Source organism: Megascapheus bottae, chromosome 3, assembly GCF_031878675.1.
Source record: "Megascapheus bottae isolate mThoBot1 chromosome 3, mThoBot2.hap1, whole genome shotgun sequence".
NCBI classification, from domain to species: domain Eukaryota; kingdom Metazoa; phylum Chordata; class Mammalia; order Rodentia; family Geomyidae; genus Megascapheus; species Megascapheus bottae.
The window spans coordinates 72,525,822-72,647,735 of NC_143511.1; the positions used below are offsets into that span (position 1 = coordinate 72,525,822).

Sequence of the window (121,914 nt, forward strand, 5' to 3'; positions counted from 1 at the left end):
GCCATCATGCTTATCACTATGGACCACTGCATTGGGTAACAACTTCATCCCAGGAGGAGCTGGGTAAGATATGGCTGGGAGTTGGGAAGTAACAACTGGAGTGATTTCACAATTTCAAAGGGGAATTCAGGATCGCATTTAGAGGATGCAGCATTGGTTCCCTTTAGTTGAGTGGACAGGTATTATGCAAAACTAACAACAGAGGGCCGGGAGTTTGGCCTAGTGGTAGAGTGCTTGCCTAGGATGCACGAAGACCTGGGTTCGCTTCCTTGGTACCACATACATAGAAAAAAAAAAGCCAGAAGTGGTGCTGAGGCTCAAGTGATAGAGCTCTAGCCTTGAGAAAGTCCAAGGACAGTGCTCAGGCCCTGAGTTCAAGTCCAGGACTGGAAAAAAAAAAAACTAACAACAGAAAGGACTAGATTTCATTCTTCCATCTTCTTCTTTGGAAATGTTCCTGGGAAGTTCCCGGAGAGGCAGGCACTTGTGGGGCTAATATCTAGTTTTCCTTTGGGTTTCAGAAATATAGCTCAGATAGAGGAGGTCCTCTGGAAACCAGCAGTTAGAAAACAGGGGAGTTGAGTGAGAAAAGAAAGTATGTATCTGACATCACATAAGATATCTATGTGATAAAATATATATATATATATATGGATGGTTGAAGATACGTGCTGTGTGAGTGAGCTTGAAAACCACATCTGCTTGATAGTGAAACTTTTAGCTTTTGCTGACAACCCATCTTTCTACCCCAAAGTTTTCAAGTTCTCCATTTTGTTATTTCCTTTTAACTGGTACAAAAAAAAATACAAATACTGCTATGATATTAAAAGTATAGGGAACAAAAGTAAAAACAAATAGGATTATAAGCAACTAAAAAAGAAATCTAAGGTAACATTGTTCAACAAGAAATATACTCATTGTTTATGTAACTATAACTCCTCTGTACAGCACCTTTACAATACAAAAGAATAATTTTTTAATCTGCACAGCAAACAATCTACAAAATAAAAAAAATGACTTATGCAATGGGAGAAAATAATCACAAACCAGATAGCCCATAGAGAGTAATATAAAAAATATTATATATGAGGGGCCCGGGAGTTTGGCGTAGCGGTTAAAGTGCTTGCCTAGCATGCACAAAGACCCGGGTTCGATTCCTCGGTATCCCACATACACAACCAAGCCGGAAGTGGCAGAGACGAGACACAACCAAGCCGGAAGTGACAGAGAGGAGACTGCAACAAGCGACAGAGAGCGAAAGCAAGCAAGCGGAGCCCAACCGAGTGGTGGCCGGAGCGAGCGGGGCCGGAGCGAGCGGGGCCGGAGCGTGCGGGGCCAGAGCGAGAAGGGGCCGGAGCGAGCGGGGCCGGAGCGAGCGGCATTTATATAACTCAATGGCGGAAATTGATTTTTAAGTCAAAAAATATTTTAAAATGTCTGAATAGAACATTTTCCTAAAGAAGGCATGAAAATAGCCAGAATTAAATGACAAAGCATTCAATGTTACTCATCATTAAGGAAGTAAAAATCAAAGCCATCATGGAATGTCAACTCAGTCAGGGGACCTCTCATCAAAAACTCAGAACCTAATTGTTGTCAGGGATATAGAGAAAAGAGAGCCTTGCTCACTGTTGGTGAGAATGTAAATTGGCAAAGTCATAATGAAGAACAGTAGGAAGTCTCTAAAAAGCTGAAGTGGAACTACACAATGACCCAGAAGACCTATTTCTGGTTGTATGTTTAAGGGACAGGAAACCAAGATGTCAAAAAGACATTTTCACTCCTGTGTCCTTTGCAAGAAAGAGAGGACAAGATATTCCTGATGGGTAAAACATAGAAACAACCAGGAGTACCTGCCTATCAACAGATAAAGGGCTAGAAGAAAATGCAAGATTTATCTGTCTCTGTCTCTCTCTTTCTCTGATGCACACACACACACACACACACACACACACACATGCACACGCATACACTTTTGAATGTTACTAAAGGAACTTTTACCATCCAATCTGGATGATAATGGGCTGAATGAACTAAGCCAGACACAGAAGAATACTTCACAGTATCACTTATATGTAAAATCTAAAACAAAGTGAAGTCACAGAAACAGAGAGAGAAGGGTAGCTATCAAGGACAGGGAATGGGAGAGATTGGCACATGTTGGCCAAAAGGTACAAACTTTCAGTTATAAAATGGATATGTTTGAAAGATCTAATGTTCACCATTGATGACTGTCTTCAATGAGAATGTGTGAATGCCTGAAATTTGTCATAAGGATAGACCTTAAGTGTTTCTAAGACACACACACACACACACACACACACACACACACACTCAGAGTGACTAGGTAAGTAATGGATATGGTCATTAACTTGATTGTAGTAATCATTCCTTAAAATATGTGTTAAATCATCTGATCATATACAGGCTCATACCTGTAAGTTTAGCTACTCAGGAGGATGAGATCTGAGTATAACAGTTCAAAGCCAGTCCAGTCAGGAAATTCCATAACACTTTTATCTCCAATTAACCACCAAAAAGAAAAGCCAGTTGTAGAGTTGTCGTTCATGTGGTAGAATGCTAGCCTTGAGTAAAAAGACAGCATCCAGGCCCTAAGTTCAAGCCCCAAGACTGGCACGCCACATAAAAGAAGAAAGAAGGAAGAGGAGAAAAAGGAGGAGGCAAAGGAGGAGGGGAAAAGGAGGAAGAGGAAGAAGGAAATGAAGGAAGGAAGGAAACTGTAATTAGCAATCTTATTTCTTTGAAATAATAAAAAATAATAGGCCAGGAGCATAGCCTAGTGGTAGAATGCTCGCCTAACATGCATGCACAAAGCCCTGGGTTCAGTTCCTCAGTGCCATATACACAGAAAAAGCCAGAAGTGGTGCTATGGTTCAAGTGGCAGAGCACTAGCCTTAAGCAAAAAGTGTTCATTGCCAGTGCCTAGACCCTGAGTTCAAGTCCCAGGACTGGCCAGAAATAATAATAATCTAGATAGTTTGACCTCATTGTACATGGCATAAGTATTGTCTGGTGCATCATCAAAATATAATTCAAACTTTCTTAATCTGGGCTTAATTTTGCATCAAATCCCATCCTTGTTTTGCTTTGGAAGATAAAAAAGCAAGGTTCTTTTCACTATAAGCATTCACCAAGAAATTGGTTATAAATAACTCTAATAACTTTTCTCTGCCCCATACTGAAGTTTCTAAAGAATCTCCTTGGGAGGGTTGGGAGTTCACAGAGATTAGAGAAACTTGTTGCTTCTTAACTGGAAAACACATGAAGAGTTACTACAAGCATTCTCTCTCTCTCTCTCTCTCTCTCTCTCTCTCTCTCTCTCTCTCTCTCTCTCTCTCTCTCTCTCTCTCTCTCTCTCTCTCTCTCTCCCTGTCCCTGTCCCTCTCCCTCTATCTCTATCTCTCCCTCTCCCTCTATCTCTATCTCTATCTCTATCTCTTTGCCTGTCCTGGGCTTGAACCCAGGGGCTGGGCACTGTCCTTGGACTTTCTCAAGGCTAGAGCTCTACTACTTGATCCATAGCACCACTTCTGGCTTTTTTCTAGGTATGTGGTACCAAGGAATCGAACCGGGTCTTCATGCATGCTAGGCAAGCACTTTAACCACTAGGCCACACTCCCAATCCATAAGCCTTCTTTTTTTAAGGCTCAGTTTCAAGTTCTCATTTTGCTTGGAAAAGTACTTGTTCAAAGTTAAGTTCTTTCCTGTTGCTCAGTCCAACATCCTTCCCTTCCAGTTTACGAGAAAGCAACACTGTGGTTGAGCAAGCAAGCAATTATGCGAAACAGATGTCTTACAATAAAAGTGGTAAAACAATACAGATGTTTTATTTGGTCATTTCCTCAAAGCTCAGGCAGATTAGAGGTTGGTTTCATGACACTGGCGATGCTCCAGCCACGGAGGGCAAAATCTGAGTGGCCAAGTTGGCCAAGCTAGGTGGGCAAGCAGCCCATCAGTTGGCAACTCCACAGTGGATAATCTGATCGGCTTGAAAATACCGAAGTGTGCAACATAAGTAAGTCACAAGGCAAGTGGAAACATGGTTAAACCTCCAAGGCACACAGTCAGCTCTCCCAGCACACACGAGCAGCCTGCCAAAGCACACAACCAAATGTCCAAGGTTGTTCTACAATCTGTGCCACCACTATCCACCACCAAAGGAGAAAACAATCTCCTCCAGGATACTGGGCTTTCTTTATTTGATCTAATCTAATGACAAACGATCTGGCTGTACTTCCCATGCTTTCCCATCCACATCTGCATCTTGGGTTCTGACTCTGCATGTAGCTTTCACCCCACCTAAGTGGTCTCTCCTCGGAAGCCTGTGGGAACCGGAGGGGTGCAGAGGCACTCAACGGGCTGAAAAGGCTGGAGACAGAATGAAGGAGAGCAGAGACAAATGGGAGACAGCAAAGAGGGGGATGGTAAGAGTGGGATTTCTGGAGGGTAGACGGAGAGTTGGTCTCTCGCTTCGGTTTCTTCAGCAATGTTTCTTCTCCATCTAATCTCAAGGAGTCAAACAGGAGGGGCAATTGAGTCTTCAAGGCCAAGATATCCCTATCTTTCTTTCTTTCTTTCTTTCTTTCTTTTCTTTTCTTTTCCTTTCTTTTCTTTCTTTCTTTCCTTTTTTTTTTTTTTTTGTCAGTAGTGGAGCTTGGACTCTGGGCCTGGCTGCTGTCCCTGAGCAATTCAGCTCAAGTCTACCCGCTACTCATGGAGCCACAGCACCACTTCCAGTTTTCTAGTGGTTAATTTGAGGTAAGAGTCTCACGGACTTTAGTGCCCAGGCTGGCTTTGAACCACAATCCTCATATCTCAGCCTCCTGAGTAGCTAGAATTATAGGCGTGAGCCACCACACCCGGCTTTGCCATCTTTCTTATAGGATTAGATGTAGTGTGGACGCTCACATTCTCTAAACCAGGATCAACACTGACTTTCTTGACTAGTGCAGGAGTTGCACCACCCAGCCTCTACCCTCTGCCTCTTCCTAAGTTCCATAATAATGATTCTCCTTTTGTGGCACCTCCCTGCTTTAGGCACATGCAGCATGGTGGTGAGAGCCTCACAGCCGTCCTTGACAGTTACCAGAATAATCCATTCCAGCTAGCTGGGCACTGGAGTTTGGTGATCACCAGAACTGGTGACATTTCAAGCTGTAATCATTACCCCAAGACAATCCAGGATCTTTCCAGTCCTTGAAACTGAGTCCCCTTCTCAAGGGCACTGTGCAATGTACCGCCTGTCTCTACTACTCTGCACTCAACTATGGCAAGACTGAAGCTTCTGTGTTCCCCACCCTCTTGAAGCTTCAGTGTTACTTCCTAGCTAAGCCCAGCTAGATTCAAGATGTCTCCCAGAAACTACAGCAAAGAGCTAACCTTCCAGGTCCTCATATTAGGTTCTCCCTTAGTTTGGCAAGCTTGCAGATCCTGAATCCTAATTTGAAGGCTAGAGAATAGAGCACAAGTTCAGGAATCTAAATAAATAGTCCCCTTTCCCTCTTTGGCATCTCTGGACACTCAAGTGAAAGGATCTGGGCAAAGGTGAGAAGGTCAGATTGCAGGGCCAGCAGAGAACAGCTATTGGTCATTTTCACTTCTGGCAGCCTTGGCATCTTTCCCCAGGCTTGGATTATAAAGTCAGCTGTCAGCTCTGTAACAAGGTTAAAATGAAATCAAACAAACAAATAAAAGTAAATTCTATGTCAAAGGATTGGAAGACAAAGCTGAAGTTACCCACGAGGGCCAGGAAATCCTCTCCTTGGCATAGGAAGTGTTTCTAGGGATCAAATAGAACCTTCAGAAAGTAACTGTGCTGGAAGCACCATATAGATGGCCACAGGCCAAAAGAGAAGTAGATTTCTAGGGCAAAAGAACTCCATCAGCCAGCAGTAAGATACCATGGTAGGAGCTGAGATAGTGAACCAGACAGCATTCAGGATAATTCAGTATAAAATACCTAGACATACACAACAAAACACATGCATGATTTACCTTGTGAGTTGAAAGCTAGAATACTTGGTACACAAATAGAAATTTTAGATAACAAATCTCCTTAAAAAAAAACTAAATAGGTGGGGCCCAAGTGAATAATTCTCTATGTACAATAAATACTGATGAAAAATGTAATAAAAGCCTAGGATATAGTAGGAATGAACAGAAAAGGATTGGTAGCTTACTTTTGCTTGGTATTGGGAGAAAGAACTATTTATAACTTATAGCAGGTACTATGGCCTCAGAAGTAGATCAATAGGACTAAACAGAAAATTGGAGGCAGGCACCAGTGGCTCATACCTATAATGATAGCTACTCAGGAGGCTGAGATCTGACCATTGAGGTTCAAAGCCAGCCTAGGCATGAAAGTTCTCTAGACTCTTATCTCTAATTAACTTCCAGAAAACCAGAAGTAGCACTGTGTTTCAAAGTGGTGGAGCACTAGCCTTGAGCTGAAGAGCTCAGGGGCAACACCCAGGTCCCTGAGTTCAAGCTCTAAGCAGAGAGAGAGAGAGAGAAGAGAGAGAGAGAGAGAGAGAGAGAGAGAGAGAGAGAGAGAGAGAGAGAGAGAGAGAGAGAGAGAGAGAGAGAGAGAGAGAGAGAAAGAGAGAGAGAGAGCGCGAGAGAGCGCGCCTGGAAACCAGGTGCTAGTGACTCACACCTAACTACTACCCAGGAGGCTGAGATCTGAGGATCATGGTTCAAAGCCAGCCCGGGTAAGAAAAGTTCATGAGACCCTCATCTACAATAAACTACTCAGAAAAGACTAGAAGTAGTCCAGTGGCTCAAGTGGTAGAGTGCTAGTGTTGAGCAGAAGTAGCTCAGGGACAGTACCTAGTTCTTAAATTCAAGTCCCAGGACCAGCAAAAAAAAAAAAAAATAGTATGGAGATGAAGACCCACACCTTCCCCACTTCCAGTGTGATTTGTCCTCTACAACAAGAGCACACAGTGCTTTCCTGATGATTCGCCCCACTGTATATCCCCAGCCCGGCACAAAAAGGACCACACCCCTTTTCCCCTCCAGAAGCCATCGAAGGTTCTCCACACTATTTGGTTGACTGCTAAGCTATGACTAGAGGTTTTCTCTTGGAAGAATGAAATGGAAAAACAGGTTTCGAAAACCAGAACATGAGGCTGGAATAAGAAAGGGGGCATTGAGAAATCATTACTTCCTGCAAAATCAACTTACATATTAACTTTATCCCTAGCTCCTGTGGAATTTGAAGATAATCACACTGCCCTGCTGTTATCTTAAGTGGAATTCAAAGTCTTGAGTCCGAGACTATTAACTGTTTCCCCATTCATTTGATTGGTTGTTTGAAAAGATAAGAGACATGAGCTGCTGGGCGCCAGTGGCTCACCCCGGTAATCAATCTGAGTTACTCAGGAGGCTGAGAGCTGAGGATTGTGTTAAACTACTCAGAAAAGGCTGGAAGTAGCACTGTAGCTCAGGTGGTAAAGCACTAGCTTTGAGCACAAAGAGGCTCAGGGACAACGCCAAGGCTCTGAGTTCAAGCCCCAGGACTGGCAAAATAAGGAAGAGAGGGAGGGAGGGAGGGGAGGGAAGAGATATGCTATAATAAAGGTAATGTTCTAAATTATAGAAATACTGTTTAGAAATCTGAAGACCTTACTGTCCCAGAACCAAAGGCTGTCCAAAACTCAGCTCAGTGGCTGGCCCAAGTACTGGCAAACGTCAGGCCTAAGTCTTGCCATCAGGAGACTTGGCCCACACATCCGTCTGAATCCAGTTCTTCATTTTAAAATGGAGGCCAATGACCCTTGATCTTCCTCCCACACAGAACCTTTGTAAGGATGGAATGAAAGAGGTGTCTGTTATACAGCCAAGGATACAATCAGAAACTATGGGCCCCCAAAAACATCCATCCAGGAAAAACACATTTCATGTCCAGAAAATCTCCTAGTCTTAAGTCTTGATCAAGAACACTCCAGACTAGATCTAAGTGCTCTCCTCTACACACTGTCCCCAAGAGAAATTCATTTAAAAAAATAAAAATTCTATGACTCTATAGACATGTTTTATTTCATAAATTAGTATGTATCTATGATACATAAAACCTTAGCCTAATTTTGATTATGTTCTAAAAACTAAGTGCCAGTGATTGTATATAGAGATTCCCTTCTTGAATACTCATTTGTTAAACATGTCATTTGAAATATGATGTAAAAATCAATGTTAATAAATTAAAAAAAATAAAATAAAAAATAAAAATTGACCCTCCATTGCCACTTTAGAATGTAGCCATAGTGGGATGAGTCCTTTGACAGAAGAATCCTGCATTCTCTCCTACCACACCACCCCCCCACTCCTTCCCACTTAACTGTGACTCTACCTAGAAAGACAAATCACAACAGCAAAAAAAAATAAAACTCATGTTGACCAGTGGCTCACACCTTTAATCCAAGCCACTGAGGGGACTAAGGTCTGAGGACAAAGGTTCAAAGCCAGCCCAGGTATGAAAGTCCATGAGACACTTCTCTTTAACTACTCCAAAAAAACTGGAAGTGGAACTTTGGTTCAAGTGGTATAGTGCCAGCCATTGAGCAAAGAAACTCAAGCATAGTGCCTAGGCTCTGAGTTCAAACCCCAGGACTGCTACAAAAAAAAAAAAAAAACTTCAAACAACAAAATCATTATTATAATGGGGTGACCAGGCAAATTTAGAGAACTTAAAGCTGTCTTCACATTTTGGGTAAAATGATTAGAAAAGAACTGCAGGGGAAAATTGAAGCAATCTTTTGAAAAATGCTCAGCACTGCTCTGTTATGTACTGAGAAAGAGCATCATAATTTAGAGTAGTCTGACAAAATGGCAATGTCTATGTGTTTTGCTAAGCATGCATTGTGATGGTCCATCTTCATTGTCAACCTAGGAAATTAGTAAAGCACACTTCTGGCTGTCTGTGAGGTATTGCCAAGAAGGATTAGTTTAGCTAATCCCAAATATGGGTGATGACATTCCACAGGCTAAGGACCAGCTGGAATCAAAGAGGAAGAATGAGGACATCTGCTAACACAGGCATTCCTCCCTTCACACCCTCACTGCTTCTCTGATTCCTGGCTGCCATGAGATGAGCAAGTTCATTCTATCTACCCTTCATACCATCTGGATGTTCTGACCACCTCAACCCCACAGCAATGGAGCTAGCCAACCACACACCAAAACCTCTGAAACCATGAACCAAAATCAGTCTTTCCTTCGCTCTAGTGTTTCTCTCTGGTATTTGTCACAGCAACAAAAAAATAAGAAAAAAAACATAACAGATATATGAATTGTGTTAATATTCTTGCCCAGAGCCACAGCTGCTATTTAACTTAATAACCAATTATCTTCATCAGAAACTTTCCAATCAAAGCAAGTGGATTTCTTCCAGCTGCAAAATCTGCTGAGCCCTTTGGACAGGGCTATCTTTGGCAGTTAGTTCCAGAGTATGAAATTAGGAATTACAGACATATATGACATTTATAGAACTGATAATGAATAAAGTAAGGGAGGGAGGAACGACTCAGACAGATCCTGTCTTGTTTTGTTTTGTGCCCATCCTGGGGCTTGAACTCAGAGCCTGGGCAATGTCCCTAAGCTACCCCCCCACTTCATCAGCACCAAATCTAGCACTGTACCACTTGAGCCACAGCTCTACTTCCAGCATTTGTGTGTGTGTGTGTGTGTGTGTGTGTGTGTGTGTGTGTGTGTATGCAATTGGAGATAAGAGTCTCAGGTATTTTTCCTGCCCATGCTGGCACCAAACCTTGATCTGCAGAGCTCAGCCTCCTTAGAGGTGAGAGCCATCAGTGTCTGGTAGATTCTGTCTTTTGACAGACATTGCCTTTGAGGAAATTCCTTTCTCATCCCAGGCCCCATCTAACATTTAACTACAATAATTTGTAAAGGCATTGGTATTCCTATAATCCTAGAAATCCTCGCTACTCAAGAGGCTGAGATCTGAGGGTTGTGGTTCAAAACTAGGCAGGGAAGGAAAGTCTGTGAGATTCTTATCTCCAATAAACTACCAAAAAAAAAAAAAAGGCCAGAAGTAGAGTTATGGCTTGAGTGGTAGAGCTCTAGCCTTGAGCAAAAAACAGCTCAGGGAGAGTGCCAAGGCCCTGAGTTCAAACCTCAGGACTGATACAAAACAGAAAACAAACAAATCAAAAAACTTCCGGAACAATGAAACCTGCTGAAATTATTTTAGAAAGGGGAGGAAGGATGAGGGAGAGAGAGAGAAAGGAGAGGGGAGGAGTAGATATGATGGGAACATTATATGGAAGTACAGAAAACCTTCCTTGTACAACTAATATATGGTAATTTTAAAAGAGCTATGAAAGTTTGAGCTATTGCTCCTAAAAATTAAAAGTGGAAAGCTACCTGTATAGTCTGTTAAGAGCTCCACTCTATTAACTCAACAACAGAAGAGCCAGAAAGGCTTTCAATGTGGGGCTTAAGTTTCAGTCTGGGGTAGTTCCTCAAAGAACAGAACAATTACATCTAAACCTGTCTCACTGGTAGGGGGCTGGGACTGGCAGCTGACATTGAATAAGCAAGAGTTGAGAGATTCTTTCTCTCTCCCTGACTTTTCTCAGTGGACCAGAGAACTTTGTACTCTCCCCCGTCACCCCCTCCTCCTGCATGGCACAGCTTTATGGATGATTTCTTCTTGTCTCCTTATCTGCTAAGGAGATGTGTCTTAGTCTGTTTTCTGCAGCTATGAAGGAATACTGGAAACTAGGTGATTCAGGCCAGGAGTGAGGCCTAGTGGTAGAGTGCTTGTGTAGCACTCACGAAGCCATGGGTGTGATTTCCCCAGTACCACATACACAGAAAAGGCCAGAAGTGGTGCTGTGGCTCAAGTGGTAGAGTGCTAGCCTTAAGAAAGCTAAAGGACAGTGCCCAGGCCCTGAGTTCAAGCCCCAGGACTGGCAAACAAACAAACACAATTTTGGAGGTTCAGAAGGCCAAGGGCCTGGTGCTTGCTCCAGCTTGGCTTCTGGTGAGGGCCTTGTGGTGCTTCAAAGCACAGGGAACTCTGAGGGGTGAGCGGGAGTAAGGTGAGGAGTAGGCAAATGTGTGGCACAGTCACTTACCTGGTCCCACTGAGTGAGAAGTCACTCATTCAAGAAAGGCCTGAATCCCTCTTAACAAGCTCATCAGCTCTTAAAGATCCCACCTCCCCAACACCATCTCAAATGGCTATCCAATTGCAGCCTGAGTTGTGGTTGGGACAGACTGTATCTGAACCACGGGGCCAGGTTATTCAGATTTGTCCCCCATCAACATGCAGCCAGCCAGCAGAGAACACACTACACTGAAAGGGGCACAATTCCACTGCCACTGTTATATCTGCTCCATTGGGGCAATGTACAATGTAACTGTACCCCCTTTTCCTCCCTGTGTCTTTAATGCTCTAGGCCAAGCAAAGAACGAGGAAGGCCTCACATCTTTCTTCTCCATTTTTTTTTTTTGTCATTTGTGGGGTTTGAACTCAGTGCCTGGGTACTATCCTAAGCCTCTTTGTGCTCAAGGTTAGTAGCGTTCTACTACTTGAACCACAACACCACTTCTGACTTTTTTTTGTCTTTTAGTGGTGAATCGGGTAGAAGAGTCTCATGAGGATTTTCCTGCTTCAAACTACAATCCTCAGATCTCAGCCTCCTGAGTAGCTAGGATTACAAGCATGAGCCACTGGCACCCAGCTGATTCTCCATTCTTTCATTACTAAGACTTGAGATGAGCTAACATAGAAGTTATGGAACATGAACTCTGGTAGTTAGTATTCCCCCACCTCAGGTCCTCAGCCCCTCCCACTGCATTTCCCAGGGCAGCTGCATCAGCAGAATGCCCCCCCCACATGAACTCCCATCAGGGTAGGTGAGTGGAGAATGGGTATGAGTGCCTTCATCTTTTCCTCGCTCTCCCTCCCCCCAAGGGCAAGATGGCCTGGCTAGTAAACTTCCCTATAATTCTCCTTCTGGCCTTTATCCGTGTGATCCTATGCGATGATTTCCTTACAAATTCCATCTGTAAAGTCAAGGCCGTATGGATAATGCTTGTAATCCTAGCTACTCAGCAAGCTGAGATCTAAGGAAGGATCATGGTTTTAAGCCAACTTAGGCAGAAAAGTCCTTGAGTTATTTATCTCCACTTAATCAGCAAAAAGCTGGAAGTAGAAGTGCATTTCAAATGGTAGAGTGCCAAACTTGTTAAGAGTAGGAGGCCCTGAGTTCAAGCCCTTGTACCACACCACACACACACACACATACACACACACAGTTAAATTGCCTATAATTGTAGCAACTTAGGAAGCTGAGAGCTGAGGATCCCCATTCATAGCTGGTGGGGTAAAAAAGGCTGTGAGAGGGGTGCTGGGAGTTTGGCCGAGTGGCAGAGTGCTTACCTAGCATGCACAAAGACCTGAGTTCGATTCCTCGGTACCACATACATAGAAAAAAGCTGGAAATGGTGCTGAAGCTCAAGTGGTAGAGCTCTAGCCTTGAGAAAGTCCAAGGACAGTGCTCAGGCCCTGAGCTCAAGCCAGGACTGGCAGAAAAAAAAAAAAAGGGCTGTGAGATGCTTATCTCCAAGTAACCACCACAAAACCAGAAGTAGAACTGTGGCTCAAAATGAGCACAAAAGCTCAGGGACAGTACCCAGGCACTGATTTCAAACCCATGACTAACAAGAAAAATTAAATCTAATACACTGTACTTGTAAATTCAGTATCATGAAAACATACCTATACTGTTAGAATTAAAGTCTCAGGTGCCGTGACATAGTAACAATAGTGGCTGGTAAATATGGCTCAGCATTATTTCCCCCAGCTGCCCTGCAACGTATGGATTTCTGTCTCACTATGAATGTGATGATGGTCTCTGAACCCTTTACTAGTATATTTCCATCACACCCCAACTTAAACAGTGAAGCACCAACCAAACTTTTTTTTTTTTTTTTTTTTTTTTTTTGCCAGTCCTGGGCTTGAGCTCAGGGCCTGAGCAATGTCCTTGGACTTTCTCAAGGCTAGAGCTCTACCACTTGAGCCTCAGCACCACTTCCAGCTTTTTTCTATGTATGTGGTACCAAGGAATCGAACCCAGGTCTTCATGCATGCTAGGCAAGCACTTTAACCACTAGGCCAAACTCCCGGCCCCCACCAAGCAAACTTTTAACTAAAGTAAGAGCAATCTAAATTCCAGAATACTTTTTACTGAAATACAGATAGTAGTCTGGAGTACACATAGAACTGGGAACTGTATCACATCAATGCCGCTTTGATAGTGGGACATTGTGGGTAATTTACTTCAGTGGTTGGGCTAGTATGTTTTCTAATCAGTTATAAAATCAATTAGTTGTAGGAAAACTGCTTCTACAATGCTTGAAGCATTTGCCCATGTCCATGTTATTTGTTCTTTTCAATAACCTCCACCATAAAAGCCAAATGTTAGCTCCAAAATAAGACCATCTCATGACATCTGATGGAAAAAAATCAGTCCTAAATTTATTAGCAGAAATGCTATAAAAGAAGATATACTATATTGAAAATGTGAGTGGGGTCAGGAGGGGAAAAACTGGGAGAGAGACTGAGGGAAGGAGTGACATTGTCCAAAAAGAAATGTTCCTTTTGCCTGACTCCTCTGTCCATCACCTTTAGAATAACAATTTAAAAAAAAGAGACTCTTGAATCTGTCTTTCATGTATCACTCAGCCCAAACTGCCATGATCTGTAGTCTGTGGTCAATTATTACATTGGTCTCAAGTTCATCGGTACAGAACTGTTCCCGAAGCAGCAATGATTGCTGAGTTTTCTTTTTCTTTCTTTCTTTCTTTCTTTCTTTCTTTCTTTCTTTCTTTCTTTCTTTCTTTCTTTCTTTCTTTCTTTCTTCCTTTTTGTTTTGGGAGGAGGGGTGGTGTCTCCACAGTGATAGCTGCCATCTTGAATCCAGGAATGAGACTGGGCTGAGAATGGAGAAAGATACAGGTCCACACACCCCTCTGAATGGAAGTTACCCAGGGCCTCTGTGCAGACACCAGAGAAGCTATGGAAACATCTGTCCCAGCACCAGTGCATCCTTACATTCAGCACCAATCAATCCACCATCTAGACAGGAAGCAAAGGGAAGAAGCAAAGTGAATGGCCTTTGGTTTTGCCAGTGTGAATCCCATGTCTGGGGTGGAAGAGAGGAGCATCATGGGAAGTCAGCCAGCCTGCCCTGTGCGGCCAGGGCAGTTATCTTTCAGTAGGAGAACTTCCCCTTTCTACCCTAAGCTGCAGGGTTAGTCATGCCTTCCACGAGCCGACTGTGCTCTGTGGCGGCCAGAACTACCTCCACCATCCCCAGGACCCTCCTCACCCCCAGCTGTTCTGCATGACTTCCACCCCACCCTCCCCTCCATTCCACTCATTTCTTAAAAATGACAACCCCACATACCATACTGCTGAGAAGGAGAGGAATGCAAGAAGAACCACAAAAGCAATGGAGGCCAGCACTACACCCACCATCTGCTGCGGTGTGAGCGAGGAATCTGTGGGACAAAAACCACACACTGAACCCCCAGGCCGGCCCACAACGGTCCTCCTGGGAGGTACACACCCAACTGTGCTCACTCTCTCACAGCCTTGAGTTGGGCCTCATTTAACAAAGAATCCCGAGAATGCCCCCCACAGTGCTGCTATACCCTGCCACCACCCCCAATTGATCCACAGAGCCAGGCCCTCAGGAAACCACAGTTCCGGGGCATTTCTGAAGAGGAAGTGTAAAACCAGACCATATTAATGTTATAGGGAAAAGAGAGCTGATCTTGTGAGTATACAAATACCACATAATGGATTGCTTTGTGTTTGTTCTCTCTCAGGGTCAATTATACTTGAAGGATTTTTTTTCTGTGTGTGTGAGCAATTTCCATATGTATACAGAAAGAAGCCATTATTTATATTTTGGTTCAAAAATGTTAGTTACAGAGGTAAAATACAGCAATATTTTTTTCCATACTGGGGATTAAACTCAAGGCTCTTGAGTTTTTATTTTTATTTGTATTTTTGCCGGTCATGGGACTTGAATTCTGGGCTTGGGTGTTGTCCCCGAGCTCTTCAACTCAAGGCTGGCACTTTACCACTTGAGCCACAGCACCACTTTTTAAGCAACTATTATGATCACTTCAGCCACTTAGTTTCTACATGGATGGAGATGGTAATCACAGTAACCACTGTGGAGGGTTATCATGAGGAATGAATGAAGTAATGTATGGTAGCTCAGGGCCTGCCCCTGGTGAACAACAAGCAAATGTTAATTAGCTACTGTGAATTATAATTTCCATTACTCTTGTTTTGTTGCTGTCTCAAATCACTAGGGAAATGGAAATGATAAAATATTCATGACTGGTGTGAGGGAAAATTGGCTAGCTATTTTGTACCATATGCCCCAGACTTTAGAAAGACATTTAAATTGAAACCTGAATGAATTATAAAATGTTGGTGGGTATTAAAGTGGGTACGAATTTTGTTAAATTTAGCTATTAAAGCAGGAGACTTCCAGTAAGAGAAGGTTTTAGCAACATGAAAAGTATATAATCCATATACCAGAAACATAAGAAAGATTAGCTGGGTGCTGGTGGCTCACACCTGTAATCCTAGCTACTCAGGAGGCTGAGATCTGAGGATGGCAGTTCAAAGCCAGCCCAAGCACAAAAAAGTCTGTGAGACTCTTAAATTAACCTAGGGAAAACTGGAAGTGGTACAGTGCTAGCCTTGAGCAGAAGAGCTTAGGGACAGTGCCTTGGCCTAGAGTTCAAGCCCCACAACTGATGAAAGAAAGAAAGCAAGAAAGCAAGAAAGCAAGCAAGCAAGCAAGCAAGCAAGCAAGCAAGCAAGCAAGCAAGCAAGCAAGAAAGAAAGAAAGAAAGAAAGAAAGAAAGAAAGAAAGAAAGAAAGAAAGAAAGAAAGAAAGAGTTACTTTTAGGTGGCAAACCAGGTCAGATCTTTGGAATAATAGGCAAGGAGCTACCATACAGAACATCTTACAATTACCAAAGAAAATACACATACCCCACTAACAAAATGAGCAAATTCTATGCAAATGTAAATCATGCAACATTACTCCATCTTTGATTAAATGTTCTCTTACAAGTAATGAAAATGGAGATTACATTTGAGATGTCCTGTGTGTGTGTGTGTGTGTGTGTGTGTGTGTGTGTGTGTGTGTGTGTGTGTGGTGTGTGTGTAACATGATCTATGTGGTTGGGTTTTTGTTTTTTTAAAGAAGATATACCATATCACTGGATGCAAGGCTAATGGAGAGGCTGGAGCTTGCCTCCGTATTTTATTCACTCCACCCGTTATTCCTCCCAGCTTTCATCATCAACAATTTCCCTTATATCCCTCCCTCTATACTGTATTCTCTCCACATTTTAAAAGCTAACTCATGAAAATATTGAGCTAAATGAGGCTATAGATAGAGATCTACATCATATATATTTCTAGGTTTGATATCAATTCCTTTAGAATTAATAACTAGGGGTAAGTGTCATGGCACTTGTTTATAAGCCTCATTACTCAGGAAGCAGAGATTTGGAGAATCACAATTTGATGACAGACCAGGCCAAAGAAAATGAATGAGACTTCCATTTCCACACACAATCTGGATTTGGCGGTGTACACCTGTAATCCTAGTTATTCTGAAGGTATGGATAGAAGGATTGCAGTCCAGGTAAAGAACTGTAGTCCAGGAGTATTGCCAGCCTGCAGAGGAAGTGGGGAGCACAAGACCTGAAGCAAAGAAGGGATGGGGGTGTGAATCAAGTGGTTGAGCATTCATCTTAGCAAGTGTGACAATCTGAATTCAAATCCCAGTATCATTAAAAATAAAAGTTTTTAGGGAGTTGATACCAACTGTGCATAACCATTTGCTTTGTTTCTAAGTCTACATATAATCCTCATGAAAAAAACCCAAAAAGAAGAAAAAGCAAAAGCCCCAGGAGGCTCCTCAGGAAAACGGGGTGGAAGAACCAGAGCCCTCTGTCTCTTTCTCCAAACCCCCCCAAAAAGAAAGCTTTTTCCAAGGAGGAGTCGGTTAATAGTGATCTTGAAGAGACAGCTGGTGGCGGCAGGAGTCCTCCCAAGAGGAAGAAGCAACCTAAGTTGGAAGTGGCGAGTGAACCAGAAGAGGCAGGCAGACAGCCTCCCTGTCCCCAAGAAAAAGAGGAAATGCTCCTCCAAGGAGGAGCCAGTTAGCAGCAAGCCCCGAGAGGCTGCTAGCAGCAAAAGCAATGCCAAGAAAAAGAAAAAGCTCAAAAGAAAAAAAGCATCCCAGGATTAGAATGGACATTACCTGGGGACCTTACTCATCCTATGTCCTACACCCCAATAAAGACATAACAAAAAATAATAATCCTCAAGGAGCTTTTCAGTGTTTGCTGATGTCAAATGCATCGCAGCTGCCACAGCCCCTTGACCACTGAGTGACACCACGTGAACAGAAGGGAGGCACCTGACACCTGCACTCAGAGTGTCCTTGCTGTCTTGGAACTGAAGCTGTTGCTCTCCCAGAGGGTTACACTAGCATCTGAAGATCTGGCCATGTTATCATCAACTGCACTTTGAGGAGTGGCTCTGCATTTGTATAACAGCTTCCTGTTCTCTGCTCACCTCTAGCCTCTTACGACACCTCTCCTCTTCTTTCAGAAATCTTCTCAAAGAAATCACTTGCAATAGGACACCCATCCCATGTGCAAAGTATGGGAGCCTACCAGGATATGCTTTCTGCAGGTGAGAAGACTCTGGGGAGGAGTTGCTTTTCCCTTGCTTTCAATGATCCCTCTCAAATACCAGCAGGGCTAGGCACTGGAGGAGGCTGAATTCTAAGGATTGTGATTTAAAGCTAACCTGGGCAGGAAAGTCCATGAGACTCTTAGCTCCAATTAAGCACCTCAAAAGCCAGAAGAGGGGTTGTAGCTCAAGTGCTATAGCAGTGGCCTCGAGCATAAAAAGCAAACAAAAACAAAACAGAGACAGGACCTAGGTCCTCAGTTCAAACTCCATGATCCCCTCTTCCCCACCCCCTCCCCCCAAAAAAGCCAACAGGTAGAAGAACAGACCTGGTGGGATCTATCTGTCAGCAGAACCACCCTAAGCAGTGGACTTAACTACTGCTTACTCCAGCAGGGCTGGGGAATGCCTGGCTCCAGAGCCCGATAAGGCTCATGAAATCATTTGTACATGACAGGATGGATGCATGTGTTCCTCATTAGCTGACAGCAGCTCTCTGTCTGTATTGATAAGTGTGTATGGCCCATGAAGGATGTTATAAGAATCCAAATGGCCCTTGACAGGAAAAAGATTCCTTACCCCCTAAGAATTAAACATGATCTTTACGCTGCAAAGCAGAGTTGAGAGCTTAGTTCCCCAATACTTGCTGCTGACAGAACTGTTCATGGCAGTTTTGTCTTTTTTGGTTTTGGCCTAATTCATATACGGAACTCTGAAAATGTGCATGATCTCATGGCTGTAGTCATTCAGGCTTCTTTAGGGACTTTCTCCACAAATTCCCTACAATGCTACAAGCTGCTAACTGAATTGCATTTTTTTGTTTTGGTTTTTGTGATCCTGGGGCTTGAACTCTGGGTCTGAGCACTGTCCTTGAGCTGCTTTTCCTCAATACTAGCACTCTACCACTTGAGCCATAGCACCACTTCTAGCTTTTTCTGTGATTAATTGTTGATAAGAGTCTCCTGGAAGCCGGATGCTGCTGGCTCACACCTGTAATCCTAGCTACTCAGGAGGCTGAGATCTGAGGATTGCAGTTTGAAGCCAGCCAGGGCAGGAAAGTCCATGAGACTCTTATCTCTAACAAACTACTCAGAAAAAGCCAGAAGTGGCTCTGTGGCTCAAGTGGTGGAACACTACTAGCCTTGAACACAAAGAGGCTCAGACTCAGCACCCAGGTCCTGAGTTTAAACCCGAGGATCAGCAAAACAAAGGAAGAAGAGGAAAGGATGGGGAGGGGAGGGGAGGGGAGGGTCTTATGGATTCTCCTGCTTGGGCTGCCTTCAAAGCTTGATCCTCTGATTCTGATCTCAGCTTCCTGAGTAGCTATGCCCAGCTTTGTTTTGTTTTTGTAGTCTCGTCATCTTCCTTTCCAGTGTCAGGCCATGCAATCCAGCTATCAGCTCATTTTTCTCCTCAAATGTTAGATCCCAAATAAGTTATTTATTCTTGGAGAAAGTAATCCATCAGGACTAGATGCACTCTTCATTCTCCTTATCTTGGATCTCTGAACGAGACTAGTGCTTAGGAAGAATGGCTGGGCTTTTCTGGGTCTTCCTTTAATCCTGTGCCTGATGGGATTATCACAGAGCTGGAGAGGAGTCCGAAAGACCTTAACTGCACCTCAGCCTTGGGGACATCTCTGGGTGGGGACATTTTCTCATGTATTTACACAGGTACAGCTATTTCCTCTGAAAATAACTGTTCACCACATGGCACAAATAGCTCTACAACTTCTAGTATACTCAATTCTCTGCTCTCCCAGGGTCTCATGAATTCCCTGCAGAGCAGGCAATGGCAAAGGAGAGAAAGTAGAAAATGAATTTAGAGATAAACAACCCTGATAAATGAGCAATGCTGTATGTTCATTTTTATTTAGTGCAGCTTACTGAACTGCTATATATTTATGTGGCTCAAACCCATTCGATAGCTCACAATTCACATTCAGTATGACAGGTTCTCTGATCCTACAAGACCGGACTCAAGGCCTTGGGTGGGCTGCATTTCCTTCTGGCTCTGCAGAAGAATCTGCCCCTATCTCATGCAGGTGATCAACTAAATTCAGTTTCTGGCATCCATATGACTGAAGACCACTTTTTCCCCTTTTACTGGCTGGCAGTATAGGCCACTCAGCTCCTCCTGGCCACCTACATCTCTTGCCACCTCTTGCCATGTAGCCTCTTCAACTTCAAGGCTGATGGGAGAATCCTACCCCCCACCTCACCCAGACCCCTCCGATCAAGTCCCTCTCACCATTTGAATCTCCAGCTTTCTGGACTCTGACATCTAGACCTGCATTTAAAGGCCTCATGTGATTAAGTTAGGCCCACCAAGACCATCTCCACACCCAGGATCTTAATTACATCTTCAAAATCCCTCCACAGCAACCTGTAGAATAGTCTTTAAATGAATACTTGAGCAAAGTGGGGGTGGGTGTACACTAGATGCCAGGAATTGAAGGGCTGGCTTAAAACTCTCTACCTTAACTGGGAGGTTTAGAAAGTGAGTGTGTGAGTGTGTGTGTGTGTGTGTGTGTGTGTGTACATGAGCGAGACAGAGACAAAGAGTCTTTCCAAATCCTCTAGTGCTCAAGGGCCTTGCATAAAATGATTAGAATTTGCATGGAATTTATCCATTCTCTTATATTCTTAAATCATCTCTAAATTACTTATAAGAGTACTTACAAAGTAAGTACTCTATAAATAGCTACTGTGCTATATTGCTTTTTTCTTCTTTTTTATTATTGTATTTTATTGTCAGGGTAACATATCAAGAGGTAGTAGGTACATTACTTCTTGAACATTGATACCCCTTGTCATGCTTTTCTCCCACTTTCTCCTCTCCCCACCTACTCCCAATCATCTTGTTTTTCTCCTTCCCTTCCCTATTTCAAATAAACAAATAAATGTACATAAAACATACCAGGTAACAAAGTCAGATACAATAACAATGACAAGAAAAAAAGTCTATATGTACTCTCAGTACATATGAAATATTTTTCTGAACATTTTCAATCTGTGTTGGTTGAAACACAAATACAATGGGTAGCTGAATATATATATATATATATATATAGTCATAGGCTTACATCTTCATTCTGTAGGCTTATATATTGATGTACACCTTCCCTGGCTTATATGATTTGGTTATTATACCCAATATGATTCCAGTAACTGCTGGCTGTCCCACAGCCATCACCCCAATTCAATGCATCCTGACTGGACGCTAGTGTGAACCAGGCTGTCCTTGCTCTCCACATGCTCTACCTGGAGGGCTTGAAATCTGGTAGATAAGCATGCCAGTTACACCTCCTTCTGCAGAATAGCTAAAGAGAAGACGTGGGGAAATGGTGGGGGGAGGAATCCTGCACTGTAGAGCAAATGTTTAAAAACTTGAGGGAGGAGAGGGACTTTGGTTTTCATCTGGAAGAGCAGGTGAGATTTTATAGAGTCACAGGCAAGTTACAGGGCATTCCAAGGGGAGTTCTCATAATCAAGTCACAAGAGCAAAGAACTTACAAAACAAAAAAGTTTGGAACACCAGTCTGAATGAAGAAGAAGGAAAGTGATTAGAAACCCATTGGTCAGAAACCAGGGTAGAAAATAAATGGAGGACTGGGAAGAATCATCAGAGGAAGTAATGAAAGCTGATTAGAAATATGAGTCAGTGGTGGTGTGTAGGCCGGAGGGACCTCTTACGATAGGACAGGAGGGGCAAGGAACCCTGCCAGGTCTCCAACTACAGCCAGGTCTGAGGCCCGTGCTACGCGTGAAGGCACGGACACAGAAATAAAAGCTGGTATATTCTGCAGGCTGAAAGAGAACATGCAGGAGTCACCAGTGACTCAGAAGTTTTGTGCCTGGGACTGGCGGACGTTCCCTGACTACAGAAATGACTCAAGAAATCAGACACTCCTAGTGCTTTGCGGCCAGAAGGGACCGACCTCATGGTACACACACAGAGGCAACTAAGAACCAGCCAAGGCAAATAGCCCTTCAAAACCCCAGGCTGATGAGTCAGGAAAGGAAATCGGGCCCCAGGTCAGCTGTCTCTCCTATCTTACCAACTGCTGTTCCCTGGTAATTATCTCTAAGTTCTTTCAGGGAGCAATGTGCAAAAAACAGTATAACTTGTCAATGCAAAGGTCAGCATGGAGCTGGGACCTTGCACAATTCCAGGGCAAATTTGGGTCTCACATCTTGTCCTGATTACTTTCTGAAGTAGCAGTCTCCAAATTCTTTTTTTTTTCAGTCCGGGGGCTTGAACTCAGGGCTTGACCACTGCCCTTGGGTTTTCTCAAGGTTAGAGTTCTACCACTTGAATCACAGCACCACTTCTGGCTTTTTCTGTGAATGTGGTACCAAGGAATTGATCCCAGGGCTTTGTGTATACTAGGCAAGCAGTCTACCACTAGGCTACACTCCTGGCCCCTCCAAATTCTTTTGAAAAAGACTTCTGGTGCTGGATGACTGCCTCAAATGGTAGAATCTAGCCAGGGTGAGCCCTGAGTGCAAACCTCAGCATTGCCTAAAAAGAAAAGAAGAGAAGAATAGGAGAAGGGAGAGGAGAGGGGAGAGAAACGAAGGAGAGAGGAGGGAAGGGAAGGGCTGGAGGGGAGAAGGAAGGAGGAGAGAAGAAAGAGGGGAGGGGAAAAGAAGGGGAGAGAGAAGGGGGAAGGGGGGGGGAGAAGACTTCCAGAGCTGAAGTTCAAAAACAAATTTTGTAGTATTATGGCTTTTACTCCCACACAAACAAATTTTATACATAGTTATACCAGGATTGCCTATAGAATTTCACCATAACAGTTTTCCTACTACTTTCCAGAGCATTGTAATGCTTTTATTTGAAAGGCTCAAATTCACTTTCACTAATGCCTCTCCGGTTGAGGGAAGAGGAAAGGGCACTGACTGACAAAAAGTCACTCACATATATTCTCAAAGTAAAATCCTTTCTATTAACTTACCACAGCAGAAGAACTACAGCCAGCTCTCTGGTTATTTCTACCCAGTTTATTTTCCAATCATAACAAATAGCTGCTGAGTAGAGTAGATTCTGCAAGCTATTGTTTCTGAAGTCTGGAAGTGAACACATCTTCTATAAAAGCAATTTTTCCTTGGAGAATCCCTTCTCATCCCTAGTGCCTTTAGAAACTGATTGGCAGAACACTTTTTCAAATGTTGGAGCAAGTGATTATTTCTTGTGTTTTCCACTAAACTCCTCAATAAAGGGAGCTCGGCCCACAGCACATACATATCTATGAAGAGTCTCTCTCCCTCTCCCTCCCCCCCTCTCTTTCACACACACACACACACACACACACACACACACACACACACACACACACACACACACACACACACAGCTGGCTGTTCTCAATTCAAGATGGCTGATGGTCATTTATTTTACCCAACTGAAAAGCCAACTTTTCTACTGGTGTTGAAAGTAACTTGGAGTAAAAATGAACAGATAGAAAATAAGATTGAGAAAGAAGCCTAATTCCCCAGGCCCCACGGAAACATTTCCTGTAAAGAACCGTCTACCAACAGAATAACATCTCCCACTGTGAAGTCCCAGGCATCAGAAGCTTCCTGCCAGCAGCAACAGCACTTCCTCCCCACACCAGCCCATTGTTCTATGCTGCAGTGAGGCCAAGACCAGGATGTAAGAGGTTAAACTGATACTGTGGGCTGAGGGCAGAATTCCTCAAAGACCATAAGGAAAAAGTCCAGATTCAAAAGGTCATAAACTTGACAAGATTTCTGGTATTAGCCACAAACTAAACTACCAGCTCTACTGGCTGGCTGTGTGCCTGTTGGTTTTATAGAAATGTGCTCTCAGGGAAGTCCCCAGCCTGCAGACAAGAAACTATGATTTCTCTGTCTCAGAGGCCACTCCCCTTAGGTAAATCTGCTCAGGCAGAGTAAAAGGTTTAAGCCAGACAGCACCCAGCCAGGAGGCAATGCTCTGCAGGAAGTAGACGAGAAGGAACTCTCGCCAGGCAGAACTGAGGCCATCAGACTGAGTCCCTTGTTCTGTTGCCAGAGCAGAGGTTTGCTCACCTGGCCAGCAAGAGGTGCTGCTGTTATGTGACCCTCCGCATTACTGCATCTTTTCCTCCTTTCTAAACGACAGCAATTGTGGTCCTTATCTTGTTTTCCCTTTGATGTTGGGGCCAGTGTTTTGTAAGCAGTTAAGTTGCTCATTTAGTCACAGATCCCTAGATGCAGCAGAAAGGCTACATCTGGACTTGTTCAAGAACTTACCATTCCCAGGATTCCTGGGCTTAGAGCAGCCCTTGAATCTGCGTCCCTGTGGTTCCATTTTGTATTTTTATCTTTTAATTTTACAGTATGTTGGGTAGTATTTCATAATGGTGGGTGTTTTCCTTGGTAAGACAATGGTGTCACTTGACAGTAGAGTCACTGTATGAGAGACGTGTCACTGGGCAATGCAGTCCTTACGCAAGTATCACAGAATATGCTTACACAAACTAAGATGGCCATGGCATCTATGGGCAAGGCTGCTACACAGCAAACCATCCTTGACAATAATGTCGCTGTGGGACACGTGATTGTCCCTATGTGTGTCACCTGCCATGCAGCTGTGTTGTACAAAGTAGTAGAATGTGATAGCTCTTGTTTTAGGGTATATGCAAGCTTTCCTGTGCATCTTTTCTTTATGGAATCTTGTCCCCTGTCAATGAAACTCTGATGCTTGCTTTTGCTCATTGGTGGCTCTACCACCTGAGCCATACCTCCAATCTCACATCCATACAACTGTGATGAAGCTATTAACCACCTCCCTGTGACCACAGCAAGCCACAGGAGTAAACAAAGTCCAAAGCAGGTCAATCATAGTCCTCCAGCTCACCGCACAAAGACTCAGCCTCTGGATAGCCAGTCACTTCACCTAGGAAAATAGACACCTCCTTCTGTTCCCAGTGCAGTTACTCAGCTGGGGCCAGTCTCTCCCCACTGCATGGCCCATGGTGAGAAGGAGAAAGAGGAGAGGGAAGGGGAGGAGAGGGGAGAGGAGGGAAGAGCCAGATGCCTGTCACTCATGTCTGTAATCCTAGCTACTCAGCAGGCTGAGGTCTGGCAGTTCGAAGTCAGCATGGGCATGAAAATCCATGAGACTCTTATCTCAAATTAACTACAACAAGCCAGAAGTGGAGCTGTGGGCTCCAGGGATAGCGCATTAACCTTGAGCACAAAAGTTCCAAGGCAGCACCCAGGTCTAGAGTGTAAGCCCAGAATCAGCAAATAAAAAAATAAGACAAAGCCCCACTGAGAGGCAATATGAAGTGTGTAATGTCTAACTTCCCATCCCTTTTGCTCTTACTGTTGCTTAAGATAGTAGCAGCTGGACTTCTGTCACTAGACACAATTTTAAAAAGAGATCTCAACATGAACCTAATGTTGCAGCTCAAACAGAGGATGAATAAGGACAGACTGATGATCAGAAAACGGTTTTACCTTTCACTTGAGCCCAAACTGCACAGGAATATCTTTTGACCTATAAAGAAAAACACAACAACCCAGGTCAGTTGGTGGCATGCAGTGTCGCTCAGAGGCCACAGTCCTCAGAGATTCAGCTTCTTCACACTCTAATTGGAAGTAGGAAATCTTTCAAGATTCATCTAGTTTTTGCGTGTGTGTGTGTGTGTGTGTGTGTGTGTGTGTGTGCGCGCGCGCGCGCACGCGCGCACGCACGCACGCGCACATGGGTCAGTCCTGGGGCCTGGGTACTGTCCCTCAGGTTCCCCCCCCCCTCAGTGATAGCTCTCTACCACTTTATCCACAGCTCTACTTCTGGCTTTTTGTTGTGAGTTGGAGATAAGAGTCTCACAAACTTTCTTGCCTGAGCTGGCTTCAAACTATACTCCTCAGAACTCAGCCTCCTGAGTAGAGGATTACCATTATGAGCTATTAATGCTATACTTATTAAAAAATGTACTAGGAATCAAATTCGAAATCCCATACATACTAGGTAGGTATTTTCCCACTGACCTGTGTTGCTAGCTCTAGTGATTTCACCATTGCTCACAGGACTGGTGCAGGGAACAGGTGCACAGGTACACTGCAGGCCTCGGGAAGCGGGCCCCCATGAGGAAACAACAGAATGGCAGGAGCTTTGTTCCCCTTGCCAGCGCTGAGCAACCAGCATTGACTGCTTGGGAAAAGAATCCTGAGACCCATGTAGTTGTCATATAAGGAAGTAGTGTTGATACACAGTAATAGTTCAGCCAACTGCATGACACATGACACTCAGCCATGTTGGTTACCCAAAATGTATCTAAGAACCAGGCAGAAGGCAAGAACACCAACAAACACTAATCCAAGGCAGGAAAAAAATTCAGTGAGTGGAGAACCTGCTCTTCCCCCATCATCATTTCTTGAATGTCTTTCAGTCGGGACTTCTGGGATTATTGTGTGTGGTAAGGTTCAGCGCAGTGTCTTTCAGAGGTAGAAGAAGCCCTCTAACCTCATTAAAGAGATTCTGTTTCAAATGACACTTTTCAGCATTCACATCTTTTATTTCACAAGAAAAAATATTTAAACATATTTAAACTGAAAAAAAAAACTTCTGGGAAGAGCTTAAAATAACCATAAGATTTTACATGTAATTAAATTTTGCCTCGAGGCTAAGTATAGAGATTGGAAATGGAGGAATTGGCAAGAATCCCCAGTGATATATGCATGTCAAGACACTGGAAAAACAAAGCCATCTCAAATAGCAAGATGGTTACTAAGGAACTGAATGTACTACAGCAGAGAAGTTGACAGGGGTCAGGTAGAGGAGGAAGCTCATTAATCTCCAGTGCCTCGGTCCATGGGCATTTTATAATGCACACACATAGAGAGCAAGATGAAAGGTAAAGGTAAGAAACAGGAAGCTAAGGAAAAAAATAAGCGTCCAGAGAAGCCTAATGTTAAGCAATGATGATGAGAAAGGAAAAGGAATCATGATTCTAATTAGCAGTGAGGTACTAGAATTGGCAGGGCTTGATGACTAACTGAACAAGGAGGTGAGAAAAAGGAAGGAATGAGAATTACTCTTAGTTTTCAGAGTTGGCCATTATAGGCAGAATAGTGCTACTTACTAGGAGAGTACACAGACAGAAAAACAACATGGTGGAGTTGGAGGACTCACTCTGCCTAATTTTGAAATGTAGTTCACTGCAGTAATTGAAACAGTGGTGCTAACCTAGAGACAGACAGAAAATGAAATAGGATACAGAATTCACAAGAACAGTCGATGGAAAAAAGACAGTCTCTTCAACAAATGGTGCTGGGAAGGTTGGTATTTGCATGCAAAAAAAAATTAAGTTGGATACCTTCCTCACACTCTACATAAAAATATAAGTAGATTAAAGACATAATTGCAAAAATTAAAACCATAAAACTTGCTATGGTTCATACCCACAATCCTACTACTCAGAAGGCTGAGGTCTGAGGATTGTGGTTTAAAGCTAGCCCTGACAAAAAAATCCATGAGAGACTTATCTCCAATTAATTACCAAAAAAGCCATAAATGGAGCTATAGCTCAAGTGGTAGAGTACTAACGTTGAGCACAAAATCTCAGGGACAGTGCCCAGTTCCTGAGTTCAAGCCCCGAGATCAGCACTAAACAAAAACAAAAACAACCCCAGAATTTAGAGGGAAACAGAGGAAATTTTCCATTAAACAGATTTTGTTGATTTCTTGGATGAGACACAGGTATTGGAAGGAAAAATAGATATACTGGACTTCATTAAGATTAAAGTCTTTTGTATGTCAAAAATTTTCTTCCATTCTAAGAAGAAAACATTTATAAATCTTTCTTACCTCATATAAGGGAACAATATGAGATTTTTTTAAAATCTAGATTCATACTCATAAGAAATATCAAATTCCTAAAACTCAACAACAAAAAATGGCAAACAATTCGATTAAAAAATGAATAACGGGCCAGGTGCCCGTCCAGCTCATTATACTTACTATCTAATGAACATTTCTCTCTCATATGGGAACCAGTCCTGGAAAAGCACAGCCTTTCTCGACTGGGATGGGAGAATAGGGCCTATGCTGTATTTAGCTAAGGACATGACATCAGCAGGGAAAGAAAAAGGTGATGGTGGCTTATCTATCCCTCTATCATGCTTCCCAGGAGAATGAGGGGAGGCAGCAGCCTGGAAAGGCTGTAAGGGAAGCAGAGAGCAAGATCTGGACACTTCCTTCCACCTCTAGCTTCAGCAGGTATACATGAAACCACATAGCCACCCAAGGGTTAAAGCAAAGTCACCTTGGAACCTCTGGTGATGAGACCTTCAGATGGCCAGAGAGAGAAATGGTAAAGCTACATTAGGAAACTGTCCCCCTAAAGCCAGACCATCTTCTTTGCAGACCCAAGGGGGTACCCCAGGAAGTTCAGATGGTATCATCTGTCAGGGTTTGGCCTGCCCATCCTTTATAAAGGCAAAGCACTTTACAGAAGAGTCATCAGTTATCAGGGGGTTATCACATGCTGTGTTCATGTCAAATACTCAGAAAACACATGCTCAAACACATTTCACGTGGAAAGCAAAGCGTAGAGTGTGTAAGAACTTTGAAAAGAACTATACCTTATTCCATTCACTTGTGATTCGGAGTATAATGCAGTAATCATTCCCTATTTTCAAGGGTGCGTTGTAATATTTTCCATAGTACAGCCTGTCTCCAATGGATACCTCCAGGCTATCATTGGTGACATCTTTGGCCAGTAGCTCTGCAGCCACATACCCATGGTCAGCAGAGGCATTGCTGAAGAATGAGGTCACCCCTTCAGAATCACAGGAAAACGTGCTTTGGAGGCTCAGAGGAAGAACCACCACCTGATAGGAACTGGGAAGACAAAGAAAGCCGACATATAGTTGTTCTTCAACCTGCTGTGCATTTTATTAAACCCACCTCTCATACCCCTGCTTGGAGAATTCATTCGTTTAGATACAGAATTAGCATGAGATGAGCACTTTCAAGGCACTGGGGACACAGACTGGGCAGGAAGTCCTGGCCCAGGTGCTCTCCAACAGTCACAGAACTTCACGTTGAGCCCAAGTGTTAATGCCAGATAACACTGGCTGAGAAAGCTAAGGTCCAGCTGCGGACAGATACTAAGCACAGTTTCTTTTAGTTGGGAGAGCTGTTGCATGGGTGGCCACCTTGTGTGTCTGTCATCCAGATGATCTAGTCAGTGAGTTTCCCTGTGGGCAAGTAAAGCTGAGCCTGTGGAAAGGGCTTAGCAATCACATGAAGGCCAACTGTCTATAACAGTTAATGTGCTAAGTCCGAAAAATATTTCTAGACAATCATGTGGCAACTTAAAACAGAACTCATGTGATACACATTCCCTTTGTTCACAGGCTGATTCCAAAGTTCATAGGAAATAAATGAGAAGCCAGAGTACAAGGTCACCATGAGGTAATCTAGGCTGACGAGATCCTGAGACAGCTAGAAAGGCAAAATGACATAGGGACATTATGAAACTGTCCCTGAAATTTAGACCTAGAAACCCTGCTCGCAATCTGGTATCATTTTGTCATGTGGGTGTTTTTTTTTTTAAATTATTGTTACTTATTTAACCAACTAGAACACCCTGCCTGTGGAAGGAAGTGCAAGAATAAAAATGTACTGGGAATGAGTCACTCGTTCCTTTCCTTTGCCATCTATTCAGGTCTTATCTCCTGTGTATAGTAAATGTTTGAACATCCCCTGCCTCCATCTAACTTGACATCAGGAGTTCAAATGATTTACTCTCCTATGCCTGCAAAGTCCTTGCACAATTCTGCAGCTAAGATAAATCCTCTGTAGTGTTTGGTTGCGTTGAACTTTTCAGTAAGGAGAAAAAGTCCATTAGGATGAGGGTAATTTCCAAAACTCATTAGGTCACAGAATTTTATTTTACCAACAAAATTTGCACTTCATGCTCCAAATCCCTAGTGCCCCATCTCCTGTTTCCTAGAAGCGCATGAATCACTAGGTAGATGTAGCCTTTGGAAGTTCTCCAGCCACCTACTGTTCCCAAGCGTTCTAGGTATCCTTCAGGGCCCTGATTTATATAGCCGGGTCTCCCTTTCAGCAAGCACAAAAGAGACAAAGGGAACCCTGCAGGGAGAAAAGGATCTGTCCACTACCCATGGGGAACATTTACAACCAAAACTTTCCTGAAGACTTGACCTTCCTCTGAATGGGAGCACAGAGGAGAAAGTGAATGTGCTCTCTGCGGTCCACAAGCACCTCTTCACACTCAGCTTTCTGTGGGTAGAGGTGGGGAAGCCCACACTGACGAGGCTCACCTGTACTCATTCAATTCTGTGCCCTGGACAAAGGGAAGGAGGCAGCTCCCCTTGAACCCTTTAACATACACACCTTCCCGGACCCCATCTGCAGGAGCAGGGCTGGGAATGTGTACTGCTGACAAAGCAGACCAGGCGACTCCTATCACCTAGCAAGGATGGGAGACATTAGCGTCAAAAGAGTCCAGTCAAGGGCCAAATCCTCTGCCTGAGGAAAACAAACTAAGGAAGTCCTGGGACCACTACTCCCTTAGATCTCCTGATCACTGCCCTCAAATAAAAAGACACAGAAAAGAATTAGGTATGGCAAAGCTGCTAGCTTCAGTTCAAACAGGCACATTGGCTGAGAAAATCACCCCACTCACTGCTGGTAATGAGCCCCAGTGACGTCAAGGAGGCAGTTGGCACGGCCTGGAACCTGGCCCTTCTGGAAAGACTTGTGCTTTCTTTCTCACCACCCCCCTCTCCCTACATGACTCACATTTCCACTTCCTGTTTTGGAGGCACTGGCCAGAACATGGGCACAAGGATAGACTGTCAGTTGGCTTTTCTTTTTGCCTCATGTAATTATTTGGTTTAAGTATCCCATTTGCTCCTGCAAATTCTCACAGGCAGTGATGTCATTGCTTCTGTCCTTGGAACCACAGAGTTCCAAGGCTTTTCAGCAGCCGATCAGGAACCAAGAAGCAAATGTTTAACAATGTCTATCCCTGTAAATTAGCTTAAACTAATATGGAGGCAGGGAAAACACAAGTTTTATAGTGAATAAATAGTATCCCTATACTTCCTTTGTCCTAATCTCATAATATCTGGTGTTTATTTTTTTACTTTTTATTTTTTTCCAGTCCTAGGCCTTGAACTCATGGCCTGAGCACTGTCCTTGGACTTTCTCAAGGCTAGAGCTCTACCACTTGAGCCACGGCACCAATTCTGGCTTTTTTCTATGGTACTAAGGAATTGATCCCCGGTCTTTGTGTTTGGTAGGCAAGCACTCTACCACTAAGCCAAACTCCCAACCCATTGTGTTTATTTTTTACTTTGATTGCACTGAGGGTAGAGCAAGAACTGAGGAAAAGCAGGTCAGGGTATACACAAGGTCATCTCCTAGACCTGTTATCGTGAGCAAGTTGCAGCTCTCTCTAGGCCAACTTTCATCTTCCTCTCTGAAAAAGGGGTTGCTCCTATGTGCCAGTGGCTCACACCTATAATCCTAGCTACTCAGGAGACTGAATTCTGAGGATCATGGTTCGAGGCCAGCCTGGACAGGAAAGCCTATGAGGCTATTACCTCTAATTAACTACAAAAAAAAAAAAATGGAAGTGGAGTTGTGGCTCAAATGATTGAGTGCTAGCCTTGAAAAGCTCAGGGGCAGCATCCAGGCCCTGAGTTCAAGCCCTAGAACCAAAGCAGCACACACAAAAATGGGGGATGAGGAAGAATGTTTCTATGTTCCTATTATTTTCAAGGAGTTGTGCAAAAAGGTTTCGACTCAATGTGTCAATTTATGAGTAATGCTCCCATGACCTCTGCAAATAGAATGCAAAAACAACATGATATAGTCCTCCAACATTCTAATGCCACCTGCAGTCACAACAGTGATGAGGACCTACGATGTCTCATCCTTAACTCATTATGTGAATGGATAAAAAGAATCGTTCAAATGACCTTTTCAGAAACCACCACACCACACCACACCACATACACTCACACACGTACAAAAAACAGCCTGAAACATATTCTGACTTGGGCAAATAAAATGATGCTTCTGATCAGCATTACTGCTAAAGGATGTATATGAGTTATGAACATTAAGGACAATGGCTGATGTTGCCAACTTACACTTCCAATGACTGAAGGGGCGAATCTAATTTCCTGAGCTAAACTTCCAAATGCTGGTCCCCTAGATGTTTCTCTTCATTTGGAGGACACTGTGGTGGGATTAAAAATTCTAGTCTGGCCAGGCACTGGTGGCTCACGCCTGTGCCCCCAGGAAACAAAACAGAGTCCTTGTTTCTGTGTCCCCTCTACTCAATTGCAGTCACCCTTAGAGACATCTTCTCATGCAAAACACTACCCAGGGATGACTGGGTAACTGGAGAAAAGAGAGGTACTGACCTGATAGGCCCATTTTCCTCCGTGGCTTTCCTCAATGTGAGGTGTGGTAGAGGCCCTCCATGCACTGTGAAAAACTCTACTTCTGGAAGGGGAGGCTCTGTAAATATTGAAAAGAAGAGAGAAAAAGAATTTTGATCAAGACAAGTAAACATACACTGTCACGCATGTGTGCAACTGAGACCATTTAACTTCTAATCTTAAAAAAAAAGACACAGTTGGGCCTGGAGCATGGCCTAGTAGTAAGAGTGCTTGCCTAGCATGCACGAAACTCTAGGAACCACATAAACAGAAAATGCTGGAAGTGGTGCTGTGGCTCACATGGTAGAGTGCTAGACTTGAGGAAACCCAAGGACAGTGCTTAGGCCCTGAGTTCAAACCCCAGGACTGGCAAAAAAAAAAAAACACAGTTATAACACAAATAGACCTTGAAAACATTATGCTAAATGAAGTAATCATACAAAAATACCAACAATGAATGACTCCACTATTAAGAAATATCTGACAGATGCTAGTGGCTCATGTTATAATATTAGCTACTCAGAAGGCTAAGATTTGAAGAGGTTTAAAATCAGTCTGAGCAGACAGAATTTCCAGACTATTATCTTCAATTAACCAGAAAGAAAAAAAAAAACAGAACTAGAATCATATCTCAACTGATAGATCACCAGTGATGAACGAAAAAGCTGAATTTTCAAGCCCCAATACTAGCAAGAAAGTAGAGAGAGGGGAATTTAAGTGCCAGTGGCTAATGCCAGTTAAAAAGGTTGAGATGTAAAAGAAATCATGATTCCAGCCCAGGCAGCAAAGTCTGAGTCCATCACCAAAAGAAAAAAGAAAACTATCAGCAAAAATCGGGGCCGAAAGATGGGAGTTTAGCCTAGTGGTAGAATGCTTGCCTAGCATGCACAAAGACCCAGGTTCAATTCCTCGGTACCATGTACATACAAAAAAGCCGAAGTGGTCCTGAGGCTCAAGTGGTAGAGCTATAGCCTTGAGAAAGTCCAAGGACAGTGCTCACCCTGAGTTCAAGGCCCAGGACTGGCAAAAAAAAAAAATCAGGGCTGGAGACATTAATCAAGTGGTAGAACTACAACCTAGCAGTACAAGGCTATGAGTTCAAGCCCTGATATACTCTTTAAAAAAATATTTTGAGGGCTGGGAGTTTTGCCTAGTGGTTAAAGTGCTTGCCTAGCATGCACAAAGACCTGGGTTCGATTCCTCGGTGCCACATATAGAAAAAAAAAAAAGCTGGAGGTGGTGCTGAGGCTCAAGTGGTAGAGCTCTAGCCTTGAGAAAGTCCAAGGACAGTGATCAGGCCCTGAGCTCAAGCCCAGGACTGGCAAAAAAAAAAATATTTTGGAAGCATAATGGTGGTAATTTGATAATTGCACATTATTGTAAAAGTTCTTAATACTGGTGAATGTTATACCTGAAAATGATTTAAATGGCACATTTTATGTTATGTATATTATACCATCTAGTAAAAAGAAGTGATGGTGAGATTCCCTGGCACTGACAGAGGATGGATGGATGTTGTGGGCTTTATAGGCAGCTTGGTGCATAGGTTCTTATTTGGTAGGTCAAATGGTTTGATGTACCCCTAATTTCATGTTTTAAAAGCTTGGTTCCCAGTGTGAGATGAAAGGTGGTAGACTGTTAAGAGGCAGAACTTAAGGTAAGGTAATTAGGTCTTTGTGAATGATACCCTCAGACATGATTAATGCTGGTCTCAGGAAGTAAGTTATTGGTGGCTCACTCCTGTAATCCTACTTACTTGAGATAGGAGAATCACATTCAAAGCCAGCATGGGCAGAAAAGTCCAATCAACTACTTAGGAAAAGCCAGAAGTAGCACTGTGGCTCAAGTGGTACGGTGCTTGCCGTGAGTATAACTGAGGCTCGGGGACAGTGCCCTGGCCCTGATCAAGTTCAAGTCTCAAGACTGGGAGGAAAGGAAGTTAGTTACCAAGGAGGTGAGATGGGGCCTTCCCCATCTGCCCTCCATTAAAATCATCCACCATGAAGCCCTTCTGGGAAAACAAACTGATGGGCCAGCCCTGCTGTAAACTAAAAAAAAACAAAAACAAGTGTGAATTTAAAAAACAAGTGTCAACTAAAAACAAACACCTCTCTCTCCCTCTCTCCCTCTCCCTCTCCCTCTCTCTCTCTTATAATATCCTCAGCCTTGGAACACAATGGAAAAATGGATTCCTATGGGGAATACCTGCCTATCAGACTTCTATATCCTTTACAATCACAATTCTCTCATCTGAGGTTATCCTTCAGCAGATAGATTTCTCTGAGAGGAAACACTACTGGCTGGCTGGCCACAGGGTTCTCACATCTACAGATGTTACGCTCAAAGAGGTGATCTTCCGCTGCCGGTCAGCCTATAAGCAACAACGTCTGAGTCACTAACCACACACACGCTATGCTTCCTACATGCCTCACCTTATTTACTCACCCCAATGAATCTACCTACCAGAGGATATTAGGAAAACGCTTATTTTCTCTCTTCCTTAGGGTTCCTACCTGGTTAAAGGGGTAGGGGGATCTTTCCTTTCCCGCATATTACAGAGTTCCCACCTGCCCGTCTATCAGGGCAATCTGTGAGGGAGCCAGTGCTTCTGGCTGTTGGTTCCATGGGCTCCTGTCCTTTTGGTGTTGAGTTTTGAGTTTTCCTTTAAGGAAGCATAGGCAGCCTGAAAGCAGGACAGGTGCTATTGCCTCTCTTTCCCCTCCAGAGACTAGAAAATCAGAATCAAGGCAAAGATGAAGCAGGTTGACATTTTCCCTATAGATTCAACTTCCCCTTAAGTAGGGAGCAAAGTTGAGGCGTGGAGGAAGTTTCTGAAAGCTTTCTTTTGGCCCCAAGCCCAAGCCTGTTTCACTTGCAATAAAACTATCTTTGGATCCCTATCTCATTTTTGTGTATATTTTCCTTCTTTCTCTTGTTTCTCTCCCTCTCTCTCTCCCTCTCTCTCTCTCTCTCCCTCTCTCTCCCTCTCTCTCTCTCTCTCTCTCTCTCTCTCTCTCTCTCTCTCTCTCTCTCTCTCTCTCTCTCTCTCTCTCTCTCCTCCCCTCTCCCCCTCTCTCTCCCTCTCTCATTTTGGTGGTACAAAGGGCCTTGCACTTGCTAGGCAGGTGTTCTACTGCTTTAGCTATATCTCCCTAATAGGGAGGGCCGGCCAGCTTTGGACTGCAGTCCTACCTATAGCCACTCGTGTAGCGAAGACCGTAGGCACTCATCAGGGTGACAGGCTTGCTTGTTGACATAGGATCCTAGTAACTTTTTGCTCAGGCTGGCCTCCACTTCCCAGTAGATGCCAGGGCACTTAGCTCTTGTACATTTTTTTTGCCAGTCCTGGGCTTGGGCTCAGGGCATGAGCACTGTCTTTGGGCTTTCTCAAGGCTAAAGCTCTATCACTTAAGCCACAGCACCACTTCCGGCTTTTTTCCATGTAGGTGGTATGGAGGAACAGAACCCAGGTCTTCGTGCATGCCAGGCAAGCACTCTATCACTAGGCCAAACTCCCAGCCCCTTTTGTACATTTTTTTAATGTTCTTAAACTCAGAAGGAGAACAAGTATGATTCATACTTTTGAAAATCTTACGTTAGCCAGGTGCTGGTGGCTCATATCCATAATCCGAGCTACTCGAGATCTGAGGATCGAGTTATGAAGCCAGCCTGGACAGAAAAGTGCATGAGACTCTTATCTCCTATAAATCACCAAAAAGTCAGAAATAGAGTTGTGGCTCAAGTGGTAGAGCACAAATCTTGGGCACAAAAGTTCAAAGACAAGGCTCAGGACTAGTACATACATAAAAACATCTCATTTTATACATGAGAAAAGTGACATGAAGAAATGGAGTTAGTTGCATGTACTGGGGCCATGATTTGAAACCATTCTCTGCTATCCACATTTCTTAGTCACCTTGGTGTCTCCTGAACATGTGCATCCACCATATTGTTCTAGCAGGTTTTCATCACCTTTGAGTCAACCAATATGGTCCATTAGATTTTCATTCCTGTTGTTGTGGTACTGGTGCTAGAGACTGAACCCAGGGCCTCATATGTGCCAGGCAAGCTTGCTACCTTTGGAATCACCTTTTGCTTGTATTTTGTTTTTGAGGTAGGGCCTCAAACTCATGATCCTTCTACCTCCAACCTCCAAGTGGCATAAGCCACTAGTGTCCAGCCACTCCAAGAGTTTTGTTTTTTTTTTTTTTGCCAGTCCTGCCTTGAACTCAGGGCTGGGCACTGTCATTAGGCTGTCTCAAGGATAGTGCTCTACCACTTGAGTCACAGCACTATTTCTGGCTTTTTTCTATGTTTGTGGTACTGAGGAATCGAACCCGGGTCTTTGTGCATGCTAGGCAAGCACTCTACCACTAGGCTAACCTCCCAGCCCCAAGATTTTTTTTTAACACATGTATTTTAGAAATATAACTTAAGAAAGAAACTGAGTGGTGGGTAAATTAGAAAAGGGCAAATCCACAGCTGTCCAGTAGTATAGATAAGAAGAACCTGAGCTCTGAAGACAGTGATGGCTCTGAGAATGGAGTAGAGAGGAGAGGAATGACAGGACGTAGTGGAAATGAGGAAGGGAAAGAGCCTGGGTTTGTTTTCTGGTCGCTGGGCATGGTAGAAGAGGAGAAGGACCCTGGGCTTCCCATCTGGTCAGTGGTGGTGTCATTCACCAATTCAGGAGGAAAGTTCCAAAGCAGCTCAATTCTAAACTTGTAAGGCTGATGTATCTGTGGAACTTTCCAGAAGACAGCTGGAAATCCTGAGTCAGAGCTTGGTTACAAACTCTATAAAGAAGACATGGACATGGCTGTCAAGGGACCTGATATAAGAAAAATGAGGGCAGAGGGGGGCCTAGGAGAAAGCCAGAACAACTGGACTACAGCTTTGATGAAAGTGTGAAATCTAGGATTTCTTCCGAAGATACCCACATAGAGTAGCACAGATCTCATTTTTCCCAAGGCCGTGGGATTGCTTAGGACCTGGGAAGTCCCCTGGAACAGGCCAGACTTACAGGCAAGACCTCATGGAGTGCGTTTGTGAAAGGTCTCTGCTCTTTTTTAAGAAAAGTCCAGAAAGACATTACAAGAAAGCGACTGCTACACTCCTGCAGTGGCAAAGGCAGAAAGAGGAAAAGGCCCAGACCAGGGGAACGTGTGCCTTCTGCTGGATAATACCTGCCCTTGAGACTTGATGACATTTTTCATTTGTGTTACTTTGTTGTAACAGTAAAATAACTGTTATCTCCTGTTTCCTGTTTTCAGCCTGGAAGGAGATTAACTGGTCACTCCTGTGCTTTTCAAATGATGTCTCTGCTCTTCTCCAAGATAAATAGTTCAAGCTCCTCTAATCTAAACTTCAAACCCTCAGTCACAGAAGAACACAGTGTTCACTTGGCTGGAAGAAGATGAAACACCAGGGACAACAGCAAGGCCATGCTACTTCCAGCTTGTTCCCGGCCTACTGCCCTTTGCCAGGCTGGTATGCCCCTCAGGGGTTTAAAGGTGCCACTGGTGCTCTTTTCCGCAGCACATATACTAAAGGTGCCACTGGCATCTGGCTGCTTCAATCAACATGAGACTGGAAACTGGGTTCTTTGGCATAAACTCAGTAGACTTGTTCCAAGTAATCAGTAATCTTGACTGCTTTCCTTGTCTTCCAAGCTGTGGTTCTGGGATGCCATGGTCTACTTCCCATGAACCTCCTTCCTGATCTAAATTCCAGGAGATAAAAGACAAGCAAGGGATGGGTCCTATGCAGTCTGGAAAATGGTGGCCTTCCTCCCTGGGGGTGTGAGCGGGAATGGAAACTAAGGGCAATTTCAATCGTGGGCTTGGAGTAATGACAAAAGGATTTCTGGAGATTCTAGAAGAGAAATCTTTGAATAAGGAGAAAAGTATTCAGGGAGAAGTCTTTTAGATATTGGCCATGTTGTACAATCACAATTGAGATATAAGGTAGAAGTACGGGGAAGGCAGAAAAATAGGAGTACAGGAGCCCCAAAGAGATCCACACAAGTAGAGAATAAACTACCAGCCATGGACACCATTGCAAAAGGTCAGCAGAGCTGGGCACAGTGGCTCGTGCCTGTCATCCTAGCTACTCAAGAGACTGAGCTCTGAAGATCGCAGTTCAAAGCTAGCCTGTGCACTAAAGACTGTGAGACTCTTATCTCCAATTAATCACTAGAAAACAGGAAGTGGGGACTGTGGCGGTCACTTTGAACTGAAGAGCTGGGGGACAGTGTCCAGGCCCAGAGTTCGAGTCCCACAACCGACCAAAAAAAAAAAGGTGATCAGAAACTGGAACATTTGTAGAGAAGACAAATTGCCATGGAAGTTTAGCCTCATATCACCCACTAAAACAAATCCCAAGCAGGTGCTGGTGGCTCACCTTGGTAACTCTAGCTGCTCAGGAGGCTGAAACTAGGAAACTGATTCAAAGTCAGCTCCATCTCCAAAATAACTAGTGAAAAAGCCATTCTGGAGGTCTGACTTCACTAGTAGACCATCAAATCTGCTTAGTAAGAATGAGGCCCAGTTCTGCAGATCACCATAGGAAGGAAGGATTTCCTTTCCATGTTTCCTTCCCTTTTGCCTCCAGCATTCTTGGTTCCTAAACTCAAGATCCTCCCCCATCCACCCAGCCCCCCCTACATACACAGTACCACACTGTCTTCTCTCTGTTTCCCTGACTATTCCTATGCAATAAAGATTCTACCTAATATCTGGATGGTTAGACTCTGTAGACAAGGTATGAGTGTCTTGAATTTTTGTGATCCATATCTATACGAAAACTTAGCAAGGGGCCAGTGACTCACTTCTGTAATCTTAGCTAGTCAGGAAGCTGAAATCTAAGGCTCACAGCTCGAAGCAGGTCAGCCAGGAGAGCAGAAGTTCTTGAAACTTGTACCTCCAATTGATGAGCAAAAAGTCAGAAGTGAAGATGTAGCATCAAGTGGGAGAAAGCCCAGCCTTGAGCAGAAAAGCTAAGAGACAATGCTTAGATGCTAAATGTAGGCCCCTATACCAGCCCGCACACACAGGCACAATGAAAGTGTGTGTTTATTTTGCCTTTGCTCTTAAGAGGGGTGAAAACTATGAGCCTATTCTGAAGAATTCATTCCAATGAGCCACCAGAGGCCACAAACCAAAAGCCGGTGACAGGCTCCACCTCCCCACCCCCTCTTCCCAGTCACGGGACATTTGCCTCTGTCCCTCAGCCTCCTAGAACTTTCACTCTCCTCTGAGGTCAGGGAGTATTTAAAGCTCTTGTCTTCATCCTGTTCCTATCAGTAAGATCTGGTTTAATGGAAGGGGAATCCTGATGACTTTTCTTCTGGGAAATCAACAGCTCCATTTTCCAAGACTAAATCCTAAGCCTAACATTTCTGGTAAAATTCAACAATCAACAAGTTTTACAGAAACAAAGCCGTATCAGGCTTGGGAGAATCTGATCATATCAACATGTGACATTCTTTTCTTTCTCTTCCATAAAGGAAAAAAGGTTGTTTTTAAAAAAATAAATAAAGTCTTAACTTGAATTTTCATGGTTTTTTTTAGTTACAAATTCTCAAAAGTAAAGTTGGAAAAGAGTCTCAGACTTCAATAAACTTAACCAATGAGCCTGAACAACTCAACAGCGTCCCCTGGTGGTGATGAACACATGTGCGCTTGAGCTATGAGGGTATATTTAGCTAGAAAGAAGAGAGAAGGAAGTATCTCATCACCACAAAACCTTCAACTCCTAATTCAAATATGAAATGTTCATTGATAACAGAAATGTGATTCACCAAGAGCTAGAAGGCAAAGATTAAGAGGATCACAGTCAAGTGCTGGGGTTATAGGTATGTACCACATGCTCAGCTCACACTCTTTTTTAAAGGAACACACTGGCTGCTATCTGATCCTCTTAAAGTCATAGTGAGGACTGAGGCTGAGGTCTGAAGCAGCTGGGTGGCAATTAAGAGTAGAAAATGGCTACAGAAAGTCAGGCATGCTGATGCACGCACACTTGTAGTCCCTGTATTCTGGAGGCCAAATTAGAAGGATTGCAAATTCCAGGCCATCCTGAGATACAAAATGAGACCCTGTGGAAGAGGAAAAGAAGGAGGAAGAGGAGGAAGGGGAAGACAAAGGAGGAGCAGGAGGAGGAGGCGAAAGAGAGGGAAGAGGGGAGAAGAATCAGCTGCAGCACCTACTACAGACGTCCAATCAAGCTACTGCTTGGATCAAGCAAGTGGTTGAACTTAGAATATATTTTGGTAAGCAAGCTAATAGAATCTATTAGTGGATTAGAAATTTGAGAGTGGATAAGATCCCTGGCCATAAAGGAAATGCGGATAAAAACAGTAGGTCAGAATGGCCACCATCAAAAACAACAACCAGTGTTGGTGGCAATGCAAACTAGTGCAGCCACTATGGAAGGCAGCATAGAAGTTCCTCAAAAGACTAAAAATAGAGCCAGGCACCAGTGGTTCAAACCTGTATCCTAGCTACTCAGGAGGCTGAGATCTGAAAATCTGTTTGAAGCCAGTTTGGGCATATAAAACTGTGAGACTCTTCTCTCCAATTAACCAGCAAAAATCTGGAAGTGGAGGAATGACTGAAATGGTAGAGTACCAGCCTTAAATAAAAAAGCCAAGAGAAAGTATGAGACCCAGAATTCATGACCAAGTGCCAGTACACACACAAAAAATACCTAAGCTAAAACTATAACTATGATCTAGTGATAACATGCCTGGGCACGTATTCAAAAGATTACAATCAAGACACAATAAGGACACTTACACACTCATCTTCACTGCATACTATTCATAAAAGCCACTACAGAAATAGCCCAGGTGCCCGACAGCCTACAAAGGGATATTATAATACCATAAATGTGATGTTATATATCACATTATGTATTATATATGCAATGCAATACATATAATGGAACTGTATGCACCTATTAGAAAGAATAATATTATGTCATTTGCAGAGAAATGGAAACAAACTTGTATAGAGTGAAGTGAGTCTAGGCTAAGAGAAAAGGACATATCTGTGGAAGTTAGATCTAAAATGAACATATATGAAAATACTCACTGGGCTGTATGTAGACAAACATGACCAAACTTACTGCAGGACAGTATATGCAGAGTTAAATTTCCATAGCATGACCAATATGAACAATTAACAGCCATTTTAATAAAATGGCAATCAGGAAATGGGAAGTGAGATGGGAGAATGGAGAGGAAGGTTGGCAAAAGCACTCCTAATGCTCAGTGTCCAGATGTGAAAGTGATACTGGGAAAGGAGAGAAGGGCAGGGATGAAATATATGGGGGGAGACTCATCCTGATAAACTAAACATATAAATGGACATGCTAAATTGAAGCCCTTTGTAAAACTATTTGAAGATAATTAAAAAATTAAAATAGATTAGAGAGTAGATAGAATCAGGACTCTCTTGGTCTGAGCAGTTAATTGGGTGAATGCCTAACAGTTACTGATTACCTACACAGAAAATAGATGTGGGAGAAAGAGAAAGGTGAGAAATTAAAAATTATGTTCGGTTTGCTTATTGTGATCAACAGGGTATGTTTAAAAGACAGATGGACATTTGAGTTGGGTTCAGAAAAGAGACTGGAAGTAGACATGCACATTTGGAAATCCTCAGCAGATAGGAAATAAAGCCCTGAGATTAGGAGAGGTCACCTAGGCCAAAAGAATAGACAGTAGAAAGAGGGAAGAGGCAAGGTTGAAAAGAGATCAAGGAAAGTAGAGAAACTTTCAAAGAAGGCTAAAGGACAGGCTGTGGTGGCTCACACTTGTAATCTTAGTTTCTCAAGAGGCTGCAACCTGAGGATTGTGGCTTGACACAAGCCAACAACAACAACAAGAGTCTGTGAAGCTTTTATCTATAGGTAACCCACAAAAAGCTGGAAGTGGAGGCCTGGGTCATGTGGTAAAGCTCCATTCTTGAGAGGAAAAAGCCAAGTGAGAGGCCCTAAGCTTGTGCATACATGTGTGTGCACATGTGCATGCACACACACACACACACACACACACACACACATTCACAGAAAAGGTGCTACCAGAAGGAGCCAACATAAAGGTAAAGGTGTTTGAAGAAGGAATAATGTTAATGCTGTAGAGAGAAACATTTCCCATTGCATTTGACAAGACGGAGGTTGAAAGGAACCATTCCATATAGCAGTAACATACTTCCTCCCAAACGGAATGAGTTCAGCAGGAGGTGTGAACGAGAGCCCGGAGAGCCCGCACTACTCATATTTCTTTCAAGGAGTTTTAATGTCAAAGGAGGAAACATAACGAGAGAGGAACACAAGCTCTAGTCATTAACAAGGAAGCTTCCACAGAATGTTTGGCAGGCAGTGCTGTATGGGGAGTAACCACCCCTGAGGCAAGAAGGACAGATCCAGTGCCCAGATGAAGGCACGGCAGCTTTAGAAGTAGCAGGATAGGCCAGAACTGGTTGCTTACACCTGAAATACTAGCTACTCAGGAGGCTGAGATCTGAAGATTACAGTCCAAAACCAGCCTGGGCAGAAATGTCTTTGACATCTTTATCTCCAACTAAAACACCAAAAAGAGCTGGAAGTGGAGCTGTGGCTCAAGGGGTAGAGTGTTAATCTTAAGCAGAAAAGCTCAGGAACAGCATCCAGGTCCTGAGTTCAAGTCCCAGAATCAGTATGAAAGACAGGAAGGGGGAGGGAGAAAGGAGGAGGAAAGGAAAGAAGGGAGGGAGGGAAGGAGGGAGGGAAGGAAGGAAGGAAGGAAGGAAGGAAGGAAGGAAGGAAGGAAGGAAGGAAGGGAGGGAGAAGGAGGAAGAAGATGAGGAAGGAGGAAAGAAAGAGGAGGAGGAGGAAGAGGAAGACAAAGGAAAGATAGGGAGGAGGAGAAAATCTAGGTGAATACAGGAGATATGTGTGTAGAAAAATCCTCCCCTGATTACTCATAATTTCTCACTGAAATGAGTTTAATGTTCTAAGTACGATGTGGGTAGGAGGAGTAGAGTTCATAGATTTGAAAAGAACAGAGAAGAATGGTGGAGAGTGAATTTGTTAGGGGTCTATTCTGATATCGACCAGCATTCCCCCCAAGATTAACATATGTACTTGTACCAGAATGCCAATTTAACAGATCACCACAAAAAAAACCAACTAGAATCTTCCTTTCCAACTTGGGCCCGGCACAATGGCTCCTGCAAAGAAGGGTGGTGAGAAGAAGAAGGGCCATTCTGCCATCAACGAGGTGGTGACCCGAGAATACTCCATCAACATTCACAAGCGCATCCATGGAGTGGGCTTTACGAAGCGTGCTCCTCGTGCACTTGAAGAAATCCGGAAGTTTGCCATGAAGGAGATGGGAACTCCCGCTGTGCGCATCGATTCCAGGCTCAACAAAGCCGTCTGGGCCAAAGGAATGAGGAATGTTCCCTATCGGATCCGCATGCGCTTATCCAGAAAGCGCAATGAGGATGAAGACTCTCCAAACAAGCTCTACACCCTGGTAACCTACGTCCCCGTTACCACCTTCAAAAATCTACAGACCATCAATGTGGATGAGAAATAACCAGTGGGTGTCAAATAAAACTATAAAATTGTTAAAAAAAAAAAAAGAACTGGAATTTATTTCAAATCATTTAAATTGTGGATACTTTTCTTAAAGTATGAAATATTTCAACTGTTTTAAACATCTAGAAAAAAATTAACTAATGCCTATGTATATGCTACTTAGATTTAATTAACATTTTGTCCCCAGCATCTGGTCTCTCTCAAGTTCATTGAACAATGACAGAAAGGAACAATGTTTCTCTTTCTCCCCATCAATCAACAGCTCTGCGCTTCTGCTCCCCAGCCAAATGCTGTTATTCAAGATTTACCGGCTATCTGGGTTGTCAGGGAGATGACCACAGGGAGTTCGGAAGACAAAGCCTGGAGGCTGATACTGTAGTTGGTACCCGGATGCAGGTCCAGGCATACGGCAGGAGTTGGGCTGCTGGTAGTGATATTAAAGATCACTTCCTGGGCAAATTCCTCCTGATACCATCTCTGGCCCCAAATGTGCAACTGAAACATGAACACACAGAGACTCACTGACTTGAAAGGTTCTCAGTGTCTCAATACCTATACTCTGGATGTAGGTTTACAAGGCTTCTCTCTCCTGTAAAGTTTCTGTAAAAAGTAAACTGCAGTGGTGAGCAAATACTAAAGTTGTAATGCCATACCTGTTGGGATTATAATATTATGTGGATTATGAAATACATTTTTAAATAAAAGGGCATTGAAAACTGAGGCTTCATATTGGCAATTTAGCTTCTCCTTATTTTTATATACCCCTCGTGGAAGGCTTTTGGGAACACTTGGGGAACAAGGCCAAAGAACATTTTCCTGGAAAGAACTTTAAAAATCTCAAGTCAGCAGGGCCTGCGCTGGGACATTCCCAGTGTCTGGTGGATGTCGGGAAGGCTGGCCTGGGATGCATGCCCATCAACCTAGTTTCTTGGGATGCTGAGAGCAAGCGGACCAAGGTTGCAAGCAAGTCCCAGAGAAAAGAGGATAAGGTGACTCCATCTCAACAGAAGAAGCTGGACAGGGTGGCAACATCTCATCCCAGCTACAGTGGGAAGCCTACATAGGTGAATGGGATCTGGGCACGCACCTAGACTCTGGCTAGAGGCATGGTTCAGTGGTATCGTACCTGCCTAGCAACCATAAGGCCCTGTGTTCAAACCCAGTGCCACACACACACACACACACACACACACACACACACACACAGAGAGAAAGTCAAGTATCCTGACTTTCCATGGAGACAGCCAAGTGCAGGCTACACCAGGGCTCATGAACTGAAAAACTCATGGCTTTCTCCCCTGTTCTTAAGGTTTCTGTCTTCTAATACTTAGCATATGCTGCTGTTTTCTTGCTTCTGATTGCAACTGTCACCCTAAAGATTTATGCACAGCCAATGGAGTAATGTTTAGACTTGCTGATAATCATTAAACCCCAATACAAGACAAGCCATCTACAAATAAAGGAATTTTCAGTAACTTACTAAGTACATCTCTTCTATATAGGCTGTCTTCATGCTTCTCCAGCTCAAGCAGGTTTCATTAAATATTGAAACATTACTGATGATCTGTTTTACTGCAAGGGGAAAGAGTGAGAAATCAACACAAATCACCGACTTTCTATTAAACCATTTGTCAAGGATAAGCATTGGCACTGGATGAGCTCAGTATTGGATGCCAGTGTTAAGGCTTGAACTCTGGGCCTCATGCTCTTGCTTGGCTATTTTGCTCAAGGCTAGCACTCTACCATAAGCTCTACTTCTCTGCTTTTTGGTGATTAATTGGAGGTTAAGAGTCTCTTGGTTTTCCTGACCAGACTGGCTTCTTATCTTGATCCTGAGATCTTAGCCTCCTGAGTAGCTAGGTTTACAGGCATGGCCACCAGTGCCTACCCCAGCAATATTTTTATTTAGAATTAATAGCAGTTTTCAAGAAACACCACTTTCATATTTAGGAAGATCAGACCTGATGAAAGACTTAAGAGCCAGGGACATTCAGTCAGAGGATTCCTCTCAGACATGAAGTCCATTCACTGTAAAGTCCCTCATTTTTCTATGTCTAAATTAAAGCATGTTGTCTGGGGCTTTAGACATCCTGATTGATACCAGAAAATTCCAGCTGGAAATCCTGATCTAAGAGGTGTATCTCAGTGCAGAATTGCTCCTTGAAGAACTAAAACAAGGTATTTTAAGCAGGCAAACATCTCATGATGGCTCTCGTGGATGGGATTTTCCATATTGCTTATGATCCAAAAAGCATTTCTTGGCATCTGCTCTGTTTCAAGGCAATTGATTTAAAGGTGAGTCTAGTTCTAAAAAGTAACAAATTTTATTGAATAGGCATGGCCTTCAACCTTTCCGGACTACATATTCAAGCCTCTACTATGAGAAAGGAGTGATCCCTGTCCCCAAACTAGAAGTAATGGCAGACTCGCTCGTAAGGTCCATAGGAACACTGGGATGCTGAGTGATTCATAAGACAACTCCCGAAGCACCTGAAGGGAGGAAGAGCCCATGGGAAGCAACACAGTGTTTTGCAAAACTCCCGGCCTGACAGGTTTTTATGAACGAGGCTAAGCTGGTAGGCATGATCCCTCTGTACGAACTGAGCATCTTTACACAGAGGAAAAACTGGCTCCACAGGTCAGGTCTGCAATTCAAATACTGCAAATAGAGCAGATGAGGGCATACAGGGGGTGAATGTACAGCTGGGTATAGAATGCTGGGTAGAGAACAGGGATGTGGGGGGTGGGGGGAGGGAAATGGGGACCAAGACATGAGAAAGGGTATCAATGTCTGTGAAGAAATGCACCTTCTATCTGGTGAATATTATGTAACCCTTCTATTAATTACAATAAAAAATATATGTGAAAAAAAAAGAAAAGCAATGCTGGAGGTTTCACAATTCCAGACTTCAAACTTGACTAATAGATTTCATTATAGGATAACAAAAATAGTTTGATACTGGCAGAAAAACAGACCTGAAGACCAGTGGAACAGATCAAAAGACCCAGTGATGAACCCATATGCTTTCAGCTATATGATTTTTGACCAAGGAGCTAAAAATATATGTTAGAATAAAAAGCATGTTTTATACACACACACACACACACACACACACACACACACACAAGAACATGGACATGGAGATTAGGAGCAGAGATTCAGGGGACCTTCATGGTTCTGAATCATGCATAATACACTATCTAATACTATTAATAATTTAATACTATTGATAATATGACATGCTATTTATAATAGTATATATATATTATTATTATACTACTTACAGTATTGAAGAATTTCAGATTACACAAAAAGTAGAAAGTTTCCTAATTCATTCAAAGTGATGAGATCATCCAAAATGCCCGAGCCACACTGGGATGGCAGGAGGAATCACTGGCATGCTGTGTCAGGCTCCCCGTCGTGCACATACCCAAATCCAAACCTCAGCAGCACCCACACAAGTCAGCACTACATTCAGTTAATAATACACTAGAACTAAGATAGACTGTTTTTGTTTGTTTGTTTTTTTGGCCAGTCCTGGGGCTTGAACACAGGGTAGCCTTGAGCTTTTTCAAGGCCAGAGCTCTATCACTTGATTCACAACACCACTTACAGCTTTTTCTGTGTATGTGGTACCAAGGAATCAAACCCAGGGCTTTGTGAATACTAGGCAAGTACTCTATCACTAGGACAAACTCCTGGCCTGGAAAGGCTTACTCTTGGATACTTATTAGGAAAGGCTAGGAATAGGTTAACTGAGAGAAAGCCTGTGGTTTCTTTTATGATCACAATGCTTAACAGATTTAACATGTATTCCTGATTTAAAATCTTACTCAACCAGATCTTTATAGAGACTCTTTAATTTACTAGTACTTATTAGAAGCTATCCAAGTCAGCCTTGAGACAAGGAAGCAACTTCTTATAAAGAGGACACAAGTGGCTGCCTGGAGTTGCAGCCACTAATTGGCACTGAGGATGATAAGCCAGATGATGTAGAAAAGGAGACGAGAAAACAGTGAGCTATGAAGGCCAAAAACAAAGAGACAAATTTTGTGACTTCCAGTAAATCTTAGTCAACTAGAAAAGAAAAAGGAAATTGCTTGGAAACTAATACAAATAGCAAGTACTAGGCAAAATGCACAGTACACAAATACAAAAATAATCTATTTTCTTCATATCTACATGAAAAAAGGATGATATTCTGAATAATGACACCCCAAAGATGTCTACATCCTAGTCCCTGGAACCTGTGACTATGTTACTATCCAGAGCAGAAGAACTTGATAAAGGTGATTATGATTGAGAGATTAGCCTAGATCGAATGGAAATACAATCTTCCTTACAGAGAAAGAGAGACAAGAAAATCAAGGTACAGAATGATGGCATCAGCCTGGGCATTGTGTTTCACATGTGTAATCCTAGCAGAAACAGAAGGGCCAAGAGTTTCAGAATAGCCTGGGCCATCAAAAAAAGGAAGGAACAAGAAGTCAGGCATTGATGGCTATGCTCATAATCCTGCACATGTACACAAAGGAAGAAAAGAGGAAGGGAAAGAAGGAGGGAGGAACGGAGGAGGGGAAGATAAAGGAAAGCAGAGGTTGAAGTGATAGCTTACAAAGATGGAAGGTGGGGCCACAAGCTAAGAAATAAAGGCACGCTTCAGAAACCAGAAGTCATGAGAAAATGGGGTCTCCTTCATGCTCAAACATCTAGGCCTCCTGACACCTTAGCTGTAGTCATGTGAAATTGATTCCAGACTTCTGATTTCTGGAACTATATAGTAGTCAACTTGTGTTGTTTCAAGCCCTATGACTGTCAAACCAGCAAGTCAAAAGTAATACAAGTAATGAAATACAACAGAGAAATTAAAAGATCCTCATTCAATACAGAGGAAACCAGAAGTAAACTTCCAATAATCAGAAACATCAAAAACATACATGCAAGGTTTTTTTTCTTTCTTTCTTTCTTTCAACTGGGCTGAGGGGCACACCAGACTGAGGCTTGACTTCAGGGCTTCCAATTTCCTAGGTAGGCCTCCCTACCACTTTAGTCACATCCTCAGCCCTTTTTGTTTTCTTTATTTTCCAGATTGTCTTGTACCTGTTGCAAGATGATGTATGACCAACTCTCCCTGTTGTGATCCTGGGATTAGAAAAGTACATCACCCCACCTAGTTTATTTATTGAGATGCGAGGCTCTTACGTGTGTGTGTGTGTGTGTGTGTGTGTGTGTGTGTGTGTTTGAACTGGCCTCCAACTATTAATTTTCATCATTTGAGTAGCTGGGATTACAAGTATGAGCCACTGTACCCAACTGTAAGCTTTTAAAGAACATAAAAGAAAACAATAGAGAGAGAAATGCCATGTACGAGTATAATCTGCTTCCAATGGGAATTGTAGTAGCCCTTCACAGAACCTGGCAAGTTCACTCAATCATTCAGTGGCTATTTTTTAAGTTCTTCCTTTGGGAGCTAAGTTTGATAAGGTGCTAAAGGAGGAAGCCCACTGCCCTGCTGGAGCATGGTGAGAGATGAAGAACGTGGAGAAGGGAAGGCTGGGGAAGCAACATGTGAGCAGAGACTGGCAGAAGGAGTGAGTCACCACAGGCTGGAGGAAGAGGAGTCAAATGGAGGGAACCACAGGGCAAACGTCCCAGAACAGAAGCCAGGCTGGCACACAGAGAGAGCAGATGTCAGTGATTAGTACTGAGCTCATTTGGGAAGATGAATGAGAAGAGAAAGAACCAGACATAATACCTACTATAAAACCAGAGCCGTGTTGCTCAACTTCCTTTCTTCTAGGCTCTGTCATACGTCTTTTCAGACATTTTCCTTCATTGTTCATCTTGCCCCTATCAGATTTGAATACCCTAGATATGCTTGTATGTCTATGAATCATCACAAAAAATAAATGTTTTTAACCCATCAGGAACCAACTTTTGCTGGGCACCATGGCTCTTGCCTATAATTCTAGCTAAGTCAGGAGGCTATGATCTAAGAATTGTGGTTCAAGGGCCAGAAGTTTGGCCTAGAGTGTTTGCCTAGCATGCATGAAGACCCGGGTTCAGTTCCTTGGTACCACATACATAGCAAAGGCTGGAATTGTGCTGTGGCTCAAGTAGTAGAGCACTAGCCTTGAGAAAGCCTAAGGAGAGTGCCCAGCCCCTGAGTTCAAGCTCCAGGACTAGCAAACAAAACAAAACAGAATTGTGGTTCAAAAGTAACCTGGGCATACATGGGTACTAGTGGCACACTGTAATCCTGGCCACTCGGAGGCTGAAATCTAAGGATTGAGGTTTGTGAGAGTCTTATCCCCAATTAACCACCAGAAAACTGGAAGTGGACCATGGCTTAAGTGGTAGAGCACTAGCCTTGTGCTGAAAAGCTTGGGGACAGTGCTCAGGCCCAGAGTTCAAGCCCCATGACCAAACTGTAGAGACTCTCATTTCCATTTAGCCAAGAAAAATAAATAATAAGCTGGAACTGGAAGCATTACTCAATGATGGTGCTAGAGCTTGAAGCCCTGAGTTCAAGCCCCCAGTACTGGCACAAAGGAAAAAGGAAAAGGTTTTTGCTTTGTTTCTTTGCCTCCTTCTGGAAGATCTTCTATCTGAAATAAAATCACTTTGAGAATACAATACTACGCTACGTTACTAGCAAATAATAAACAAACTGCTCAATAAAACAGAGCAGAGTAAAAGCCAGAGATAGATCTCCATGATCCTTTAAATCACTGGGAAAATGTATTAGTTGGGAAATAGTTATCCATGTGGATGAGTAATATTAGGTTCTTACCTTAATAAAAAAAAAAAAAATGGGGGCCAGGAGTTTGGCCTAGTGGTTAAAGTGCTTGCCTAGCATGCATGAAGACCCGGGTTCGATTCCTCAGTACCACATACATAGAAAAAAGCCGGAAGTGGTGCTGAGGCTCAAGTGGTAGAGCTCTAGCCTTGAGAAAGTCCAAGGACAGTGCTCAGGCCCTGAGCTCAAGCCCAGGACTGGCAAAAAAAAAAAAATGATTCTAGGGGCCTGGAGCGTGGCCTAGTGGTAGCATGCTTGCCTAGCATGCATGAAGCTTTGGGTTCGATTCCCTAGAACCACATACACAGAAAAGGCCAGAAGTGGCTCAACTGGCAGAGTGTTAGTCATGGGCACAAAGTGTCCTAGGACAGTGCCCAGGCCCTGAGTGCAAGCCTGAGAATTGGCAAAAAAAAAAAAAAAATGGAGATTACACGCAAAAAGTGATTCCTAGCAGAACTGTAAAAAGGCTTTCAAAAATCCAAAAGCTCTGAGTTAAAACAAGATAAAGTTTCACACTCATTAGAGCAGCACAGGTGATCACCCCAGTGTTTGTAGGAGTGGGGACAGGCCTTCCTCTTCTCCTAGGGTGTAAACTGATACAATCGTTGAAGAGAATTTATTAGAACCCTCATCTTGGCCTTTCTACTCCTACCACTCAGTGCTACAGAATAATTCTACCCAAGAATGCAAAAAGCAGATATATTGAATTCAGTCTAAGATGTCATTCTTATAAGAAGCAACAGTATATTGCATTAAAAAAAGAAAAATCCTCTTGAATACTTGTTTGTTAAACATGTCATTTGAAATATGATGTAACAATCAATGTTAATAAATTCTCTAATTAAAAAAAGAAAAATCCTCTTATGTAACTGTAATCCCTTTGAACATCACCTTTATATTAATTTAATTTTTTTTTTGGTCATGGGACTTGAACTCGGGCTTGGGCATTGTCCCTGAGCTCTTCAGCTCAAGGTTACCACTCTATCCCTTGAACCACAGTGTCACTTCTGGTTTTCTGGTGACTGCTTGGAGATAAGAGTCTCACAGACTTTTTAGTGCCTGGGCTGGCTTTGAAATAATTTAAAATTAAAACATTTAATTTTTGGTGCTGTGGCTCAAGTGGCAGAGTGCTAGCCTTGAGCACAAAGAGGCTCAGGGACAGCACCCAGGCCCTGTCTTCAAGCCCCACAATCAAAAAACAAAACAAAGCAAAAATAAGAAGAAGAAAGAAAGAATAATCTTGCCAAATAAACTGCCACCATTGTTTTTACTCTCGGAGAATTGTTGTTGTTGTTGTTATTTTTGTTCTTGTGTCAACATTGGGGTTTAGCACTTACTGGGCAGCTACCCTACCACCTGAACCAGGCCTCTAGCACTCTTTGCTCTGATTGCTTTTGAGATAGGGTTTCACATTTTCCCCAGTGAACTGCAATCATCCCATTTCTGCTTGCTGCCATATCTGACATGACAGGCACATGTCACTAAACCCAGCCTTTCTTTTTAAGATGGGTATGGTTAACGTGTGTGTGCGTGTGTGTGTGTGTGTGTGTGTGTGTGTGTGTGTGTGTGTGTGTGTGTGTCATTGTGGCATGCACTTTGAGGCAGGGTCCAATCAACTTTTCCTCAGGGTAGCCTAAAACCACCATTCTCCCAATCTCAGCCTCCTGAGTATTCAGCCTCCAGAATAGCTAGGGGTTGCTTAAGAGTTGAGGAGAGGATCTCACAAAAGGAGTTAATACATAAACTGAATGAAAGAAGGAGAGGATTGATTCTAAAGAGAAGAAACTGGAGGAAGACATGTAGCTAGAAAAGTTAGCACTTGGTCAGGAGTTTGGCCTAGTGATAGAGTGCTTGCCTAGCATGCACAAAGACCCAGGTTTGATTTCTCGGTACCACATACATAGAAAAAAGCTGGAAGTAGTGCTGAGGCTCAAGTGGTAGAGCTCTCACCCTGAGAAAGACCAAGGACAGTGCTCAAGCCCTGGCAAAAAAAAAAAAAAAAAGAAAAAGAAAGAAAAAAGAAAAGTTAGTTTTAACAATGTATTACAGATCAGAGTTCTAATCAGATTAAGGATGACAGCAACCCCTGAAACTGAAATCTTAACCAGAAATCTTCTAAAATATTCTCCAAGCCAACAAGAAGAGCAAATGAAATATCATAAAGGCTGGGCAGACTGAGCTCATTCCTATAATCCTAGCTACTCAAGAGGGACAATCACAGTTTCAGACATAAACATGAGACCGTATTTCAGTCAACACATTTGGACCCTTAGCTACATGAGGAGTGTAAATTGCAGCCCAGTCTGGCTATACCAGAGAGGCTATTTGAAAAACAACAGAGGCAAAAGGGTCTGAGAATGTGGCTCATTTGGTACAGTGCCTATTTATCAGGGACAAAGCCACAGGTCAACCTCCAATACCACCAAAGACAAACAACCATCACCATCAACAACAACCAAGAAAGATGTTCTCAAACCTGCAAAAGAGAGAACACAAGAAAAAGAAAATCTTAAACACAAAGTAACATTAAGTAGGAAAATAAATACTGTACCATAGTGGAGTAGAACTCTCTCTCAAGTTCCCACAAGTCTTTGGTGGGAGATCTAAACATGTGAAAGAGCACACGCAATCAGAAGGCCTTTAAGTGAGGACGATCCTCCTAGAATGAGGAAGTTAACACTTGAAGACAAGGAGCAAGAGACCTGGTGGGCAGTCAGAACTCTGATTATAGGGCAAGCATAAAAGTCCACAAGATATCAGGAAGCAATTTAGTGGTCACTGCCTCTGGGAAAGAAAAAGTTGAGGCGAGAGTAGCAAGAGCTCTTGAGGACTAAGTAGTGATGGTTAAATACAGGGTCCTATAATGCAGAAGAGGACTAAACACTAAAGAAGACACAATTTATCCCCAGCTTTAACTAAACATCAACAACAAAAACAGCAGATCCTTCAAAGCAACTGCAGTTCACTTGATGACAGAAGAGGGCGCTCGTTACCTAGACATCTAATTACCCATTAATTTTGTCTGCAGTAGTAATAGAAAGGCAGTTTTCATTTAAAAATAAAAATATAATTAAAGACTTTCAGCTTCAGAAACACTACATTTAAAAAAAAACAAAAAAAACACAAACTAGAGGGAGAAACTAACAATAAATGTAACTATCAATTGAGGGTAAAAGGAAACATCTTGATTCAGTAAAATTAGAACACACACACACACACACACACACACACACACATACAAATGGATACAAGGTAGTGAAGAAATGGAACAGAAATTATTAAGCTCTTAAAATAAGTAAAGGGGTAAAAGAAAAAAATCAGAAAATAAAGATTAAATTTCTTGATGCCTAAAGAATAGATTAGGGCCAAGTAATTATAGCTCAAGCCTATAATCTCAGTTACCTAGAAACAAAAACTTGGAGCCCAGCCAAGCCCAAGTCCCTAGTGATTCTCGCCTGTAATTCTATCTACCTAGGAGGTGAGCTCTGAAGATCATGGTTCAATGAGGCTCTTATCTCCAATAAATTACTCAAAAAAAAAAAAAGTGGGAAGTGGTGCTGTGGCTCAAATGTAGAGTGCTAACTCTACATGGGACAGTGCCAGGGTCCTGAGTTCAATCCCCAAGACCCCTCCCCACCCCTTGCAAAAAAAAAAAAAGCGGGGGAAGGATTGCAGTTCAAAGCCAGCCTGGAAAGGAAAATTAGCAAGACCCTAGGTATTGCAAAGAATAAGTCTGGAATAGTAGTTCACTCCTGCAAACACAAGTGGGAAGCATAGGTAGAAGAATCTTAGTTCAAAACTAGCTTGGGCGAAAAACATGAGATCCTATCTTGAAAAAGTTACCTAAAGTGAAAAAGAACTGGAAGTATGGCTGAAGTGCTTGAGTATTCTAACAAGAATAAGGCCCTGCATTCACATCTCAATATTGGCAAAAAGAAAAAGACGAGATTACAATAAGATTTGATAAGGATCAATGAAGAAATACCCTACCTAAAAAGTGTGTGTGTGTGTGCTGGCATCAGGGCTAAAACTTAGTGCCTTGCATTCTCACTAAGCTGGCTCAGAGACAGCACTCAGGCCAAGCGTTCAAGCCCCAGGACTTGCACAAACCAAAACTTTATTTAAAAAAAAAACAAACTCAATTGAGAACATACATGAACTAAGATGTGTATGTGTGTGTGTCTGGGTGTCTGGGTGTCTGTGTGCGTGCATGCGTATGTGTCCTGTTTAGTTTTTTCACTCAAGGCTGACACTCTACCCCTTGAGCCACATCTTCACTCCCAGCATTTTGCTAGTTAGTTGGAGGTAAAATAATTCCGTTATTCATCTACCCAGGATAGCTTTGAGCCACAATCCTCAGATCCTAAGTAGCATGGATTATACATGTGAGCCATTGGCACCTGGGTCCTGCATTTTTATATCCAGCCAAACTGTCTTTTAAGGTTCAAAGCTCAAGTCTAACCATACAAAATCTCAAGGAGGGGCAGGGAACGTAGCCTAGTGGTGGAGTGCTTGCCCAGCATGCACGAAGCCCTAGGTTTGATTCCTCAGTACCACATACCCAGAAAAAGCCAGAAGTGGCCCTGTGGCTCAAGTGGCAGAATGCTAGCCTTCAGCAAAAAGTGCCCAAGGACTGCCCAGGCCCTGAGTTCAAGCCCCAGAAATGGGAAAAACAAAAACCTCAGGGAATACTCTACTCCTGAGAAACTAGAAGATGATCTTCAACCAAAAGATAACTGGAGGAGCCCTAGTAAAGGGACTGATTATTAACCTGTAGCTCTAATAGTCAAGGCAAGATATAAGAATAATATATATATATATATATATATATAGTATAGGTTCTGATAAAATAGAAATAACACAGCTGAAAACTTGGAAGAGAAAGAACAGAGAAAAAAGAAAATAGAATAAGCTAATTGAATGATATACCTGCAGCATATCAAAATTAAAGCTTGTGACCCCAAACTGGCAAGTAGTGTTAAAGTTTAACAAAAAACAGGAAGCATTTTTAAAATATAAAAACAAATGTAGCTGGGCATGGTGGCCCACGCCTGTAATCCTAGCTACTCAGGAGGCTAAGATCTGAGGATCAAGATTCAAAGCCAGCCTGGACACTAAAGGACCTGAGACTTGTATCTCTAATTAACCTCTAGAAAATGGGAAGTGGGGCCTGGCTCAAGGGTAGAGTGGTAGCCTTGAGCTGAAGAGCTCAGGGACAGTGCCCAGGCCGACTGAGTTCAAGACCCATGACCCACAAAACAAAAACAAACAACAAAATGTAACACAATAAAGAAAGCACATCACCCAGAAAAAGAACTAGTATATAATACACGTACTACCTATAATATAAAATAACAGAATATGATTAAGTCAAACATCAGTCCTACCAATAACTGTAAACGGACTTTAGCTAGCTATTAAAAAGATTTCCATATGATCTTCCAATGAAAGACTCAACTATATTCTGTGTCCAAGAAGGACACCTAGAATCAGGCAGGCCAAAGATGGAGTGACAGGCAATCTTATAGCCAATAGACACCACGAGGAATCAGAGTCACAATCATGATGGAAGGCAAAGGAAGATTCAAGTTGAAACCACTGAAATGGCAAAGAAGAAAATTTTAAGGGTAAAAGCTACCATTCATAGCCACAATCTCATGCAAAGCATGAGGAAAAGAAATTATCAATAATGGAAAAAATTGTAGGGAGATGAATTCTTCTACTCACTAACTGAGCAGATTCACACAATTCCCTTGGCTCAGTTACCTGGGCTCAACTTTCCAACAGAGAGGGCAGCCACGGTCAGGCACAAGTTCTTGTTATTCAACTAGTAACCCATAACAACTGCTCCCTGGAGACACAGGAGAGTAAACAGTCTCAAGTATAATGAATTCCAAACCTTTGTCCAATCACAATTTGGCAGAAACAATATTTAGAGAGCACTGCTTGAAAGAAATGGACTCCGATCATATTCTAAACAATCAAAATAACCAAGAGCATGGCTTATTATATACAATAAGCCACATGGAGGGCAATATAAAAATAGTATTTTAAACTCCTTGAAAAATTATACATATATACAATATATCAGATAACAAGGTGAAATATTGTAACAATATGAGATAACCAAGGGACAGCAGAGGAGATGAGAGATAACATAGTACTTTAAGGACTACAAAATGTACTATGTTATTTCTCTTCTCTTTTGTTGCCCTTTGGTTAATCTCATGTTGTTGCAGTGCCTGACTTTGTTACCTGATATATTTGTATATATGTTTATTTGAAATAGGGAAGAGGAGGGGGGAAAACAAGATAATTGGAAGGAGGTGGGGGGAAAGAAATGACGACAGAAACATGAGAAGGGGTATCAATGTGTGAGAAGTAATGTACCTTCTATCTGGTGAATATAACTCTAACCCCTCTATACATTACAATAAAAAAGAATTTAAAAAACCATTTTGTATATTTAATATTAGTGTAATAAATTACAAGGGAAAGATTGATAGATTAGACTACATAGAAATTAAAACAACCATGTGAAACATACATTAAAACTAAAAAGAATGTGATTCTTATCTCCAATTAACCATTATAAAAACAGGAAGTAGGGCTGAGGATCAAGGAGTAGGGAAGTATCCTTGAGGGGACAGAGCCCAGGACCAGAGTTCAATCCCCATGACCCACAAAAAACAAACAAACAACCTGCTGGGCATGGCAGTGGAGTGTGGATCAGAGGAAGAGGACTTGCCTAGCAAGTATGACACACTGAGTTCAATCCTCCGTACTGAGAGAGAAAGAAGAGGAGAGAACGACAGACACAGAGAAAGGCCAGGGCCAGTGACTCACACCTGTAATCCTGTAATCCTAGCTCCTCAGGAGGTTGAGATATGAGGATTGCAATTCAAAGCCAGCCTGGGTAGAAAAGTCTGTGATAATTTTTTGCCAGTCCTAGGCTAGGCTTGAGCTCAGGGCCTGAGCACTATCCTTGAGCTTTCTCAAGGCTCTACCACTTGGTCCATAGCACCACTTCTGGCTTTTTTCTATGTATGTGGGTACCAAGGAATCAAACCCAGGTATTTGTGCATGCTAGGCAAGCACTCTACCACTAGGCCAAACTCCTGGCCCCAAGTCTGTGAGACTCTTATCTCCAATTAACCATCAGAAAACTGGAAGTAGAGGTGTGGCTCAAAGTGGTAGAGTTCTAGCCCTAGGCAAAAGAGCTCAGGGACATTGTCCAGGCTCTGAGTTCAAGCCAGGAAGGAAGAAAAGAAGGAAGGGAGGGAGGGAGGAAGGGAGGGAGGGAGAAAGAGAAAGAGAAGGAAAAAGAGAAAGAGAAAAGGAGGGAGGAAGGGATAAAGGGGAAAGTGGAAAAGTAGGAGGGGAAGCAAAAGGGAAGGGAAATGGAAGGGATAAAGTTGAAGCAACCTAAAAGCAATTTGAATGTCTTTCCTTACATTGACTCCTGCATTGATAATGGGCCTTTTTGTTCTACCCCTAACAATATAGGAGTCAATTAGTTTGTTCAAGTGTGTTAGAAGGTGCCTCTTACCTGTCTTCTCATTTCCATAAAGGAAAGAATCATTCCTGACTCAGTCCTCAAGAAAGAGCAAAATATAAGATTTACTGAATAATGGTATGCTCCCATTTCTTTGGTCACATTCCCTAGTGATTAGAATTCATACATTACAGTCCATCAAACAAGAAGCAGATGCCTGCTCTCTTCAACCTGCCTGGGCTCAAGTGTGTGCTTCCTGTATCTCCAATCCAAGACATAATCATGACAGACTACTCCCTGTCCTCTCCTCTACTGCTCAGCCTGAGATTGGATGGATAAGCCAGGCAAGGCTTCCTTGCACACACTATCGCCCACAGAGTGAAACCTGCTCATCCAATGTAGCCTTCACTAGGGCTGGAAGAAGTTCCTGGGAACTTGCCCACACGAATGAGAGAGGAAAATAAGGGAAGGGGAGGGGAAACTTTTCATCCCTTCCACTAGGTACAGGGAGGTAAGGAATGGACACAACTGGCTTCCCTGTGACTTCCACAAAAGGGCCATCATGAAACCCCTGGCTTCCATGAGAGAAGTGAGTCAATGTGCTCACTCACAGCCCCACCTTGAGGCTTCTTGGTCTACTGATACTCGAGGAGGATTACATTTCAATCTCCTGGAAACTGGTTCTAGTTGAATAGCCATAAGAAATAGAGCTGTGTAAAATGAAGGAAAAGAGAGAAGACCTACTAGAATTCTCAGTCTTGGACTATCAGAGATCTAAAATAAAACAAAAGGGGTACAGGTGGGGGTATACCACCTATTCTTCATCTAAACTTTCTATAGCCAGACTTCTGGAGGGAACGGACTAACTGGCCAGTGACTCCAGATGAAGCTGGTAGTCCATTAGATCTAGATTCCAAAGCTTCTGTCTCCCACCCTTACCTTCCTCTGCACTGCACTGTTGAATTCACATAGAAGGAAAGAGAAACGCATGGATACCCACCTGTTTGTGCGGTTGTCATAGTTATCTGCACAGAGTGGCGCTCGGGAGGCTCCAGTCCCGTGATATTCACTGTGTAATCAGTGGCTGGGTACAGAGCCAAGCACACTTCCGGTGCACGTTCCTGGGTCGTCAGGTTAAATGAAGTTGCATGATAAAAGCTCTCCAGATACCACCTTTGGCCTCGGACTTCAAACTGGCATGAGATTCAGAGACAATGTTACATTAACTTTTCTGCTGGCTTACAGATGTCTAGACTCTATGCAAAATGGAAATAGAGTGTAAAGTTCTTTCTATTTATGTTCACCCTCTTAGAATTCTTTTTTTCACACAATAGCAAGCTGTTTTAGCTATTCCCTTCCATTTCCTTTCCAACCATGTATATGACTAACATTGAATGGCATTCACTAATGAATCTCAGATGAATAAATACATCTTCAATGAATAAAATGTTAGTTTCAAGTAATCCTTTGACACCTGGTTAAGGGAAAGAGATTGCACTGCAGCTATTGGGTAAAATTCTGTCTGTTTCCTCAGAGAAGCTTCCCAGTGCAAAGCACTCCTCTTTCTGAGGACAAACCCAGCACATGCACTGGAAGCAACAATGCAATGGGACTTCACTGGACTCTTCCCATGAGAACCCGGTAAGAGAACTGTTGGAGTGAACATACACACTGCTAACTCAATTGTACTCAACTCCTGCCAGTCAAGCAGCAAACACTAGAAGCTACATTGGAAACACTTTCATGAGGATCCCAGAAGGGCTGTGTGACCAGCTCTTGATGTGCATGTGATCTGGTGACAAGCATGTATATATCCCTTCCATTGATCATTGTGTCATTGGCCAGACCATCTTTCTTTTCTTTTGTCCTTCTCTGACTTTTTGTTGTTGTTGTTGGGGTAATGTATAGAGGGATTAAAGTTACATTCTCCGGTTAGTAGGTTAGGTGCATTACTTCTCATACATTGATACCCCTTCTCAAGTTTTTGTCCCATTTCCCACCCCCACCCCCCTCCAGTCATCTTGTTTTCCCCATTCTCTTTCCTATTTCAAATAAACAAACATATAAACAATATACCATGTAACAAAGTCAGATACAGAAACAATATGAGATTAACCAAAGGGCAAAAAGAGAAGAGAAATAACATAGTACATTAAGAACAACAATCACACAAGATAAAGCTTTTGTTTCCTAGAGATCCTTTCACTTAGCCTCATTCTATATGACCTTTCTACCTAGGTTTTGAGCTATTGTAATCCTCTGCTATGAGAGTCCTGGATGTGTACTAATTATTACAAATGAGGGAAACCATTGAGCCTATGTTTCTTCTCTGACTTTTTTTTTCTTGTCTTTTTTTCTTTTTTTCCAGATATTTTTATTGTAATTAATAGAAGGGTTACATTATACCACCACATAGAAGGTGCATTACTTCACAAATATTGATACCTTTTCTCATGTCTTGGTCCCCATTTCCCTCCCTCCACCCCCGCCCCTCATCTTGTTTTCCCCCCTTCCCTATCCTATTTCAAATAACCAAATAAACATATATACAATATATCAGATAACAAGGTGAAATACTGTAACAATATGAGATAACCAAGGGACAGCAAAAGAGATGAGAGATAGCATAATACATTAACGACAACAATCACTCATTATATGGCTTTTGTTTCTATATCCTAGAGCTCCTTTCATTTAGGTCATACTATATGGCCTTATGTACTGAGGTTTTGCTCCATTGTAAATCTCTGCCTGGAGAGCCCAAGGTTTCTCCTGATTATGACAAATGAGGGAAACCATTAAGCCTATGTCCCTTTGAGTCTGGCTTACTTCACTTAATATGATTTTTTTCTAAGTCTTTCCATTTCCTTACAAATGGGGTGATGTCATTCTTCCTGACAGCAGCATAGAATTCCATTGTGTATAAATACCACATCTTGTTGATCCACTCATCAACTGAGGGGCATTTGGGTTGGTTCCATATCTTTGCTATGGTAAACAGTGCTGCAATGAACATCATTGTGCTAGTGGCTTTAGTATGTCCTTGTTTCTGGATGATTGGGTAAATGCCAAGTAGTGGAATTGCTGGGTTGTAGGGGAGCTCTAATGTTTAGTCTTTTGAGGAACTGCCATACTGCTTTCCATAGTGGTTAAATGCCCATTCTCTCCACTCCTCTTTAACATAGTCTTAGAATTCCTAGGCAGAGCAATAAGGCAATAAGCAAGCATAAAGGGGATCCAAATAGGGAAAGAGGAAGTAAAACTCTCTCTCTTTGTAGATGATATGATTCTGTATTTAAAGAACCTTATAGACTCCACTCCCAAGCTGCTTGAGCTGATTTAAAACTTTGGCAAGGTAGCAGGATATAAAATTAACCCTCAAAAATCAATGGCCTTCCTATATGCCAACAATGAGAGGAACAAGATGACAATCAGGAAAGCAACTCCTTTTGCAATAGCCTCAAAGAAAATAAAGTACTAGGAATTAACTAAGAATGTAAAGGACCTTTTTGATGAAAATTTTAAAACCCAGAAAAAGGAAATTAAAGCAGAACTGAGGAAATGGAAAAACGTCCCATGCTCCTGGATTGGAAGAATTAACATCATGAAAATGGCAATCTTGCCAAGGGCTATCTACAAATTCAACACAATACTCATCAATATGCCAACATCATTCTTTAAAGAAATAGAAGAGGCAATCCAAAATTTCATATGGAATAATAAAAGACCCTGTATAGAAAAAACAATTCTTAGCAGAAAGAATAGCACAGGAGGAATTTCAACAGCAAACTTTAGATTCTATTACAGAGCTATAGTGACCAAAACAGCTTGTTACTGGCACAAGAACAGGCCTGAAGACCAATGGAATAGAACTGAGGACCCAGATATTAACCCACAGACCTATGGCCACCTAATCTTTGATAAGGGAGCCAAAACAATAGAATGGAAGAAAGACAGCCTCTTCAACAAGTTGTGCTGACAGAACTGGTTAAGCACCTGCAGAAAACTAAAGTTGAATCCTTCTTTGTCACCCTGAACCAGGATTAACTCCAAATGGATCAAAAACCTGTAGGTAAAAGAAGATACACTGAAAACTTTACAAGAAGGAATAGGAGATATACTAGGTCTCCTTGGCACAAGTCAAAACTTTCTTAATAAGGACCCAGAAGGGGCCGGGAGTTTGGCCTAGTGGTTAAAGTGCTTGCCTAGCATGCATGAAGACCCGGGTTCGATTCCTCGGTACCACATACATAGAAAAAAAAAAAAAGCCGGAAGTGGTGCTGAGCCTCAAGTGGTAGAGCTCTAGCCTTGAGAAAGTCCAAGGACAGTGCTCAGGCCCTGAGCTCAAGCCCAGGACTGGCAAAAAAAAAAAAAAAAAAAAAAAAAAGGACCCAGAAACACAACAAATCAGAGAAAGTCTGGATAAGTAGGACTGCATTAGACTGCAGAGCTTCTGTATGGCAAATTACCTAGAAAGCCTACAGAGAGGGAGAAGGTCTTCACTAACCATACAACAGACAAAGGCCTCATATCTAAACTATATCAACAGCTCAAAAAATTGAATCAGGGCCCAGGAGTTTGGCCTAGCGGTTAAAGTGCTTGCCTAGCATGCACAAAGACCAGGGTTCGATTCCTCGGTATCCCACATACACAACCAAGCCGGAAGTGGCAGAGGCGAGACACAACCAAGCCGGAAGTGGCAGAGACGAGACTGCAAAACAAGCGACAGAGAGCGAAAGCAAGCAAGCAGAGCCCAACCGAGTGGTGGCCAGAGCGAGCGGGGCCGGAGCGAGCAGGGCCGGAGCAAGCAGGGCCGGAGCGTGCGGGAGCGAGCCGAGCCAGAGCCAGCGAGGCCGGAGCGAGCGGGGCCGGAGGGAGCAGGGCCGGAGCGTGCGGGAGCGAGCCGAGCCAGAGCCAGTGAGGCCGGAGCGAGCGGGGCCGGAGCGAGCGGGGCCAGAAAGAGAAGGGGGCCAAAAAAAAAAAAAAAAAAAATTGAATCACTCCAAAACTAATCTCCAAAGAAACAACCATCCCATTAAAAGATGGGCCAAAGACTTAAAGACAGTCTTCTCTGAAGAAGAAATAAGAATGGCTTATAGATACATGAAGAAATGCTCGACATCTCTGGCCATAAAAGAAATGCAAATCAAAACAACTCTAAGATTCCACCTCATTCCAGTTAGAATGGCCAGGATCAAGAAATCTAATAACAACCGATGCTGGCGGGGATGTGGCCAGGAGGGATCGCTACCAGACCATCTTTCCTACTCCTCATCACAGTCACTCACTGAGCCTTCCTAACAATTGGTTCCTAAAGATTTTTCTTTCCCTCAACTCCTTGATTTCTCTTGGATACCTTGTGTCTACATACACAAGCCATCAAAACTGGTCCTTTGCATTCCTTGTGCTCTATGCTATGAGCTCAGTCTTGGATTATAATATTACTTTACTCCCTTTCAGCTAGCCCAAACTACTGCCACATACCAGACTGTCATCATCTGAGCAGCTACTGCAAAGAGCTGTGTGCATTCACAATTCTTGAGTACTGATTACTAGCAAGGTGTGTGTTCATGCACATCCTCTTAAGCAACTCTTTCTGTGAGTTTTTTTGCTCAAGGCTAACACTTTACCACTTTGAGCCACAGCACCACTTCTGGTTTGCTGGTGGCTATTTGGAGATAAGAGTCTCACAGACTTTCCTACCAGAGCTGGCTTTGAATGGCAATCCTCAGATCTCAGCCTCCTGAGCAGTTAGGATTACAAGTGTGAGCCACTAGTGCCTGGCTTATGTAAGCCATTTTTGAATGTTCATTTCTTTCCAGTAGATTTAAGAGAATTCCACATGTTCCATTTATCTTTATCTAACATATATAAAATAAAACATTTTTTCCAATTTTACTTACTTATCACCTTAGCCAGAGAGTTAATTGTCCCAGAACTAGTTGCAGAATAAGACATACTTTCTCTATAGGTTGGAAAAATCAATCATCTTTATCTCATATCAAATTATTTGCATCCTTGAATGTGTATCTAGCCCCAATGAGTCTAATATGGAAATTTGAAAGTCAAGCCTGCTTCAAAGACATCAGTGGCGACAGGCGTGGTGGCTCACACCTGTAATCCTATTCAGGAGGATGAGATCTGAGGATTGAGGTTCAAAGCCAGCCTGGGCACTAAAGTCTGTAAGACTCTTATCTCCAACCAGAAACTACCAGACTCTTAACCACCAGAAAACTGGAAGTGGTGCTGTGACTCAAGGGGTAGGGTGGTAGCCTTGAGCTGAAGAAATCAGGGACAGCACCCTGGCCCAGAATTCAAGTCCCACAACCGACCAAAAAACATTCATCAGTGACAGGGCTGGGAATATAGCTCCAGTGGTAAAGTGGCTACCTAACATGTAGGAGGCCCTGGGTTTAATCCCCACCAACATAAAATCATTATCATCGTCGTCATTAACACATCATCATCCCTCAGTGACTTCATGAAGATATCAAAATAAAATCCATTTTTTTTTACCAGTGCTGGGGCTTGAACTCAGGGCCTGAACATTGTCTTTGAGCTTTCTCAAGGCCAGAGCTCTACGACTTGAGCCATAGCACCACTTCCAGCTTTTTCTATGTATATGGTACCGAGAAATGGAACATGGGTCTTTGTGCATACTAGGCAAGCACTCTACCACTAGGCCAAACTCCTGGCCCCAAAACTCTTATGTATTTCTTTCTTTTTTTTTTTAATTTTTTTGCCAGTCCTGGGGCTTGAACTCAGGGCCTGGGTACTGTCCTTGGCTTTCTCAAGGCTAGGGCTCTACCACTTGAGCCACACAGCACCATTTCCAGCCTTTTCTGTGTATAGGGTACTGAGGAATCGAACCCAGGGCTTTGTGCGTGCTAGGCAAGCACTCTACCACTAGGCCACACTCCCAGAAAAGTATAACATGTTTAGCTTTTCATAATGTGGTTTAGTGCTTAGATTTTTGCTTCATCTTTTCCCCCTTCCCTTGCTTTTTCAGCTAACCAGTTTGTTTTTCTATTACCCACAACCCTCTTCTTTTTTTTTTTTGCCAGTCCTGGGCTTGAGGGCCTGAGCCCTATCCTTGGACTTTCTCAAGGCTAGAGCTCTACCACTTGAGCCTCAGCACCACTTCCAGCTTTTTTCTATGTATGTGGTAATGAGGAATCGAACCCGGGTCTTCGTGCATGCTAGGCAAGCACTCTACCACTAGGCCAAACTCCTGGCCCCACAACCCTCTTCTTTACAGTCATTCTAGCTAGTGTAATGGGGTAGTTTCTATTTATTTTCTGCAACTTACCATAGCCAGTATTCTTGTTTACCTGAAGCCAGATACCAGTGGCTCATGTCTATAATTCCAGCTATTCAGGAAGCTGGGATTTGAGGATCATGCTGCTGTCTTTAACTCTTATCTCCAGTTAACTACCAAAAAACTGGATAGTCAGTACCCAAGCCCTGAATTCGAGCCCCAGGACCAGCATATATATATCCCATTCCATTATATATTTTGTTTTGCTAGAATTGAGATTTGAACTTAGGCCTTATACTCAGATTGCTTGTTTGGCTGGCATTCCCTCCCACCTTAGTCAAAGTTTTTTTTGCTGATTCATTGGAGATAAGAGTCTTGAGGACTTTTCCACAAAGACTGGCTTCAAATTGCAATCCTCCAGATCTCAGCCTAACAAGTAAAATTACAGGCATGAACCAAGACCATCCAGCTTATTTATTTACTTTTTACCAAATCATTTATTATGTCATATTGTGGTTGCCTATTTATTTGCACATTTCTGTGTGCTTAAACTGGAATTTCCAGGTTCTAATGTACAATATTCTTTTCATAAAAGGTTATGGAATGGATAATTAATTTTGAATCATACTTACTGCTCTCTGCCAATTTAATTGATAGGTCTTTAAAAGAGAGAGAGAGAGAGAGAGCGCGCGCGAGCAGCCAGGATCATGGCCTAGCGGTAGAGTGCTTATTTAGCATGCATGAAACCCTGGGTTCAATTCTTTTTTTTTTTTTTTTGCATTTTTTATTGTAATTAGTAAAAGGGTTCCATGATATTTGCCAGATAGAAGGTGCATTAATTCACATACATTGATACCCTTTCACATGTCTTGGTATCCATTTCCCTCCCCCCCCACACCCCCACCCGTCTTGGTTTTCCCCCCTTCCCTATCAAATTTCAAATAACCAAATACAAATAAATTCTATATATCAGATAACAAAGTGAGATACTATAACAATATGAGATAACCAAGGGACAGCAAAGGAGATGAGAGACAACATAGTACATTAAGGACAACAATCATTCGTTATATGGCTTTTGTTTCAATATCCTGGAGGTCTTTTCAATTAGCTTCATACTATATGGCCTTATGTATCAAGATTTTGCTCTATTGCAGATCTCTGCTAGTAGAGCCAAGGTTTCTACTGATTATGACAAATGAGGGAAACCATTGAGCCTAAGTTCCTTTGAGTCTGGCTTACTTCACTTAATATGATTTTTTCTAAGTCTTTCCATTTCCTAACAAATGGGGCGAAGTCATTCTTTCTGACAGCAGCATAGAATTCCATTGTGTACAAATACCTGGGTTCAATTCTTTCGTACCACATATACAGAAAAAGCCAGAAGCACTTTGGCTCAAGTGGTAGAGCACTAGCCTTGAGAATAGCCCAAGGACAGTGCTCAGCCCTGATTCCAAGCCCCAGGACTGGCAAAAAACAAGACAATATAAAAAAAAGACACAAAAGTAAATCTCAGTTCCTGTCTTGATTTACTTAAGGTTTGAACTTGTGTTGTTTTAAAAATCATGTTAAAATTAGTTCCTTATGTGTGCAAGCCCAGACACCCTATAATAGATGAATGGATTAAAAAATGTACCTTTATACAATGGAATTTACACAACCAGTACAAAGAATAATACTATATCATTTGCAGGGAAATGGGTGGACTTAGAAAAAATAATGTTAAGTGAGGTAAGCCAAGCTCACAAACAGCAACTGTCCATGTTTTCTCTGAAATGCAGAAGCTAGATCTAAAATATACCAAGACATGACAAGTTTACAGAACTCTAGGTATTCACACAAAATAAAACTGAAGGATAGTATTAGGGGAGGAACACAAAGGTACAATATATCTATGCCTCTTATCATATAAAATCATATTTATCTAAGTTAAATGCAGGAAACAGAAACAACCAAAAAAATCATACCCAAAGCTGGGTGAGTGGCTCATGCCTATAATCCTTCCTGCTCAGGAGACTGAAATCTAAAAATTACAGGTCAAAGCTAGCTCAGGCAGAAAAGTCCACAAAACTTTCATCTCCAATTAGCCAATGAAAAAAGCAGAAGGGGCATGGTTCAAGTGGCAGAGTGCTAGCCATGAGTGAGAAAACCAAGCAAGAGCACAAGCCCCAATACCAGCACCCACATCCACACACATCTGTATATGCATCCCCCAAATATGGATTCAATGGCAAAATAAGCTATAATTACTAAGTACATGTCCCAAAAAGAATACCGGTAGGTAAAATTACAGACACCAAATACTGTAATTCTTTTCATAGCCACTTCATACCTAATATCCATGTCTAGAAAGAAAATCTTAACTGCCTTGAAATTCACCCAAATATTTATTGACCAAGTCTATGACAGTATTAGGAGATCTTCTTACTTGGTATGTTTGTTCTGATCCAATCTTCCTAGAATGCCAGTTCAATTTCAAACAAGTTTCATTGATTACTGAAACACTGAAACTCCCATCATCTTCTAAGTGATCTCCTTCTAGAAGATAAGAACAAAAGAAAGATTGTATCATTGTAGCAGCAGGTAGAATGGCTATATAAAAGTTCCACCAAACTGTTAGTTAGGGTGTTTAATCAGATGAGAACTAAGTTTGGTATCAAATTCTGGTTCTAAAATATTTTTCCTCTTGGAATTTCCTGTGTAATCTTGGCTGTCCTTGAACACAGTCTTCCTACTTCAGCTCCCCACTTGCTGGGATTACAGGTGTATGTACACTTTGGCATAAATCTTCAATATCTTAGCTGTCTGGTTTTAGCTAAGGTTGGGGTTCTTCTAAACTTCAGTCCTCTCCTTTGTAAAATCAAGTGATCCAGCTTGCGTTCTTACAAGACAGGCTGTTAAGATAATCAAATACTTGAAAACTACTGTAAAGTAATAAAACTGTGATCCTGTAGAAACTTATTCCTATCACCTGCACAATCCAAAGTCATGAAGGTAAGCCTATTAGTAGCCAAAAAAGTCTGAGAATAAGGGAAAAGTATTGCAATAAGGAAAAATGTGAGTGAAATTGAAGGCCATTAATTAGAAGTCTCAGGGGAGGTGGCTTCCATCCTAGAAAACAACCAGAAAGCAGGTAAGTAGTCAGGAGCATGTTAACTCTCTCTGAAAACAGTATTTCCAGAGCCACTCAGCTGGACTCATCTAATGCGACAAAATAATCAAAACACAGACTTGTTCCAACTATTGTATAGAAAAGGTCATTTCATACCTCCTGCAGTCAAAATCATGCCTGCAGTATTTTGCTTTTCGTAGTGGAATCAAAAGAATGGGGCTTCTTAGCCAGGTGTGCGGACTTATATACTACTATAATCCTAGCTACTCAAGAGGCTGAGGTTCTTAAGGACAGGGGTTCGAGGCCAGGTCAGGCAAGAATGTTTGCAAGACTCCATCTTAATTAGTAAAAAGCTAGGTAAAGCAGTATATATACAATCTGTCATCCCAGCTACATAGGAAGTTCAATGGAAAAGTTGAGGTCCAGTCTGACTCCAGGCAAAAAGTGAGACCCTATTTAAAAAAAAATTAAAGCAAAAAGGATTAGTGTGGCTCAAGTGATACCAGGCCTACAAGCAAAAAAGACAAAAAAGACAAAAAAAAAGTCTATCAAAGAGAAAGGTTTAATGTTCATTTGCCTGCCATTTAAGCAATATTAGTGATAATAATAAATCTAGTCAAAAGTCAGAATTGTCTACAGCACCTTCACCATCATTAGCAGACAGCAGAAGGCCATTAGCTGAAAGGAAATATTCCTAACTATAATTAGAAAATGCAACAATATACTATGAGAAAGGACATGAAGACTTGTCTATGTGTTCATTTCCCCTTCACAATTTTTCTTTGAAAGATTTCAGAAGGGTATTAGAGGAAAAAAATACACTTATGTATGTATGTAATTTTGAGGAACCTGAAATGTTTGCATGTCAGACATGCATGGATGAAAAGATGTAAGAAATAGCACAGAAAGTCTACTCCTCTCACACACAGTCAAGCAGGATACTGTGTGCGCATTCCCACTCGAGATAATTTTCCCATCACTTAGCCATTACAGTCTGAATTCAGGGAGGATGGTAATGTAAGCAAAGGCATCTGGCTTCCACTTCTCACGCCCACTCTTGACAGAAGTGACTGCGGATAAGTAAAAAAATGGGTCAAAATTTGCATCTAGGTTTAAAAAAAAGGTTAGTTGCCATATACAAAGCAGAAGCAAGAAGACATTTCTGTTTAGCCCAGCATAGAAGAGAACAAGCTAAAAGGGAAACACTTCAAACTGAACATGTGGAGATGGAGCCCATGGAGAAGCCAGACAGGGCATAGGACAATGCACAAGGATTATTCTTCTGAGCCATAGTCCAGCGGTTCCCAAACTAACTGCACAGCAACTCACCCACACACAGCAGATCTGAAGGATGAGTGTGAGTGTGTGTGTGTGTGTGTGTGTGTGTGTGTGTGTGTGTGTGTGTGTGTGTCTACAGTTCACCAGACAATTCTGACAAGTAGCCAGGGCAAGCTGGGAGCTGGTAGCTCATGCTTATAATCCTAGCTGAGAATTAAGGATCATTGTTTAAAGCCAGTCCAGGCAGGAAAGCCTATGAGATTCTTATGTCCAATGAACCACCAATAAAAGCCAGAAGTAGGGCTGTGGCTCAAGTGGTAGAGCACCAGTCTTGACCAAGAAGCTAAAGGACAGTACCTAGGTTCTGAGTATTGGCACCAAAAAAAAAAAGCCAAGGCAAAAAGAATACATACACTACTATTAGTAATGATGACAATAATAACATTGCTTAGCATACCAGAAATCTACAACAAGGAAGCATTTCACAAGGTCCCACTGACAGAAGGCCCAGGTAGCAGGGTGACTTACAGCTTTGTTAACCCAGTGCAGCAATACCACAGTGAAACCAAGCAATGTTAGAGATAAAAGTTAGCCAGGCACTGGTGGCTCAAGCCTGTAATTCTAGCCACTCAGGAGGCTGAGATTTAAGGATTGTGGTTCCATGTCAAGAAAGTCTGTGAGACTTTTTCTTCCCCGCTTTCTTGTGCCAGCCCTAGGGCTTGTACTCAGGGTCCAGGCACTGTCTCTGAGCTTTTATGCTCAAATAAAGTGCTTTTTTTTTTTTTTTGGCAAGTCCTGGGGCCTAAACTGAGGGCCTGGGTACTATCCCTGAGCTTCTTTTTGCCCAAGGGGAGTCACTTCTGGCTTTTTCTGTTTATGTGGTGCTGAGAATCAAACACAAGGCTTGGTGCATGCTAGGTAAGCGTTCTACTGCTAAGCCACATTCCCAGCCCCTGTGGAACTCTTATTGCCAGCCAGTTAACCAACAGAAAACCAGAAGTGGGACTATAGCTCAAGTGGTAGAGTTAGCCTTGAGTGAAAGAACTCAGGGACAGCACCATACCTTGAAGTCAAGCCCCAGGACCAACAACAACAAAGAAGGGGGAAGGATGGAAAGGGAAGGGGAGAGAAAGAGGGAGGGAGAGAGGGAAAGAAAAAGAAATAGAAAGAAGAAAACAATATCATAGTTTCATCAAACTTCTCTTTCAAAACTTTAAGTTGTCAGAGCCAATGTGAATCACTTACAGAATTATAAGAATAGAAGGTTGTGATGACTTGAGTTTTACCTTCACACAATTCTATTCCCATAAGAAAGACATTCTCAGATAATCACATTTTCTCAGTGAGGAAAAAACCAAAGTCATTGTCTGACAGATAAATAAAAATAGAAACAGTGACATCCAACTGGCAGAGAAAATTGAAATATTATACATATACCTAAGATTAAACAGCTGCTGGGAAGATTCCTATAGAATTAAAAAACAAAATAAAAATGAAACTCCTTATTAGATCAATAATGTAAAGAAAAAAAAAGTCAGAAAATAGAAGCAAAGAAAGAAGGTTTACTTTCCCATCTATTCAGGGAGAAATTAGTCTTGTTTCACTCTTAACATTGGCAATCAGAGAAATAGGCACCCAAATAGTTTTCTTTAATGTGACCAATTATAGAATTAAAAACTAAATCTATACAATCTGACTATATGAGGAAGAAATCTGTACAGCAAAAGAGACAAAAAAAAAGTAACATTAAAAAGAAAACTAAGGGGGGCCATGAGTTCGGCCTAGTGGTAGAGTGCTTGCCTAGCATGCACAAAGACGCAGGTTTGATTCCTTGGTACCATATACATAGAAAAAAAAGCCAGAAATGGTGCTATGGCTCAAGTGGCAGAGCTCTAGCCTTGAGAAAGTCCAAGGACAGTGCCCAGGCCTTGAGTTATATGTTACCATAACAAAAATGTAAAGTGAACTTAGCCAGAAATGTTCTCTGCAGATGCTTCCCCTTAGAGTACACCTAGAGCAGTGACCCGGATAGCTTTGGAAGAAAGGAAGCAAGTGTTTATCATATAAATGCAAGCACAAAGAAATCAATTAAAATGAGTATTTCCATTAGAGCATAATTGAAGGCAAATAATATTAAACTAGATTAAATGATTCATTCATTTCTAGTAAGAAACCCCATCCCCATCTCAACAAATAAAGTTGGCATTGTGAAGTATGGCTTTAATTCCACTTATACAAAAGCCAGGCAAGGTGGCTCACATCTGTAATCCTAGCGACTCTGGAGGCTGAGATCTGAGGATCAAGGTTCAAGCCAGCCAGGGCAAAATAGGACCTGAGACTCTTATCTCCAATTAACCTCTAGAAAATGGGAAGTGGGGCTTGGCTCAAAGGTAGGGAGGTAGCCTTGAGCTGAAGAGCTCAGGGACAATGCCCAGGCCCAGGAGTAGGGTCGTAGCCAGGCGGAGTTCAAGCCCCATGACCCACAAAAAAAAAAAAAAAGAAAAGAAAGAAAAAAAATAGCTATTAGTAGGTAGATTCATTTGCGGCTGATCCCAGGCTGAAAACACCAGAACATATCTGAAAAATAACTAAAGCAAAAAACGCCCTGGGAAATGGTACAAGTAATGGAGTGCCCATGAGTTCAAACGCCAGTACTGTAAAAAAGAAACTTCTAGATTGACTATCAAAGAAAGGCATGCTGCATGGCTAACCTCTACTGCCCAGAATAACTGAGAACCGAACCCGACATCACCTTTCAAACACCATCTGCCACTCCTCCCCAAGCACGTAACAATACACTAGTGCCATGCAGCCTTGGGCCCGTAGAATAAGAATGTGTCCTGCTAAGACCTGCTCTAGCCTGACCTCTGTAATCACATCCTACCTCAGACCCCAAACCCGGCACAAACATCAGAAAGCAAATAGGAATCCTATCTAGTTAGTGCTGAAGCATGACACCATATCCTGTGTTCAGTTTCGCCAGGAGGAAATCATATTTCCCCACTGCCTGCCAGCTATCTGGAACCAAGAATTCCACTGTGTATAAATACCACATCAACTGAGGGACATCTGGGTTGGTTCCATATCTTTGCTATGGTAAATAGTGCTACAATGAACATCATTGTGCTAGTGGCTTTAGTATGTCCTTGTTTCTGGATGGTTGAGTAAATGCCAAGTAGTGGAATTGCTGGGTCATAGGGGAGCTCTAATAGCCTTTTGAGGAACTGTCATACTGCTTTCCATAGTGGTTGAATGAGTTTGCACTCCCACCAACAATGTAGTAGTGATCCCGCCTGGCCACATCCCCTCCAGCATCTGTTGTTATTAGTTTTCTTGATCCTGGCCATTCTAACTGGAGTGAGGTGGAATCTTAGAGTTGTTTTGATTTGCATTTCTTTTATGATCAGAGATGTTGAATATTTCTTCATATGTCTATAGGCCATTTTTATTTCTTCTTCAGAGAAGACTCTCTTTAAGTCTTTGGCCCATCTTTTAATGGGATGGTTGTTACTTTGGAGATTACTTTTGGTACCACATATATTTAAAAAAAAAAAGAAAAAGCTGGAAATGGTGCTGTGGCTCAAGTGGTAGAGTGCTAGCTTTAAAAAAGAACAAGGAGGCCAGGAGTTGGCCTTGTGATAAGAGTGCTTGCCTAGCATGCACAAAGACCTAGGTTCAATTCCTCCAGTACCACATAATAGAAAAAAGCCGGAAGTGATGCTGAGCCTCAAGTGGTAGAGCTCTATCCTTGAGAAATCCCAAGGACAGTGCTCAGGCCCTGAGCTTATTCCAAGGACTGCAAAAAAAAAAAAAAAAAAAAAAAAAGAACAAGGACAGTGCTCAGGCACTGAGTGCAAGCCCCAGGGCTGGACAAAAAAAAAAAAAAAAGACATTACATTTGGAAAGCAACTATAGTAAGAAGCAAATCCTTCTGACTCATATTCCCACAGAATTCTAGTTCTACGCTATGAGGAAAATGGAGATTCCTTTATGTACCACATATACATCCTTGGAATCTATACTTCCTGAACTTACTTGACACTTAGCATGGGTGATCTTAAGCACTGATACAGCACTAATTTCTGTCGCGGTTTCTAGATTAGGGAAGAAAAGAAAACTTACAAAATGCATTAGTGGGCTTTGGGAAATCTGAATGGATATTCTCACTGCCAATCACCACTCAGACTCTGATTCAGACAGAGTTGGTCAATTCAGGTGATCGTATGCCAGTCCCTCATTTCTCATCATTATGAAGGAGCCTGGCCCACCACTTGAATACTACAGGTGAGGGAGAACTGCAGCCTCTGAGTAGCTTGCTAGACCACCGGTATCCCACTTGTGTGGGATGGGGTGAACTCCAGATCTGAGTCTCCATTGGATTCTTCCCTACAACTCCACAGGCAAGACCTGCTTCTGTCTTATGCATCTCAACCAGGGTGGAAATGGGAAATGTGTCACCATGCAAGACCATTTCACAGGAGCAGCTGTTGGTAAACTAAAGAAATGCTCCACAAGTTCCTTGTCTACCCCTGGGAATCCTTTAATGGAAGTCACATCATCCTGAAAGCCTTGATTTCTCTGGGGTCTGCTTCTTTTAAATAACCTGCATACATTCCAAGTAATGAACTTGGTACTGTGGGAAAGCATACTAAGGTAACACAATTTCCAACAGATGTACCCAAGCAAGGAAGCTGTTCAGAGAGGAGTGGAAGGAAGGAGGTCTAACTTTTCATTTCCTTAAACTCAAATTCCCTGAACCTAAAATGTCTCTACTTACAGATGAAATAATTTCATCTATTACTATGGAATTCAAACATTAATAAAAAGAAATCTCCACGGGCTCCCGCCTGTAATCCTAGCTACTCAGAAGGCTGAGATCTGTGGATCGCAGTTCAAAGCCAGCCAGAGCACAAAAGTCCAAAAGTCTGTAAAACTCTTACCTCCAATTAACTACTAGAAAACCAGAGTGGTGCTGTAGCTCAAGTGGAAGAGCACTAGCCTTGAGCTGAAGAGCTCAGGGACAGTGCCAAGGCCCAGAGATCAAGCCCTACAACTGATTTTTTTTTTTAAATCACCACTGAGCAAGGAGTTCAGCAAGGTTCCAGAATACAAAGTTAATGCACAAACATCCATGTGTATATACATCCTCGAAATGAGGAATTCAAAATGAATTAAGGAAACAACTGCATGTATAAAAACATAAAAATGGAAATCACTCCCAGCAGTTCACCTCCATCCTGTCACCCCTGAAGAAAGAAATCCCTGTCTCACTCAACAGGAAAGTTGCACAACCCTGGTCAAGCCTTCCCATCTAATGGGGCATCTCTCACAGATTCCTGTGTCTCCTCCCCTGTTCTCCATGCCTAGCATAGGTTCTGGTAACATGACTGTTCATTACCTCCTACTCTGAGGTTTCATCGCCATAGCTCCTACATGCAACCTGGCCTAGCACAGGAGTTAAGAGCATAGGGCAGGAACTAGTGGATGATTTCTTTCTCTCTTCTTTGGAAATTGGAGGGACTCTCCTAAAAGACTTAACTCCTACAGTCATTCACAATGACTTGAACCAATGAAGCAGTCCCTTCTACTCTATGGACAAGAGCCTCCTCCACTGGCTCTCCCTCTTTTTCTTCAATACCCTCTTGAATCTCCACTCATGTTTCCTGGGATTTTAGTCACAATTCGGCAGTAAATATAAGTCCATGCCTCTGTTCTGGGAAATCCAAGGTAAGATTCTCATCCAGATGGATGAGAAAGATACTTCTCCAGCTCTGAAAATAGCCCTTCTCAATACAAGTCCTGTTCCTTCCTTCTAGTAAATCTCTTTTCAACCACAAAGAAGGAAAGAAAGCCCATACCTTAGGTATTTGCAGTGCCAACTCACTTCTATATGAAAACCAAGTGCACTTGACATGGTCCACTGATCTCTTTGCTCATCAAAGACTTTACATCTTTACTAAGTCATGCCATTATAGCATTACCTAGATTCTGGATTACAATAACATTACTGTTATTGTGTGAACCCACAATATCTCTTACATAGAGATACAAAGAGGAACACAGAAATCTCTGCAGAAATCAAACAATCACCTACAACTACTGAAACAATTCCTGAGTGTCTATAGTACTTTTTCTCCCCAGAAGACTGATTATTTGAAATCAAAGAAATACTCCATTTGTGCTCATAGATAATGAAGAAATGAAAAGTGGTTCACCTCCTTGGGCATTTATCAGTACAGGTCTTTCAGTGTCCTAAGCAAGTTCTACATATCCCTGGCCCCTTCCTCTAACCTCCGAGCACCAGACATGTCTGCTCACTCACCTACCACTCAGATGCCAATCCCCCACCTGCTGCAAAGGAAAAGAAAACATCTGATCTCTCACATTCTCACTGAGTTGTCACAAAAGCAAATCTCCTTCTCACACTGGGTCCCTTTGTCACCTAAGCAGAAATCAGCCAAGAATTTCCTTTCTTGTCCTTCCTCTTTGCTCATTCACTATAACAACTGTCCATGACATCTCAATGATGCCCCCTACCTGTAGCCTTTGACATCTCAATGATGCCCGCTACCTGTAGCCTTTACTACGCTCTCTACCCAAACAGACCCAGACCTAAGTGTAGGAATATCATATATTTTATCCCAAGGAGCAGATTAACAGAGATTGGTGGTTTTTTTCTCTCCTGGTGTCTAGGATCATTTGGAAATACTTTTTAAAATAAATCTACCTGATATTAATCCTCTACATGAAAAGAGAACTAAACTTTTAAAATAAGAATGCAGGTGGATGCTCAGCTATGTTTATCTCTGCACTATTTACAATAGCCAGGCGATGGAAACAATCCAGATGCCCTACTGCAAATGAATGGATACAGAAAATGTGGTATATATATACAATGGAATTCTACATAGCCAACAGACAAGATAAAATAATGGCATTTGCAGGGAAGTGGATGAATCTAGAGCAAATCATGTTGAGTGAGACAAGTCAAGACCAAAGGAACAAAAGGCACATGGTATCCTTAATATGTGGATATTAGATCCACACAGTACAAGAGCGAGGAGTCAATACTTGCATACCCAATGCTATGGATATGGTATTGGAAATATAAACACAGCTACATAGACATAAAAATTTATGACTCTATAGACATAATGTTTTATTACATAGATTAATATGTATCTATGACATACAAACCCTCAGCCTAATTTTAATTACATTCTAAAATCTAAGTGCCAATGATTGTATATAGCGATTCCCTTCTTGAATACGTGTTTGTTACATACATCATTTGAAATATGATGTAAAAATCAAGGTTAATAAATTCTTTAATAAAAAAAAGAATGCAGAATGGAGATAGGCTTTAGCTACCATAGTACTGAAAACACCTTTTTAGGTCTTCCCTGGGTCAGCCTCTAGGGCTCTTCCATTCACTATTCACTGATGGCTGCCACATGCTAAGTGTCCTACAGAGCCAGGCATTGGACTGTGACAAGATCAGGATGCCAGTACTTCCTTTATGGATCCTCAGGTCCAATAGAAGGAGGAAACATAAACACAATTGCAACTCCATAAGTATTCATCCAAAGCAACATATATGTATCACAAGGTATAGTAGAAACAAGACATCCTATCTCCCTGGAGAACCCAGAAAAGCCAGCTCTGTGAAGGGCATGGCAGCATAAATGGCTATGGAGTGCAGGAGGAGCATGTGCTAGAGCAGCAGGACCCAAGCCTGGGACAGTACAGGTGGTATATTCAAACTGGTGAGAGAAGAGTATCAGGTGAGGAGAAGGAGAAAGAAGAGGCAAAGAAGGAGGAGAAGGAGGAGGAGGAGGAGAAGGGAAGATGGCTGCAAAGGAAGCACAAGAGGCTCACTCCTCTGAACAATGGGACGTAAAATCAGGAAGGTGGTAAGAACAATTTGTATTCTGAAAGAAGCACTAGAGTACTAGAAATGACAAGGAAGGAAAGAACACACAACCAACTCACTGATACCAATATATCAGACCAAAGTGCTTTCGCTAGACTTGATCTTGACCTCATCTTCCCGACAGTCTTGAGGCAATAATAAAATCACTGAGAAGGATAAACACTGATTGACACATTACTATGAACCAGTGTCACCATGATTTAACCTTCAAAATAATCTCATGAGCTGGGGCTGGGAATGTGGCTTAGTGGTAGAGTGCTTGCTTAGCATGCATGAAGCCCTGGATTCAATTCCTCAATACCATAAAAACAGAAAAAGCCAAAAGTGGCACTGTGCCTCAAGTGGTAGAGTGCTAGCCATGAGCAAAAAAAAAAAAATAAGCTAAGGGACAGTGCCCAGGCCCTAAGTTCAAGCCCTAGGACTAGCAAGATGATGATGATGATAATAATAATAATAATAATAATAATAATAATAATAATAATATCTCATGAGCTAAATATCACTGTGTCCATATTGTAGACCTAAGGCTTCCATGGTAATTCACCTGCCCCAAAACCAGACAGCATGAAGCAAGTCAAATCAGGACTCATGATGAGCTGTGGCAGACACCAGGACTAAGAGCTTTTGGACTGAAGTACTTACTCAGCCAAGAGCTAAGAGATGAAACTGGGGCACTGTATTATAAAACAAGAGACAATTCTGAAGGAGAATCAACAGGAGGTGAGAGAACAGAAACAGCAAGGAGTCCAGGCTTGCTGCCAGCCTTTGAGCCTCAACCCGAATGAATGGCCTTTCACTGGTCCCCCGAGAAACCCAAGAGGAGAGGGAGAGAGAGAGAGAGAGAGAGAGAGAGAGAGAGAGAGAGGGGGGGGGGGAGAGGAGAGAGAGAGAGGGAGAGAGAGAGAGAGAGAGAGAGAGAGGGAGGGAGAGAGAGAGAGAGAGAGAGAGAGAGAGAGAGAGAGAGAGAGAGAGAGAGAGAGAGAGAGAGGGAGGGAGGGAGGGAGGGAGGGAGGGAGGAGAGAGAGAGAGAGAGAGAGAGAGAGAGAGAGAGAGAGAGAGAGAGAGAGAGAGCAATGAACTGTGTTGAGGATATGCTAGATGTGAGTCATGTGTGAGTAGCCAAGAGCAGGGAGGGGAGGCAGCTGCAGAAGCCTTGGATTTGTGTAAGGTAGAAGGCATAAGCAAGCGTAGCCATGGGTAGACACACAACACCGGGAAACTCAGAAACAAAGAGAAAGTGATGTCCAGGAAATAAAGGGAAGAGTGTGTGTTCCTTGAAAGTTATCTCCCCTTCTACCAACCCACCACCTCCTTACCCCACCTTGGAAGATCCAGGATATGCTGTCAAGGCCTTGGGAACAAGTTCAAACTCTCTCCTCCTTCCCTATGGCTCTCTCCCCTGAGGGAGCGCTGGAAGTCATGATCAGATCCAAGGCTTATTTGCTCACAAGCAGAGAGGGGTGCGACCTGCCCAGTTGCTGAACCCATAAGTCTCTCTGGTTTTGTTTAAAAAAAAAAAGTGTCCAAGTGAGTTCTCATTGGATTAGGGGAAAACGAGGTTTCCGTGAATAATAAAGTATCCACCTTTCTCTTTGCTTTATCCTCTATGTATTTATGTAGGGGGAGAAAGGGTTATAAAGACACCCATCTCTGGTATTCTGTTAGCATGTACCTTCTCTCTATGTGTATGAACATACACATAACTAACTAATCATGTAACTAGTTATTTAATGTCTCTTCTCCTGAATGAAACATCACCATGACTAAGATTATATTTAATTCTCCACCTCCAAACAGTAGCAGATCTTACACATGGATGTTCAAAAATGGTCTACGGCCATACCACCGTGAACTTACCTGATTTCGTCTGATCTTGGAAGCTAAGCAGGGAGGGGTACTTGGATGGGAGAGATTCAAAAATGAATTATCTGGGATGGATAGGTGGATGGGTGGGTGGACAATAATGCTAAATGTTGTAGGAAGGTTAAGGGAAAGGAGGACTGAAGTGAGAACATGAATTTGGCAATTAGATGGTCATTGGTGAGGCAAGTGAACTGGGTGCTTCATTTCTCTTTAGTCGGCTGAGTAAAGGAGGGAATGGGGTAGCGAGCAAAGTTACTCTTTCAGAAGGATCTTTTGGTTTACAATTTTGTACCCTTTTCTCTCATTTTTCAAAGTAATAAAAGGTCCTTCTAATAAATTCGGGTGACTCAAACAGCCAAACGTAATGTCATCCGTAGTCAAAACAGAATCTAATTTCAGTATAATGATCTTCTAGCACAATTCACCAACTGCTTCAAAGGCCACCACTGAAGAGAAATGCCAAAACACATTTTAATAATGGCAGTGACATGGATGTTGAAAAACATATTCCCAAGGTGACTATTATAAATGTATGGTTAGCTATAAATGTTCTGATGTGCTCTCTCGCTCTCTCTCTCTCTCTCTCTCTCTCTCTCTCCCTCTCTCGCACACGCACGTGTGTGTACGTGCATGGTGTTTGTTTGCTTTTCTTTTTGTTGGTCACTGGGTTTGAACTCAGGGCCTGGGCACTGTCTCTGAGAATTTTTCTTTAAGGCTAGTGCTCGAGCACTTTGAGCCGCAAACCACCCCACTTTCAGTTTCTTGGTGTTTATTTGGAGATAAGAGTCTCACGGAGTTTCTTGGCGGTGCTGGCTTTAAACCATGATCTTCAGTTCTCAGCCTCATGACTAGCTAAGATTATAGGCATGAGCCACTGGTGCCCTATTAAGTGTTTTAAGTATTCAAGTCACATGAGTAGAAAAAGCATGCCTTAGAGTTGTGTTTGCTTACGTGTGTGCGTGTGTGTGTGTGTGTGTGAGTGTGTGTGTGCGTGCATGCGTGTGTGTGTGTGCGCATGTGTGTGTGAGTGTGTGTGAGTGTGTGTGTGTGTGCGTGAGTGTGTGTGTGTGTGTGAGTGTGTGTGCACCAGTCTTAGGGCTTGAATCAAGGACTAGGCTCTATCACATCCCTGAGCTTCTTTTGTTCCAGACTACTACTCCATCACTTGAGCCATAGCCTCACTTCCAGCCTTCTTGGTGTTTAATTGCTGTGTGTCAGGGTGTGTGTTAGGAAATATATTAAATAAATAATACTTTTGCTATGGCAAACATTATCAGGATAGTAGGAAAATCATTGAAGCTTGAGAGATCAGCTGTAGACCAGATGTATGGATTTTTCAGGGCTTCTAGACCTGACTTCACATGGTAACCATATCACTTGTTAGTCACTGATGATGCTGAGAAAGTGGCCTAACCTTTTTACAGCTCAGATTACTCATCAGCAAAATGAAAATAATATTTCACAGGGTTTGCCCGAGTATAAAACACAATCAATCAGAATTGCCTTGGGTGTGGGAGGCTCGTGTTCTGTCAGTAACAGTAACAGCATTAATGCTTGCCAGGCCACACTTTATACACAGATTCAGAAACAACCCATTCGTGGGGTGATTTGCATACATGTGCTGATTTATTCCAGGTGACCTTTCTTTTCCATCGGAAATGTGTGGAGCTGCAAATGAGCACTCAGTGAGCTGGAGAAGAGGGTCAGCAACTCAACAGGAAGCACCAGCAGCAGTGCCCAGGGCAGGGAAGGGGTGAGCCAAGCATCCTTGACAGAGAAACAGTCTGCTCCAGTGGGGATGTGTCCTTTCTAAGAGCAAGCAGTGAGCAACTGTCTAATTATTAACTCAGACTCTAAACATAAAAAGCCAAATGACCTGTGCAGAATGGACGCCAGGGCCAGCCTTATCGAGAATGAATCAGCCTCTTTGATCTTGAGGTAAACCAACTCACTACCATCAGGCTCCCACCTGGGGTTTTTCCAGACACTAAAGTAGTTGCCTAATTCCCAGCTGTCTGGAGTTTCCAGTTCAAACTGGCCTTCAAGAAAAAAAAAAAAAGTCCCACCATGTCCTTAGGGCTCATACTCTAATGAAAACATGTTACAGACCTGTGCTACAAATATGAAGAAGCCGGGGCTCCCAAAACATGTTTTTAAGATAATTAAAATCAGTCCTGATAAAAATTAATGATTGCAGGGGGTGGGAGCTCAGCCTAGTGGTAAGAGTGCTTGCCTAGCATGCACGAAGACCCAGGTTCGATTCCTCGGTATCACGTATATAGAAAAAGCCAGAAGTGTTGCTGTGACTGAAGTGGTAGAGCAAATAGCCTTGAGAAAGCCCAAGGACAGTGCTCAGGCCCTAAGCTCAAGCCCAATGATGGCACACACACAAAAAATTAATGATTGCAAACCCAGTTTGGAGCTACACATGGAAGTATGGAAAGAGGGATAAACAGTGAAATTAGAGACAGGAAATAATGATGAAGAAGAGAAAGAAAGCCTAAAGCAAACACTGAGGAAGGTAACTACAACCACGGAGGGAGCTGGGATTGAGGGTGGAGAAGAGCCATGGAGGACAACCACATGGAAAAGAAGGAAAAGGGGAGCAGCTGAGAAAGAGCCACAGGACTCAGTATCTCTCCCTACATCTCCAGAACCATGCCTATCTCCCCACCACACCCTTATATCATCTGCACTGCACCATGAATTAATTAGCATGCAAATCACCCCTTTTATCTACGGAAATTGAATTTAGTTGCCAATCCCCAGCGAGGGCACAGAGGCCTCCTCTGAGAAAGATCCCAGCTCACAGGGAAAATGTCTTTTCTTTCTCTAAATCAAAGCCTGCATAAGCCCATGGAAGCAGCTGCAGCTGGAGCCACAGACTCTGTGAAAGGTGGCTGGCTGAGGATGGTAATTATAATTAGCAGTTACATAACATGTTTGTTCTTCAAAGTGCTCTCTACAAGGATCAGCTAATTAATAGCTTACTATGCCCCATGCAGACCCACTGGTTTCTCAGGTAGTGACTAATCCTTGTGACCCCCACTGAATTCTGAATGATAGAGGCAGAAAAGCTTGAGCAAGAAGCAAAGGGCTGAGGGTCCAAAGTTATACCCAGCTCTTACCAAGTCACACCATGGGCAATACTTCCCAGAGACACCAGCCTCACCTCTCCAAGTAACACTTGGCAGTAATCAGTGATGTAATAACAGGATGGTAGTCCACTATGGTGTCCGCTCTCCTCAATTTCCCCAATTAGTAAAACTAGGATCCTGAAGTCCTGTTCATTACAGGTTTGCTCTTGCTACTCTGCAAGTCAATGAGACCTCTCTAAAGCAAGGTGGAACTACATTTCTGAATTACCATCATTTTTGTTTCTAAAGATTGCAGCTCTGGCCATAAGTGAACATAGGAATTACATGGTACAGATGGAGCCTCAGCAGCAAAGCTGGGTTTTCCATCTACCCCTAGGAGACTGTCTCTACTCAAGCACTTCAGAGCATCAGGAATTCCCTGGATGGCTTTGTGAAACAGTACATGTGTATGCACATATGCATTTCTTTGGGGATAAGATGTAAGTGAACATTAGCTAAATGTCTAGTGAACAAATGGGTGGACTTCATTAAGGTCCTAGCCCCAAAATGGCTAGGAATCATCACTTGATGAATAAACAAACACCAGAGGTGATTGTTCTGGCTAGACGTTTCCTGTGGGAAACTGTAATAAGGTATTCTGCCACAATTCTGCTTGCCAGAGATCCAGACCAATGCTATCCTTGAGGCGTTACTCTTGAGAGCCAGCTTCAGAACCAAGAAGTAAAACCTGCAGAAACATACTCCCAGAGCCTTGGAAGACTACGTGACAAGCATTGTCACCCTCCCCGGCCAAGTGTTACAACTGACTGTTCCGACATGTGTCTTGGAGGCAGATGGATAAAGGGAAGTACACAGAAGTGCACTTTCCTGGTTCATGAGAAGATCTTCACGAGAGACGAACAAGTCAAAAAGCGCTAAGATGTGCACGGCATTTGTGAGCTCAACTGACTCCCGCTCCCAAAATAATTTTTTGTTTTGTTTTTTCTGTTTGTTTTTCTGCCAGTTCTGGGGCTTGAACTCAGGGCCTGAGCACTGTCCTTGGGCTTTCTCAAGGCTAGAGCTCTACCACTTGAGCCACAGTACCATTTCTGGCTTTTTCTATGTATGTAGTACTAAGGAATTGAACCCAGGTCTTTATGCATGCTAGGCAAGCACTTTACCACTAGGCCACACTTCCGGCCCTCCCAAAAACATGTTGATAAAAGAAATGCAAGCTTTATTTCCTCCCCTTGAACAGACAAGGAGACAGACCAGGGGTCATAATGCCCTGCCTGACAACATATGGCTTACAGATGGCATGGCTAGAACTTAAAGGGATAATAAAAAGTTTCACTTATGGGTGTATGTTTAGAAGAATTGAAAGCAGGGTTTCAAAGTGATATTTGTTCATGCAGATTCCATGGAAGTATTGTATGCAACAGCCCAAAAATGAGCAACTGAAGTGTCCACTGATGGATGAGCAGACACATATACGGAAGCTTCTCTACCTTGTGAAAGATCCCTGACAATTATGGATGTACCTTGAAGGTAGTATGCTGAATGAGCCAGGTGTGGTGACTCATACCTGTAATCCCAGCTACTCAGGAGGCTGAGATTGAGCAAACAACAGTTCAAGGTCAAGCTGGGCCAAAAGTTCATGAAATTCCTTTTCCCACTCCCCATCAACAGATAAAGCTGGGCATGGTGGTATGTGACTGTCGTTCCTGCTGCTGTCAACAGAAGTCTCAATATGAGGCTCACACTTCAGGCAGGCCCAGGGAAAAAAAGCAAGATTTGATCTCAAAAACACCTAAAGCAAGAAAGGGCTTGAGGTATGGCTTAAATGGTAGAGTATCTGCCTAGCAGAACCATTAGATTCCAACTCCAATCGAGGGGTAGAGGGGAGAGGGAGAGAGAAATTTATACTAAGTGGAATAAGCCAGTCTTAAGAAAACAAACAATGCGATTTTATTTACATAAACCTAAAGTAGTCAATTTCATAAGAGACAGAACTGGAATAAGGGCATCCAGGGCAGTGGAAAAGGGAATGGGGAATCATTTCATGTGTATTGAATTTCAGTTTTGAAAAATAAAACATTATACAATAATGTGACTGTGTATAGCATTATATACAGCACACATTTATAAATGGTTACATTGGTACTTTTGATTTTTTTTTTTTGCTTTGTGTTTTAACACAATTTGGGTGTGCCTACGTGTGGACGCTGTCTCTCAGTTTTTTGGATCAAGGCTAGCATTCTACTGCTTGAGCCACAGCTCCATGTCTATCTAACTTTTTAGTTGGTAATAGGAGATAAGAGTCTCACAGACTTTCCTGCCCATGCTAGCTTCCTACCATGACACTCAGACCTCAGCCTCTTGAGCTAGGATTACAGGAGTGAGCTACCAGCACCCAGCTAATTTTGAAAATAAACATTTAAAAGTCTTTCTCTGTTCCATCACCTGTTATCTGAAAACATGCCACATGAGCATGTGCTAAATTAGGAGTATGCCCCTCCAAAAATGGTTCATGAAAAGAAAAAAAGAAAAAACAAAATTCCCAGCCAACCAAGCAGAGAAAATAGCCACGCTTATGAGTTAAGGTGTTTCAAAAGACAGATATATAAAATTTTCGATCCAACTTGTTCCTCTAATCCGCTTTCTAAATCTCAAGGATTTAGCTGACAAAAATCAAGCTCAGTGCCCAGCTAGGAAATGCAGCACCAGGCACGGAACTCAGAAGGCAGCCTCCCGCCAATGGTTTTCATGATCCAAGCTCATACTGGCTGTTTTGTTCCTAGGAAACAGAAGCCCAGCAGACTGTGATCTGTACCTGTGCATGTTAAAGTGCTTTCTCTCCAGGTGCCTTTCTCTGTGCAAACAGAAGTGATCTCTCCTCCAGGGCTCTCAAAGCCCTCTTGACAGACATAGTACGCCACGCCGCCCAGGCTGGAGCTGTGGTTGCCCACCAACACCGCGTTCTGCACTTCTGGAGGATGGCCACAGTCGATCTCTGCATTGGAAAGCAACAACAACGCTACTTATAAGGAGCCCAGAATTTGTATTTTAGAAATAAACATCTAAAGCTGGATAAAACACCTAGCTAAAATCTCTTATATTTTTTGAAACAGATTAAAAGTGCTTAGCTGCTAAACATCCAATTTATGTGAATCTTTCAAATTTAAAACAACCTTTGCAGTGGCTCACACCTGTAATCCTAACTACTCAGGAGACTGAGACCTGAGGATTGCGGTTCCAGGTCAACCCATGTCTAATAACTTTCTGCTGAGGCTTGTAGTAGAGATAAAACACATGGATCTCTTTGTCCTGTCCATCTTGTATACTGATAGGCTCCCTCACCCAATATAAGGAGGAGGGATTTAGGGAATACAGAGGAGAGAGCTCTTCCTGTCTTGATGAAGCTTCGTGGCATCTCTGTTCGTGCTCCGGGGTAAGAAGGCTGGGTGCGGGGGAACATTGGGCCCCTTCCTCTCTCGGCTTGGCCTGGTCCGGGTGTGTTTTTCCTCATCCCCCTACTAGTAGAGGGGGACCAGGGACAAAGGACCCCGACAGATTTTCTTTCTTTCTTTCCTTTTTTTCTTTTTCTTTTTGTTGGTGGTGGGACTTGAACTTTGAGATGAGGCGCTGTCCCTGAGTTCTTTAGCTCAAGGCTACCACCTACTCCGTGAGCCACAGTGCCACTGGCATCCGGCTTAGATTTTCTTCAAAAAGGAAAAAAAAGGCGGGGGGCGCGGAAGTTTGTCCTAGTGGTAGAATGCTTGCCTAGCATACACAAGGACCCGGGTTTGAGTCCTCGGTACCCACATACATAGAAAAAAGCTGGAAGTAGTGCTGTGGCTCAAGTGGTAGAGCTCTAGCCTTGAGAAAAGTCCAAGGACAGTGCTCAGGCCTTGAGTTCAAGCCCCACGACTGGCAAAAAAAAAAAAAAGCACAAACTCAAAATCAGTTCCAGCTTGATTAAGAAAATGAACCGAGCCAGGTGCTAGTGGCTCAAGACTGTCATTCTAGCCACTCAGAAGGCTGAGATCTAAGGATCTTGGTTTGAAGCCAGCACAGGCAGAAAAGTCCATGAGACTCTTATCTCTATAAAGAACTCAGAAGAAGCTGAAAATGGCACTGTGGCTCAAGCAGTAGAGTGCTAGCCTTGAGTACAAAGACCATCCAGGCCCTGAATTCAAGCCCCAGGACCAGCAAAAAAAAGAAGAAAAAAAGATGGGGTAAGCACCAATCTTAAAAGTGATGCAGTACAAGAAGGGCAAGGATTCTCTGTAGACCCAGGGACAGTGTGGTTATCACTGGAAGCAGAGTGGCTATGGCGGTCAGATTAAGCCAGTTTTCCTTAGACAATAAAAAAGATGGTGCTGAGGCTTGAATGTGTGGAGCCCAACTGCAGATTGAAGAGAATGCTGGCTATAAAGAGATGCAAGCATTGTGCACTGGATGGAGATAGGAAAAGAAAGGGGGCAGGTTCCAAGCTTTAGAGTGAAATCATAAGATCTAAGTTCCAACTTTTGTTATAAAGACAAAATCCCAAGGTATAGCTCCAACTTCTGTTAGGAAGACAATAAAATCACACAGTCAGTTTAAAAAAAATTATAGGATAGAATAGGAAATACTGTATCTCTAAAAAGTTAACATTATGACTTGAAGGCTAAGCTAACAATGTTTAGGACCAAAGGATAGTTCCGTCAAATGAAATAGACGAAAGAAGATGCTGGAAAGGAATTGAGGAAAAACAAACCCTTATATAGTGTCGCTGGAATGAAATTATTGCAGCCGCTATGGAAATCAGTATGAAGGTACCTCAAAAGACTAAAGCTAGTAAATGAAAGGACCTCCAGGATATAGAAACAAAAGCCATATAATGAGTGATTGTTGTTTTTAATGTACTGTTATCTTTCATCTCTTTTGCTGTCCCTTGGTTATCTCATATTGTTACAGTATTTCACCTGGTTATCTGATATATTGTATATATGCGTATTTGGTTATTTGAAGTTGGATAGAGAAGGGAGGAAAACAAGATGAGGGGCAGGGGTGAGGGAGGGAAAAGGGGACCAAGACATGAGAAAGGGTATTAATGTATGTGAAGTAATGCACCTTCTATCTGGTGAATGTAATGTAACCCTTCTATTAATTACAATAAAAAATATATGAGAAAAAAAGACTAAAGCTAGAATTACCATAGGGCCCAGCTATAGTACTCCCAGGTATATACCTATGGAAATCAAAATCAGCATACAACAGAGCTACCTACACACATGTTCACTGTAGCACAGCTCACAGTAGCCAAGTTATGGAATCTGCCTAGGTGTCTATCAATAGATGAATAAATAAAATGTGGCATAAATACACAATAGAGTATTATTCAGCCATACAAAAGAGCTGTCATGTCATCCTGGGTAGAACGGAGATTCTTAATATCAAGTAAAATAAGCAAGACTTGGATAGACAAGAAGCCTGTGTTTGCCCTCAACGGTGGAATCCAAAGTTTAAAGAGCTATGAAAGCGGAAGAAAGATCATTAGGAAAGAGGGAGAGACTTGGGGAGAGGGGGAGTGAGATAATAGGTAATGGTGCTGAATATACTCAATATACATTAGTTGTGTATGTGAAAATGTCCCAGTGAAACTCACTGTGTTGGACCCCTCTATCTAGTTACCTTCCATTTCTTCTTCTTTGTTTTTTTTTTGGTCAGTCATGGGGTTTGAACTCTGGGCCTGGACATTGCCCCCTGAGCTTTTCAGCTTAAGGCTACTTCCCTACCCCAAAAGCCACAATACCAATACCACTTTCAGTTTTCTGGTGGTTAATTGGGGATGAGTCTCACAGACTTTTGTGCCCAGGCTGGCTTTGAACTGTGATTCTCAGATCTCAGCCTCCTAGAGTAGCTAGGATTACAGGTATGCACCACGGCACCTGGCCCATTTCTTTTTAATGGTGTCCTAATGTATCTTTATTTCTCCTATTTTTCCTCTCAGTAAATTCTTTTTTTTTTTTTTTTTTTTGGCCAGTCCTGGGCTTGAGCTCAGGGCCTGAGCACTGTCCTTGGGCTTTCTCAAGGCTAGAGCTCTACCACTTGCGCCTCAGCACCATTTCCGGCTTTTTGCTATGTATGTGGGGTACCGAGGAATCGAACCCGGGTCTTCGTGCATGCTAGGCAAGCACTCTACCACTAGGCCAAACTCCTGGCCCAGTAAATTCTTTTACCAACACACAACGCCAAACAACCATGACAAAATGGTGACTCCCACACAGAGACATGGAGGGATGCCTTTTGTCCATATCAGGACCATCAGAAGCAATTGCACTTGGAGATAAATGCATACTTCTAGCCAGGGCAACTCCTTGGGGGTTCTGAAGGGCTCTTGCTCACCAGTGTGTGGAACCCATCGCCCTTAGAGTGAAGAACATGAGGCTTATGTAGACTCTTTAGTGAAATGATCTACTTTCCCAGAAATTTGCAGGTCTCTGGCCTTGGCAACTCTCTGGGGGGAAAGAGGTCTTGCTGCCTATAGCCCACAGAGTGAAGAGTCTGTGCTCTGCATTTCAAGCTCCCACTTTTTCCAATATACATGGGGATTTGGCCTCCCTCTTCTGCCATACAGAAAAATTATTCCTACCCTGTTGAAGTCTTCGTGTCTCTGGCCATGAAGTTACAGATGGTGCCATAACATGGTTTCCATCCTCTGCTGACCCACTCATCTCTCCCAGGCCTCTGACCAGACTACTATTCAATACTCCAACAGTCAGACTCTGCCATGATCCCATGAACTGTTAAATAAACCTCTGTCAAAACAATAAATAGAAAAGCCAGGCGCGGTGGCTCACACCTGTAATCCTAGTAACTCAAGAGGCTGAGATCTGAGAATCACCGTTGAAAGCCAGCCCAGCCACTAAAGTTCATGAGACTCTTACCTTCAGTTAACCACCAGAAAACGGGAAGTGGTGCTGTGGTTTAAGGGGTCCTTGAACTGAAGAGCTCAGAGACAAAGCCCAGGCCCAGAGTCAAGCCCAGAATCCTAGCTACTCAGGAGACTGAGTCTGAAGATTGCAATTCTAAGCAAGTCAAGGTAGGAAAAGCCTGTGAAACTCTTTTCTCTAACTACAAAAAGCCAAAATGGAACTGCAGCTCAAGTGATAAAGAGCTAGCCTTGAGCAAAAGAGCTCAGGTACAATGCCCAGGCCCCAAGTTCAAGTCCTAGTACCAACACACACAGAGGGAGGGAAGGAGGGAGGAGAAAGGGAGAGAGGGACAGAGGGAGGGGGGAGAGGGAAAGAGGGAGGGGGAGGGGGAGAGGGGAGAGGGAGAGGGGAAGGGAGGGAATAAAAAGCAAGGATAACCCTTTGTAGCTCAAAGTTATTGTAAAAACATGAGGCATCTTCCCCCACCAAACCCAGGATTGTTTTCATCATTCTGTTATGGGGCATATGGAGGAAAGAAGAAGGCCTGGTGAACAGGAAAGTATCAAGAGCCTAGTGGAACATGGAAGATAGACAAGCACACAAAAATAGACTGGATGGGGCCGGGAGTTTGCCCTAGTGGTTAAAGTGCTTGCCTATCATGCACGAAGACCTGGGTTCAATTCCTTGGTACCACATACATAGAAAAAAGCCGGAAGTGGTGCTGAGGCTCAAGTGGTAGAGCTCTAGCCTTGAGAAAGTTCAAGGACAGTGCTCAGGCCCTGAGCTCAAGCCCAGGACTGGCAAAAAAAAAAAAAAAAATAGACTGGATGGAATGTAGAAGTAAAAGCAAAACTCTTAAGATACTTGATTTGAACCATGCTCCTTGAAAAGCAACTAATGAGTAAGGCCTATGAACAAGAAACAGCCGACCAACAAACTTCTAATAACTCTATGAAAGCTTACTCCAACCTTCTATCAGCACAGCAGTATGAGTAATTAACCTCTTTGTCTAGCTGCCTGCCATTTTCTTTAATGGCATCCTAAAACACCCCTGTTTTAAAGTCCGTGGCACATGTGAGTTCTTTGAAATCAGGGATTCGATCTTCACCTGGGGATGTGGCTTAGCTCCATCACCTGCCTGCCACATGAGCTTCCCAGAGACTCAATTTTTCTGAGAGCGCAAACACCATTGCTCTTTTGTGTAACTACAGTGAACATGTTCACCGAGAAATAATTTAAAACAGCCAAGGGATTGGTAATGTCACCAAAGAGATCAAGTCTATTGGTGAAGTCTTCTCTCTTTTCCCCCCTCTTGGAAAGACATGAACACACCTACCTCTCAAAACAATTTAAAATGCAATCTCTTCAAGAGAGTGCAAGAGCTCATGCTTGTGCTGATTAGAATGACTGACCACATTCCGTTTTGTTTTATTTCTGTTGTGGTGGCTTTTAGTTGGCTTCCATGGAGTTTCGAAAACTTTTTTCTCAGTGTGGCCTTGAACCATAAGCCTCCTAATCTCCCATAGTCCTCTCAATCTCCATGTCTTGAGTAGCTAGGATTACAAGGTTGAGCTATCATGCCCAGATAATAAATACTATTTTGAAATGATAATATCCCTGAGGAAAGAAAATAGACATCGCCAAATTATAAGTATAAATAAGAAGACAGACATTACTTCCACATTTGTTATCTACTAAACACTAAGCAGAAAAGAGCTGAGAAAATAGCTCACACAAAGAAAAGAATATTAGCCTAGAACTGAGGAATCTTGGGAACCCTGCCCAGTAATTTTAGTAACAATAACATTCATAAAAATCCTGCTGGACCCAAAGCAATCTACTAGATTTATCTTATCTATTCCTCAACAGAAACCCAGGCAAGGAAGATGTGTTTTTGTCTCAGGGAGTTCACAAATAGAAAAAGAGGTCCTAAGCACTTAAGGCCAATTCAACAGTCATACTTCCAGTAACAGCTGTAGCCAACAGTCAAACTATGGTTTGTGAGACCCCCTAAATCAAGTCCACTCAGTCTTGGTAGCCTCGCAATGAAGAAGAGATCCTCTCTAATCCCTGAGTAAAACTGGCCATATAGGTTAGCTAATCATTCTAGAAGTCTCTATGACAACTCTCCAATCTTGTCCCAGAGCAAGAGAATTGCTAGAAGTAGACTGCCCATGTCCCATAGCCGTGTGATACCTCCTCCCTCAGATAGTCTTGGTACCGGTGTGGGGAGTCACATGGTGTAAGCATGGGACCCAGGTCTCTTGCCAGAGCATGGCCCTGCCACAGGCATTCCTGTCATGCTAGGAAACACACCACAGGGTACCTAGGAAAGCAGGCAGTTCCTACTAGGAAACATGGGCCAGTCACCCCAACAAAGATCATCACCAGTAATAAATGCAGAGTCCTACATGATACCCCCCCCAGCTCTTATCATCACAAAGAAATCAACATTTAAAAATAGTGTGTAGAAGGGCTGGAAGTTTGGCCTAGTGGTTAAAGTGCTTGCCTAGCATGCATGAAGACCCAGGTTCGATTCCTTGGTACCACATACATAGAAAAAAGCTGGAAGTGGTGCTGAGGTTCAAGTGGTGGAGCTCTAGCCTTGAGAAAGTCCAAGGACAGGGCTCAGGCCCTGAGCTCAAGCCCAGGACTGGCAAAAAAAAAAAAAAGAAAAAAAAAAAAAAGAAAAAATAGTGTGTAGGCAAAGGAAAGGGAAAATAACCGGTACACATTTACATGACATTTGCATCGAGGTGTTCATTGGAGTGCATTTTTCTCTGGTTAATTGTATTATTAAGTAAATACACTGGAATCTGCATCCAGCATTGAGTTGTCTAATTAGAAGCATGGCTGGGGATTTTTCCTTACTCTTCTACTGACTGTGATTTTATTTGAAATCATCAATTTCAAAATAGGCCTCCCTGGGGAGGAAGAGGGAATGTTGTGACTGTTCAAAGGTCCAAATGTATAATGAAAACTTTGTTTTAGATCTTGAGGTAGGGACTGTCATTCTACTCAAGACAATAGTCTAGCTGACTGTTGTACCATGAATGTCACCCACATTGGAGGCTATTTATTACAAATATCAGCACAATATCAGGGATTGATAACAGAAAGGACATCCTGACATAAGATGATTCACCTAAGACTAGTTCAGATCAATAGACAATAACTTTAGACAGAAAAGAAAATGACAGACAGAGACCATAAATTGTGGCCAATATTTTGCCAACTGCCAGGGGAATAATAGAGCTAGGACACTTATTGATTGTGACCTCCCCACAAACCTCCCAGAAAAAAAAAACAAATACTAGAAGCAATGCTCCATAAAAGAACAGATAGGAGGAAGAAAAACAAAAACAATCACAGTTTGCATTTTTATCAAGAAAAAGTAAAAATATCTCTATCAGGCCTGAGAATCAAAAGCTTATATATCACCTAGAAATCACTAGAATATGGAGAATCGTGGGACCCAAAGGATCCAGGCAGATTAAACTCCACAATCTACTCTATCCTTCTGTCTAAACCACATAACTCACCATAACACTTATACTTTAATTCTTTCTCCTACATGGTAGTATTTTGTAGGCAATGCCTATATCCTACCGGGGATATATACGAATGTGGGGAGGGGGAGTAGACTAGGGCTTGAACATGGGGTCTCTCACTCTCATATGGCGTTTTCAGTCAAGGCTAGTATTTCACCACTGAGTCACAATTCTACTTCCCATTTTTTTTTCCTTTCCAGTTTTTTTGTTGATTAGTTGGAGATAGAGTCTCATGAACTTTCTAGTCCAGGCTTCTACAAACGATGATCCTTAAGCCAGGTGCTTGTGGCCTGGAATCCTAGCTACTCAGGGTTGAGATCTGAGGATCAAGGTTTGAAGCCAGCCTGAGCAGAAAAGTCGGTGCAACTCTTACTAATCACAGAAAAAGATCCAAGTGCACTAAAACTCAAGTAGTAGAGCACTAGCGTTGAGCAAAAGGAGCTCAGGGACAGCAGCAAGGCCCAGAGTTCAAGTCCCAGGACTGATATAAATAAACAACAACAACAAAATGGCAATCATCAGATCTGAGCCTCCTAAGTAGCCAAGATTACAGGCATCAGCCACCAGCAGCCACCAATACAGCCTACATTTTAAAAATGTACCCTTTAGTCTGTGAGTTACAAACATTATTATGAGCATTGACTCTGACATATATATACATATATATGTATATTTATATATAGTATGTATACACACACACTAAACAGGGAGGCATTTCAAGTGGAGAAAGAGCTATGTGGAATGCTATGGGAAAATGTTATGTGCACTGGAAAAGGAAACAACTAACGTGGATTCTAAGGAGGGACTGTTCAGGGTCAGACACACTGATGCCCAGAATTCTAGCCCAACAAGGTCTTATTTAGCAAAGCCTATCTGGAAAATAAATGTTTCCAGAACCCTCTAACTGGTCTCCCTCTCCTTACTAGACTCTTCTACAGGTGGCAAAAGTCCTCTGGAAGTGCACACATGTCTTGTCTTTCATGTTACCACACCATCCCTTCCCACACTCTTTTTTGTGCCAGTTCTGGGCTTGAACTCAAGACCTAGGCACTGTCCCTGAGCTTTGTTAACTCAAGGCTAGCACTCTACCAGTTGAGCCACAGCTCCACTTCTGGATTTTTGATGGTTAATTGGAAAGAAGCCTGCTCAGACTATCTTCCAACTTCCACCCTCAGAGCTAGAATTACAGGTGTAAGCCACAATGCCCAGTCCTTTTCCTGATGTTCACATTCTTCCCACACAACGCTCAAGATCTCACCCTTAATACAGGGGACAATAGTGGACTTGGACCTATTTCAGACTCTAGGCTGTCTTATTTACCATAGACAGTGGCTCTGATAGACCTGGACTCCAGACTTGTTCATGACAATGTAATTCACATGTTGCCTCCCCTTGCTCAGGGCTTGTGAAATTCCACTTTTTAAGTTCTTTCTGTGGCCATTATCAACTTGCATCTCTCCCCAAATTTTTCTTAAATAATAACAAGAATCATCTAATGAGAAGAGATTCTAAATTTTCCAGCAATTTCCTGGAAATAGGTGACTGCCATGTCAATACTTTCTACCTAAATCCTTTCCTGAGAAGCAAGGGCGAGGAACTCCTGCCATCTGAAGCTTTCAGGCCTCATTTTCAGCTACCATCTCTGAGGTCCAGTAGATTGGGACCCCGGGTCACAGACTTCTTTTCTCCATCCCCACTTTTGCCGCAGAACTGGGGCAGAAGTCCAACAACCCCGCCCACCGTCCACCACAGTACCTGCTTGGATGGGGGAAGCCCAAATTTGAACAAAAAAGCTACCATGTGTGTGTCACAGTGTCCCATGTACAAGCACCCACGCTTCAGCAGAGACCAAGCTCAAATTTTGCTGGTATGTGTAGTAGGATCCCCAATTTCTGTGGCTTCTGAACACTAAGCTAAAAATATCATGTTTGCTGGCAGAGGGCCCAGACTCCAGAGTGTGAAAAAGACTAAAGGGTAAGTCAGAAGAGGGGGTGTTTTCTGAGAGGAACAGACACAGAGTGAGAAGGTGGCCATGTGGTGATGGGGGTGGGGTGGGGTGGGGTGGACTCGTGCAGAGGGAACTGTCATTGAAGAAGGAAGAATGAAGCCAGGATTTCTGTGATAACAGTTTTTTAGGGAAAGCAGCAAGCCCTATCCTCTAAATTCTTTCTGAATCCTCACACTAGCCAACTACTACAAATTTATAAAATAAGAAATGGTTTTCCCATGGTGTTCCCTTAGGCGGTGCTTATACATGATTCTGCATTTTCTTCTTTTAAATTAACGTGCAACCTTCCATATTTCTGGAGTGTCAGTGAATGTGTTGTGGTCACATCAGGGAACTTAGTAAGCCATCTCCTCAACTCTTATCCTTTCTTTGTGGTGGAAATTTTGAATTTTTTTTTTTTTTTTTTTTTGCCAGTCCTGGGCTTAAGCTCAGCACCTGAGTACTGTCCTTGGATTTTTCTCAAGGTTAGAACTCTACTACTGGAGCCTCAGCACCACTTTTGGCTTTTTCCAAGTATGTGGTACTAAGCAATCGAACCCGGTCTTCGTGCATGCTAGGCCAAACTCTCAGCCCCGGAAATTTTGAATTCTTCACTTCCAGTTTTTTAATAAAATATATGAAAAATTGTTATAGTCACCCTATATTACTGAAGAACACTTCTTAGGCTCCAGTGAACACGATTCCATTTTCTACTTTGGTGAGATCAACCTTTTTTTAATTTCATATATATATATATATATATATATATATATATATATATATATATCTGAGAACACGAAGTGCTTTTCTGTGACTGGCTCATTTTATTTAATTTATTCCACTCAGGTCATTGTGAATGACAGGATTGCATTCTTTTTTTTTTTGCCAGTCCTAGGGCTTAAACACAGGGCCTGAGCACTGTCCTTGGGCTTTCTAAAGGCTAGAGCTCTACTACTTGAGCCACATCACCATTTTTGGCTTTTGCTCTGTATGTAGTATCAAGGAATCAAACCCAGGTCTTCATGCATGCTAAGCAAACACTCTACCACTAGGCCAAACTCCCAGCTCCCAGGATTGCATTCTTTTATGCCTCAATAATATTCCTCTGTGTGTGTGTGGGTAGGTGGGTGTGTGTGTGGGTGTGTGTAAGTGAGTACCACTTTTCATTATCCATGCATTGTTGATAGACACCTAAGTTGACAACATCTAAGTTGACAGCTATCTATTGTGAAGAGATAGAGTTCTCCTTGATACACTGATTTACACGTTTTGGCTATTCATCTAATAGAATGATAGCTGGATCACACAATAGTTCTGCTTTAGGGATTTTATTGTTGTTGTTTGTTTTGGCAGTACAAGAAAAGGGAAGGGAAAATGTAAGAAAGGAAAGCAACAAAGGAAAGAAAAAAATAAAATTTTTATAAATCTAGAATAAAAGAATCATGACTACACCCAGATGGCAAGGTCTTATTACTCCTGAACTACCAAGAGAACCATCTGAAAACCTATTAGAAAAAAGATAGGGATTTATGGAATTTATTTAACACATTTACTCCCCATAGTAAAATTCAGAGAGAAATGAGAAAACCATCTCAAGATGGTAAAACTGGAAGCTGGTACCATTAGAAACCTCACCTTGGCAATGTAATTTGGGGGTCTCCCACGTACCCAGGGCTGTACAGCTTGAAACTGTATATTCTGGGACACTGAGAAATCCTTCTTTGCATCCATAACGAACCTGGCTGCCCAGTCGAGACGTGTAGTTTCCTATGACAAAGCCACCTGGGACGTCTGGGGCTGGGCCACAGTCAATTTCTGAAAACAAATTCGTGTTGAATTCATTACTAAGTTAAGGTAAATTTTCAAAGTTCACGACCATTCTCCCTTCCTGTAATCCATTTCTTACTCATACCTCAAGTCCTATTTTAAATATATTTAAGTTAATTTCATGGGATTTCTGCTCATGTTTCCTATAATTATCTTTATTTGGTCTTTTGCACTTTCATGGATAATAGCATGCAGGAAACTTAAAAAATAAAACAAAAGAGACAGACTTCTTTGTGTAAGTTCCTTTGTCTTTTATCATGTAAACTAAAGTAAAATCTCTGCCTGCTTGGTCATGACATGAAAACGTATTTGATGTAATTAGAAAGTATGAATATTGGGCCGGGAGTTTGGCCTAGTGGTAGAGTGCTTGCCTAGCATGCATGAAGACCCAGGTTCGATTCCTCGGTACCACATACGTAGCAAAAAACCAGAAGTGGTGCTGTGGCTCAAGTGGTAGAGCCCTAGCTTGAGAAAATCCAGGGACAGTGCTCAGGCCCTTAGCCCAAGCCCAGGACTGGCAAAAAAAAAAAAGAAAAGAAAGTATGAATATTGCAACAATTCTGGGATTTATTGTTAATATATTTTCAAATAAAAATCATCTCAATCTGGGCTCTGGTGGCTCATACCTGTTATCTTAGCTACTCAGGAGGCTGAGATCTGAGAATCATGGTTCAAAGCCACCCAGGACAGGAAAGGCCCTGAGACTCCAATTAACCAAACCAGATGAGCTGAGAAACAATCCCAAGGCCCTGAGTTCAAGCCCCATCACTGACAAAAGAAAAAAAATCTCAATTGACCAAAAAAAAACACAGTAATAAATCTTCACTAAGTCATACTAACTACATACAGTTTTAGTTTAATAAAATAAAAATTTGAACTGCAAAATGCCTTAAGATATGTGGACTTTTATAAATTTGAGGGACACTTTAAGGATGTTCAATTCTTCTCAATCAGCTGTGTGAATCAGCTAACTTAGTGGCTCAAATCAAGATATCCATTAGCCACTGGAGGTTACTGGTCCCTGAAGTTTGCTGAGTTTTCGTATGTTAACATGAGCCCTTCTGTCTTCGCTAGGTTGTCGTTTCATAAGAAGATAATCACCACTCTCATCCCCAGCACAGACCTCTACAGCAGTGTGAAAAGTCACCTGTACAGAATCTCACCATGAGAAGCCACAATCCCAGACGGACCCCTACCTGTGCACCGCGTGCCATCTCTCCTCGGGTGGAAAGGCACATGTCCATTCGTTGGCAAGTATCCATCTACACAGTAGCACTCGAAGCTTCCGGGAGTGTTGACACATCGTCCTCCATTCCCGCACACGCCAGATACCGCACACTCATCTATGTCTGGAGACCCATGCCAAACATCAGAAAAAGAGGGGAGAAATAACTGAAGAAAAATAAGAAGCATTTTCTTACATTCCCAATCTACCCTTAGAAGTGGGTACATCTGCAATTGTATCATGAATTTTATCTTACTCCCTAATTGTTCTCCTTTTGTATCCTTCACATTTATAGGCACTGAACACATAGGCAGTACCCAATAAATTCTTGCCAATATGTTCTAGGAATTTATACAAACCAACAACCAGATGAGTGCCAGTGGCTCAAACCTGTAATCCTAGCTACTCAAAAGGCTAAGATCTGAAGATTATAGTTCAAAGTCAGCCTCTGTAGAAAAGACAGTGAGATTCTTCAATTAGCCAGCAAAAAGCTGAAGGGATAGTTGTGACTCAAGTGGTAGAGAGCCAGCCTTGAGTTTAAAAAACAAAAAACAAAACAAAAGCAAAAACAAGAGCTCAGGGCCCTGAGGTCAAGTCCCAGCACAGACAGACAAATAATAAATAAAAGCTCGGTGGTAGAGGGCTTGCCTATTATGCACAAGCCTGGGATCTGTTCAACACACACACACACACACACACACACACACACACACACACACACACAAATTATACAGTGATGACAACCACGGAATGTCTAAAATAGAACTATGACAAAACCATTAAAACCAGAATGAAAAATTCTAAGGTGTTGGTGGGTGCAGATAGCTCGGCAGTAGAGTACTTGCCTAACACAAGAACCAGGGGTCAGTCTTGAGCACCAAAACCCAAAAATGCCAGGAACAGGCCAATAGCTTTCCAGGAGCATGGGCTGGTGCTATAGGTTGTAAGAAGGCAAGTAAACCAGGCACTGGTGGCTCATACCTGTAATCCTATCTATTCAGGAGGCTAAGATGATCTGATGATCAGGTTCAAAGCCAGCTAATCAGGAAAGTCCATGAGATTCTTATATCCAATTAGCCAACCATACACCTGAAGCAGATCTGTAACTTAAGTGGTAGAGCACCAACCTTGAGTGAAAAAAAAAAAAGCCAAGCAACTGTACAGAAGCCCAGTACCCAAACACAAACAAAAAAACCTCAGTCAAACAAAGGATTTAGATCTCATAACCTCATTAAGTACCCTCCAGAAGAGGCAAACCCACCAAGAAAGAAAGTGGATGCAAGGTTGCCTAAGTCAGTGAAAGATGGGGAAAGAGAAACACTACAAATGGGGTCTCTTTCTTGAGGGGATGAAAAGCTTCTAGTAGTAGTGACATTTGTAGAATTCTGTGAATACACACACACACACACACACACACACACACACACACTAAATGTAGCACTGAAATGGATACATTTTAAGAAATGTGAATTATGCCTCAAGGGAAAGGACCTGGGGTTCAGTGATTGAGTGATTACTAATATGCACAGGGACTGGGGTATGATTCTCAACAAACCCCAAATATACATAAAGGGAGGGGAATACTGGAAGAGTGAGGGAAGGGTTGACATTGCCCAAAAAGAAATGTACTTTTTCCTGACTTATGTAAGAGTAATCCCTCTGTATATCACCTTTATACTAACAATAAATATACACACACACATATATATATATATATGAATGAAAAATAAAGACATTCTGAATCTCTAAGTAAGAGAAAAATCAGCCTTGTGAGCAAAGGAATAGTAGCTCTGTCTGAAACACTAAAACCCATACAGTACTGAAGGAATGCTTGCAGGTCAAAGAAAACATCTTGCTTTTAAGGGAAGAAATGACATTTTAGCATATGACTTTAAGAATTACAGCATTAGTATTTCTTTTTTTTAACTTTTTTATTGTAATTAATAAAAGGGTTACATGATATTTGCCATATAGAGGGTGCATTAATTCACATACATTGATACCCTTTCACATGTCTTGGTACCCTTTACCCTCCCCCCCACCCCCCCCAGTATTTCTTTTCTTTAAAAAAACCCACTAGTAATGTGTGTGTGTGTGTGTGTGTGTGTGTGTGTGTGTGTACAAAAAACAAAGACACCACAGAACCTGGCACTGGTGGCTCATGCCTATAACCCTACCTTACTCAGGAGGCTGAAATATAAGGATCAAGTTCAAAGCCAGGTGAAGCAGAAAAGTCCATGAGACTCTTACCTCCAATTTGCCACCAAAAACCAGAAGTGGAGGTGTAACTAAATGGCAGAGTGCTAGCCTGGAGTGACAAAGCTTAGGGACAGTGTCCAGGCCCTGAGTTCAAGTCCCAGACAGAGCAAGGAAATATAAAACCAAGAAAACAAAGTTAAAAGCTATTGATAATATACTCCCAGAATTTTAGGTAATTGTTATGCAAAGATTCTTAAAATATAAGTAACAGAAAACAGAATCAATTAACAGTCTGACCCAAATTTTATAGATAACACCGGAAAAGTATTTACCCATCTGAGGTTTGGCTCATCCTTCTAGTTTAGTGAGATTTTGTTTTTTTTAATCCAGTTGGGAATTTGCCATCCTCTAGCTCTACTGTAAAGTTAATCAGCAAGACACCAATAAAGTTATTCAACAGAGCAGGTCCTGCATTACAGTCTATCCATTTGTTCCAGAAATATCAAAACAATACTGAGTAGGAAAATAAAGAAGGACTTTTCCAAGGGCTACTAAAAATAAACAGTCCATGTATGTTGGGGTGGGGATGGAGGAGTGTAAAACATGGCTAAGAAGCAGAGTGTGGGAAAGACTTGGGCCTTCTGGCTAGTGGCCCAGTTATTAATCAAGTAGTTTTGTGCACAGTCACTCAACATTCTCTGAGCAATCAGAGTCATAATGATAATGAAGAGTAATAATTTCTGCATGTCATTGTCTACATGCCTGGCACTATTCCAAACACTTCAGAATCTATTAAATATTATTTTCATCTCATTCAATCTTCACAATAACCTCAGGAGGTCCATACTATTATCACTCCCATTTTGAGGTACTTAACCAGAGTGGCTAAGTAATTGGCCCAAAGGTAATTTATACACACAGCTAAAACCTGAAATGCCAAGATTCAAAACATCCCTGTTAACCACTACACCAATACAATTCAATTGTGTGAGCATGCCCACACATGATTATGGCAAAATTGATATGAAATGTGACCACCTTAGCCATTTCAAAGTGTCCAGCCTGGGGGTGCAAATATGTCTTCTACATGTTGTTATCCATTCTCTTAGACTGATGTTCAGATCACATGGTCGTGTGTGTGTGTGTGTGTGTGTGTGTGTGTGTGTGTGTGTGTGTGTGCACACCTGCGCTGGGTCTTGAACTCAGGACCTAGATACTTTCCCTGAGCATTTTTGTTTCGCAAGGCTAGTAGTGCCCTACCGCTTGAGCCACAGGCCCAATTCCCACTTTTTGGTGGTTAATTGGAGATAAAAGTCTCACAGACTTTCTTGTCAAATGTTTTGGGGCCTCGATCCTCAGATATCAGCCTCCTGGGTAGCTAGGGTCACAGGCATGAGCCACTGTTTTCCATTATGGCTGTAACGCATCACCTGCCACCAAGAGCATACAAAGGCTCTCATTCTTCTACACTTCCAGACCCTAGTTCACACTTGTTACTTTCTGGTTTGACAGTAGCTGGCCCGAGGGATGTGGGGCACATGTGCCAAGCAGCCCGACTAATATCCACGGGTCCTCCACGTCTCCCACTCCTACACAGGATTATTTTGACCACTGCTAGGAAACCTAACAAGATGCTCTGACCTGAACCCGGGACCATACTTTACCATATTTAGTCCTTCAGATTAATATAGGTGTAGGAGTCAAACAGATCTGAGATCTGAGGACTACAGTTCAAAGCTAAGTCAGCCCAGAGACTGGCTTTGAACCACAATCCTTGGATCTCAGCCTCCTAAGTAGCTAGGATTACAGGTGTGAGTCACCAGCGCCTGGCTGAGCAACTTTTCTTTCTTTCTTTCTTTCTTTCTTTCTTTCTTTCTTTCTTTCTTTCTTTCTTCCCCATATATTTTTATTGTAATTAATAGAAGGGTTACATTATATTCACCAGATAAAAGATGCATTACTTCACAAACATTGATACCCTTTCTCATGTCTTGGTCCCCATTTCCCTCCCTCCACCCCCATCCCTCATCTTGTTTTCCCCCCCTTCCCTATCCTATTTCAAATAATCAAATAAACATATATACAATATATCTGATAACAAGGTGAAATACTGTAACAATATGAGATAACCAAGGGACAGCAAAGGAGATGAGAGATAACATAGTACATTAAGGACAACAATCTTCTTTCTTTCCTTTCTTTCTTTCTTTTCTTTTCTTTCTTTCTTTTGTTAACCAGTCCTGGGGCTTGAACTCAGGACTATCCTTGGACTTTCTCAAGGCTAGAGCTCTACCACTTGAGGCACAGCACCACTTCCAGCTTTTTCTATGTATGTGATACTGAGGAATTGAACCCGGATCTTCATGCATGCTAGGCAAACATTCTACCACTAGAGGCCACACTCCCAGTCCCAGAAGTTAGATTTAAAATGCAATGGGACATGACAAATTATACAGGATTCTAGACACTCACATATAGTGAGAACAAAAGAGGATGATGGTCCTAGGAGAAAATCACCAAGTTGTAATGCCAAAGGTCCTCTTCATATGTATATAAAATAATGGACATACTGAAGCAAACTCCAAAGATATGGAAACAAAGGACCTTTTCTTAATCTTTTTTTTTTTCTGATGATTCTGTATTCTTTATCTTATATACGGTGTACACCTCTGGGGGAGTGGGGGGGTACAGAATCAGAGGAAAACAGGTGAAAACGGTGGAACCCACTGGCTGCACTGGACATTGATGAAAGTGAACCACTCAAGTCGTGGGTGGAGGTGGGAAGGAGGGAATGAGAGATAATGAGGGAACAGATGATACTATGCAAAAGGAAGACAATCACTTACTACCTGATGTATGTAAAGGTAACCCCACTGTATATCATCTCTAAAATAATAACAAAGTAATAAAAATAAAATAAAGCAAAAAATTAGATAATGTTCAAAAAAGAAGGAAAGCATGCACTAATTACAGATAAAAGTTAACTGAGTACTGGTGGTTCATGCCTGAAATCCTAGCTACTCAGGAGGCTGAGATCTGAGAATTGTGGTTCCAGGCCAGCCCAGGCAGAAAAGTCCCCATGAGACTCCTATGTTCAATTAACCATGCAAGAATTGGAAGTAGAGCTGTGGCTCAATGTTGTAGAGCAGTAGCCTTGAGCACAAAGTGGCTCAGAGACAGTGCCCAGGCCCTGAGTTCAAGCCCCACAACCAACCAAAAAAGAGAGAAGAGAGAGAGAGAGAGAGAGAGAGAGAGAGAGAGAGAGAGAGAGAGAGAGAGAGAGAGAGAGAGAGGAGAAAGGAGAGAGAAAGTTATTAGGACTTGTCTACCCAGGTGGTTTCAAATCTTGATCTTCAGATCCCAGCCTCTGGAGTGGCTACAACTCTGTGCACCAGCCACCAGTATTGAGACCAGTCCTAGAACTTTTAATTATTTTTTCCTTGTGCTAGTCCTGGAGCTTAAACCCAGCACTTGGGTATCGTCTCTGTGTTTTCTTGCTCAAAGCTAACACTGTACTATGTCCAACTTTTTAGTGGCTAATTGGCAATAAGAGTCTCATCGGCTTTCCTGCCCAGGCTTGCTTCAAACCAGAGTCCTCAGATCTCCACCTTCTGAGAAGCTAGGGTTTCAGGTGTGGGCTACCAGTGCCCAGCTGCTAGAACTTTTAAGACAGGGGCTCAAGCTGGTCTTAAAATTGAGACCACCAAACTCGTAATCCTCCTGCCTCAACCTCGGCTGTGCTAGGATTACAGATGGATGCGCCAGATCCAGCATCACCGTTATTCTAGTTTTGTTTGTTTTGCAGTTCAGGGTTTTATCAAGGGCTCCAGCACTGCAGTCCCATCCCAGCCCCCAGCATCACAGTTATTCTGAAGGAAAGTCCCTCTCCTAGGTCGCAGGCTGCCCCAGCCCAGTCCCGTCTCTTCCCTTGGCACCATATCCCCATTTCTGTACCTGTGCAGAAAGTGCCATCATTGGGAATGAACATCTTGTTGTTGTTTGTGGCCTGATAGCCTTCGAGGCAGATGCAGTAGAACCCTCCTAGTGTGTTGTGGCAGGATGTGTGGTTCCCACAGACAATGGTGGCCCCAAACTGGCATTCATTTTTATCTGTAAATACACAGACACAGCACACAAGAAAGTTCAATAACCCAGATTCCTCCTGTGCTAAGAACTTAGCCTCCGGATTCTGGGACTACTGCTTACTCCTCATTTCCCTGGCATCTCACCCTTCACATCGCTTCTCAGACTGAGGACCCTGAGCCATGCATCCAATGTGTAGACCAAGCCATGAGAGAAACACTACATCCCATGAGCAATTTCACAATTAAATATATATATATATACATTACCAGATATTCAAAATATATAGAATTTCCCATGAGCATCTTCAGTTACATATGTTATATTACATTTTTAAATTATATGGAATCTCCAGGCCTAGTGGCTCACTCTTGTAATCCTAGCTACTCAGGAGGTGGAGATCTGAGGATCATGGTTCAAAGCCAGCCTGGGCAGAAAAGTCTGTGAGACTCTTATCTCCAAACTAACCACCAAGAAAAAAGAAAAAAAGAAGTAGAGCTGTGGTTCAAGTGGTAGAGAATTGTTGGCCTTGAACAAAATAGCTCAAAGATGGGGCCAGGAGTTTGGCCCCATCTACCACTCTAGTGGTAGAGTGCTTGCCTAGCATGCATGAAGACCCGGGTTTGATTCCTCAGTACCACATACATACCAAAAAAAAGCCGGAAGTGGTGCTGAGGTTCAAGTGGTAGAGTGCTAGCCATGAGAAAGTCCAAGGACAGTGCTCAGGCCTTGAGCCCAAGCCCAGGACTGGCAAAAAAAAAAATAGCTTAAAGATGGCACCAAGCCCCAAAGCTGGTATCAAAAAAGAAGTTTCTAAATACATATATATCCCAACACTATGGACATGGTATTGGAAATATAAACACAGCTACATAGACATAAAAATTTGACTCTATAGACATAATGTTTTATTACATAGATTAATATGTATCTATGACATACAAACCCTCAGCCTAATTTTAATTATGTTCTAAAATCTAAGTGCCAGTGATTGTATATAGAGATTCCTTTCTTGAATGCTCATTTGTTAAATACATCATTTGAAATCAATATTAATAAATTCAAAAAAATACATATATATGTATAGATACATATATGGGTAACAGATGAAGTTGACCTATATTATGGTGTTATTTTGTATTTTTTTATACTGTTCCTGAGCCTCTTTTGCTCAAAGCTAGCATCTACCACTTGAGCCACAGGACCACTTTTGGCTTGTTCTGTTTATGTGGTTCTGAGGAATCCAACCCAAGGCTTCATGCATGCTAAGCAAGCATTCTACTACTAAGCAACATTCCCAGTCCCTATTTTGTATTTTTTCATATATAAATATTTTAAATGTATATACTAACATACAGGCATATTAAGAGACACAACTCAGTAGTAAAGTATGTGCTTAGCAAGTACAAGTTCTGCGTTTAAGCCCCAGCACCAAAATGAAGAATAATAATAATAATAATAAGTTGGGCATGGTAGTACGCTCCTGCAATGTCAGCACTCAGGAGGCTGAGACAGGGTGATCACAAGTTTCAGGCCTAGAAAATGGACCCTGACTCAAAACAAAGCAATAATAACATGTTAGAAATAAAATATTATTTCATAGGCCTGGGGAAACAAACCTAACCTGAATTTTTTTTTCCAGTTCAGTCATACCTCTTAGTCTTTCATGAATGACAGAGGACAATGATTTTATATCCAGTGATTAAACTGTAAGCATTGTCCTGCAGGAGCTCCCGGGAAACACTGGACTTAGTACTGATGCCTCATCCCAAACAGAGGTATGGGGGGGGGGGGCAGCAAGAGCTCATGCTAGGCCAGTGAGGACAGGCTGAAATGTAGGTGCTGGAAGCCGCCCTGAGTGTTCTTAATTAAACAGCATGAAATTGAAAGAGGCAAGTGGAAGTCGATCTCCTTCCCATCTCTGTCCTCTTGCCAGGGGCCAGCAAAGTTTTTCTCACGGTCTGGGTTGCAAACATTCACTTGTGGTTGTTGGGGGGAGCTCAAAGCTGTCTTAAAAAGTAAATAAACGAATGAGCAGCGCTGTGTTCCAATAAAACTCTATTTGCAACAACAGGGAGTGGGTAAAGTGTGGTTCATGGGCCAAGGTTCACCGACTTTGCTCTAGGAAAGTCCTGGGATAGATTGTCTTACTCTTCCTTTTACACCTGATCTACCCAACTAGCTTTTTTCTCCCCTTGGTGTGGGGGAGGGAGAGCATCAATTTAAGGATCTGGATTGATTTGTTTCTTTTTTTTGTTCTTTGGTATTTTATTTCATCATCCTCAAATCAGTTTGCCTTTCATAATTATACTCAGTTTCGGCTAACTCAAAAAACATCCCTAAGCCAAGTTCCAGTGGCTCATACCTGAACTTAGAAGGCTGAGATCTGAGGCTGAAAGCTCAAAGGCAGCCTAGGCTGACACGTCCAAGAGAAGCTGGAAGCGGAGCTGGGACTCAAGTGATAGACTGCCAGCCTTGAGTAAAGAAGCTAAGCAGAGCACAAAGCCGTGAGTTCAAGCCTCATTCATTGTGCATGCACTAGCATGCACACACACATATACAGAGTACCCCCAGAAAGTCTGTGTATTTTCCACATATATTCTTTTTCTCATACTTTTTTGGGGAGTAGGGGAGTGGAGGGTGGTACAAGTTCTAGGGCTTGAACTTGGGGCCTGTTGTATTCTTTCTTTCTTTCTATATTTATTTATTTATTTATTTCCGTCATGGGGCTTGGACTCTGGCCTGGGCTCTGTCCCTGACCTCTTCAGTTCAAGGCTTACCCCTTACCCCTTGAGCCATGGCCCCACTTCCTGTTTTCTAGTGGTTAACTGGAGATAAGAGTCTCACGTTCTTTAGTTCTCAGCTTCGTACAGGGATTCACAGATCTCGGCCTCCTGAGTAGCTAGGATTACAGGCCTGGGTACTATTTCTGAAATGTGTTGCTCACTGCTAGTGCTCTACCACTTGAGCCACAGCTCCACTTTCTGTTTTGGGGGTTTTTAATTTGGATACAAGTGCCTCATGGACTTTCTTACCCAGGCTGACTTCAAACTACGATCCTTAGCTTAGATCTCAGCCTCCTTAGTAGCTAGGATTACAAGAGTGAACCATCAGCTTCTGGCTTCCATGAGATTCTTATCTCCAATTAACTATCAAAATGCCAGAAGTAGAGCTGTGATCCCAGGTCCTGAGTTGAAGCTCTAGTGCTGGCACAAAATAATAATAATAATAATAATAATAATAATATCCACAACAATAATGATAATAATAATAATCAAATGTAATACACAATTAAATATAAAACAATTCATAGGTAAAAGTGTCTGTGATAAGATTTTCCTGGGAGCCCAGAAAGCCAGAACCCTCAGTTCGTAGCAGGTCAGCTACATAGCTTGGGTGATAGAACACCCCACACTGTTTTCTGTCTAGCCACAGCTAAAGGAACAGCTATCAATACTTTTACTGTGGATAACAAAGATGCTGGGAAGAAACTTGCAGGCTATGGTCATATTTCCTCATACAGCTATGAAATTCATGCCCTCTCTGAATGAAACTTGAATCTAGGTATTATTTGACTGGCACAGACGAGTGCTATGAGACCAAAAATCATCTCAGTTGCCTCTCACCTATGCCTTTGTATTCTTTCTATCCTCTAAGGGATGAGTTTTGTAGATCTAAGGCCAAAAGCAAGTTAACGGTCTTCTCAACTAAGAAGTCCAATTGTGGTTTGTCTCTATGATACTAATGAAGTTTTACATCAAGTTTTTTTTAAAGAAATTAAATAATTCAGTATCTTTGGAGTTAAGTTAAAACCCAAGACTTCAGATTTGTTCCATCAGTGAGTTTAGAGGCTCAGGGTCAGCGATCTCTCACAGGAAAACGATTGTCTTGGAAACACCAGAACAAGGACTTAGTTAGCCACATGTGAAAACAGAGACTTACTATAACTGACAAATCTTCAGGCAATAAAAAACATGTGAACAAAATATCACTGTTTTCCCCACAAGGACATCCAATCTTTAGCATGGGAGAGCTTTGTTTCCTGACTGAACTATTCCACGTAACCCACAGTTCAGAGCTTACCAATACACTGGGTTCTCCCATTGCCCACAAATCCATAGTTACAAATGCAGATCTTCTTGCCGTCTTTTGACTGGCACGTAGCATGCTCATGGCAAGTGGCACATACATCCAAACCTGAAACATAAATTGCACATGTCAGGAGGAGGAAGAAAAGGAGGAGGAAGAGAAGGAGGAGGAGAAGGTAAAACGGCAAGTGTGCAAGATGAAACACATTCAGCTAATAGAAGAAAAACTGGAAAACCAAAATACAAATCAAGTCAAGTCAGGTGTTGGTGGCTCACATCTATAATCCTAGCTACTCGAGAGGCTGAGAGCTGAGGATCGCAGTTTTTAACCAATCTGGGCAGCATGATATTCTTATTTTCAATTAGTCACCAAAGAGCTGGAAGTGAAGGTGTGGCTCAAATGGTAGAGTGCCAACCTTGAGCAAAAAAGCTAACAGACGATGCCCAGGTCCTAAATTCTCAAACCCCAGTGCTAGTTTGAAGGAGGAGAAGGAGGAGGAGGAGGAGGAGGAGGAGGAGGAGGAGGAGGAGGAGGAGGAGGAGGTAGTGGTGGTGGTAATATACAGATCAGGTCAGATCTAATTTACTCTTGCAGACTTCCAATGACAACTCACTATCCACGGGACACAGGAATATAGTATAGATTCCTTAGTGTGTCAATCAATACACTTAACAGCCTGACTCCTGACCAACTCCTCCAGCCTCACTGCTACCAAATCCCAACTACACAGCACTTTCCTTGTAGAAGAATATTTATTCATCCTTCCGTGAATAACCATAATGCCTCCTTCCCCTAGAACGCCCACAGCCCCTTCACTACCTGGCTAGCACCTACTCCTGTTTCAAGAGCCAGCCTACATATCCCATTAACTCTACATCCCATTCCTGCATTATTTTTGCTTAAACTGGTGTTTGAACTCAGACCCTCATCCTTGCTAGGGAAGCCTTTAGCCCTTTTTAATTTATTTTTTTTCAGACAGGGTCTAGCATTGTTTTGCACAAACCAGTCTCAGATCACAATCTTCCTATCCTCGCCTCCCAAGCATGTGTGATCACAGGCATCCTCTGCGTGCTCAACCCTGCTCCTCTGTTCTTAGGGAAATGCAAGTGCACCTTCCTCTGTGCTCCTTTCACATTCGTATACTCCCCTACCAATCACGTTAGTTTTCACTTAGTCAATCGCAGCTCTATCTTCCTCAGGTATTATATAACATATGGGTATTATAATAAAATATAGACACTTGCCTATATGTTACCATGACACAGTAGAGACACTGCTTTTTTACTGATTGATGGAAGTAAAAAAAAAAATCTGAAAAGCAATGAGCTATAATTCAAAAAGCAAACAGAGGGCCAGGAGTTTGGCCTAGTGGTAGAGTGCATGCCTACCATTCACAAAGACCTGGGTTGGATTCCTCAGTATCCCATATGTAGAAAAAGCCAGAAGTGGTGCTGAGGCTCAAGTGGTAGAGTTCTAGCCTTGAGAAACCCCAAGAGCAGTGCTCAGTCCCTGAGTTCAAGCCCCAGGACTGGCAAAAAGAAAAAAAAAGCAAACAGAGAGAAGAGATACCTATTTGCTAATTTTGCTATCCATTTCGCTTTAAAGGAAAAAGTGAATGCATTTGTTCAGGAGAAAACAGCCAAGTCCCAGCAGGATGAACAGGCCCAACTGTTTGGGAAAACAGCAGAAATGTTTAAGAACACAACTCCTCAAACATCCAAATTGATCGGCTCCATGGCCTTAGATCAAACAAGGCTATTGGATTTCATGCTCAATGTCTCTGCAGCTTCAGGAGTAGCTGAATAAAAAGAACACTCCTGTATGGAATTTCATCTCAGTCTTGGCCCCATTATTATCCAGATAATAAACCCAGCCCTCTGGATGCTCTACACAAGAAAGCAACAGAGACAGGGAGATATCTAAATACTCCTAACCATATTTCTTGCTTTTGTTTTTGCTTTATGATAAAGGATAACACAAGAAAGAAAAGAAACCACCAATCATGACTAAATGATGCCAAATTAACTATGGAATATTTATAAAACATACCTAGACTGTAGGAAACAATACAACAAATTTCAAAGAAATTCTAGGCAATATTGTCTAACCATTACCAACAGTGTGACAAAACTACAAAGCAAAATGTCAGTCTAGTATCCTCTAAAGAAACCTATTTGTAAAACAGTCTCCTAAGTAATTTTGGGGACAAAGTAGATCTAAAACTTGAGATGAGCCTGGTGTAGTTGGCTAACCCCTTGATTCTGGAAATTGGGAGAATAGTAGATAGAGGCCAATTTGGAGAAAAAGTTCAGATCTCATCTCAATCACTAAAAGCTTAGCATGGGTCAGAGCTGGGAGTTTGGCCTAGTGATAGAGTCCTTGCCTTGCATGCATGAAGACCTAGGCTCCATTCCTCAGTACCACATACATAGAAAAGCCGGAAGTGGTACTGAGCTCAAGTAGTAGAGCACTAGCCTTGAGGAAAGCCCCAGGACAGTGCTTAGGCCCTGAGTTCAAGACTCAGGATTTGAAAAAGAAAAGAAAAAGCTAGCATGGTGGTCTAATCATATTACCCAATCTATAGAAGCATAAATTGGAGGGTTTCTGTCCAGGCTGGTCTGGACATAATGAGACCTTATTCAAACAATAACTAAAACTGCCAGACACTGGTGGCTCATGCCTAGAATCCTAGGCTGGGATCTAAGGATTGTGCTTCAAAACCAGAAAAGGCCATGAGACACTTAACTACAGCAACCACCAGAGCACTAGAAGTGATGTTGTGACTCAAAGCACTATCCTGGAGCAGAAAAGCTCAGGAATAGAACAGCATCCAGGCCCTGAGTTCAAGCCCCATGACCACCCCCTCAAAAACGCAAAAGGAATTAGAGGATACCTGCCTAGTAAACACAAAGTCAAGTTAAAACCCAGAATTGCCAAAAAATTGAAATATTAATATCAGTATATGATCATAATATATGATCATGTGCTACAGAAAATTTGAATTTGATACTTTTTTTAGAGGAGAAAACACAGATAACCAGGAATAAACCTAGAATTTTAATATAAGAAACTTGGAACAAAAGGAAAGAAGAAATGCCGAGGGAAGGTAATAGAATTATAAAAGGCTTTTAAGATATTAAGGATTTAGAGGGGCTGGGAACGCGATCTAGTGGTTCAGTGCTTGCCTAGCATGCACGAAGCCCTGGGTTCAATTCCCCCATACCACATACACAGAAAAAGCTAGAAGGGGAGCTGTGGCTCAAGTGGCAGAGCACTAGCCTTGAGCAAAAAGTGTCCAAGGACAGTTCCCAGGCCCTGAGTTCAAGCCCCAGAACTGGCCAAAAAAAAAAAAAAAAAAGCTATTAAGGACTTAGAAAGTATAGTCAATGGCATTTAAAAGAAACTTTCCCAAAACTCAAGTAAGGTTGACAAAGGAGAAAGCAAGAGCAAACACAAGCACACAAAACTGGAAATAAAACAAAGATTACAACAAAACAGAATTCACAGTGGGAGGAGAAGGCTAGTTAGCTCTCAAGAGCTGACAATGCAAATACAGATGAATCTCAAGGACTTGGTCCAGAATGAGGGGTGGGGGAGAAGATGCGATAAAGGAAGTCTTTCACTCTGTCTAGACTGACAGCTCACATGGCTATGGGATACCAATGGGATCCGGAAAATAAGCCAAGAGAAGGTACGCTCCAGGCCAATAGAAAGGCCATAAGGCTTTTAGTATGGCTGATGGGAGAGCCGTGTCAGGGGGAAAGGAACTAACTATGGCTCCCAGGGAAACAAGAGAGTAAGGGATTCTAACACGTAGAGGGAAGATACCCATGACCAGTATAGCATTATTAGTGCCGCCCCTGCTATGTCTGCAGCTTCAGCTTCACTTCCATCCATTGGGCGCTGACTAAGCCAGCCAAGCCAAACCCACGGCCATCAATGGAAGGATGTGGGTTGTGGTGTCTTGAGAAGAGATGGCACTGTCTCTCTTGCTTCCTGGTCATGCCATCGTGTGCTCCATCCTCCAGCTGTAACCCATGTGTGCAGATTGTGGCATCCAGATTAAACATGACCTGGCACTGTTGCATGAACGCTAAAGCATCATGTGAATGTGAAAGATAATGTATATTTCCATAGATCTTTTCATTGGGAACAGTTCTGGAAGGTACAGACCTAATCTGGATGGCATGGTGGTCAAGAAAACCTGGGTTAGACTCCTACATCTGTGTAAGCTTTAACAAGTTCTGTTTCCTGTGAATCTGGAAAATGAGGACACTATCAAACCTATCTCATATCAGCTTCTGTGGGGATTAAAGAATGAGATCACATGAATAGCGCAATTAGAGAATATTAGCTTAGTGCTCCACCAACTCTTTGTTAATGAAGTTACTAACACTGATAGACGATTCCCAAATGTAATAATGAGGAAAGTGATAAGAGATATTTCTGCTTGATACAGAAATCCAAAGCAATATCTTCCTGTGGACAGATAACCATTCCAGGAGCTACAATTCTGGAAACCATATTATCTGACCTTAGAGAATTACTCCCTGCCAGGCGCCAGTGACTCCTACCTGTAATCCTAGCTACTTAGGAAGCTGAGATCTAAAGATTGCGGTTCAAAGCCAGCCCCAGGAATTAAAGAGTCCATGAGACTCTTTAATTAATGACCAGAAAACTGGAAGTGGATCTGTGCTCAAAGTAGCAGAGCACTAGCCTTGCGCTGAAGAGCTCAGGGAGAGAACCCAGGCCCAGAGTTCAAACCCCATTACTAACAAAAAAAAAAATCACTTCCTCCCTGCCTCCCAGGTACTTACTGACTCACAGGCTCAAGTTCAACTTCGGGACCTTTTCATTTAACTCACCTGCCCTCCTCTCCAAAGCAACCTGGGAAACCTGTTACTCTGGATGGGGCAGGGCTGCCACAAGCCCCTCCTAGAACCCCTTGTGGGATCAGAGCAATGGGCATTACCAAGAGATGAGGAGATAGATGACTGTTCACACTCAAGGCAGGGAAGGAGCATCAAGAAGCTCTTAGAATTACAATTTATTCTTGCCTAACACCCGTGGGACCAGGCAAACCCATGGCACACCTGCCTGTAATTCTGACCCCCAAAAGTGTTGATGTAGGTGGAAACACGCTGAATAATAGGGAAAAGCCAACAGGCTCAAAAACCAAACAATTCAGGAAGACCATGTGTTCTGAGTCATCTATAAGACTAAGTAAACTGCACTGCTCTTAAGAGTCTGTAATCCTAGCTACGCGGGAGGCTGAGATCTGAGAATGGTGATTCAAAGCCAGCCTGGGCAGGCAAATCCATTAGACTCTTATCTCCAATTAATTATCAAAATGCTGGAAATGGCACTGTGGCTCAAAGTAGAGGAACACTAAACCTTGCACAAAAGCTCAGGGGTAATGCCCAGGCCCTGAGTTCAAGCCCCAGGAATGGCACCAAAAAAAAAAAAAAAAAAAAAAGCAAGGATAGACAGACTTTAGAACAATCATATTCTCTTCTCTCCAAAATCTTTCATAGACCAAAAAAAAAAAAAAAAAAGAACCAATTTGGAAAGTGATCAGGATGGGAGCGTAGCAAGGGTTAGATCCTGGAAACAAAACATGAGTCACCATGGGGATTTTGGCCGATTCTCATCTTGCTTCCCTTACTTTAAGAAACCTAGTCACTCCCAAACCATCCACGAATTCCACTCCTCCTCTCTCCTCCCCTGCTCTGCTCTGTCTGTGACTCAGAAAGGGAGGGGAGACCACGCCCAGGATAAGCATGGCTGTGGAGTCAGGTGCACTTTCCACAGTGAGGACAACTCTCTCCACCACAGCAGCTCCAGCATATGGACAAATACATGTCCTCCTTCGGCCTCCCAGAGAACCCCAGCCAGACCTGAGCCAACAAGTCCCACAGCCACTCCCTGACTCCCAGCTAAGCCAAGAGAAACGCTAAGAAACAGGACTGTCAGGTTCCACACCCTAACCTCTGGATTCCCCTGGGGCCTGGCACCCCACCCACCCCACCCCACCCCACCCACCCATACCCTCTAGTTCCACCCATTAGGCCTCTCACCCTTTCTTCACTGTCAAGCTATCAGCTCAGTTCCCCAAAACATCTTCCCCGCCAGTGAAAGATGATGTGGGATATACTGCATGAGACAGACTGAACTTACAAACAGTAACTAGCCAGCCAGACTGGATATAAAAATTTAACTCTGATGCTATGTGTGTTAGCAAACTCCTGTAACCTCAGCACTTGGAGACTGAGGCAAGAGGATTGTGTAGCTTGGACTATTTCCACAAGAGCCAGTATCAAAAACAAATAAATTAGTTAATTAATAACCTCTGACCCACAGCCATGCGTCCAGAATTCTAACCACCACCACTGTAGCAGTCTGCCAGAACTGCCAGCACTTCCCTAATTTTTGCCCTTACTTAGAACCAATCAGAGAAAGCCAAGTAATCAATAGCCTGCCCACTGCTAGTAAGAAACCTCCAGAATCCCAGACTGGGAGTCTTGGAAGCCCACCCTTCCATCCTGTCTCAAGGCTTCCCACACCTTGTCTGTCTTTGGAACCCCAGGAAACATGCAGGATGGGGCTAACTCCCTTGTTCAGCCAGCTCTGAATAAACAGCCTTCTCAGGGGGGTGGTCTTCATTTATTTGCACAACACATTAAGTGAAGCCACAACCCTCATCCTGTCAGTCTAAGTCACAGTCCCCTGCAGCCTGACGGACATGTGTAACTGAGGAGTGCAGCAGTTAAACTGTCATGCGGCCACAAAGGGAAGTGGACTGCACTGACCAGTTTCGCAGAAGGAAGAGCTGATGATTTTGCCATGCCCAAAGATGCAAAGGCACACACTGCAAAGGACTGTGGGAGAAGAAAACAAGCCTTTTTCTTTCCTCTCTTTCCTGGGAGCAACTCCTATTCAGAGCCTGACTTTATCCACTTAGACTCCAAAGGAGACATTTGTCTCATTTGGTTTTGCATTTTCAGTTTCCCTATCTACTGAACAATGCTTCTCGTCTAAAACCTGTGTTACTCCCTCTAAAACCAAGTGACTGTTTCCCTCCAATTCCTTCTAACTTTGAGAGGTACACTGTAGCCATATGGTCTGCCTTTGCTCTTGTGAGTTCGAATGTATTACCAAAAAGATACATTGAAAATACAAAAGGGAAGTAAAATAATAAAAATAGAATGCCTCTGCCTCCAGGGGAAAAAAGCAGAGGCAGACTGCCTGTGGTCACATGTGGGTGCACAAGTGTGTATGTGCACAGGCACCAGTAGTGGGGGCCTAAACTGTGGGCTTGAGTGCTGTCCCTTAGTTGTTGTTTTTGTTTGTTTTGTTTTGTTTTGTTTTAACCACAGCTCCACTTCTGGCTTTTTGCTGGTTAATTCGAGTTAAAAGTCTCAGTCTTTCTTGCCAGGCTGGCTTTGAACTTCAATCTTCAGATCGCTGCCTTTTGAGGAGCTAAGATTACAACAAATAATTACAACAAGATTAGAAGAGAGCACCTCGCTCTCTTGGTCTTCTTAATTTGATCACTCTCAAAGCTTCCAGTGATGACCAAGTCTAGGTCATGGGCACACATGTATTAGTCACAGTCCAAACTCTCTATTAGATTTCACCTGTCCAAAAGCTATCACAGTGACTCAAAGTCAGGATTTCCAAATCAATTCATCATTTTTCTTCCCCAATTTTTCCCCCTTTTACAGAACCATTTGTTCAAGTCATTCAGTCCCCAAGCCTTGGCATCATCCTTTCTCTTCTGTTTTATTGCACCTTTCCACCCACTATTAAGGCCTTCCTTGCACAGCTCCTACCTTTCCATCCCCATGAGGCCCTCTTCCTCATCACTACTGCCATCCAGTCTTCTTCTGCTAGGCAGGCTACTGCAACGGGCCTCTAAGGGCCCTCAGCCTCCAGGCTTTCCCCATACTGTCAGAAAACCAGCCTTCCAACAAACAGGATTCTCCAAGGTTGTAAATGAAGGGAGAACATCTACATAAGAGGAAACTCAAAGAGGCAGCTCTGACTTCCATTTCCCAAAACTCACCCCACAGCTTTTAAGAGGGGGCGTGGAGGTGTGGCTCTCAGCCTACAAGAGTCCCTGAGTTAAATCTCCAGCACCAAAAAAGAAAAAAGAAAAGAAAAAAAACGAAGAGGTTAGGTTGAAGATGATCTTGGCTAATCACTAGCTGGGTTCAGCCATCCTGGTCTCGCAATTCAGTGGGACCATACCGATTAGCTTTACGCATGCCAGGAGGCAGGGAAAGAAGAGGTGAAGGCTACCACAGTGTCAGATGTTGAAAAAACAGCCACTCCAAGAAGGCAGAGCCATCTAGAGAAACACCCACCAGACGTGGTGAAAGTCACCAGGCAAAGAGAATACGAGAGAAGAGAAACCCAAGCCATTCAGTTTAGCCACACGGAGATTCCCTTCCACTTCCCAGTTTGGGTGATGGAAGTGTGGATGGGGGCGGTTCCCTAGCACACCCTGCATAAAACCCTCAAGGCCAAATCCGTTCTGCTTTTCCATCCCCATTTCCCACCACACGGAGCTAAGCTTCTCCCTCTGGAGCCTCCACGTGCGTCCTCGTGCGCTATACATATTGGTGGGCAGCAGGCTGAAGGCTGAACTTCTCCTAAACCCCGGTATGGCCTGCCCTCCAAGGCTCAGTATCCACCGGACCTCCTTGCGACTAGACATCATGGTTCCCTCTTGGGACTACCTACACGGGCTCTGGTCTCTATTTCGTCATTCTGTGACAGTAGCATGGGCGTTCCCTCCGCCTTCACTTCACAGTGCCTAGCAATGGACCCCAAGCAGGCTGTCCTCCTGCAGACAGCTCCCAGGGCCCGGGCACTGCCTACCGCATCGTCCTCCCTGGAAACTTCCAGGCCACCTTCCTTCTCGCAGTAGTGAGCTTTGAAGGCAAAAATGAAAGGCGAAGGGAAACCGGCTGCAGGTCAAGAAGTTGACAATGTGGCTTCCGACACCGCAGAGCCGGAAACTCGATAGAGCAGTGGAACACCTCCCTCCCTTTCCCTTCCCTCCCCCTCCCACTTCCTCCTTACCCCCCCTCCTCACCTCCTCTTCCCTCCTCCCCTCCCGAGGCTCCAAGCCTGGGGCTGGGCGCGCGCTCCTCCCACCCGCACTCCACGCGCGCCCCAGCACTAGGACCTGGAATCCCCGGGTTCCTGGGCGGCCCGGGTGGGTGGCGGGAGTCCCTCCTGGTTCGGGAAGCTCCGCCTTCCCGATCCCCAGACACCTGAGCGAGCCGCACCTGCACCGCAGGTCAGCCCAGCCCAGGGGCGGGGAAGCGTGCTCAGCCCCGTCCTCAGGGTCTAGCCCCGGGGCCCCGCACCGCGCTCTGCGCCACCCGCACTCACCATCGGAGCTCGGCGCTCCCGCCACGCCGTGGGCCAGGCCAAACAGCAGCAGGAGCGGCAGCAGGCGGCCCGCGCCCCGGGGCCCCCAGCCCATGCCGCTGCCGCGCGTCCCTCCCCGCGCGCCCCGACTCCCCCTCCGGCCCTGGAGGCGCCCTGATAAGGCGGTGGCCCCGCTGGGAGGGGGCCGGGCAGCGGCTTCCGGCAGGGAAGCTCAGGGCGCCGTGGGGTTCCCCAGCCCCGCTCCCGCACCTGCCGCGTGCCCGGAGAGCGCCCGCACAGACGGCCCCGTGGCCACGTCCATCCGAGGGGGCAAGCACCGTGCACTCCACGCGGGATCCGGCCGCCTGGGGGCTGGGGGTAGGGGGGGCGGCCCCGGGCGAGGGCACGAGGGCCCAAGGAGAGGAGCTCGAGGAGGACGTGATGGGGAGCTGGGGTGAGGTGGCTGAGGCCCCCAGGGAGAAGTGGCAGGCCCGAGAACCAACGCACCCTAGGCTAGGGACAGACGCCAAAGAGGTGGAAAGCTGTGCAGAGATGGCGGTCCCTAGATGAAGTCATTACCACCATGTCTGGGGAAGAGACAGCACCGCTCACGTACAGATCTTTGGTTTGGGCAACTAGGTGAGGTTACTTGGTCCCCGGAGACAGACCCCTAAGGGGAGTGAGCGCATGGGGTGCAGAGTGGCTGCAAGTGAAAAGTAGCAAGGTCCACGTTGGAAGGGTGGAGCTTGTGGTATCTGTGGGCTACTCCAGTGTAGGGCTGCACTCTACCCTCCTTATCTATCCTTGGTTCCCTACTGGGAGTTTGCCCTAGATTCTAACCACAGGAGAACGCACCCATATAAGGGCTGAAATTGTTGTGCAGCCTTCGAAAGAAGCAGTTAAAAATAAACTTCCTAGACTGTTGTCACAGGCTTTCTTGCAGATTGTTTTTGTTCAACAAAGATAGGGGCCTGCTTTGGAAAGTTGGAGATGAGCAGTGTGGGAGTGAGACAGCGTTGACGGTCTCTCATATTTACCCTACATTTATTATTAAGTCCAGCCCCTTCCCCCATGAACTTTGAACAATCACCCCAGAAAATACTACCACTCACTTAAGATATTTGAGAACCAACCTCCACCTCTTTCCCCACCATGCCCCTCTGCAACATAATTTAAATATAGCCATTTGTATGCATTTTTAAATGTGGTGATGTTGGGATCCTTTATCCAAAACCTGGAAAGGGACAAGAGGGATTACCAGGAGTCTGTTTAGCCTGGGGTGTTAGGTTAAGTGCAGTCTTGTAGACTTGCAAGAGATATACAGTTTCATCAGAAATGGAAATGTGGCTAAAATGGTGGAGCACCAATCTTGAACAAAAATGCAAAACAAGACCACCAGGCTCTGGCAAATAGAAAGAAGAGGAGAAGGAGATGGGGGGAAGGAGGAAGTGGTGGTGGAGAAGGAGGAGGAAAAGAGAGACCAAGATTGTGAGTTCTAGGCTAGCCTGAGCTAAAGAGAGAATTCTCACTGTATAGCTTAGTTCAAAGCTAAATAGTAAGACCTTGACTTAATCAAAAGAAGAGAGAGAAAGACATTCACTAATTGTATTTTGTCCTCTATGACTAACTAGTTACCCACTTTGGCATCTATCAACATGTCCATTATATCCTTCATGACTTCATATTGTCCTTGACCTTTCAGAGCTTACTAGTTCTCCTTTTAAGTCAATATGTTACTGAGAGGCCCTTGTTTATTAGTTTAACAAAAGCCTAGATTTTAATTTTGTGTAAAGTATACTTTAGCACTTCCCATGTTACTCTATATGCTATATAAGACTGGCTTTGAATTATTATTTTTTTTTTGCCAGTCCTTGGGCTTGAACTCAGGGATTAGGTACTGTCCTTAGACACATTTTGCACAGGCTACTGTTCTACTACTTGAGCCACCATATCACTTCTGGCTTTTTCTTTTTTTTTTTTTTTTTTTTTCCAGTCCTGGGCTTGAGCTCAGGGCCTGAGCACTGTCCTTGGACTTTCTCAAGGCTAGAGCTCTACCACTTGAGCCTCAGCACCACTTCTGGCTTTTTTTCTATATGTGGTACCGAGGAATCGAACCCGGGTCTTCATGCATGCTAGGCAAGCACTTTAACCACTAGGCCAAACTCCCGGCCCACTTCTGGCTTTTTCTATGTATGTGGTACTGAGGAATTGAACCCAGAGCTTCATACATGCTAGGTGAGCACTCTAGCACTAGGCTATGCTCCTGGCCCCCTGGCTTTGAAAATTTACTTTCATGGACTCATTGTTTTTCTTCCCCCACACACACCAGCACTTGAACTCAAGGCCTCATGCTCCTGTTTAGCTTTTTCACTCTATTTCTTGAGCCATGCCACCGCTTCCAGCTTTCTGCTGGTTAATTGGAATCTCTTGGATTTGTCTGTCCTGAGACTATAGTTCTGTACTTAGATCTCAGACTCCTGAGTAGCTAGGATTACATGTGCGAACTACCAGCACCCCGCAATAACTGATTCTTTTCTTATATTGACTGATTGTGGTAAAAAAAAAATATATGTAATAAAAATCTATTATTTTGCTAAATGCTGGTGGCTCACACCTGTAATCCTACCTTCTCAGGAAGTTGAGATCTAAGAATCCCAATTCAAAGCCAACTGGGGCAAGAAAGTCCATGAGACTCATCTCCAGTTAACCACCAGAAAACCAGAAGTGTCGCTGTGGCTTAAAGTAGTAAATCCACTAGACTTGAGCAAAAGAGTTCAGGGACAGTGCCCAGGCACTGCATTCAAGCCCCATGACCACCACCACCAACAAAAAATAATCATTTTGGCCATCTCTAAGTAGGCCATTCAGTGGCACTAACAACACTGGTAATGTCTGCTGTTTTGTGTTGCTAATTAAATTTGAGCTTTAGAACCATTGTATTGTACCAGTCAATCCTGCAAACCAAATTGCAGCTTAATTTAGTATGTAGCCAAACAATATCTGAGGAATTTGACTTTATAACGAATGAACAGCCAATAGTATTGAGTAGCCCACAGTCCGAGCCACATTTATGAAAAGCAAACATCCTGCTGGCACCAGTCCAGCTGCACCTATATCTCACCTCAGTTATCTAGACCTTACTTCCGTTTTCTGTAGCCCACTTCCCTTTTCCTGTCCATAAATGTTAGACACTGGCACCTAGAGTTTCACTGACCCTCATCTGATGCTGAAGGTTGCCAAGTTCATGGTTGGTTCCCTACTCATTTAAACTCTATTTTCATAATGAAAATGTCTAAAGTTCTGGGTTCATTATTTTAACAGTGGGAAAAAATTCCCACATGTTTGGTCACATAGGTATTCTGTATTGAATATGAAAGTATAAAAGGTGGCCTGGGAGTTTGGCCTAGTGGTAGAATGCTTGCCTCGCATGTACAAAGACCAAGGTTCGATTCCTTGGTACCACCATACATAGCCTGGAAGTGGTGCTGCGGCTCAAGTGGTAGAGCACTAGCCTTGAGGAAAACCCAAGGACAGTGATCAGGCCCTGAGTTCAAGACCCAAGACTGGCAAAAAAAAAAAAAGAAGAAAGAAAATATAATATGTAAGGTTGGGACTTTTTGGTTTGGTTTGGTTTTCTTTGTTTTTGTGGTGACTCTAGGACTTGAACTCAGGGCCTTTTTTTGATCAAGGCTAGCATTTGACCACTTGAGTCATAGCTCTAGTAATGGTTTTTTGGTGATAATTGAGAAATTAGAGTCTCAAGAACTTTCCTGTCCAAACTGGCTTCAAACCATGATCTTCAGGTCTCAGCCTAATGAAGAGCTGGCATTGTAAGCATGAGCCTTCCATGCTGCCACTGGTACATAGCTGGGTTGTTTTTTGTTTGTTCTTAAACCCTCCTTTTAGATACATAAATATGTAACAATGCTTTTAATGACCTTTTTTTTTTTTCAATGCTGGGGATCAAACCCAGAAACTCACCCATGCTTAGCAAATATTCTTCCTCTGA

At 42.9% G+C, this 121,914-nt stretch overlaps 1 protein-coding gene and 1 pseudogene across 1 annotated transcript; one reads left to right on the plus strand and one right to left on the minus strand.

Moving 5' to 3' along the window:
- Positions 1-14,043: 14,043 nt before the first annotated feature.
- Susd1 (sushi domain containing 1) lies at positions 14,044-118,038 on the minus strand. The gene is made up of 15 exons (XM_090330434.1): positions 117,927-118,038; positions 108,519-108,632; positions 104,307-104,462; positions 98,125-98,277; positions 96,737-96,916; positions 85,474-85,653; positions 67,806-67,915; positions 59,120-59,312; positions 45,305-45,396; positions 44,133-44,319; positions 32,218-32,314; positions 28,393-28,651; positions 25,264-25,303; positions 14,460-14,553; positions 14,044-14,128 (listed from the first exon to the last, which is right to left on the minus strand). Coding segments are annotated over exons 1-15 (1,950 nt in total). The 5' UTR covers positions 118,021-118,038; the 3' UTR covers positions 14,044-14,127.
- LOC150065791 (large ribosomal subunit protein eL31 pseudogene) lies at positions 43,423-43,862 on the plus strand (annotated as a pseudogene).
- Positions 118,039-121,914: the final 3,876 nt, after the last annotated feature.

Bases quoted from the DNA above. Each gene is read 5' to 3' on its own strand.
- Susd1 (XM_090330434.1), bottom strand. From the start codon at position 118,020: ATGGGCTGGGGGCCCCGGGGCGCGGGCCGCCTGCTGCCGCTCCTGCTG. The intron at 108,633-117,926 runs GTGAGTGCGGGT...TTTATGTTTCAG, and splicing joins GGGAGCGCCGAGCTCCGATG to GTTTGGATGTATGTGCCACT. The intron at 104,463-108,518 runs GTAAGCTCTGAA...GTGTATTTACAG, and splicing joins TGGGAGAACCCAGTGTATTG to ATAAAAATGAATGCCAGTTT.